At 41.3% G+C, this 112,887-nt stretch overlaps 4 protein-coding genes and 2 pseudogenes across 9 annotated transcripts; 4 read left to right on the top strand and 2 right to left on the bottom strand.

The window, feature by feature from the left end:
• The first annotated feature begins 2,621 nt into the window (after positions 1–2,621).
• LOC109577647 (high mobility group protein B3 pseudogene) lies at positions 2,622–3,035 on the top strand (annotated as a pseudogene).
• Positions 3,036–34,348: 31,313 nt separating this feature from the next.
• LOC139176022 (zinc finger protein 397) lies at positions 34,349–42,833 on the top strand. 2 transcript variants are annotated; one of them, XM_070778749.1, is made up of 5 exons: positions 34,349–34,436; positions 35,714–36,286; positions 36,477–36,618; positions 37,874–37,939; positions 39,113–42,833. In XM_070778749.1, the coding sequence occupies exons 2-5, from the start codon at positions 35,795–35,797 to the stop codon at positions 40,159–40,161; spliced, it is 1,749 nt and encodes a 582-aa protein (XP_070634850.1). In that variant the 5' UTR covers positions 34,349–34,436; positions 35,714–35,794; the 3' UTR covers positions 40,162–42,833. The 2 variants fall into 2 exon arrangements, with proteins under 2 accessions (XP_070634850.1, XP_019842101.2); XM_019986542.2 differs by lacking the exon at positions 37,874–37,939 and having other exon boundaries at positions 35,714–36,208.
• On the bottom strand, positions 35,565–54,997 carry LOC109577756 (zinc finger and SCAN domain-containing protein 30). 2 transcript variants are annotated; one of them, XM_070778750.1, is made up of 4 exons: positions 54,590–54,997; positions 54,176–54,314; positions 46,602–47,541; positions 35,565–43,820 (listed from the first exon to the last, which is right to left on the bottom strand). In XM_070778750.1, the coding sequence occupies exons 1-3, from the start codon at positions 54,995–54,997 to the stop codon at positions 46,610–46,612; spliced, it is 1,479 nt and encodes a 492-aa protein (XP_070634851.1). In that variant the 3' UTR covers positions 35,565–43,820; positions 46,602–46,609. The 2 variants fall into 2 exon arrangements, with proteins under 2 accessions (XP_070634851.1, XP_019842102.2); XM_019986543.2 differs by lacking the exon at positions 35,565–43,820 and having other exon boundaries at positions 44,349–47,541.
• On the bottom strand, positions 54,995–109,376 carry ZNF24 (zinc finger protein 24). Of its 2 annotated transcripts, none has more exons than XM_019986546.2 (4): positions 109,229–109,376; positions 106,858–107,356; positions 106,479–106,626; positions 54,995–55,117 (listed from the first exon to the last, which is right to left on the bottom strand). In XM_019986546.2, the coding sequence occupies exons 2-4, from the start codon at positions 107,275–107,277 to the stop codon at positions 55,092–55,094; spliced, it is 594 nt and encodes a 197-aa protein (XP_019842105.1). In that variant the 5' UTR covers positions 107,278–107,356; positions 109,229–109,376; the 3' UTR covers positions 54,995–55,091. The 2 variants fall into 2 exon arrangements, with proteins under 2 accessions (XP_019842105.1, XP_019842104.1); XM_019986545.2 differs by lacking the exon at positions 54,995–55,117 and adding an exon at positions 98,977–104,554.
• On the top strand, positions 64,142–83,903 carry LOC109577755 (zinc finger protein 271). Of its 3 annotated transcripts, XM_019986537.2 has the most exons (3): positions 71,720–72,018; positions 72,504–72,727; positions 80,742–83,903. In XM_019986537.2, the coding sequence occupies exon 3, from the start codon at positions 80,771–80,773 to the stop codon at positions 82,739–82,741; it is 1,971 nt and encodes a 656-aa protein (XP_019842096.1). In that variant the 5' UTR covers positions 71,720–72,018; positions 72,504–72,727; positions 80,742–80,770; the 3' UTR covers positions 82,742–83,903. The 3 variants fall into 3 exon arrangements, with proteins under 3 accessions (XP_019842099.1, XP_019842098.1, XP_019842096.1); XM_019986540.2 differs by lacking the exons at positions 71,720–72,018; positions 72,504–72,727 and adding an exon at positions 64,142–64,643; XM_019986539.2 differs by lacking the exons at positions 71,720–72,018; positions 72,504–72,727 and adding an exon at positions 71,578–71,713.
• Positions 88,466–94,575, top strand: LOC109577624 (small ribosomal subunit protein uS2 pseudogene; annotated as a pseudogene).
• Positions 109,377–112,887: the final 3,511 nt, after the last annotated feature.

Below are 112,887 nucleotides of genomic sequence, written 5' to 3'. Positions count from 1 at the left end.
CTCCTGCTTTGCAGGTGCGTTTTTTACCTCTGAGTCACGGGGGAAGCAAAATCTTAGTTACATCTTCAAGTTTTGCAGATTGTTATTTGTCATTAAAAAATATTTTCTCTTATTTCAATTTCTGTTGGGAAATTTTAAATTTTATTGTGCAGGCACTTTTCTTTTAAACTAACACCTCCTTTAAAAGCAGGCTGAGGAAAACTGACGTGCGAAGGAGCCTCATTCCTGCTTGCAGGATTGCGCCTGCCTGTCTTAAAACTGTTGCAAGAGCAATGGAACCTCTTGAGCATTTTCAGCTACCAAGGCCTTCATTTCCATCGCCCACTCCACCTCCCAATTATAAACTAATATATTTTTCAACATGAGGACTCGTGTGTGTTCATGACTGTAATAAATGAGGCATGGCTTTGCAAGCAGTTGGGATATCCCCTCGAGAAGTTGTCTACATAATTAAACCCTGAAGCATCTGAACATGGTTACTGTGGTGTGTGACCCACTCTTGCATCGGAAGTAACTACAAAGCTGCATCACGTATTTCCAGCAACTACTCAATCAGATGACTCCTAAATCCTCCACCCAGCCTTCCCATGGTAACCGGGAGATTTGCTTCAAGCACAACAACCTGGCTGCCTTCTCTGACACCTCCTGTCTCAGTTTTGCTGAAAACTCACTTCCCTTGACTTAAACTAAGTTACTCTTATTGTTCTGTTTTCTGTGTTCTGGACATTGGCTGCTGCTGCTGCTGCTGCTGCTAAATCCCTTCAGTCGTGTCCGACTCTGTGCGACCCCACAGACAGCAGCCCACCAGGCTCCGCCGTCCCTGGGATTCTCCAGGCAAGAACACTGGAGTGGGTTGCCATTTCCTTCTCCAATGCATGAAAGTGAAAAGTGAAAAGTGAAAGTGAAGTCACTCAGTCGTGTCAGACTCTTCGAGACCCCATGGACTGCAGCCTACCAGGCTCCTCCGTCCATGGGATATTCCAGGCAAGAGTACTGGAGTGGGTTGCCATTGCCTTCTCCTAGATTCACTAAACTGTTTTAAGTTTTAAAATAAAAGCTGTGGGGCTCTGACTATAATCATTTACTGAATATCTATGAACCTATATAGAACCTGTTTGCTCTATTTAGATAATTTATACTTTTCTTTGCATAGATAATCCAAATTTCCTCATGTAATACCCATAACAACTCACTGATATATATATATATATATATATATATATATATATATATCTCCACACACACACATATATATATATCACTTTTAAATACATATATTACTATTCCCACTTTACAGATGAGGAAGTTGAGCCTAAGAAGTTAAAAATGTCTAGGACAGTGGTAATGACTCAAACCCACTGATTTCCAAAACTTACTGCTCTTAAACGTTAGGCAATATTGCCTAATTTAGCTCTTTATCTGGAGTGGTGAATATAAAATCATACATAATCACATCCCCAGAAAGTATGTTCAACTCCATCTTTTTAAAAATCACTTTGGTAAGGCTAAATTTAGATGAGCTAACTCTTCACAGTATTCTGATTATGAATACCATAGAGAATTTGACAGTGCTGCTGGACCCTTTGCCCAGGGAAAAAAGCACATAGCACACGCACCACAGTCTAGATGGCTGTCGACTTTAAATGTGTCTCCATCGAGAGATCAGAATCCGTCTCCATCACAGGCTCATGTGGCCAGATCATCTCTCTTCAGTTATTACCAGCAAGCCTTCCCATTCTTTGATTTTATTTTCTACTGAGTGTGAAAAGTACCCTTCCCATTACTACATTCTGGCCTTAACAAAGGGAAATGACTCACAGCGGACTTTCCACACTGTTGAGTACCTTTGTCTTCAACAGTAATGTTAAAGATGGTGTGGCCTTTGTACCCATCAGCTCAGAGATGTGGCACGGCTTTGCTCCTTGCCAGTACATTTTCCCTCCTGCTGAAACAGTCCTTTTGATTTGCCTATGAGAACACATAATCAGCTCAGTCGCTCAGTCATGTCCGACTCTTTTCGACTCCATGGACAGCAGCACACCAGGCCTCCCTGTCCATCACCAACTCCCGGAGTTTACTCAAACTCATGTCCATTGTGTGTGATGCCATCCAATCATCTCATCCTCTGTCATCCCCTTCTCTTCCTGCCTTCAATCTTTCCCAGCATCAGGGTCTTTCACATAATAATTCATTTCTTCACAATTCGTTTTCCTACGCAGAATCATTCAGAGAATGGGGCTTGACCACAAGGCATAAGAAAAAGACAGAGGAGAAGCCAGTTATAAAAGGCAGTCTGGAGTTCCATGGAGGTTAAGAGCCCAAGCTTTGGAGTAAAGTGGCTCAGTAAGACAGCTGTATGTTCAAGCCTGTTCTGCCACTCACTTCCTGTGGGACCTTAAACAATTTGTTTAACCTCTCTGACTTTCTTGATCTGTGAAATTGTCTAATACTACACATCTCTTGTGGTCCAAGTTAATGCCAAGATTAGATGCCGAGATCAGATTAAGACACATGCAAAACTTTGGGCTCTCACGGAGGCAGCTAGCGCGAGGCTGTGGAGTACTGAGCCACGCGTCCTGCCCTGCCCTGCACTGCCCAGACTGGCAAACAATACAGTCAAGATGGCTATAAGTGATCCCAAGAAACCAAAGGGCAAGATGTGTGCTTATGCCTTTTTTGTGCAGATGTGCAGAGAGGAACATAAGAAGAAAAACTCAGAAGTCCCTGTCAATTTTGCTGAATTTTCCAAGAAATGCTCTGAGAGGTGGAAGACCATGTCCAGGAAAGAGAAGTCTAAATTCGATGAAATGGCAAAGGCGTATAAAATGCACTATGATCAGGAAATGAAGGATTATGGACCAGCTAGGGGAGGCAAGAAGAAGGACCCGAAGGCCCCCAAGAGACTACCGTCTGGATGTCTCCTATTCTGCTCTGAATTCCACCCCAAGATCAAGTCTACACACCCTGGCATCTGTATCAATGTGGCAAAGAAGCTGGGCGAGATGTGGAATAACTTAAGTGACAGTGAGAAGTAGCCATACATCAATAAGGCAGCGAAGCTGAAGAAGTATGAGAAGGATGTTGCCGACCATAAGTCGAGAGGGAAGTTTGATGGCACCAAGGGTCCTGCTAAAGTTGCCGGGAAAAAGGTGGAAGAGGAAGACAAAGAGGATGAGGAGGAAGAGGAGGGGAGGAGGAGGATGAATTAAAAAAAACTGTTGATTTGTCTCCTTGTGAATACCTTAGCATAGGGAATGCCGTGACTGACACACCTCTCACTCGAGATGTGTCTGTTGCCCTCATTAGGTTTAATTACCCAATTGGATCATGATCATATGGCAGTCTCTCAAAGCACTCCAGCAATTGTCAGTGGTTTACAGAAAGTGGCCATGGGTGTCTGGAGCACCCAGAAACTGTATCAAAGCTGTACATATTTCCAAACATTTTTAAAACGAAAAGGGTCTCGTGTTCTCCTCACTCTGTGCACTTTGCTGTTGGGGTGACAAGGCTTTTAAAGATGTTTCTGGCATTTTTTAAATCTGTAAGGTGGTGTGTTAATTCTATGGTCATTGGCTAGAAGTCCCGAGTTCTCAACTGTACATATCTACAGTTTGTAAAAAGAACAAAGCAACTGAGACACACTCCTGACGCTCCTTGCTTGGCGTGGAGGCTGTGGGGGCAATGCCTTCTGGAGGGGCCGTAGCTCGGGGCATGCGCTGCGGGGCTGGGCCTGTGGACACGGCAGTGGGCATCCATCCAGCTTCGGGTTGTCTTGTTGCTTGTATATAGCGACATAGCATCCCGCTGCCATTCTTGGCTGTGGAAAAGGGGGGATGGGGTCAGCTGGCATGAGAAGTGTACCGGATCCTTTTTAGTTGAAGTGCGGTAGTTTTAAACTGTTTTGTTTTTTAAAAAACAAACCATAGAACTCTTCCTTGTCAGCAAAGCCAAGAGCCACTGCACCAGTCAAAGTTCAAGAACCTTCTGCACTAAACACGATCTGCAATGTTCTGTTTATTTTTATTTTTTTGGTTTGTTTAGAATGCTGAAATGTTTTTGAAGTTAAATAAACAATCAATTCAGTTCAGTCACTGAGTTGTGTCTGACTCTTTGCAACCGCATGAATCACAGCATGCCAGGCCTCCCTGTCCATCACCAACTCCCAGAGTTCACTTAGACTCATGTCCATCGAGTCAGTGATACCATCCAGCCATCTCATCCTCTGTCGTCCCCTTCTCCTCCTGCCCCCAATTCCTCCCAGCATCAGGGTCTTTTCCAACGAGTCAACTCTTCACATGAGGTGGCTAAAGTATTGGGGTTTCAGCTTCAGCATCAGTCCTTCCAATGAACACCCAGGACTGATCTCCTTTAGGATAGACTGGTTGGATCTCCTTGCAGTCCAAGGGACTCTCAAGAGTCTTCTCCAACACCACAGTTCAAAAGCAAACAATATTACATTAAAAAAAAAAAAAAAAACGAAACATACAAGACTTTGGCATATAGTAAGTACTGGATAATGGGTGGTATTACTATATTATTCTTAGTACTTTTCAATAAACTGGTTAGCAAAGAGTTGGACACGACTAAGCGACTTCACTTTCACTTTTCACTTTCATACACTGGAGAAGGAAATGGCAACCCACTCCAGTGTTCTTGCCTGGAGAATCCCAGGGACAGGGGAGCCTGGTGGGCTGCTGTCTATAGGGTCGCACAGAGTCAGACACAACTGAAGTGACTTAGCAGCAGTAGCAGCAGCAGCACAATTATGAAAGTTTATATTCTAATCAACAGATAAGTTTTCAAATATGTATTTATTATTGTTGAAATATGCAGTATTAAACCATGGAATTTTTGCCTGAAACCAAAAGGAAACCCAATCAACTGGATTACTTATTTTTAAGGAATTGGAATATAGTGAAAATGCTTAAAGAGGAAATCATGTGAAGTCCCTATTTTAATAATTTGGGAGGATCCTCTAGACTCAGGGTTACACAAATAACCATTAATCATCATTATTATATAATAGATATGCAGAAATACAGAATAAGAGAGGGTTTTAGATGATAAAATATCAATTATTCTGTGACGTAGCCTTTTATTAAGAAGTCATCAAGTGGAATTCCCTGGCAGTTCAGTGTTTAGAATCCCTTCACTTCCACTGCAGGGGGCATGGGTTTGATCCCCGGGTAGGGAAATAAGATCTTGCATGCAGCAGTAGAGCAGTAAAAAATAAATTAATAAGTCATCAAGAAGATTTATTTTTAAGAGATATTGAGAATGTAGTTTGTATTTATTGAATGAAGGCCAACCTGAAAATCACAGATGCCAGAGTTTCATGTATTCTCTTATTATATCTCATAATTTCCTAGCATGACAAAGATTATAAGCTTACTCTATATTTGAAGCAATTGTGTGTTAGGAAGCTTTAATTTGCCAATGTACACATCCAGTAACTTGTGTGTAAGTAACTAGTAATTAGTATATTAGCATTCCAACCTTGGCCTAACTTCAAACCCCTGTTGTTTTCTCACCATACTCTGCTGCCTGCCAAATTTTACAAGGGAAAAGGCATAATTTTCAAACCAGTCAGGAACTCTGCTTATAAAATTGTCTTACTCTCTCCATTATCAATCAGACAGCCTCCTGGAAGGGAAAAATGGCAAAGTTTGCAAAATAAATATACAGAATGTACTGTTTCTAGAATAGAAAGATTTCAAATTCAAAAAATAGAAGATAAAAAAGGCAACAGAATTCTGGTCTGAGACAACAATTCAATTCAAAAATATAACACCCTTTTTCCAGTTTTTTATCTGGATTCATATGAAGGAGCTGCCATCCCAAACTAATTAGAACACCGTTCTAATTAGTAAGCATAAGTTAGCAATTTGATTACTTGCTAATTTGAATGAAGCATCGGCAAAAAGCACATGAAACCTGGATGCATAAATCAAGGGAATTTCTCCAATTTTAATGAATCATATCTTTTAAGAGATAAGCCACAGTTGAACGTTAGTTTATGTGCCAATTAAGGAAGCTATAATCATAAACAATTTGTCTGGGCCTGGAATAAAATTTAATCAATCTAAGATCATTTCCTTTTCATCTGTGCATAAAAAGTAATTTATGTAATTATTATCAAGAACTTGGAAAAAATAAAAAACACTGAAATGCAAGAACTAGGAGACATTCAAACTGGATATCTAACATGGACTAATAATTTGGTACTTCCATAGGTGCTACTAATAAGAAATGGTACAAGCTGAGCCCTTGAAATGCCCTACATAGCCCAGCAGACCAATGGATTTATGAGTCTGCTGAATCTTGCAGAACACAGAGAATGAAGAAACTCAGAAGATTCAATTGATTTTATCACCTCAATATCCCAGGATTTTCAGAATAATCCCAGATCCTTTTGTTTTAGGAATCATCTGCCTTAATTTTTCTATTAGGACCAAATAGTCATCAAGAGTCAGAAAGGTTGGTATAAAAGGGAGAATAATATCAATAGGTAAAACACTGTAAGCTAAGGCTCAGTTAGAAAAGCCAAAAAAAGCATCCAGGTGCCTTATTTTTTTTATAAGACTGTGCCAGAAATCATTAACAGAAATGAATCATTTGGGAAATCTTAGCCAAAGCCAGAGATTTCACTACAATTCAGTCTTCTCTCTTGAGTCTAGTATATCATGCAATCCAATAACGAGGTTCAGAAACCATATTTTTCATCATTTGATAATGTACAGACATGGTCAATGTTTAAATGACTGTATTCATAGAAGCCAAATCATAGCACTCGGCCTCTGAACATAACAGGGACAATGAACTCTTGTGATATGAACAAGTGTGGTGAAATTTAAGGAGTGCCAGAATTCAATAACATAAGAAGAGGTGGTTAGGGCTTATGAAACCTCCCTGCAGTACTGCTTAGGCATTCATTTTCCTCAGTCTTCCTTTTTAAGTTACAAAAGCACTAAAGAATGTTAGGAAAAATGAAGAAAAATCATCACACATAACCCTGACACCTTGCTTTTTTTTTTAACCTAAAATATTTCTTGGAGATGCATTCATATTGGTATTTAAAGCTGTCTCATTCTTTTAATGACTGCATGTTACCTCAGTGTATGGATGTAGCATAATTTATTTACCTAGTCCCTATAAAATACCAAGTCACTTGTTTGCATTTTTTTTTTGTTACTACAAACTGCCACAACAAACATTTTGGTATCAACTTTATGTAGATATGAAAGTATATTCATGGGATAAATTCCTAGAAATGGATATTCTTGATGTTTCATGTGGTTAAAGTCATAGTGTCCATTCAATTTTACAGTCTGAACACATCACATTGGATTTTATACACAATAAATATTTTCCATGTTGCTATATAGCCTCCAAGATTAAACTTTCCAGTGGCTTACAGCTTCTTATTAAGGGGAGACACTCAACCTTCCCTCTATTGTTACGCAGTTCAACATTTCTCGTTACTTGCTTCAATAAGTAATACAATGCCCTTCCTCATGCACCGTATCACGCCCTGAGCCCCACTCTGGTCCTCCTCTCCATTTATCTTCACACAAGGCATCCTCATTCTAGAATAATTCCAGGTCCCCATGACCCTTGAATTCCTTTCCTAAATGGCATAACATATACTACAATATGGATAGACCTTGAAAACTCTATGCTTAGTGAAGCAAACCTTCAATTGTTTTGAAAACTATAAACAGTTTCCCAAACTGGTTACCGTCTTCAGAAATTTCAACTTTTAATGTAGCTCAAATCTGACTTTAAGCTTCCAGGTTTTCCACCTTGCCTTCGAAGCTCCCCTTCTTCACTCCCATATTCCATCCCAACACATTATAGAAACATTCCCCTAGAGCTTCATCTGTTACATTTAAATTCTGAGTTCATCTTATACTCGTATTTGTATAAATATAGTAAAAGGGTGAAAATCAAATTCTTCACCAGTTATCTAAATTTTGCCTTTATACCATATAACTAGATCCCTTGTGATACACATGCATTATTTAATAAACTTAATAAACATCAAAGAATACTACCTAGCTCTAAAAAAAAAAAATGTAAACACAACCATTTTACTGCCAAGCTGAGAAAAGGAATAAAGCAATTCATTTGGGAGTATTCAAATGGACTCAGCAAAAGTGAACTATCAACCCAGATTCTAAATAACCGGTCTTTGTAAACTTTAGAGTAACAACAGTTTTTTAACATTTTCCCTCAAATGGTTAAACCAAATGAAGAATAATTAAACCCATATTCCATTCAGGATAAAATGAACCTGTGGTTCACCTAATGATCAAGCTTCAGCTAATTAGTAAAAGTGGTCAGACCAGACAATGATAACCCACCCAAAGAAAAATAGAAGCCCATGATTAAGCCAGCAGATGGCCACCTGCAATTTACTGCTTGATTTGGATTGATGGCCCCACTAGGGAAGGCCTTTAGCTTAAGCTTTTCCCTTGAGAGCCCTGGATGGCTGCACTCCAGTGATTTGTTCAGGTCAGAGCCCTTCTCCTCCCAGGATTGCTTCCATAATTCATAAAATGTCTAACATGTATATCAAACAAGCACAAACCAGGAGTCCACACTCCTTCAACATGGCATGCTAACTAACTCTTTCCATCAGCCTCAGGCAGGCAGAGTCAAAGAGGAAAAGCATCTTTTTATCTTCCAAAGATCCTGTTTAAGAAGCAAAAAAGATTGGGAGGACTCATACCCTACTTAAATCATTTTGTATATATACCTTAAGCCAATGTTAGCAAAACTCTGTTGACTGCCATGTGAAAGTAGACCCAGGCCTCAGGACAGGTAGAAATGGTCAACTCAGGGAAGAGAAAGGGTACTGATGTAAGACGGAGCCAAAAGCACGTTTCTATGTATTTCTCAACTTTGTTTGGAATAAGCACATCCTGTACCACTCACGATCAGCTCTAAAACGTCTTCCCTAATAGGAACTGTCCAACTAAGTAAAAAGTATCTATTTACTAGGCTGCAGGTGGCTATAAAACAGAAAGAGATCTCAAACACCACCACCTATAGTTCCGACAAGGTTTAAGTAGAACATATACATTTTTTTTTAGAACATATACATCTTTAAGTGTTTCCTTTTTCATGGAAATATATATTTCTAAAAAACTGAAGAAAGAGACATGGATGGGGGAGGGGGATTATGGCTTAGTTTTCAACTCAAAAAACATTTAAATATATAAACATTGATAGCTCTTAAAGTCAGCTCTTAAAGAGGTAGCGACCTCTTTATTCTTTATTCTCTTTATTCGACCATTATGTCTTGAGGTTTCATTCTTATGTTTTCTTTTTCTAACTAAAGAGACAGAGGGATAGAGAGAGAAATCTGTATTAATCCTTTATAAGCCAGTTTTCCAATTACTATATCTTGCGGATTCAGTATCCTTTTCCTTAGCAGAAAGTTACTTTGCATTAAATTGAAGGTTTACAAATTAAAACTCAAATCTTTTTATTTTTTCCTAAATAACTCCATAAAGACGTTAAACAGGAAAAGGAAGTTGGGAGTTACGAACTGGGAGGCTATAAGAATTTTTTGTTTCTAAAGGATTGGCTGCGACTGCCAACAATTCCGTGGTTTCAGATGCTTTCAAAAGGAAGAATGTGATAATAGCTCCTGGGTGGAATAATTTTGGCTGTACTTGATTAAATCTAAGCTTAAAACTTAGAGAACAGCTTGGACTGCATTTTTTTTTTAAGAAACAGCTATGCATTTCATCTTACTGTGGCCTTGCCAAATTCAGGGACGTTGGGGAGTCTGGCACTAGATTAGACACTAACAAAGCAAGCTAAATACCCTGGGTAATATGAGTTACATAACTGCAATCAACACTAATGACTGTGTGTCTCACTAAAACCCTGCACGTGTAATTTTGGAAAGGAGTCCTTTCCTTTCACAAAGGGCTATTTCATTAAGCTCCCAGAAAGTACTCAGTCCAAAAGAGAATAAGCGACGAACGCTGGACATACTCCGCTGGCATTTTTATTTGTACTCTAGTGTCTTTTTCTGTTGGTAAATAAATTATTTTACACTTCCTAGAAATGCATCTAGAGTTTGCATCCAATATCTTAAGCTTTGTTCTCAACATCATTTTCTGGTGGCTTCAGGAGATACAACTTTAGGATCACTGACAATAATTCTAGAATGCTTGAAAAAAAAAATCAACTACATGTTGGGTAACCCCTGGAGTCTTAATTTTTGAAATTCAAATACAAACAATATTAAATACTAAAAACTGTCCCATGGGTTTCTGGTTGTGGACAAGATGGCATAAATGTACCTCTCCCTATTCTTTCTGCTAAGTACCGCTAAAATCCTGGGCCATTATATACATATTAAAAAAAAAAAACACACATAAAAAGATGCTAAATAGTTTTGAAGTAGTGAAAGAAAAGAATTCTATATCCATGAAAATATCCTTCAAGGATAAAGGGAAAATCAGACATTCTCAGATGACAGAAAAGTAAGATAATTTGTTGCCAGCAGGCCTACCCTAAAGAATGGCTAAAAAAAGTTCTTAAAATCAGAAAGGAAATGATAAAGGAAGGAAACTTCGACCATTAGGAAGGAAGAAAAAAAAAGTATAAAAACTTAGGTAAATACAATAGATGTGCCTTCACCGCTTGAGATTTCTAAGTTGCGTTTAATAGTCAAAGCAAAAAAATTATTATTTGATGTGGTTCTTAATGTAAGTAGAGGAAATAGTTGACAATTACATTATAATGGAGGAGGTAAGGTTTCAAACTACAAAGACCAGTAAGAGTAGATCATGATAGGTTACGTATATGTAATATAAAGCCTAGAGCAAGCACTCAGAAAGCTATACCAACACATACACTCAAAATACCATAGATATATTAAAATGGAATTCCAACGAATGTTTTAGTAACCCAAAGCAAAACAGAACAGAAAGCAAAACAGAGAAACAGAGAACAAACAGAAAATGAAAAGTAAATGGAATGCTTAAGCTCTAACATATCAACAATTACATTAATGAAAACAGTCTAAATTCACCACTTAAACAGAGATTGGCAGAGTGGATAAAAACCATGACCAAAACTGCATACAATTTGGATGGCACTCAAGATCATGATGCTGGGTGAAAAAAATGTCCTCAGAAGTCCACATACTGTATCTTTCCACTTATATAACACTCTCAAAATTACAAAATTAAAAATACGAAGAACAGACTAGCAGTTACCAGGGTTAGGGTTGGGGTGGGTGTGACTCTAAAGGAATGCTACCCCACGGACTGTAGCCAGCCAGGCTCCTCTGTCCAAGGGATTTTCCAGACAAGAATACTAGAGTGGGTTGCCATTTCCTTCTCCAGGGGATCTTCCCTGTAAAGGGACAGTATGAGGGAAGTCTTTATGGCAAAGTAATAGTTCTGTATCTTAACTGTAGTGCTGGTTACACAAATCTATACCTGTTATAGGATGCTATAGAACTGTACACACACATTGTACCATGGTCAGTTTTCTAGTTTTAATACCGTATTACGGTTACCTAAAACCACCAGTAGTTTCTGCAATTTCCGATCAATCTTAGCTTTTGAGGCTTTCCTCATAGCTAAGTCAGCAAAAAATCTGCCTGCAATGCAGAAGACCCGGGTTCAATCCCTCGGTTGGAAAGATCCTCTGGAGAAGGAAATGGCAACCCACTCTGGTATTCTTGCCTGGAGAATCCCATGGACAGAGGAGCCTGGCGGGCTGTAGTCCATGGGGTCATAAGAGTTGGACATGACTTAGCGACTAAACCACCACCACGGTTACATAATCCTTTCATAGGCATACTTCAGAGATAATGCAGGTTCAGTTCAGATCACTGCAATAAAATACTGGCAACAAAGACAGTCACAAAATTTTTAGTTTCCCAGTACATATAAAAGGTGTGTTTATGCCATACTGTGGTCTATTAAGTGTGCAATAGCATTTTTTAATGTATACCTTAATTTAAAAATACTTTGTTTACAAAAACAGAAATATGGATCAATGGAGTAGAATAGATAGCTCAGAAATAAATCCACACATTTATGGTCAATTAATCTTCAACAAAGGAGGCAAGAATATACAATGAAGAAGAGAGTCTCTTCAGCAACTGATGTTGAGAAAGCTGGACAGCCACATGTAAATCAATGAATTCAGAACACACCCTCACACCATTCACAAAAATAAACTCAAAATGGCTTAAAGACTTAAATATGAGACGTGACACTGTACAACTCCTAGATGAGAATACAGGCAAAACATTCTTTGACATAAATCAAACCAATGTTTTTTTAGGTCAGTCTCTCAAAATAATAGAACTAAAAGCAAAAAGAACAATGGTACCTAATCAAACTTATAAGCTTTTGCACAACAAAGGAAACCATAGACAAAACACAAAACAACCTAAAAACTAGGAGAAAATATTTTCAACCAATGATACTGACAAGGGCTCACTTAATTTTCAAAATATACAAACAGCTCATACAACTCAATAATAAAAAACCAAACAACCCATCAAAAAATGGGCAGAAAATCTAAGCAGACATTTCTCCAAAGATGACGGATGGTCAAAAAGCATACAAAAAATGCTCAACTTTGCTAATTATTAGAGAAATTCATATCAAAACTACAATGAGGTACCACCTCACACCAGTCAGAATGGCCATCATTAAAAAGTTTACAAATAACAAATGCTGGAGAGGGCGTAGAAAAAAGGACTCCTCCAGCGCTGTTGGTGGGAATGTAAACTGGCACAGCCTGTATGGAGCTTCCTTAAAAAACGGAAAATAAAAGTTTCCATATGATCCAGCAAATCTACTCCTGGGCATATATCCAAAGATAACTATAATTCAAAAAGATGCATCACCCCAACATTCATAGGAGCACTATTCACAACAGCCAAGACGTGGAGATAGTCTAAATATCCATCAACAGATGAGTGGACAAGCATACGGTACATATATACAATGGAATATTACTTGGCCAAAAAAAAGAATGAAATAATGCTATTTGCAGCCACATGGATATTCCTGGAGATCATCATACCAAGTGAAGTAAGTCAAAGACAAATACCATATGATGTCACATATATAGAATCTAAAATATGACACAGATGAACTTATTTATGAAACAGAAACAGACTCACAGACACAGAAAGCAAGCTTATGGCTACCAGCGGGGAAAGAGGTGGGGTGGGCATAAAGTAGGAGTTTGGGATTAGCAGATACTAACTATTATGTATAAAATATATAATCAACAAGGTACTATAGTATAGCATGGGGAACTATATTCAACATTCTGTAATAAACCATAAGAGAAAAGAATATGAAAAAGAATATGTGTATATATGTATAACTGAATCACTTTGCCGTATACCAGAAACTTACACATTGAAAATCAACTATACTTCAATTTAAAAAATACTTTAGTGCTAAATAATGTAAACATCATCTGAACCTTCAAGTTGTAGCTTTTTTTTGCCATAGTAACATCAAGATCACTGATCACAGATCACCACAACAAATACAGTAATACTGAAAAAGTTTGAAGTATTGCAATAATTACCAAAACGTGATGCAGAGACACCAAGTGAGCAAATTCTGTTGGGAAAACGGTGCCAATAGACCTGCTCAATTCAAGGTTGCCACAAACCTTCAATTTGTTTCAGAAATATATATATGTAAAACATAATATATGTATCCAGTTTCCCCAGTGGTTATGTTGCATCTTATGTAATCATTGGAGGGAACTGGGTAAAAGGTACACAGGTCCTCTCTGTACGATTTTGCAGCTTCCTGTGCATCTAGTTATCTCAAAAGCAAAACAAAGAAAAAGCTCTACCTAAATTCAAATCCAGGCTCCACCACTCCCTGTATGAATCCGAGCTCATCTGACTAATCTGTGCCTTGGGTTTGTTCATCCATAAAATGCAACAACAGTATCTACCAAGTTATGGCAAGAAATAACTGACACAATACATTATAAGAAAAATTACTATATGAGTACTAAGTGATTATTCACATATTTCTGATTGTTCCTTTGTTGTAGAGCTAGGCAAGAGCAAGTCCTCTTTTTATCTTTGATTATTTACATGATCTATTTCATGTCCAAATCATACAGCTACTATTAAGAAGCCATTATGACTAATAAAATAAATGTTTTAAGCATCGCATCAACACATCTAAGAAAACATTGGCCTGCAGGATGAAAGCAAAAGAACTGGACAACTAAGCATGGGCAGATCTACCCTCTGACTTTATTCACGGTCTATTCTGGAGAATTGAAATACACCGCCCAAAGCACAAGATGTTTACTGTCCATATTATTCATTGAACAAAAGAAAAAAATCTTATTTCAGGTGGCACTAGTGGTAAAGAATCCACCTGCTGATGCAAGGGATGCAGGTTCGATCCCTGGATCAGGAAGATCCCCTGGAGAAGGAACTGCTAACCCACTCCAGTATTCTTGCCTGGAAAAATCCATGGACAGAGGAGCCTGGCAGGCTACAGTCCATGGGGCTACAAAGAACTGGATACAACTGAGTGACTGAACACAACAGCAGAGCACATTATTCATTGAACAAAAGGAAAAAAATATTGTTTAATTAATTAAAAGCCAATTAGAAAAATAAAAATAACTAGCCAAGAAAAAAAAAAAAGCCAATTAGAAAACCTGACACATATATAGCCAGACAAATCCAGAGAAACAGAATAGGGAGTCAAGAAATAAATCAAATACACGTGAAAATTTAGTATATGAACAGGATGTTATCTGAAATTGGTCAGGGAAAGATGGACTATTCAATAAATTGTGCTGTAGCTATTGGACAGCCATCTGGAAATAAAAGGTTACATTCATACTTTATATCAGGAAAATTCTAAATGGATAAAAGACTTACATGTGAAAATAAAGCAGTGTGAGTACTAGAAGAAAACAGAAACTTCTTTTTAACCTCAAAGTGTGGAAGGTTTTCCTTACCATGATGCCAAAGAAGCCACAGAAGAAACATTGACAAAGCTGACTATATAAAATCAAAAAGTTCTGCATGGCAAAAACAAAATCAAAAAAACTCAAAAAAAAAAAAAAGAGTAAATGAGGGAAAATATTCACAGAAAACAGTAAGATCAAAAATCATATTTAAAAATACATCTGGTTATTCCTATAGCACAGTTTGTAAGAGCAAAAAAATTGGGAACATCAGTAGAAAGCTGATTAAGTTGTTCAGTACATTCTTACATGACAGAATATTATGCAGTTGGGAAAAAGGAAAAGGTTCTTTAGCTAAATAATATGGGAAAATCTCTATTATTAAAACTAGTATTAGTTTTTTTTTAAGCAAAGTGAAAACAGAATATACAGTATGTTTCCTTTTGAGTAAAAGGGGTAAAATAAGAAATATATTGCTTATACGCATGAAGAAACTCTGTAATGAGACACTGCTGTTGTTTCTCATCCGCTCAGTCATGTCCGACTCTTTGCAACCCACCCCATGGACTGCAGCATGCCAGGCTTCCCCGTCCTTCACCATCTCTCAGAGTTTGCACAAACTCAAGTCCATTGAGTCAGTGATGCCATCCAACCATCTCAACCTCTGTTGTCCACTTCTCCCACCTTCAGTATTTCCCAGGATCATATAACAAACCACTTATGTTGGTTATCCAGAAGGTAGGCAGATAGGTTAGAACTGAGTAGATAAGGAAAAATTTTCATTTTATACTTTTTGCTACTGTTTTGAATCACTCAAAAATTAATCTGTTCAAAAATACTGGATTAAAAACAACTCTTAAGCAGACTCAGAAAGGATTGTTTTATTCATTTTAACCTCCATTAAAAACTCATATAGACTGAAAATATTCTGATAAACACCTAATCAGAGACTGGGAGTCTTAAGATACTACCAAGAGCCCCTGGATCAAAATGCCAAAAGATGATGTCACACTCATTTCTCACTCAGTCTAAGACATTAAATTTACTTTAACAAAGGGGCAACAGGGACTTCCCTGGTGGTCCAGTGGCTAAGGCTCCATGCTCCCAGTACAGGAGGCCTGGGTTCGATCCCTGGTCAGGGAACTTGATCCCACATGCTGCAACTAAGACCTGGCGCAAATAAACAAATAAAAATAAATATTAAAAAAATAGCAACAATAATAAAAGTGTTTGCCAAATTTTAAAGACATGAACAACTGCATTTTATAAAATTCTGAAGTCTAGAAACGCCACACTATTTAAAGAGACAAATTTTTTTTAAAAGACAACAATGAAGGTAGGCAATTGGCAGAGGGGGGAAGCAGCTTTTGCAATAGAAGATAAGGAGTGGGAAAGACCAAAGAGTTGCAGTTCATTACAGCAGCAAACTCAAATTTGAGAGAAATATTCCAACAATTTTTTCTCTATATACATATGTACTGTGTGGGATTATTTATCTATTTATTCATTTACTTATTTAGTCATTCATTTAGTCACTCACTCAGTCATTCACTTGTCCATTCATTTTGGACTGGCAAAACTTGTCCTTTTATTCTAAACGAAACAAATTTAAAGCTGAAGGGAGGGAATTCCCTGGCAGTCCTGTGGTTAGGACTCCTTGCTCTCACTGCTGAGGGCCCAGGTTCAATCCCTGGTTGGAGAACCAAGATCCTGCAAGCTGCATGGGGCAGCCACATAAATAAAAAGGCTGAAGGGCATGACATTCTCAAAGCTTACAGATCTATAGAGCTAAAAATCAATTTAAAGAAGGGGTTTTTTACAGAACAGTAACCTAAATTATAAAATGGAAGGACAGCATGATTACAGTATTGGTAAGTGATCACAAAAAAGTGATCATTCCTAAAACACTAAATATTAAAGCAAGTGAGATTATAGAGCTTTCTTGGTAGCTCAGCAGTAAAGAATCTGCCTACAATGCAGAAGACTTAAAAGGAGATGTGGGTTTGATCTCTAGGTCAGGAATATCCCCTGGAGAAGGAAATGGCAAACTACACCAGTATTCTTGCCTGGGAAATCCCACAGACAGAGGAGCCTGGCAGGCTACAGTCCACAGGGTTGCGAAGAGTCGGGCACGACTGAGTGACTAAAACAACAACAGAGAGATTATAAGTATACAGCACTCTCATAGCTTCTAGTCATTTCTGGCTAAGTGTTAGTTATTAAATGACTTACTCTTAACTATGGAAAGAGTACACAGCTTTTCCAAATTTAAATATTTTCCTTGAGAGAAGAAAATGAAGGAAAATTTACAGTGAATAACATACAATTTGGATAGAAATCTGATAATATATTAAAACTGGGGGTTAAACCATTTTTGTTATGGAGACATAAATTTAAGCCTGTATTTGTCAGCTGCAAACTAGCACATTGATAAAAGAATATTTACATTAATCTGCTTGTCTGTTATATCCCATAATCCAAGTTGGAGTTTAGAGTTCCTCCTCCTTGCTCCCAAAATACTCTATGCTTACTGCATCTTACTGTGTTCTAGAATTCTGTTGATGTTTCCACATCAGTCTCTAGACAGATTTCCAGAAGCAGGACCCTGTGTCTTCTATTCATTATAGTAGTTACACAGAATCTAGTAAAGTGTTTAGTTTGCTGATGATTAATAGACATTGTTCATTAAATATAAAAAAATTAGGTGTTGTAGCACATATTCACTATATTAATGATGTTGTTACAAAGCCCACCTTTTCATTTAGGTCAAAGTTATTTGGGTTTATGTATCCATGACTTTTAAAAAGAGATTACAAATTTATAAGACTGAACAAGCATAACACAAATTGAAGCTTAAGAGTTTCGCTGTAAAATTCTCCAAGGCTAATTCTCTATCTTTTCATATAACTCATAGAGTTTACTCTTTTACAGCATCCTTGTATAACTCCATGGAAAGCATTTCAGATTATTTGGTTCCTTTGGATGTTATAATATTTTTCTTTATAATTTAAGTATTTGATGAATCCTCTAGATGTTGAAAATCCAAATTACTACGTTCTGAAAATGTTAAAAGTTAGTGGGAATGAGGAATTTCACAGCAGACTCCTCTGTGATCCTACAAAAGCTGCCCTACTTTATCTGGCCGAGAGGTGGCAGCATGCAACAGGACAGTGTCTCAAAAATCCTGTGCCTATTTCTCCTGAGTATTTAGAACCACGCAAGACCTTTACAAATAGCTATGAAAAGAAGAGATGCGAAAGGCAAAGGAGAAAAGGAAAGATATATCCATTTGAATGCAGAGTTCCAAAGAATAGCAAGGAGAGATAAGAAAGCCTTCCTCAGTGATCAATGCAAAGAAATACAGGAAAATAATAGAATGGGAAAAACTAGAGATCTTTTCATGAAAATTAGAGATACCAAGGAAACATTTCACGCAAAGATGGGCTCAATAAAGGACAGAAATGGTATGGACCTAAAAGAAGCAGAAGATACTAAGAAGAGATGGCAAGAATACACAGAAGAACTATACAAAAAAGATCTTCACGATCCAGATAATCACGATGGTGTGATCACTGACCTAGAGCCAGACATCCTGGAATGTGAAGTCAAGTGGGCCTTAGGAAGCATCACTACAAACAAAGCTAGTGGAGGTGATAGAATTCTAGTTGAGCTCTTTCAAGTCCTGAAAGATGATGCTGTGAAAGTGCTGCACTCAATATGCCAGCAAATCTGGAAAACTCAGCAGTGGCCAAAGGACTGGAAAAGGTCAGTTTTCATTCCAATCCCAAAGAAAGGCAATGCCAAAGAATATTTAAACTACCACACAATTGCACTCACCTCACACACTAGCAAAGTAATGCTTAAAATTCTCCAAGCCAGGCTTCAGCAATACATGAACTGTGAACTTCCAGATGTTCAAGCTGGTTTTAGAAAAGGCAGAGGAACCAGAGATTAAACTTCAAACATCCACTGGATCCTTGAAAAAGCAAGAGAGTTCCAGAAAATATATATTTCTGCTTTGTTGACTATGCCAAAGCCTTTGACTGTGTGGATCACAACAAACTGAAAAATTCTTAAAGAGATGGGAATACTAGACCACTTGGCCTGCCTCCTGAGAAACCTGTATGCAGGTCAGGAAGCAACAGTTAGAACTGGACATGGAGCAACAGACTGGTTCCAAATCAGGAAAGGAATATATCAAGGCTGTATATTGTCACCCTGCTTATTTAACTTATGTGCAGATTACATCATGAGAAACACTGGACTGGGTGAAGCACAAGCTGGAATCAAAATTGCTGGGAGAAATATCAATAACCTCAGATATGCAGATGACACCACACTTACGGCAGAAAGCAAAGAAGAACTAAAGAGCCTCTTGATGAAAGTGAAAGAGGAGAGTGAAAAAGTTGGCTTAAAACTCAATATTCAGAAAATTAAGATCATGGCATCCGGTCCCATCACTTTACGGCAAAAAAATGGAGAAACAATGATAGACTTTATTTTTGGGGGCTCCAAAAATCACTGCAGACGGTGGCTGCAGCCATGAAATTAAAAGACACTTACTCCTTGGAAGAAAAGCTATGACCAACCTAGACAGCATAGTAAAAAGCAGAGACATTACTTTGACAACAAAGGTCCATCTAGTCAAAGCTATGGTTTTTCCTGTGGTCATGTATGGATATGAGAGTTAGACTATAAAGAAAGCTGAGCGCCGAAGAATTGATGCTTTGGACTGTGGTGTTGGAGAAGACTCTTGAGAGGCCCTTGGACTGCAAGGAGATTCCATTGTAAAGGAAATCAGTCCTGAATACTCACTGGAAGGACTGATGCTGAAGCTGAAACTCCAATACTTTGGCCACCTGATGCGAAGAACTGACTCATTTGAAAAGACCCTGATGCTGGGAAAGATTGAAGATGGGAAGAGAAGAGGATGACAGAGGAGGAGATGGTTGGATGGCATCACTGACTGGACAGACATGAATTTGAGCAAGCTCCAAGAGTTGGTGATGGACAGGGAAGCCTGGTGTGCTGCCGTCCATGGGATCACAAAGAGTCAGACACAACTGAGGGACCGAACTGACTAACTAACTGAAGAACTTTACGGGAGACAGAGTAAGCAAAGATTTAGCTACTTTATTAGTTCCAGCCAACTGGATGCCCAAAACAGTAGAGGTCATTGGATGGTTTCAACCATCCTACAGCTAGATCCAGCGCCACCACTGTTGCTGACTATCACCTGCTTGTTAATTCACAATAGGTGTAACACAACATAAACTAGCAAGGTTCTTGCCAAGCGAGGAGGAAAGAGGTAAAGGAACAAGGGAGCTTGGGAAAGAAATTGAAATGAAATTGAAAAATGCTTGAGTATTCTGGAACACCTCTTATAAACACTTATGATGACTTTTCAGTCTGTAATAATAGACATGATTAATATGTGATAAATTTTTACAGTTTATGATACTAACCCTTTTTATATAACCATATTGTTAACATAGAGACTAACAATAATAATATGATCAAACAACTGCAAACAACTAGTGAGGGTTTTAAGGTTGATTAATGTACGACTCATTTTTTGTACAAGTATATGATTTGGTAAAAACAGAAGAATTTGTCCCATAGCATAAGCACTGTTTGACATTCAACATTTTCATATATTTTATTATACCTGTAGGATGTTACTGGCGTACGACACTTTTATAGAATAATAAAATTATGATAAAATATTGGGCAAGTTAGATAATAAGGATAAACAATTACTTGTTTGGGTTTGTTTGGTTTGGTGTGGTTAGAGTCAGTCATCAGTAGACTATTTCATTCTGCCATGTCATCATGCTTACCTACATAAGGTGTTAATTAAGTGTCCTTGCTTTTAAAGATTTAAGAGATTCTGACATGCTCTCTATTTAAAGGGTTATTATTTGAGTTCCTAGTTACCACCCAGTTTCCTAGGAGACTAAGAAATCTGTTGCTATTTAAACACAAAGCTAAACTGACTATACTTGTTTAACTGCAAAATTGACTTGAGACCTGTTTAAAATTATATAAGAGGGTAGCCACTAAGCTTAGAAATGTGTCAAGTGTGAGGTAGGCTAGAACCTGAATCTCATCTGAAACTTGGAGATTTCTGTGGCACCTTATCTTCCCGTGTGCAGTTTCAGTTCGGACTCACCATGGACTGTATGGTAGCCCAGAACTGGAAGAAGTACAATCACACAACATCACTCCAGGGCTACTACACAGCTGCCTGAGTCAGTGAGTGCAGGACCAACTGTTAAATCTTCCTGCACCCTAATTGTGTGCAAGTAGCCTAGACATGTTACATGTTTGTCAAAGTGATGATGACAATAGTGATGATGTTAGTTTAGCTTGCTAAAAAAAAAAAAAAAAAGGAAATTTACCTTTTAAAATAAAAATAAAGGGTAATAAAAATTTCCTTTTAAGGATAGTTTCTAAAAATAAGGACTTTTAATTTTATTTTATTTTATTTTATTTTTTCGGAGGGAGCCCGGGCGCCCGCAGTTGGGGGACCCCGCGACAGCGGCACGGCGACTCGAGAAAGACGCGCTGCGTCTGGAGTGCACCGCACATGCGCCCCGACCCCGCCCCAGCACCCCCCTCCTCTGGACTTTTAATTTTAAAAAGAAATTAAGAGGATGATTACATCATCAGATTCATGCTGAGTCTGGCAGCAACCTGCAAGATGCATGGGAATACAGGGCAGATGTGAGTCAAGAAGATCCATTAAGAAGCTATTACTAGAAAGATAATAAAGGCTTGAATTAAAACAGTAAAAAGGAAAAGATGACAAATCTGAGCTATTTCAAATGATGAGTCAATATGACCAAAGTTTTTATTTTTTTGCTTGTATATGTGCATGTAACATTTCAGCCGGGTAATGTTAGGCTTTAACTTATGCACATCTGTGGGATAAAGGAATCTCTCAAAGAATGAAGAGGCTTTATTCAAAAGTATACAGTGGAAATTAGTCCTCAAGTGGGCTACCTTTAGAGAAAACCACTGGGTTAGCAGTATATTTTCCATCACACATGAATTTCTAGGGTTTGAGTCAGCTGGTCCAAGAAGGAATAACAATTAGACCACTGTGCAATAATTGCTTGCTGTGGCACTAACCACCTAATGTGGACCGACTTTTCTCAGTCCCTTCCACTGACCCTAAAATTTCTACTTACTCATGATATGTGAGGGTAAAAAATGCAAGAAGTAATTATTCTACTATAAAAATTCCACAATGTAATAATTTTAATAAGAGTAAAAATGGAGGAAGGTAGTCCAATTTGCTTTGGCTGTATGAGTGTAGAAGCATTGGTGAACTGTCCATGACAGATGTCCTCACACCTCACAGGTTGGAAATTAAGATTTGGGGCCTGGGACTTTCCTGGTGGTCCAGTGGCTGAGACTCTGTGATCCCCATGCAGGGGAGCGCAGCTTCAATTCCTGGTCATGGAACTAGATCCCACATGAAACAACTAAGAGTTCACACTATTCAAGTAAGAGAGATCCCATTTGCCACAAGTAAGACCCAATGTAGCCAAATAAATAAATATTAAAAAAAATTGGGGGGCTTGGTAGATACAATATTGGGGCTACCCTGATGGCTCAGATCATAAAGAATCTGCCTGCAATGTACGAGACCTGGGTTTGATCCCTGGGTTGGGAAGATCCCCTGGAGGAGAGCATGGCAACCCACTCCAGTATTCTGGTCTGGAGAATCCCATGGACAGAGGAGCCTAGCCGGCTACAGTCCTTGGGGTTGCAAAGAGTGAGATACGACTGAGTGACTAAGCACAGCACATATACAATTTTGTGATATAATAAGAAATACATGTTTGGTCTTCATCCCCAGTTTCTGGCAGAGAACAACTAAATCCCCTGGAATTTCCCAAGTGGTGGGTGAGAAGAGTGCCTTTTGTTACATAATAAGCCCTTTCAACTCTACCTGAGTTTGTGCTAATTCCAACCACATGATCAGAGGATTGGAATTTTCAGCCTCACCCAGTGACCTCCAGGGAGAGGAGAGGAACTAGGGATTAAGTTACTAATAACTGTCAGTGGTCAATAACTTAATCAGTTGTGCCCATTAACAGAAGCTCCAATACTTTGGCGACCTGATGTGAAGAACTGACTCATTGGAAAGACCCAGATGCTGGAAAAGATTTAAGGTGTGAGGAGAAGGGGATGACAGAGGATGAAATGGTTGGATGGTATCACTGACTCGATGGACATGAGTTTGAGCAAGCTCCAGGAATTGGTGATGGACAGGGAAGCCCGGCGTGCTGCAGTCCATGGGGTCGCAGAGAGCCAGACAAGACTGAGCGACTGAACTGACTGATGTAACAGCAGCTCCATAAACACCCTAAACGACGGGTTCAGAGAGCTACTGGCAGGTGACACAACCCAACCTCTACGGGGACAGAAGCTCCCACACTCAAGACCCTTCCTGACTTCCTTTTAAATACCTCTTCATCTGGCTAGTCACTTGTATTCTTTATAATAAACCAGTATTTCCCTGAGTTCTGTGAGCCTTTAGAGCAAATTATTAAACCTGAGGGGAAGCTGTGCAAACCTCCAATTTATAGCCAAGTCAGACAGAAATGTGGATAAGCTGGGAACCCACTACTTAAAATTGTTGTCTCAAGTTGGGGGCAGTCTTGTGGGACTCAACCTTTAACCTGTGAGGTCTGTGCCAACTGGGTAGTTAGGGTCAGAACTGAATTAGATTGTATTAAGTTGCTAATAACTAATGTTCACAGAGAACTGGAGAATTGCTTGGTGTGGGAAACCCACACATTTGGTGTTGAAGATGTCATGAATGGAGAAACCGTTTTCCTTTAGTAAACAAGATAGGAATGAAGATACAAATTGGGGGATCATTTATGTACAAGAAGAATGAAATCAGCCTCCCAACAGATGGGATATACATGGAAAGTGATGAAGAGGAGCTCAACAGAAGCCCGAGGCAGGAAGCAGGCAGTGAAGAGGAGCCAGCCAGGCACAGTGTGGCTGGAGCAGAAGAGAAAAAATAGTGTCCTGGAAACTAAAAAAAATAAAAATAAAAAAGGATAGGCTGTCAGTGACAAAAATACTAGAGTTCATGAAGGATAAGGATTGAGAAGTCACTGAATTCGGTGATTATAAGATGGCTATCTAAGATTCAACTTCATGGGAATGGTAAAAGAAAACTGGATTAATAAATAAGAATGTATCCTTATCTCCATGCTTCCATAATTCCTCCAAATTGTACTTAAATATTAATATTTTAAATATAAAAGTAAATTAAAACTTTAAAATTCTTCAGTATGCCCTCTTTCTGTGGTTATGGTAATGTGCAACTCATTTTGGGATGTGTAGAAATGTGATAACTTCAGCTCTTGAAGAGGTAAGCATTAGCTGTCTTAAATGTCACTGGAAAGAATGCCCCCATTGCCCCAACAGTAATGTCCAAAACGTATTTTTGCTTTCAGTGTTTGTTTTTTGTACTGTACATAAAGCATAAATACAAAATGTAGAAAGAATAGTAAGCCACTTCGTCCAGTGCAGGATAAATGCCAAATGTGAAAATGAAGGGATAAAAGCAGAGACACTCAAGAGATTCAAAGAAAGCAATACTTCACCTTTAATATGTGTGTGTTTTTTAAACAGAAGTAAATAGCATTTTTACATGAGTCATAACCCTAGTTTTAATTTTACTGAAGAACAGACTAAACAAAATAGAGTCCCTGCTTCCGCCCTGACCCTAAAGGGAAGCAGGCCACCAGCTGTGTTAAATCGAGCTCCAGTTCAAACCACTGACAAGTACTTTTTGGTATCCCCTGACATGAGAACAGCAGAACTATTTTCAAGGATAAATATGTCCTCTTACAATAAGCCATCAACAAAAAGAAAATATTCCTGGGTTTGATCATACTGTCCTAGAGAAAGAGAAAACTCAGATTCAGCTGCCATTATTTCCCTTTCAAAGGGCAATTTTGAAGGGATTTGTCAACCTATTAGGCTTGGCAACTAACCAACCAGACAATACACACAGAAGCCCAAAACTAAAGGAAACTCAATCTGGTCATAATTGCTTTTCTGTGTTTAAGGGGCTCAATTTCCCATTTCAAGGTAAGACCACTTGGTCATCTTCACCACCACCGACCACCAATGCCGCCATTTTTGCTTTTTTCTATTCTAAATTCTTTTACGTAATATGAACATCAGGCCCCTGCACAGCTAAAGATTTCCCTCTCCAACATGAGTTCACTGGACTGTGGTTTATAATTTCTGATTTATTTTTTCCTTTAATGAACTTATAATGCTTTTGTGACAAGGAATAGAAAAGCTTTTATTGTTTAAATTGTTCATTCAAGTTACTCAGTCAGGCCTCCGGTTGACATTTTACAGTAGAAGTCCCAATAGACTCTAGGATCTAAGAGAACAAAAATCAGAGAGATTTTCATTGGTTTTAGCCTCTGCTATACACCCAGAAACTAAAATAGTTCCTGGTGGAAATCTAGACACAGTTTAATTAACGGATCAGAATCCACATCTGTCTGACTCTGAAGTCTACACTCTTATCTGCCACATCACAGCTTCCCAACCTAATTTGATAATGAGAATCATTTGTCGCATTTGTCAAAAATATAAATTAATTGAATCATCCCTATGCATGTGTGCTCAGTCGCTAAGTCATGTTCAACTCTTTTGTGACCCCATGGACTGCAGCTTGCTAGGTTCCCCTGTCCGTGGGATTTTCCAACCCACTGGAGTGGGTTGCCATTTCCTCCTCCAGGAGATCTTCCCCTTGGAATTGAACCTACGTCTCCTGCATCTGCTGCATTAGCAGGCATATTCTTTACCACTGAGCCACCTGGGAGTCCACACAAGGTTTAGCACCCTGAATCATCCCGAGGTATTCTAATTGAAGGCCTATTAATATGTATTTTTAACAAAGACCCTAAATAATTATTACCAGCAGGCATATCTATGGACTGCCCTGGCAATCCAATGGTTAAGACTTTGCCTTCAAAGCAGAGGGTTCAGGCTTGATCCTGGTCAGGGAGCTAAGATCCCTCATGCCTCATGGTCAAAAAAACCAAAACATAAAACAGGCAAATCGAGACCCACAGAAATGTTTCTTCTGCCAACTTCCACACTGCTTTTATCAAGTCAATCTCTCCTTCCCCAAATACCAACAATACACATTCACTGAGCACTGTTCTACATGTATTCCAACAGCCTTATGAGGTAGGTAATTTAAGTACACCCATTTTTCAGAAAAGGAAATGGAGGCATAGGAAATTTAAGAAGCTTGTAGAAGGTCACAGTTAATCACTGAGAGAGCAGGGATTTGAACCCAGTCTTACTCCAGAAGCTGAATTCATAACCATTACATTATTCTGCATATACCCACTTGTCCCAACCTCCTCAAAGTGCTGGTTTCCTTTGGGTAACACTTCCACATCTGGTAATGAAGTCAACTTATAGCCTCTGTATGTGCATGGGCTAAATCGCTCCAGTCGTGTCCTACTCTTTGCAGTCCCATGGACTGCAACCTGCCAGGCTCCTGCATCCATGGGATTCTCCAGGCAAAAATACTGGAGTGAGTTGCCAAGCTCTCCTCCAGGGGACCTTCCCAACCCAGGGAGCAAACCCAGGTCTCCTGCGTCCCCTGCTTTGGCAGGCAGGTTCTTTATCATTGCGCCACAAATCGCAAACTGATAGATTGTAAAAATAAAAATAGTTCCACCAAAGGGCACTCAATTGGCTTTTTTAGTATAACCAAAAGAAATAGCCATTTATAAGGAAAGGGTTATTATCTGCAGTGGTATAATCCCAGCCACAAAAACACAATATAAAATAATGAAATTGTAAAAGCAAGACAAATCCGGAAGTAAGCAAATTGAATCGGGCCTCCTGAAGATGTTTTAAACATAAAAGTGTATTTTGGCGTTCAGAAAGCCTGGGGGTAGTGTGTGTGTGCGTGCACCCCTGTGCTCAGCTGTGTCTGATTCTTTGCAACCCCATGAACTGGAGCCGTCAGGCTCCTCCGTCCATGGGATATTCCAGGCAACAATACTGGAGTGGGTTGCCATTTTCTGCTCCAGGAGATCTTCCTGACCCAGGGATTGAACCCTCATCTCTGCGTCTCCTGCATTAGCAGTGTATCCTTTACCACTGAGCCACCTGGGAAGCCTCCCCAAAGGTAGTATATAAATCAATCATTTCCCGTCATGCTGACTAACAAGATTAAAAGAAATGAACTTATGATTAGATGTTGCCACAAAAAAAATGAATATTCAATAAGTTCACTGTTTCATAAAAAAATTCAATTAAACCCTCAATTTCTTTCTAATAATGATTACTACAACAACAAAAGAATTTAGCCAAATAATACAAGTTCAAGACAACCAAATTAGATTTTTAAACATATCCAGTTTAACACAGATAATGGTTATAATGAAATGACACGAATGTCTTTTAACACCCAAGACCTACAGCTTTAAAAAAGAAAAGCTTCCCCTTCAGTCTAAAGTTTCCTACCCACAAAACCATTAGAAAATATTTCATTCAGCTTCTTCAGCAGAGTTGTCCTTTTAGTTACTCCCTGAACTTCCAGATGTTCAAGCTGGATTTAGAAAAGGCAGAGATCAAATTGCCAACATCCATTGGATCCTCAAAAAAGCAAGAGAAGTCCAGAAAAACATCTACTTCTGCTTTATTGACTATGCCAAAGCCTTTGACTCCAAAGTCACAACAAACTGTGGAAAATTCCTCAATAGATGGGAATACCAGACCACCTGACCTGCCTCCTGAGAAATCTGTACACAGGTCAAGAAGCAACACTTAGAACTAGACATGGAACAACAGACTGGTTCCAAGTCAAGAAAGAAGTATGTCGAGGCTGTATATTGTCACCCTGCTTATTTAACTTATATGCAGAGTGAAAAGAAAAGGAAAGTGAAGTCACTCAGTCATGTCCAACTCTTTACAACCCCATGGACTGTAGCCTACCAGGCTCCTCTGTCCATGGGATTTTCCAGGCAATAGTACTGGAGTGGATTGCCATTTCCTTCTCCAGGGGATCTTCCTGACCCAGGGATCAAACCCAGGTCTCTCGCATTGTAGACAGATGCTTTACCATCTGAGCCACCAGGTAAGTCACATCATGAGAAATGCTGGACTGGATGAAGCACAAGCTGGAATCAAGATTGCCAGGAGAAATATCAATAACCTCAGATATGCAGATGACACCACCCTTATGGCAGAAAGTGAAAAAGAACTAAAGAGCTTCTTGATGAAAGTGAAAAAGGAGAGTGAAAAAGTTGGCTTAAAACTCAACATTCAGAAAATTAAGATCATCACATCCAGTCCCATCACTTCATGGCAAATAGATGGGGAAACAGTGACAGACTTAATTTTGGGGGGCTCCAAAATCACTGCAGATGGTGGCTGTAGCCATGAAATTAAAAGACTCTTGCTCCTTGGAAGAAAAGTTATGACCAACCTAGACAGCATATTAAAAAGCAGAGACTTTACTTTACCAACAAAGATCCATCTAGTCAAAGCTGTGGTTTTTCCAGTAGTCATGTATGGATGTGACAGTTGGACTACAAAGAAAGCTGAGCACCAAAGAATTGATGCTTTTGAACTGTGGTGTTGGAGAAGACTCTTGAGGGTCCCTTGGACTTCAAGGAGATGAAACCAGTCCATCGTAAAGGAATTCAGTCCTGAATATTCACTGGAAGGACTGATGCTGAAGCTGAAACTCCAATACTTTGGCCCCCTGATGCGAAGAACTGACTCATTTGAAAAGACCCTGACACTGGGAAAGATTGAAGGTGGGAAGAGAAGGGGACGACGGAGGATAAGATGGTTGGATGACATCACTGAGTCAATGGACATGAGTTTGAGCAAACTCCAGGAGTGGGTGATGGACAGGGAGGCCTGGTGTGCTGTAGTCCATGTCAGTCACAAAGAGTCAGACACAACTGAGCGACTGAACTGAACTGAATCCATTCATTTATAAAGTCATTGCACTTTTTCTTTCCTAATCTTAGAATGTATCTTTCTTTGTTGAATCACCCCTAAGGCAGAACAGAATCCTGGTGGAAGATCCTTCTGAAGTGGCTGGCAGGATTAAGAGCTAGGATGAGATTTGTCTTTGTGGATAATTCATAAAGGGAAATAAACATAAAACAACAGGAAGAGCCTGTCTATGGCTTTAACTCTGTTCTGGGCATGGTAAATGCAAGAATGTGCAACCTCAAGGGCTCTAACATCGAGGTAAAGAGAAACAACTCAGTATATAAGGCTTTTGTTTACTGTCTTGGGTGCTACAAATAAGCACTGTCTTGTTCTGTTAATCCATATCTGTCTCTAAAAAACACTCAATGCAATGCTAAGTTGGTGATATAATAGTAACAGTAATAGAATTTAGTAGTGTAACAATCATTCTGGATATTCTGTATTAATGATTTGGCATCTTGGAGTCATGGAGCCACACTAATAACCCAAAGTTTTAACAAACACCTCCACCATCAGGCACTCGGAAATCTATCACCAATTCTGCAATCACAAGCTTCAACTCTGTGTTCTGTTTCCCACTCCCACTTTCAATAGGAGACATCCCCACCTAGCTGGCTGCTTCTCAGCACTATAACAAGGTTTAGTCCCAGCTCTACTTCTCCCTGTAAGTGACCCCATGTGGCCCCCTGTGGGATGCGACGCCTCCCATCCTCTGGGTATCTGAGCAGTAAACTCTTCTTTCAACGGTTGCTCTCTGTGTGCCTGTCAAAACTTGATTAAAATAAATCTTGGATTCAATAGTCCAAGTACATTATTCAAAATGTTCCTCTCTGAATGTGTCCTTGAATCCTTCCATCACTATCACTAGTTGTGGTATTGTTAAAAGGTAAACTGAGTGAGGTTCATGAAAATTTTGAAGAGTTTCGCTGAACAAGTGAAGTGAAAGTCGCTCAGTCATGTCTGACTCTTTGCGACCCCATGGACTATACAGTCCATAGAATTCTCCAGGCCCGAATACTGGAGTGGTAGCCTTTCCCTTTTCCAAGGGATCTTCCCAAGCCAGCGATTGAACCCAGTTCTCCTGCATTTCAGGCAGATTCTTTACCAGTTGAGCCACGAGGGAAGCCCAAGAATACTGGAGTGGGTAGCCTATCCTTTCTCAAGGGGATCTTACTGACCCAGGAATCGATTCAAGGTCTCCTGCATTGCAGGCAGATTCTTTACCAACTGAGCTCTCAGGGAAGCCCTTCTTTGTGCAAACATCGAAGCATATCAAGCAGCATCAGACTGAAAATGGCTGGGAGCTTTAGAGCAGATGTGGAAGCAACTCATGGAAATTGATGCTTAAGCTTAAGTGATGGCCTCATTTGAGAAAGCCTAGTTGGCTGGCTGTGATTAGTTAAGTTTGTTTCTTAATCTTGAGGCATTTACAAAAATAAACTCTGGCTTAGGTTTTAGTTTGCCTATATAGGCTACCAAGGCATTAGAGCCACCTCAACCGAACACCACCTAAACAAATTTAAAAATCCCTGTTTAATTACTTTAACCAGCACCAATATTTTTGCTTGCATATTTCTATACTAGTCATTACTGATGAGACAACAATGGAAAAACAAAACCCCTGCCCTCACTGAGTTTATACTCTAAGAGTTACAGTTATAAGTGAAGTGAGGAAGCTTATCTTTTACTTCATTTGAATCTCTCACTTGTCTTACCAGTGTTTCATATATAATAATATTCAATAATTATTTGCTAAATGAAAGAATGATCTGTTTTCCTTTAAGCATCAGAAGCCATTTTCCCCATCTTTATGACTGAAGAGTGGTTTACAGTTGTTTATCTCACTTGATGAAAACCATGAAGTATAGCACTGTTAAATGACACATAATTCAAGCAGTTGGATTTTATTGAATGAATAGCTTTACTCACCAATCACCAGTTTACGAACAAGTGGGTCTTCACAGGACACTGAATCTGATGATGCTGCGTCCATAACTTTCCAACCTCCAGAACTGTAAGAAGTACATTTTTGTTGTTTATAAGCCACTGAGTCTATGGTATTTTTGTTACAGCAAAATTGACTAAGATACCATGTAAGTGGAGATTGTCAACCAAAGCTCTTAAAATGATCAGTTGCCATCCCGCTGGGCATTTAAAACAAGTCCTGGGAATTTCTTATAAATCCTTAGCCTACATCTCTTGCAACTAAGTCATTGATTTTTATTTTAAATGTTTGTGCCATCTAATAAGGAATGATAGGGATTTGAATTTTTTTTCCTAGGGTCTCATTTTCTTACCAATAAAGGCCCATTACTTATCACAAGATTATCTACTGAAGTAGATGTTCTTGTTGCACTCATCACTCATCTATCTGTCCCCTTTTTCTGTTTTGTAACATAAACCTAGTCTCGCTCACCTTCCCCAGACTGTATCTCTCAGGAGAGGCTGGCCTTTCCTCAGCTCTAGGACATGAATCTCAATTGGCTAAGCCTATTTTGGAGGGCTCAAGCTGCAGATGTTGCTGGTGGTTAAGAACCCGCCTGCCAATGCAGGAGACATAAAGGACATGGGTTTTATCCCTGGGTTAGGAGGATCCCCTGGAGGAGGGCATAGCAACCCACCCCAGTATTCTTGCCTGGAAAATCCCATGGACAGAGGAGCCTGGTGGGCTACAGTCCATAGGGTCACAAAGAGTCAGACACAACTCAGCAACTTAGCATGTATACACTCACCTTGGAGGCCTCACTCCCTTGTTAGTGATAGGCATAGACAGGTGAAGCAATTTTAACTAGTGTGACATGAGCAAAAATCTGCTGGTGGGGGGGAAGGTTTTTCTTAGTCTTAAAAAGAGAAAATATAAGGGCGACCCCTTTTCCTGCCCCTGGATGTCTTCTATAATCTGGAACAGAGACCACTTTAGGGCCATAAGGGAAGCCAGACTGGAGAGCATGCCAACATGCTTAAACATGGAGGAGCAAAAAGAAGAAAGGGACCTTGTCCTTGACAATGTTGTCAAGCCATTGAATTAACCAACCCTGTGGATGACCTGACCTCCACATACCTAGCTATGTTAGGTAATAAAAAGGCTTAAACATTAAGGACATTTAGTAAGGTTTTCTGTCACTGCAACTAAGAGTATTTCTTCTCTCTCAATAGTTGTCCTCCTAAATAGTAGGCTTCTCAGGTATGCGTAACAATGCAATGATAACTGCCTATATTTTCTCCTAGGTTCAAGCTACTCTTCCTCTTAAAATGCAGAGTCTATTTCAAGAGCCTTCCCATGAGTCTAGTCCTGCCAACAGAATACATAAGTAATATAATATCAGTTCCAGACCTCGGTCTTAAGAGAGCAACCATCTTACCTTCTTCCTTCACACTGTTGGAAACCAGGACCCCTGTCTCACTGTTCGTTGAACACACAGTATGCAAGGCAAGAGCGGGGAACCTGGAAGAAGATTCGAGGAGTCGTAGGAACTGCAGATAGGTTTATTCTCTCCTGACTGGCACGGCAGCAGCAGACATGTTGCAATCGCTCACGGTTAACCCAGCGGACACAGCCGTAACGCATGCCAAGGGCTTTTCAGGTGGTGCTTATATAGGCATGATGCACACATGCAGTGCTACAAACAATTTCAGCTGTTACAGAAACATGCAAAGTTATTATTTACAAAACGTGGGGCGAGAGAGCCTGATCACTGCCATCTTGGCTAATTTGCTCCTTCCCTACAACCAGGTAAGAAAGTCTAGGCTAACTCCCAAATGACGGGCCACTAGGAGGAAACTTTATGGAGGAGACTTAATTGACTCCAGCCAAAAGGCAGCAGCACCAAGACCACAACAAGGCGAGCGACATCATCCTGGGCCTTCCAGTCCCAATTAAGCTATGTGGGCTGACACCTCATAAAGCATCTCTGCTAAGCCCCGTCTGCAGTCCCAACCACAGAATTGTGAGCAATAAAACACCTGCTATTTCAGTCACGAAGTATTGGGAGTGGTTTGTTAGGCAGCAACAGCTGAAGTATAAAGTTGTATTATTTGTTCTCTTGCTTTGTAAAATTGTTCTAGTCTGTGCACTATGATTAGGAATTATTTAGCGAGCCACTCTGAAAGCTGCTGCTGCTGCTGCTGCTAAGTCGCTTCAGTCGTGTCCAACTCTGTGCGACCCCATAGACAGCAGCCCACCAGGCTCCCCGTCCCTGGGATTCTCCAGGCAAGAACATTGGAGTGGGTTGCCATTTCCTTCTCCAATGCATGAAGTGAAAAGTGAAAGTGAAGTCGCTCAGTCGTGTCCGACTCCTAGCAACCCCATGGACTGCAGCCTACCAGGCTCCTCCGTCCATGGAATTTTCCGGCAAGAGTACTGGAGTGGGGTGCCATTGCCTACTCTGAAAGCTAATGAGTATTTTTTCTTCAAATATGTGTTTCATCTTAGCTCACAAAAGAGTTGTTTCTCTCCATGTACCACCTTGTACTAACATTTACAAAACAAATACAAATAAAAGGGGAAATATTTGTGACAAATGAGTTGATACCCTTCTCTCACAAATAGAAAAGAAAAATAGCAACACCTCAGTTTTAAAAATGGGAAAAGCCATTTATTCGAAGAAACATAAATGGTCAGTACACATGAGGAAAATACATTAACTCAAGCTCACTAATTTAAAAGAAATGCAAATGAAATCAACATTAGGTATCTTTTTAAAAATTTATTTTTAATTGAAGGATAACTGCTTTACAGTGCTGTGCTGGTTTCTACCAAACATCAACAAGGAGGCATCGTTTTTTAATCTACTGCATGGCCAAAGAACAACTTAAACACTAAGACTTAAAACCTGTGAAAAATGGAAAAAATTCCTTATTAGAGGCGCCAAGTCGGGGACCCCTGTCCTGGAAATACGGCGACTTCGGCGTCTCTGGCCATCAGTTCCCTGACTCAGGGCAGAGTGTGGGCATAAACAGCTACCGCAAAAAGCAGTTGTAAGGCTCACACGATACGCACAGGGAAGAGCACAAAAATGGTTGTTACTTTTTGTTCAGCTCAGTTCATTCACACGTTCACTTCTGTTGGCAGTACTGGAAATGCACAGGAATTACAGGAAAATTCTAACTATTTTCTGAAAAACTGGAGGTGAGATGACTCGGGAGTGACAAGACATCAAGTACGGAGGTGACCAAGTTGGTGAGCGGTGCCTCGGGCAGTGGCGACTTCCCACCGGGACCCCCGCCGCTTGAGCATCCTTGACCAGGCGTCGACGTTCCTCGGATCCCGAGGCCACCACGGGAAGGCGGTGGGAGGACCAGATCCACGCGTTGATTGGCTGTTTGTGAGCACGGGGCGGGGCGGACGGAGGCTCTGGAGGACGCGCGAGCGGAAGGCCGCGGGCGGGTACTTCCGGTCTTTGTGGCTCTCTGCTGCAGGTCCGCGGCTCGCACCCTGGCCGCTCCTGGGCTTCGCGGTGAGGGACGTGGGACTCTAGGCGGAGGGAGGATGGGGAGGGCGCTTGGCCCGGGCGGCAGGCGCGGGGTGGAGGATTCCCGCTGCTTCGCCTGTCCATCCCTGGGTCTCGGCACCTTGTCGTGGCGGCATCTCCGAGTGTCCTGGGGACGCAGGGGAGGCCAGCAATCTAGCCTCTGCTCTCCGGCAGAAAGGGCAATTATTCCTCCTCCACTGTGACTTTTAAGATACTGCGATTTAAGCGAGGTATAAGAATAGAAAGGCTAGTGCGACGGGGCTGGTAAATAAACTACAGATTTGTAGGCTAAGTAGTCTGTTCTCTAAAGTTAACTGTAGGTTAGGTAAGGGTTAAATTGTACTGATCTGTCCGAACTATTCAAGGGCATACTGTTCCATCGAAATTCTCCCATCCAAAAATCAGATCATGATCGATGTACATTATGAAAATTAAAACACAAATTATTAGTTGCCATATTTCACTTTTTAAAATGTTTACTCCCCTATGAGTTCTAAACATTTTGAGAGTTTAGATTAACGGTTTTGCTTTTGTGTCTCATAGTATCTGACGTGTTTTTGAGCACGTGGTAAGCATTTAACAAATACTTCTTGGTTAATTCCTGGGTAGACTCTTATTCAGGAGTAAAAACCTTTGTATCCCAAAACCTGGCTCAGCACAGAGCCCATAATAAGTGCCTCAGTGTTTGTTGAGGAAGTGCATCAGATACTAAATTTGATCAAATGGCAAATGTCCAACGATGTTTTCATTAAACTCATGTTTAATATGAATTTTTTGAAATGTTTTATTACTACCTTAGATGAAAAGCACCATAATTTGCCATAAGTAAAAGGTAACTAAAATAAATTTTTAAAAAGCGTATCAAATCCTAGCTAGATACGGTTACCCATGGAAATCTGAAGCCTATATTTTAAAGAGAATTTTGCAAGTTTTACAGATGATGTTAAAGACAGGCTGTTCTCCCTGATGCAAACAGGATTGAAAGAGAATTGAAGAGTACATTTCCCAATATATGATTCAAGTTAATGCTGCTTTCTTTTGTCTCTAAAATAATTCCTCATAGTATAAATGTGGTAGGAATTCTACAGAATGAGAGACATTGAATGAGGTGAGTGATTTTTAGTTTTGTCGCTTGTTTATTAGTTACGGTCTCCACCCTGACCCCACTCCATATGTTATTCCAGTGACTGATCTTTATTATTACAAGTTCTTAGAGGTTTTTTTTCATCGCTGTAAGTTAACAGTGCTTTTATATCCTTCAGGAAAGAAGAGATTACCCAAAGAAACTCTGAAGTACAGGACCCAGTTTTAGTGAGCTTCACGCTAAGCTGTTTCAGCCCAGAATGGCTGTGGAATCCAGAGCAGTTTCAACCCCAGTACCTCAGAATTCTCAGGAACAAGAGCTGATACTGGTGAAAGTAGAAGAAAGCCGTTCTTGGGGTCAGAAACTTAAGCAGAGTGGGAGTGCCCGATCCTGCCAAGAATTGTTTCGCCAGCAGTTCAGAAAGTTCTGCTACCAGGAGACACCGGGGCCCCGGGAAGCGCTGGGCCGACTCCAGGAGCTTTGCTATCAGTGGCTCAGGCCTGAGTTGCACACGAAGGAGCAGATCCTGGAGCTGCTGGTGCTGGAGCAGTTCCTGAGTATCCTGCCAGAGGAGCTGCAGATCTGGGTTCAGCAGCATAGTCCAAAGAATGGCGAGGAAGCTGTGACTCTGTTGGAGGATCTGGAGAGGGAATTTGATGATCCCGGGCAGCAGGTGGGAACAGGGAGATGTGATATGTTATGGGAAAAGGAATGTACAGACTCGAGCATGTGGCATCATCATAAGAATGGGGTGAGAATTTATCTCCACTGAACCATAACCCTGAAGTGACTACTAGGGCCATACCCATCTCTGTCTTTCATAGTTCTTTTGTCCCTATCCCTCATCCTGGGAGATGTCTTTGTTAACCCCTGAGAGATTTTTACTAAGCATTTTCCCTAGGGATTTTCTCACAGAGCTAACCATATTTTACTGATTTCAGGTCCCAGCTACTCCACAGGGACCACCAATGCCTTGGAAGGATTTGACCTGTCTTGGAGCAGCCCAGGAGTTTACACATATTCAACGCCAGCCTTTAAAGAAACAGCTGAAACCCTGGGAACCTTGCCTTCCCCCCAAGAGTGGTAAGAAATAGAAACTCATCTGGAAACTTATCAGGCCTCTGGTCTCAAGGATAGGGAATTAGCTACGTTTTACAGCACACTCCAGGTGAACCTCATCTTTATTATTCTAGAAAGGAGGTGCTCACTTCTGCAGCTTTGTTTTCAGTGGTCCTGGTGAATTGCAGTTAGCCCTCCTTGTGTCAGTTTGCCTGTCCTTTATTCATTTATTGCTTCATTACATGACTTAATAGGGTGCTAATACATGTTGTATTGTGGTGGGCAGTGGTTCTCTGTTTTCAGGAATGTTTGGGTCTAGATGGGGTGGTTGGCAAGCACAAAGGCAATTATAATACAGTCCCAGGTAGTAAATTATAGAATAAATGTAGCTACTGGGTCCTACTACATATAAAGACACCCACGTCAATTTTAGAGGTTCACTAAGTACTTCCTGGAAGGAGAGACATCTCAGCTAAGACGGGAGCCGTGAGTAGAGGTAAGCTGGGTAAATAAGTGGGAGCAGGAGCTTCCACACTAAAGGGAAAAACTGTTTCTCTGTTCACAACACTTCTGACAGTGGATATGTGAGTCTTCCCTCCTGTTAAGCTCTTCTGACACTAACTACCCAGAACCAGTACAGACCCCACAGGTTAAGGTTTCAGTCCCAGGAAACTGCCCCTTCCCCTGCCCTCCGTCAGATACTAGTCTCACATGTAGTGAGTCCCCAGATTACCCACACTTCTGTCCAGTTTGGCTGCAGATTGGAGGTTCCACAACTGCATCCTGAGGTTTCATAATTTGCTGTAATGGCTCCCAGAACTCAGGAAACACCTTCTTCACCGTTTCCTGTTCATTGTAAGGATACTGATGACCACCCAGATGAAGAGGCCCACAGGGCAAGGTCCAGAAGGGGCCTGAGCACAGGAGCTTCTCTTTCTGGAGTTCAGGATGCACCACTGTCCCTGAAGCTCTCTGAACCCTTTTATTTAATGTGTTATGGAGGTTTTGTTAGGCATGATTAATTACATCATTGGCCATTGGTGTAATTAACTCAATCTCCAGCCCCTCTCTCTGGCATTCAGGGTGGGACTGAAAGTTCTGACTCTCCGGTCAAACTGGAAAATCTTTGGGAACCAGCCCTCCCTGCCCTCTAAGAGTCAACTCATTAGCATAAGCTCCAGTATCCTCTCCTCTCCACCACAGACGAAACTGCAGGGGTTTTCAAAGCTCTGTGCCAGGAACTGGGGGTGAGGTCAAATCCATGTTTCCCACATTACAGTGTCAAATAAGCAAGGGCCACAAAGTCCCAAAGATGAGAGAAGACAACCCGTTCTGGAAATTTCAGGTAATTCCATTTAAATTGAAGAGAGAATTCCTGGGTAAGAGAGAGAAACTAGAGGGGAAATTGGCACACAGGTTGTGAAAATGTGTCTGTCATCCTAACTGGTTTGTACAGTGCAGTGGGGTTCAGCTGAAGGGTTTTAGACAAGGGAGTGACATGATCAGATCTGTGTTTTAAGACTCAGTTGCAGAGACGAGAATGGATTTGAGAAAGGCAGTGCAGAGTCTGGTTAGAGACAGTTGGATCCACGTGGCCACAGGGAATAAATCAGGATGGGGTGAGAGATGGGGAAGATCACAGCTGAAAAAACACATCTGATGATTTAATTTAGTTCGGGACATTTTGGTGTTTGTCAGTTATTTATAGTAACATGGCCAACTCATGTTGGATATGAGAGTCTGGAGCTTAAGAGAACTGGGTTAGAATTGGTGATCTGGGGAGATATTAATAGGTAGCCTAACTAGTGACTAATGAGGAGGTAGTTGGTGGACTGAGGACATGGGAGAGCTCAGAACAGAACTCTAGGGAACTCGTGTTCAAGTGACTGACCTTGAATCTGAGAAGGAACAGCCATAGAAATCAGGCTAATGTGTTTAGAAGAGAGTGTCTCTGGAAGAAAGGTGTAGTCTGCAGTATTAGTGCTACAGAGAGGCCAGCTGAGGAAGATCCAGAAAGTGGCCATTGGATTTAGCAGCTATGAAGTTGGTGATTTTGACGAGGGCAGGGTGGAGGGTGCATAGGTAAGGCAGACAGCAGATTAGAGAATGGGGACCAGTACAGACTGCTGTTTGAAGAAGCTTTACTCTGAGTGGGAGTGAGGTTGCATGAGGGAGATGTATAGGCAAGGAGCTTGATTTAAAAAGATGAAGAGACTTGAATTTATTTAAGTGCTGATGAACAGGAGTCAGCGGAGAAAGATCAAAACAGTAGGCATGAAATAGTGGATAATTGATTTACTGAAGTCTCAGAGGAGGCAGGAAAGGATAAATTTCAAACTGTGGAGGTAGGCCTTAGTATTAGAATGGAGGAGGGACCCTATCTTGACCAGTTAAAGAAAAGGTGCATGCAGACAGCTATATCTTTGTAGGCAGGAGCATCTATTTTCTCTAACCTAGAAAGGGAGTATTGAAAGTGACTAGAGAAATAAAACATTATTTTTTGTTATTACCATTTCAGGTTGTGAGAATAATGAATCAGCAATAAAGAAGGACATTTCAGGAGAGAAATCACAGAGACTTTCCCAGGAGCCTTCATTTGGAGGATTCAGTGAACACAAAAGCAGTTTAGAGTGGCAGCAAGGGAGTGCTCCAGGGGAGACATTGAGAAGATCCCCTTCCCAGAGGGCCAGTTTTAGTCCAGTAATCTTCACACACAAATTGCTAGCAAACAGAGACCACCCTGAGCCCCAGAGAAACTTGATTCTAAGCACAAACTCTGTAACCTATCAGAAAGTTCCTACAGAAGAGAGACCTTACAGGTGTGACATCTGCGGGCACAGCTTCAAACAGCATTCTTCTCTAACACAACACCAGAGAATCCATACTGGAGAAAAGCCCTACAAATGTAACCAGTGTGGGAAGGCCTTTAGTTTGAGGTCCTATCTTATTATTCATCAGAGAATCCATAGCGGTGAGAAAGCCTATGAATGTAGCGAATGCGGGAAGGCCTTCAACCAGAGCTCAGCCCTCATTAGACATCGGAAAATCCACACTGGTGAGAAAGCTTGTAAATGTAACGAGTGTGGCAAAGCATTCAGTCAGAGTTCCTATCTCATTATCCATCAAAGAATTCACACTGGTGAGAAACCCTATGAGTGTAATGAGTGTGGGAAAACCTTTAGCCAAAGCTCAAAGCTTATCAGACACCAGCGAATTCATACAGGAGAAAGGCCTTACGAATGTAACGAGTGTGGAAAAGCTTTCAGGCAGAGCTCAGAGCTGATAACCCATCAGAGAATACATAGTGGAGAGAAACCCTATGAGTGTAATGAGTGTGGAAAAGCCTTCAGCCTGAGCTCAAACCTCATCAGACATCAAAGAATTCACAGTGGAGAGGAACCTTATCAGTGTAACGAATGCGGCAAAACCTTCAAAAGGAGCTCAGCCCTTGTGCAGCATCAGAGAATCCATTCCGGGGAAGAGGCTTACATATGTAGTGAGTGCGGCAAGGCCTTCAGGCACAGATCAGTCCTCACGCGCCATCAGAGAGTCCACACTGTAAAGTGACTTGTGAATACATTGAATACTGTAAATATTTGAGTCAGGCTTCTCTCTTTGTCAGAAGGGTTTCATTTACTTTGGAGTAAAACTCCACAGAGGTGGTTATAAAGTACCAGGTCTCAAGTCATCTGACTACAGCACTTCCCAGTGCTCATGCACATTGTCCCCTGAAAGCTTTTCCTGTGACTAATCAGAACAGCAGGCAGCTTTTCTCTTAACATTAGGAATCCTCAGGAGATGCAGAAGATGGGATTATAACATTTAAATCTCATTTTCCATGAGACTGTCACAAAGAGGGCACAGCAATCCAGACTCTTGTCAATGCATCTAATGATCCATGGGTCAGACTTGGGGCATGGCATGGAGAGTATGAGGGATATTTTCTCAGGAATGCAAAAGGTTTTACTGACCAATTAAGACCAGTGGCAGGGCAGCAACACATGGGGAACAGTTTCATCAGTGACTTATTGAGCCCAGGGCAGGCCAAAAGTGAGACATTGAAGAGAAAATATAAATTAAGTTATCCCAGCAGTTATTTTTTGAGTGGCTGCTATCAGGCACAAGGGGTATGGTGGACAGTAAGCCCGTCTCTGCAGTTTCATGAACAAGGCAAACAGGCAGTGATACTGGTTCCATCAGTGCTTGTGTGACGTTAAGGAGTACCTGACCCAACCTTGGATCAGGGAAGGCCTCTGAGAAAAATTACCTGAAGGATGAGTGGGAGTTAGCCAGGGAGGTAGGCCACCAGGAAGGAAGTCTGGCACATCTGAGAAAAGGAAAAGGCTGTGTTACGTAGAGCATGGCTGTTGAGTTCCTTCTGAAGTATAAAAGAAGTATATAGTCCTCCTGACTATAAAAGAAACATGGGTGTAGCCAGTCTTGTTTACTACAGTGCCTGTAGTTAAAACCTGAACCAGTGGAAAAGTCTGTCAATAAACAAAACCTGGAGTCTTTGGAACACAGGGCGGTAAGGAGCTTTGTCTTGGTTTGTGTGATCCCAGGGTAAGGGTTAATAGGTCGTTTCCTTGTCCATCCTGGAGGCTAGACCTTCCATGTGGGGGAGGGCAGGGGGGCCAGAAAGAGCCCAGTCTAGCAGAGTCCTAGAGTTTCAGCTCTCTCCCTTGCAGGTGTAAGGACTCCTTTGGTTCTTTGGTCAGACCTCAGCTTCTAGTTCCCAAGGCTCTGGGTCAGAAGCTGCCATGCTGCCCTGTTGTCTCTGGGGCTGTGCCTCCACAACAGTGCGCACACCCGCCTCAGGTGCTAAAAAATATTTGTCCATTGCTGGGTCGCTTTTTCTTCTCCAAGCACCTCACGTGTTCAGTTCTATCTTTTTATCAGAAGTATCAGTCTTGGGAAGTTTGTCAAAGACCACACTAAAGGGAAGTAACAGTACCAGTCATGGTCCATCCAGAGACTGCCCTCTTTTGAGGGATCCAGCAGGAAATGTCTCCTCAGACAGGTGCTCCTCAGTGCAATGCAGAAGGGTACAGAGTTTAGTCAGCAACAGGAAGACATGTCGCTTAAAGCTTCTGATAGGTTGGAGGTATAACACACCTCCCAGGTGGCACTAGTGGTAGAGAACGTGCCTGCTAGTGCAGGAGACAGCTGCAGATTCAGTCCCCCGGTCAGGGAAGACCCTGAAGGAGGGCATGACAACCCACTCCAGAACTGCCTGGAGCAGCCCATGGACAGTAGAGCCTGGTGGGCTACAGTACATAGGGTCACAGAGTCGGACACAACTGATGTGACTTAGCACATCACACACCTTAACCAAAGATACAAACCTTTGGGAATCTCGTGTCCTATACATAGGAAAGAGAAGGGTTTTCATGAGGATAGAGACGTAATGCTCCTACTGGGGCATGAGCTTGTACTAACCAACAAGAACAGTGGGAGGGCTACAGCTCAGGCTTGGAAAGAGAATGTAAAAAATGATCAGTTACATTTAACAGAATAGCATGGTAAAGCCATTCAACTCCTGTTCCTCTTCCACAGAGGCAGACTCAATCAAACTGAAACTGGTAGAACAATTGCTAAGTAGGAATTGCTACAACATACATTACAAAAGGCAGATACTCTTCATAGAGTTCTTAATGTATATTGGTAAGAAACATAATAGGTACGTGCAAAGGCTTTGTATAGATGTGTTATTTCTCAGACAGCCCATATTTTAGAGATGAGATGAATGAAGGCTTAGGGTCATGGCTTACTCAAGATCATGTGGCTATAGAGTGGTGAGGTCAGACTGGAAACCCAGGCAGTAGGAATCCAGAACATGTCCATGGAGCCACTTCTCTGTACCATCTCCCCATGAAAAGGTCCCAGTAGAAGAAATAGTACTTAAATAGGCAAGTCAAAAAAGTATAAATGCCAACAGACAATAAATGTTAGCCTTGCTAGAATTAAAGACGTATATTAAAGCAAGAGTTGAGGTGGCAATTCTTCCCCCCTCATAAAACATGACAAAGATTCAGGGAAATTGGGACTCTGATGCTGCTGGTGAGGTGTGAATAGACGCTGTCTGGCAATCAACACCGAAAGCCTTAAACGTTGCCTTTTGTTAAAATTCTACCTGGAAATGTATGCTTCAGAAACCATCATGAATGTATACAAAGTTGTTTTAAAAAGTGATGCTGATTAATAATAAATGACAAAGCATATCTTAAGTAAAAACACAAGACTGCATACAATATGATTCATTTAAAAATATATGCATTAAAAATACTGGAAATATATAAAAACTGATTTGCCTACTGGTTACATCTGAGTAATAAGATTATAGGTGATTTAATTTTTTTTCTTGTGCTTGTGTCTTCCAACGTTTCCTACAATAAATATCTCAAACTTCTAAAGTTAGAGGAACAAAAGGTTTAAAAGGGAATGGAAGCCTAGGATAGTTGAAAAACACCAAGGAAAGCACGTGCTTTCTATAGCATCTTTGTCCCTTCTGAGTCCCAGGAGGTCAGTTAACTCATTAACTATCTGTGACTTCCTCACTGGTAAATGACAGTGCAGATGTATTCACCTCACTAGTGTACAAAAAAGTCTGCAAATTATAAATTTTTGTGAAGAACAATAGCCTTGACAAGAAGACTTCTGTTCTCAGTGGTGCTTTTCCATGAATTCTGCACCACAAGCAAGTCACATAACTCTGGACCCTCAGTCCAAAGGAGCTGAAGTAGGTGATCTCTTTAAGAGTTAAAGCTTCAACAGTCTTATGTTTATGAGATGGGGGTGGGGGTGGAGGTGGGGGGGGGGGGGGAATGGGCACCAAATAAGGTAGATGCCAAAGGTAATTGTTTTTTCCTTCACCAGAATTGCTGGAGGAAAAGTAACCCATCTGTTTCTTTTCTGCTCAGATCCCTCATTTCTTGGGGTGGAGAGGCAGTCCACTGTTTACCCTAAACGGATCCTGCACAAATTCTTGGATTTTAAAAGATGTGGAATGTAGGCACAGTGCTTAATACCAGTTTTCTACCTCTCCCTCACGTCCACAGGCTAGTTAACACTGTCTAGATGAGAGAATTAGAAATTTAAACACGTCTGACCTTGGTCTTAACTCCCCTGTGAACAGCATTGCTTCTTTTGCCCCTTGAAGTGAATCTTCAGAGCAGGGAGACTTGCCAGTCATTTCCGTGCAGAAGGAACGCATCTGGAGAGCATTTCTGCAAAGTCAAGAGGGAGGGTGAGTAGACAGACCCACCCCCTGCTTTCTGATGGGCCAGAACCAGACACCGCTGCTCAGTAACTATCATTCACAGCTGTCTCCTTGGCAGGCACGAACGATGGCAGATCTAGAGGGTCATGGGGTTTTCCTTCATGTGTGATTGTATTAAGGACCTGCTGAGAGGAGAGGGGAAAGCTGGAGCATTCTCCCAGACTCTTGCTCTCAAGACAGGTGGGGAAGTGTCCGGATTCTGGTGGATGCAGGGCATGTGTGTTCAGAGGGGACTTGCTCTGATTCCCATGTTCTTTCAACCACAGTTCAGCCCCAGATGGCCCCTCAATTTTGTGGCTTCACCTGATGAACTGCATCCCCAGGGACTAGCTAGCATCTCAGACACATTTTGGCCATGGAATCAAAGCTGAGATCACCAGCTCCCAGCCTTCCACAGCTCCTTCCCCTGTTTCCCCAACATGTCTCCACTTGTCTTACTGTGCTTATTACTGAGTGATCAATTTCAAAGCAAAACTCAAAACTCAAATTTTATTACAAGACATCTTGCATTACATTCTCATACTAAATAGCTGAAGTATAACAACAAGGTCCTACTGTATAGTACAAGGAACTATATTCAATGTCCTGAGATAAATCATAATGGAAACGAGTATGTTAAAGAATATATAGATATATAACTGAATCACTGCTGTACAGCAGAAATTTACAATATTGTAAATCAACTACCAAAAATTTTTTAATGAACAGTTGAAGTATATATTCAAAAGTATAAATGTTAAAAATCAGTTACTAAGAATGATTAACCAGATAAGATTATTACCAAGAAAAAATATATGTGTGTATATTATATATATTAGGGTTGATGGGTTAAAAAAATGAATAGAAAGTACTCTAAAATGTTAACAGTGTTTCTATGGATGATGGGATCCTGGGTGATTTATACTTTCTCATTTTCTATACTATCAACATTTATAGTTCACAATCAGGAAAAGATATTCAATGGTATTAAAAACATGAAATCATTTGATTGTCACCTACAGGAAAAGGCAACTCTATCCATCTGAAAAATCTTTTTAGATATCTGATTGACCTCACTAGTGATCCTACGGCCTCTGGACACAAAGGCTGTTCCCCCAATCCCACCTCCCCTGTTAGCCACAACAGCTTTGATCACCATGTCTTCTTCAGAAGTGACAGCATCAGGAAGGGAAACTGGGGTACCCTAGAAGAGGACTCAGACTTTCTCTTAGGTATTAACTGCCCTCAACAATTACTGGTGAGTTAATTAAAACTGACAAAAATTAGAAAAGTTGAGTTTTGAGGCATCTGAGAGGGTAATTCAACAAATACTCATTGCCCTCAAGTAGCTTAGCATCTGTGAGTCTGATGAAGAGGAGGGCAAGCAGGGAATGAGACATAGTGGAGCCTGGGAGGACCTCCTACTCCCATGTTCCTGTCAGCTTCTCATTTCTGGGCCCCAGGGTCATGAGACACAAGCACTCTAGTCCACACTGTCCCTCTAGCATCCAATATGTACTCCTTCCTAGATGTACAAACATGTCTTTTTCATGCATCACAGCCAAGTCTCCCATCACACTAATTCTCTGAGTACTTCAAGAGATTGGGATTGGCTACCCAACTCAGTGACTAAATAGGAAGCGAGGGACCAACACCTCTCCTGGCTTCTGAACCAGGGGCCACAAGAACAAATTGTTGCCAGAGAGAAGTGTCAGAAGAAGGGATGGTTCCAGATCCTCTCTTCATGCCATGCAGCATGCGATAACCTCTGCATGTAACATTCTCTTCCTTCTCGCTTTGTTCTGGCTAACCTCTACCCACCTTTTATGTCTCAGCTGAGATTTCATCACATCCAGGAAGCCTTTGGTGACTCATGGACCAGGTTAGGTATCCCTTGCCATCCATGCATTTCAACAGAATCATACATGCACACCACACATATACATATACTCACATATATGAATATGTGTATATATATTTCTGAATATGCATATATATGTAAGGGCTTCCGTGGTGGCTCAGTGGTAAAGAATCCGCCTGCAATGCAGAAGCTCCAAGAGATGCAGGTTAGATCTTTGGGTCGGGAAGATCCTCTGGAGGAGGAAATAGCAACCCACTCCAGTATTCTTGCCTGGAGAATCCCATGGACAGAGGAATTTGGGGTCGCAAAGAGTCAGATATAACTGAAGCAACTGACCATGCACGCATGCATATATATATAAAACTTACTAGCCCTTAACTCAAGATGCAGTGGCCATGTCTGCCCCTGATGAATGGCACATACCAGGCGCTCACTAAACAAGCAGACCTCAGCAGGAAGGCCAGGGCTGAGGAGAGAACTGACGTGGGAGGAGAATGAGTCACCATTCCCCAGATACTACTAAACTGATCCAGGGCATAATTCAACGTTTCACAACCTCACAACACAACATTTCAGAGAACTGGATAATTTGGCATGTGCCTTCACCTGCCAAATACAAATGCTCTTGCCTGGGCAGGGATCCTTGCCATTAGAGGCATCACCTCCTAGGCATCTTATAAGGAGCTCTCTCAGGATCTCTTCCCTAACCCCAGATTTACTGTGAAGGTACCCATTCAACACTTCAACAAATATCCTTCTGTGGATCTACTCTTACAACAGTTCATGGCACTGGAAGGACAAGAATTCTGCTCTCAGAAAACCTTTATCTTCTGTGGAGTCTCACCCCCAAAGTGAATTCCTAGCATTTCACAATTGTACAACTCTTACCCAAAGAGTTACACTCTGGTGTGAGTTCTCTGATGCTGCATGAGGCCTGATCTATGCCTAAAGGTCTTCCTACATTCACTGCATTCATAAGGCTTTTCCCCAGTGTGGATCCTCTGATGCTGGGTGAGGGCTGAGCTTTGATTGAAGGATTTTCCACATGCATTACATTCATAAGGTTTCTCTCCAGTGTGAATTCGCTGATGTTCAATAAGGATAGAGCTTCTACTGAAAGCCTTACCACATTCAGTACATTCATAGCCTTTGTCTCCAGTGTGAATTTTCTTATGCTGGGTAAGGGCTGAGCTCCGGCTGAAAGCTCTCCCACATTCACCACATCCATAAGGCTTCTCTCCAGTGTGAATTCTCTGATGCCGGATGAGCTCTGAGCTGCCCCTGAAGGCTTTTCCACATTCACAACATCCATAGGGTTTTTCACCACTATGAATTCTCCAATGTCGAACAAGGTCTGATCTCAGACTAAAGGCTTTGCTACAATCTTGACATGCATAAGGTCTCTCTCCAGTATGAATTCTCTGATGTCTAATCAGCTTGGAGCTCTGGCAAAAGGCTTTCCCGCAGTCCAAGCACTCATAGAGCTTACCCCCAGAAAGAATTCTCGGTTGTGTTATAGAGTTTGAGTTCAGGCTGAGGCTTCCTATACTTTCATTACATTCCAGGAAATTCTTTTCTGTGGCGATTTTCTTGGTGAAGCTGGCCAGTCTAAAATGTGTTTCCTGGGAAGGGAACTGACTCAGTTTGTTCCCAGACGCACTGCCTTTCAGCTTCTCAAAATTGTCCAGACCTCCTAAAGCTTCTTCAAGTATCTGTCCTGAAGGAGTTTCCCCAGGGAGTCGTCTTGGAGGTATTGTGGTTGCTGATGCAACACATTCAATAATTTCTTGCTTTGCTGTCAATACTCTGTCAGCCACCAGCTTGCCATCTAAAAATGTGAATAGAATATGCAAGTGTCATTTGCTCCCCATGCTGGAAGAAAAAACTTACTATAGTGAGAATAGAAAAGAAATCAAGTAAAATAGGTATTTACCTGTTAGAAGGAAAACTATTAAAAATTAGCTTCCAAATCTACAATTAAGAGAAGTGACTTGGTTTCAGTTTTATTTATTAAATAAAAAATAAAAATGGTTAAAAAAAAGAGAGAGAGAGAGAAGTGACTTGGGGTAGTGAGAGGTGCCCGTCCCCAGACAGTAATATAGACTAGAATGAGAGTCAGCCTGGGAAAGGAGAGATAGTGAACAGTGAAAGACATTAGCTAAAGGAGATGGTGGTAAACAGGGGTAGCAGTGAGAGAGCAGGAAGCTGGGAGACAGTCCTGGGTTAGAGGAGAAGGTGTGTTTTTAGGTAATGAGGGAAAGGAAAAGAGGAACAACTAGGAACAAGTAGGCTAAAGAAAGATGTCTGAGTCTTGAATCTAGTCCTTCTAGAAAAACAGGAGAGCAGAAGATACAATTGGAAAACACTTCAAGGTTTAGAACTGAACAGAGGTAGGCGGTACAAGGGCTTCCCAGGTGGTGCTAGTGGTAAAGAACCCACCAGCCAATGCAGGAGACGTGTGTTCAATCTCTGGGTTGGGAAGATCTCCTGGAGGAAGACACGGCAACCCACTCCAGTATTCATGCCTGAAGAATCCCATGGACTGAGGGCCACAGTCCCTAGAGTCCCAAAGAGTCAGACACGACTGAATCAACTTAGCACGCACACACACAGGGGGTGCAAAGGTAAATGGCAGATTCTGGTAAGTTCTTAGTTGATCAAATAATTACAAGCAAATAGAATACGATATGCAGAGCATAATAAAAGGAATCTTGTGAATTCCTGACTCATTCAGGGTCTGGTGGGAGTCTTCCATGTTCACTTTTTTATTGATAAACGGTCAACGAAGGTTGGAAAGGAGAGGCAGATATGACTGCCTGGTGCCAAACCTTCAGCTCTCACACAACATGCCCCTCTCATTTCTAGATTTCTCGTAACTCAAAATAGGAGGCTACTAAATGATGGCTAAGGTAACTTGAATTATTTTGCATGGAGAAAATCTGAAAAACTGTTAAGCTACTTTCTACCTCCTCAAAGTTCTCTAAACTTATACACATTCTACAGATTAGGAAATGAAGACTCAGAGAGGCTATATCATTGATATCTCTTGTTGCTGTTGTTTAGTTATTAAGTCTTGTCTGACTCTTTGCGACCCCATGGACTGTAGCCCGCTAAGGCTCCTCTGTCCATGGGATTATTGGAGCGGGTTGCCATTTCCTTCTCCATGGGATCTTCCTGACCCAAGGATGGAACCCAGGTCTCCTTCTTGGCAGGCAGGTTCTTTATCACTGACCCACCACCGAAGTTCACCGATGTAAGGTCACAGAATAAACAATTGGTAGAGTTAGGATTCAACCAAAGATGCTTCACATCAAGGTTTACAGTTTTCCCTCCATGTCATCTGCCTTTCTTATTGGAAGGAAGCATGGCTATAATGGCATGGCACTGAGGGGAAAAAAAATTTTTTTTAACATTTTTGTTTTATTTTTGTAAAAAAGCATGTTTTTATATGAAAATAAATACCTTTTCTGATATTCTTGTAGTTCATGATACTTCAAACACAACAATAAAGTCTCACAATGATTACCTGACCAAAGCAGAGGGCTATCCAGCTTCTCTTTCCCTCACTCCTTACCAGAAATCACAGATGGATGACACTGCCTCTTAGATTAGGATGGAACACTCAAATTCACACTGTTCTTGGATCTTAGACAGAAACTTAATCAAGCCTGTGCTTGTTTGAAAAGGGAAAAATTATAAATAAAAGCATAATATATAAAAAGGGCTGAAGAATAATAAGCACCAACTTGGTTAAAGTCAGAGAAGTAACAACCCAATGAGAAATTTTCTGAAAGTAGTAAATAGATCAAATTATTAGAGTATAAAGTGGCAATAAAATTTTGTAGGGACAAAATTAGGGTTGTGAACATTAGAACAGTTACATAATTTACAGGATTTAAAATATCTCTTACTCCTTGGAAGGAAAGTTATAACCAACCTAGACAGCATATTAAAAAGCAGAAATATTACTTTGCAAACAAAGGTCTGTCTAGTCAAGGCTATGGATTTTCCAGCAGTCATGTATGGATGTGAGAGTTGGACTATAAAGAAAGCTGAGCACCAAAGAATTGATGCTTTTGAACTGTGGTTTTGGAGAGGACTCTTGAGAGTCCCTTGGACTGCAAGGCGATCCAACCAGTCCATCCTAAAGGAAATCAGTCCTGAATATTCATTGGAAGGACTGATGTTGAAGCTGAAACTCCAATACTTTGGCCACCTGATGTGAAGAGTTGACTCATTTGAAAAGACCCTGGTCCTGGGAAAGACTGAAGGCGGAAGGAGAAGGTGACAGAGGATGAGATGGTTGGATGGCATCACTGACTCAATGGACGTGAGCTTGAGTAAACTCTGGAAGTTGGTGATGGACAGGGAGGCCTCGCTTGCTGAAGTTCATGGGGTTGCAAAGAGTCAGACATGACTGAGTGAACTGAACTGAACTGAAAATACCTCTTCAAATTCTGTAATTACATGAAGTCAAATCATGAGACCAGTACAAAATCCTGACCTTAGATGTATAGATCAGGAAAATATCAAGACTTTTATTCTTTCAACTATATATGTTTATTATATAAAAATATTAGGATAAACAGTTAACTAGAATAATTTATGGAAATTTAAGATTGAAAGTAGAATAACAAATGACTACTTGAGTATTTAGAAATATTTGTACAAAAATAAGCCAAATAATCTAATTACTATCTCCCAAGAATGAATGATAATTCACAACCAAGCCCAAAGTCCAGAGGCTGGAGGGCAGAGTACAGATTATAGGAGACACTCTGGAAGAGAAATAAGCCATAGGTTTCCCTATAGAAAAGCTCTTCTATATAACATCCCCTGGTGGCTCAGAGGTTAAAACGTCTGCCTGGAATGCAGGAGACCCAGGTTCAATCCCTGGGTCGGGAAGATCCCTTGGAGAAGGAAATGGCAACCCACTCCAGTACTCTTGCCTGGAGAATCCCATGGAGGGAGGAGCCTGGTTGGCTACAGTCCAGGGGGTCGCAAAGAGTTGGACACGACTGAGTGACTTCACTTTCACTTTCACCCCACCCCACTACTTCCCTACCTTTTCAATACCCTGTATGGTCTAAAATCCTCTTACCTAGGGACTCAGCCTTAATTACACAGGGTAACACTATAAAGATGATGCTCCACTGCCCACCCAAATCACCTTCACCAGTATGGTGCCTCCTTCCCTCAGCTGCTGCAACTGTTGGCTCCTAATGACCTACAGCTGTCCCCTTCTCTGGAGACTTTCCCTGGCAGATGAAAGCCACCCGGCCTAGGAAATTACTCCACCCTCACCACCCTCCACCCCAACTCAAGAAGCGACAACACAGCAGTACAATTATGCTCCAGGGGGATCCCTGCAAAGCCCCACCACATGGATTAAGCCAAGGCTAGGTTTCTTGATCTTGCCCCTTCCTAACCCTCCCTCTCTCACTCCATCCAGAGTTCTCCCGAAGAGCATGTTCTCAGCAAACCACCTGCACTCAAATCTCCAACACAGACTTCTCTTCTTGCAAGACATACTATTAGGCTAGTGAAGAAGCTACAGGAAAATTATATTATATATTATGTAACGAGGGTGTAAGGCTGTAAAAATTACGTGATGGCTCTTACAATCCAGTCAGAGTGGATTCCTCCAATGATTTAAACCTCAGGACCCAGGTAAAAGATGTGAAATGATCCACATTAATCCTTCAGAAGTGGAGGTGAAACCCTCATGACTAAGAAAGAGATCAGCATAACGAGATTCATCAGGAATCCAGTAAAGGCCATTCAAGGCCATATACTTAGGGACCAGGCATAAACGGAGGATGAGGAAGGCTGGATTGAGTCAAAAATGTAATACCACTGTGAAAGAGTGAACAATAAAAAGATGCAAAGTGCAACACGTAAGAGGGGTGTGAATCTACCTTATAAACTAGTCAGATCTTTATTAGAGTATTTTATTTTTTTATCCCTGTAGTTCAAATGAATGTGGAGAACCTGAAGCATGTCCAGGGGAATGACCAGAGATGGAACAGAGAGTCAGAGGCAGTGAGATGCTTAGTTAAAACAAAGTTAAAGGGCGGTGTACTCACTGCCTTCAAGAATAGGTTGTGTTTTATGAGGACTCTGCTGAACAAATAAAATAAAATGGAATTAAAGTTGGAAGTAGTTCATATCGACCCAGAAAAGAAGTTTAAGATTGTTGTAGCTGGCTGGTCTGCTTGCCGTAACACAATACCATACACTGGATGGCTTAAACAACAGAAATTTACTTTCTCACAGTTCTGGAGGTTGGAAGTCCAAAATCAATGTGTTGACAGGTTTTTTTTCCCCCTCCAGGTCTACCTCTCTGTGGCTTGCAGTGGCTTTCTTTCCTGTGTCCTTATATTGTTGTCCCTCAATTTGTGTTATGTCCCAATCTCCTCTTCTTACAAGGACACCGTCATATTGGATTAGAGATCACCCTAACAATCCCATGTTAACTTATTTACTTCTTTAAAGGCTCTATCTCAAACACAGTCATATTCTGAGGTACTGGAGGCTAAGGCTTCAACACAGAAATTGGGGGCAGGGGGACATAATTCAGCCCACAACAAATATCAGAATGAAAAAAACAAGAATGACTTAAAAAATTACAGGACACTCTCATTCCTTAAGACCTTAAAATAGGAATAATCTACTCTAACTGATTTAGATATTTACCTACTTTAAGGCAGAGGACTCGAGGAAATGATTGTTAAAGTCCACTTGAATGTAGCTCCTACTGGATGCAGAAGATGGTTCACTTGGCAAATGATGTGTCAGGAGAGCTGGAAGGGAGTTTCTCAGGAGGTCTCAATGTACAGATGCATGAGTTCCTTTGGTGAACTGCCAAAATCTGAGAGCTAGCCCTTGACCTTGTGGCCTCATAAACCTAACTTTATCATCATACAATGAATAGATTTACCTCTTGGGGTCAACTCTCATTAGCCAAGCTCATGAAACTGAGCAGGAAAACCACAATAAGAATGAATGAATAATGTAACTGTCACACAGACCAGACTAGACTAATGTACTTTTTTATTATAGCTAAGTTTCATGGGAACTTAATAAGATTGTTTGGTAAAAATGAAATCGGAAGGGTAGGTGAGTGTAACAAACTTGTTCATGAAAACAAGTTAATAAGCCTGATGTATGTGCTGCCCATAGGGATGACTTTGCCAATAACATAAAGCCCCCTGGTCAGCTTCAAACCCACCCTTCGATACCCTGCCTGTGACACACTTCTCCCTGGCCGACTGACACGATGTGAACTTTAACAGTAGAGGGGCCAAACAGACACTGGAGGAGGAAGGGTCTTCCCTTCCTGGTTCTGGTGTGCTCTCTTTGTTTCCCTGCAAGGTGCAGGGCACCATCCCTCAGCATGGCTTTCCAGCAAGTTCCGTGTCATGGCACCTCCCCATGGGGGGCTCCTGGCACTCAAAAAGGTGGCTTCTCAGGGAATTCTGCCCCCTAGAACACAACACTCTCCCCCCACCCATGAATGGCTGTCCTCAAACCCCAAAGAGCAGTTTCCCAGCAAGTCTGCCAGCAAGCACTTCTGGGAACATTTCAGCGGGCCACAGCTGTGCCCTTTTCAACAAGGTCTGGACCTCAGCTCTGCCAGGGGAGGGAGAGGATGTGGCACCCTCTTGCAGACTGGTTCCTTTCTGGGGTGATCTACCTCAATCCCAGAGACTCCTACATGTGTTATTTCTGTATACTTAATGGGGATTTTAAAAACTAGTTAGTAATTAATCCCCTGTCATAGTTAATAATTCTTAATGCTAAACTTCCCCTGTTCAAGCTACCATGTAATTTCTCTTACTGATACATTATTCGTCTTCATCTTAGGAACTGCCTTGACAGTAGGACCATAATATTAAAAAAACAGAATACTGGTCTTTGAATATTATGGGTATTATTAGAAAATTCTATTAGAGACCTTAATTTTTTCTAAGTTTCTTTTTTTATTTTTTTAATTAATTTTAGTTTTTTTTTCTTATGCTGGGTCTTCGCTGTTGTATGTGGGCTTTCTCTACTTGCGGTGAGAGGCAGCTACTCTCTAGCTGCAGTGCACAGGCTTCTTACTGGGGTGCTCCTCGTGTGGTGGAGCGTGGGCTTCAGTAGTTGTGGTGGACTGGTTTAGTTGAGGCAGGTGGGATCTTCCCTGACCAGGGATGGAACCCGTGTCCTCAGCATTGGCAGACGAATTCTTAACCACTGGACCATCTGGGAAGTGCTGAGACCTTAACTCTTAACCCAGAATTAGAAATTATGTTGGAATTTCAGATTCTAGGCAGAGCCAAAGGAAGAATATTTCTAGGTAAGGGGGCTTTTCCACAACATTTAATGACAGTCACAAGCAGCAGTCATTAAGAAAATGCCCCATGCCACACATTTACACCTTCACCTCCATCCTCAACCCCACATGGACTGTGGCTCCTCACCTGTCTCACAGAAAGCCTGGCACTCCTGAGTCTCATTCTTGCCCCGCTTTTCCAAGGGCTGGAGCTGGATACTCGGTGACTTCAGTGCTCCCACAGATGTCATTTCCTTCCAGGTCATTCCCTGGCCATGAGCTGTGTCCTAGGAGTAATCAAGTACCAACACTATGATTCTGAGGACACACAAGAGGAAAACCCCTAGAATAACAGGGCAGGCCAACCAGAGTCAGAAACTCAAGCAAATGATTAGATAGAGAACAATAAGGCAAATAGCTCTAGTGACTTGATCCTAGTGGACAAATAATAAGCCAAAAGACAAAAATTTTTATCGTTCTCTGGTAGCCCGGTCAAGTCACTCAGAATGGCTTTCTCATTAACCTACAAATGGTTAAACAAGCCAACAAAACACCTCCCTACCTGTTGCCTTGGCTTGTCGAGCTCCTTCTCCAGCTCCTCCAACATCTCCACGGCGTCCTCTCCGCTCTCTGGTCGGTTCTCTCGGAACAAGGCCTGCAGCTCCTCGGGCAGGATGGCCAGGAACTGCTCCAGCACCAGCAGCTCCAGGATCTGCTCCTTGCTGAGCACCTCGGGCCTCAGCCACTGACAGCAAAGCTCGCGGAGCCGGCCCAGCGCCTCCCGGGGCCCCGCGGAGTCAGAGTAGCCAAACTGCCTGAACCGCTGGCGGAAGGCCTCCCGGCTACAGGCGTTTCCCTGACGGCCGAAGTCCTGCCCCCAAACACAGTTTTCTTCTTCAACCTTCACCACGACGAGTCTTTCTTGCCCTTTTGGAGCACAGTAGGCCAAGGCTGCAGACTTCCCTGCCATTCTGGGCAGAGACAATCTGAATTCAGAGGCTGCCTAGCCGAAGTGGTGAGCAGATGGGTCTGTGTCTACGAGATTTCTTCTGAGTTCTGATGCTTCAGGGAGCTCCTGAGGTGGACGATGCTAATGTCACACAGGGGGAAAAATGTGTTTAGAATATAAATTCAACTGTTTGAAGACCAGGTGACACAGAGCATAGCGCTGTAAAGAAAACTGACGAGAAGGGAGCTTTCGTATAAATGATACATTCATAGATGATTCAGGATTTTTCTCAGGATGTGAAACGGAAAATGTTTAAGTATCACTGAAATAAATTCAACTTTTGGTGACCATGTTAGAGACAACATGGGAGACAGTAAGTAGTGCTCAAAAATCATGCAAAGCAGGAAAAACACTCTAGTGTATTATTACTCCTCAGAATAACAAGCACCACTTTACTGAGCACCTACTAGATGCCAAGCACCTGCGAGATACTTAACATAAATTTAATATAACTTCCCTATGAATTCTGTAAGGACAATCATAACTGTGCCCATTTTCCAAATGAGGCTGCTGAGAATATAAAGGGACCCAAGACACACAGCCAGTAAGCAGCACAACTGTGCTCAGCAACCAGAGTATTTATTAGCTCTTTCTATTAAGTCATGGGTTCTCTCCAAAGAGGGGCTTCCTGAGTGACTCAGTGGTAAAGAATCTGCCTGCCAATGCAGAAGACTTGGGTTCAATCCTTGGGTCGGGAAAATCCTCTGGAGAAGAAAATGGCAACCCACTTCATTTATTCTTGCCTGGGAAATCCCACAGACAGAGGAGCCTGGCAGGCTACAATCCATGGGGTCACAAACAGTTGGATACGACTTAGCGACTAAACAACAACAACTCTCCAAAGAAGGGAATCTGCACTTAATAAACCTACCTTGGGCAAGGCACTTTACAATTACAATTTTATCAGAAAGTGTAAATAACACTAGCAGGTATGCATTATCATCCCCACTTTACAGATGAGGAAACTGAGGTTCTCAAAAGCTAAGTAATTTGCCCAAGGTCCCAAACTGGTATACAGCAAAGTCAAGACATGAACCTAGGAGTAGCCCAACTCTGATGCACTGGCTTTTTAAAATTACAGAATGGGTTAATGCCCAGGACAATCTAGGTTGACACTAAATTAAATTAAGAATGAGGGTGAAACTGTTAAGGAAAAGTCATGGAGAATGGCCACGGTGATGTACATAAAAGGAAGGTTTATTCTTGACTTTAAGTCACAAGGTTCTGAGACACAAAGAAAAGAGGAATGGATTCCTTCATCCATTATCTCAACAATACTTGAGCTCTGTGCTAAGCAGTATACTGATCAGGATTCTCAGGGTACGAAGGTCTGTTTTCAAGGACTCCTAGTTTAGTACAGGAAAGTGACAAACACAGTGCAATATACCCAAGGATCGAGAGAAGCAGACAAGGTAGCCCGGAAAGATAACCAAGACCAGGAAGAACTGTCTGCCTGGGCGAATCATCTCAGCATAGCCTGATATGTGTGAGCTGGGTAAAGCCGTAGAGGAAGGTCATTCAGGCAAGCAGTGGGATGGCAAGTAAGAGGATGTGGCCCATTGAGGAAAATGCAGGTAATTCAGAAAGGCCAGGCTCAGCGTGCTATGGCTCAGAATCAACCATGGAACACAGACATCAGGACAGACTTGTTGAATCAGAATCTCCATGGGTGGGACTCCAATAAGCTCCATAGATGCTTCTGATATGCAGCCAGGGTACAAAGTACTGGACAGAGTACCTCTGCCTAGGCAGAGGTAAGGAATAGTGAGAGAGGAGAGACCTCAACAAAGAGAAATTTAGGGACATTTTTCTTCTTAATTTTGTGGTACTTGGAAAATATTAAATACATTTCTTTAGTTCTTCTTACAATTGACATTTAAGAAATTCCATGACAATGCACAAATATTATCCCTCACCAACTTGTCCTCCACTGGGTGGCTGAAGCACTCTCACTGCTCCTTCTCCATCTCCTTCACAGGCCCACCCTCCTCTGCATCAGAGTTCCACAGGTCAGCCCTAAGCCCACCACCACTGCTCTTAGTCTCTCCCGGGAATCTCATCCTGATCTTCAGTTACCATCCACTTCTAGTCTTGAGCTCCCATCTGAGCTCCAGTTCTCTGTGCCGGTTGTGACTCACATCCATCATAAATCCTCTTGAATTTCTCAAAAGGACCTCAAACTCAGCACATCCATGATCAACTGATGATTCCTCCCACCGCAACCTGCTCTTCTCGCAGGAAGATCCCCCTCAGAAAGCAGGAATAACCATCTGGCTGTATTGCCAGAAACATGAAAGCATGCCTAACACATTCTTCCTATATTTAATTCAAATTGAGTCCTATTGATTTTATTTCCTATCTCCAGAATCTACCTTTCCCCATCACTACCAGCACCATCTTCATTTCAGCAACTATCCTTGTCACACTGTATGAGAACGCAGTCTGCTTCTAATGTAACCACAGTGACTTCTTCAAGTTGCAGATCCGATCTTGTTCCCCTGACTAGTTTCAAAAAAAGCAAAAACAAAAACAATGGGTAATCAACAAGGACCTACTGTAAAGCACAAGGAACTCTGCTCAACATTCTATAACAACTTAAATGGGAAAAGAATTTGAAATACAATACAAACACGTGTAACAATCACCTAGCTGTACACCTGAAACTAACACAAGATTGTTAATTTACTATATATACGTGCTTAGTCACTCAGTCCTGTCTGAGCCTTTGTGACCCCATGGACTATAGCCCACCAGGCTCCTCAGTCTATGAGATTTTCCAGGCAAGAATACTGGAGTCGGTAGCCATTCCCTTCTACAGGGGAATCTTCCTGACCCAGGGATCGAACACAAGTCTCTGCATTGCAGGCAGATTCTCTATTATCTGAGCCACCAGGGAAGCCCACTAATCAACTATGGAGGTGGTGGTTTAGTTGCTAAGCCGAGTTCGACTCTTGCGATCCCATGGACTGTAGCTTGCCAGGCTCCTCTATCCATGGGATTCTCCAGGCGAGAATAATAGAGTGGGTCGCCATTTCCTTCTCCAGAGGATCTTCCTGACCCAGGAATTAAACCCACGGCCTCCTGAATTGCAGGCAGATTCTTTACCGACTGAGTTATGAGGGAAGTCCTATGTCAACTATACTCCAATATAAAATAAAAATTAAAGACAAAAAAACTCCAAAGCCCTTCAGCTTTGGAGTTAAAACTCCAAACTCACTTTAGCCCAGGTGAGTCTGTCTTTGCACTCATGTCACTTTACAGATTCCCGGGCCACACCCCAGCCTGAGCCAGAACCTCATGGATGGGGTTTTAGATCTGTAAAACAGTCTGCAAGCAATTCTGATGTGTAGGCAGGCTTGAGAACCCTGGACCATTCAGGAAGTCATGAAAGAGAATCATGTTCCTTTCCCTCAGAGCACTTCTCTCATTTTGTCAGTATATATTCAGCCCCAGTACAGTTCAATTCAGTTCAGTCGCTCAGTCGTGGCAGATTCTTTGCAACCCCATGAATCACGGCACTCCAGGCCTCCCTGTCCATCACCAAATCCCAGAGTTTACTCAAACTCATGTCCATCGAGTCAGTGATACCATCACCATCTCATCCTCTGTCATCCCCTTCTCCTCCTGCCCCCAATCCCTCCCAGCATCAGGGTCTTTTCCAATGAGTCAACTCTTCACATGAGGTGGCCAAAGTATTGGAGTTTCAGCTTCAGTATCAGTCCTTCCAATAAACATCCAGGACTGATCTCCTTTAGGATGGACTGGTTGGATCTCTTTGCAGTCCAAGGGACTCTCAAGAGTCTTCTCCAACACCACTGTTCAAAAGCATCAATTCTTTGGCACTCAGCTTTTTTCACAGTCCAACTCTCACATCCATGCATGACCGCTGGAAAAACCATAGCCTTGACTAGACGGACCTTTGTTGGCAAAGTAATGAATGTCTCTGCTTTTCAATATGCTATCTAGGTTGGTCATAACTTTCCTTCCAAGGAGTAAGTGTCGTTTAATTTCATGGCTGCAGTCACCATCTGCAGTGATTTTGGAGCCCAAAAAGATAAAGTCTGACACTGTTTCCACTGTTTCCCCATCTATTTCCCATGAAGTGATGGGACCAGATGCCATGATCTTCGTTTTCTGAATGTTGAGCTTTAAGCCAACTTTTTCACTCTCCTCTTTCACTTTCATCAAGAAGCTTTTTGGTTCCTCTTCACTTTCTGCCATAAGGGTGGTGTCATCTGCATATCTTGAGGTTATTGATATTTCTCCTGGCAATCTTGATTCCAGCTTGTGCTTCTTCCAGCCCAGTGTTTCTCATGATGTACTCTGCATATAAATTAAATAAGCAGGGTGACAATATACAGCCTTGATGTACTCCTTTTTCTATTTGGAACCAGTCTAACTGGTCCAGTTCTAACTGTTGCTTCCTGACCTGCATATAGGTTTCTCAAGAGCCAAGTCGGGTTGCCAAATTCAGACTTAAATTGAAGAAAGTAGGGAAAACCACTAGACCATTCAGGTATGACCTAAATCAAATCCCTTATGATTATACAGTGGAAGTGAGAAATAGATTTAAGGGACTAGATCTGATAGATAGAATGCCTGATGAACTATGGACTGAGGTTCATGACATTGTACAGGAGACAGGGATCAAGACCATCCCCATAGAAAAGAAATGCAAAAAAGCAAAATGGCTGTCTGGGGAGGCCTTAAAAATAGCTGTGAAAAGAACAGAAGTGAAAAGCAAAGAAAAGGAAAGATATAAGCATCTGAATGCAGAGTTCCAAAGAACAGCAAGGAGAGATAAGAAAGCCTTCCTCAGCAATCAATGCAAAGAAATAGAGGAAAACAACAGAATGGGAAAGACTAGAGATCTCTTCAAGAAAATCAGAGATACCAAGGGAACATTTCATGCAAAGATGGGCTCAATAAAGAACAGAAATGGTATGGACCTAACTGAAGCAGAAGATATTAAGAAGAGGTGGCAAGAATACACAGAACTGTACAAAAAAGATCTTCATGACTCAGATAATCATGATGGTGTGATCACTCACCTAGAGCCAGACATCCTGGAATGTGAAGTCAAGTGGGCCTTAGAAAGCATCACTACGAACAAAGCTAGTGGAGGTGATGGACTTCCAGTTGAGCTGTTTCAAATCCTGAAAGACAATGCTGTGAAAGTGCTGCACTCAATATGCCAGCAAATTCGGAAAACTCAGCAGTGGCCACAGGACTGGAAAAGGTCAGTTTTCATTCCAATCCCAAAGAAAGGCAATGCCAAAGACTGCTCAAACTACCACACAATGCACTCATCTCACATGCTAGTAAAGTAATGCTCAAAATTCTCCAAGCCAGGCTTCAGCAATACGTGAACCGTGAACTTCCAGATGTTCAAGCTGGTTTTAGAAAAGGCAGAGGAACCAGAGATCAAATTGCCAACATCCGCTGGATCATGGAAAAAGCAAGAGAGTTCCAGAAAAACATCTATTTCTGCTTTATTGACTATGCCAAAGCCTTTGACTGTGTGGATCACAATAAATTGTGGAAAATTCTTAAAGAGATGGGAATACCAGACCACCTGACCTGCCTCTTGAGAAACCTATACACAGGTCGGGAAGCAACAGTTAGAACTGGACATGGAACAACAGACTGGTTCCAAATAGAAAAAGGAGTTCATCAAGGCTGTATATTGTCACCCTGCTTATTTAACTTATATGCAGAGTACATCATGAGAAACACTGGGCTGGAAGAAGCACAAGCTGGAATCAAGATTGCCAGGAGAAATATCAATAACCTCAGATATGCAGATGACACCACCCTTATAGCAGAAAATGAAGAGGAACTAAAAAGCCTCTTGATGAAAGTGAAAGAGGAGAGTGAAAAAGTTGGCTTAAAGCTCAACATTCAGAAAACGAAGATCATGGCATCTGGTCCCATCACTTCATGGGAAATAGATGGGGAAACAGTGGAAACAGTGTCAGACTTTATCTTTTTGGGCTCCAAAATCACTGCAGATGGTGACTGCAGCCATGAAATTAAACGACACTTACTCCTTGGAAGGAAAGTTATGACCAACCTAGATAGCATATTCAAAAGCAGAGACATTACTTTGCCAACAAAGGTCCGTCTAGTCAAGGCTATGGTTTTTCCAGTGGTCATGCATGGATGTGAGAGTTGGACTGTGAAGAAAGCTGAGTGCCGAAGAATTGATGCTTTTGAACAGTGGTGTTGGAGAAGACTCTTGAGAGTCCCTTGGACTGCAAAGAGATCCAACCAGTCCATCCTAAAGGAAATCAGTCCTAGGTGTTCTTTGGAAGGACTGATGCTAAAGCTGAAACTCCAATTCTCTGGCCACTTGGTTCAAAGAACTGATTCATTTGAAAAGATTCTGATGCTGGGAAAGATTGAAGGCAGGAGAAGAGAATAACAGAAGATGAGATGGTTGCATGGCATCACCGATTCAATGGACATGAGTTTGAGCAAGCTCTGGGAGTTGGTGATGGACAGGAAGCTTGGTGTGTTGCAGCCCATGGGGTTGCAAAGAGTCGGACATGACTGAGGGACTGAACTGAACTGATACTTCAGTGGATTATTTGAGTAATACCCATGCGTGTGTGCTCAGTTGCTTCAGCCGTGTCCAACTCTTTGCGACCCCATGGACTGTATCCTGCCAGGCTCCTTTGCTATGTCCTCCTTTAGGGGATCTTCCAGACCCAGGGATTGAAGTGGCATCTCCTGCCTTTCCTTCACTGCAGGTGGATTCTTTACTGCTGAGCCACCAGGGAAGCTCAAGCAATACGTATTATCCTCCACAATGAGATTATAAGCCACATCAAGATTTTTGCTCCCACTGTGTCTCCATCACCCAATCCAATGTGTGGTACACAGTAGGCGTTACATATATAAAAGAAAGAGTGTTGCTACAGTTAAGAAAGGAGAGTTTAAAACAGGCAGTGGTCAACATTGTTGAATGCCTAATTAGGTCTGAAAAAGTCCCCATTTCTCATACTGCAAGGAGATGACTTAGTTCACAGGAAAGGCACCAGCTTTGGAATCAGGTGACCCCACAATGTGGAATCATAATGCAGACTCTTAAAAGCTATGACAGTAGTCGCCAACTAAACCTTTCTGAGATTCCATTTCTTCTCCATTAAAAATGGAGTCAACAATGCTTTCATCAGAGTTATTACAGGAATTACAATAACATAAACATTTAGTTTTGCTTGGTATATTAAGCATTTTTTAAATTCTGATGCTTTGACATCTAGGGCCTTGTCAACACTGGAGGGACTGCCCTTTCCAGGGCTAGCAGATTTCAAGAGATAGCAAACTTGCTTGCAGGTATGCCTTTTACATACCAAGCAACCAATCCAGAGCCCCACAAACCCACCATCTCCTCCAGGGGGGTTTCTCATCCAGGACCACCATTCCCCTGCCCTAATCACCCCAGGACCAAGTATCAGCAATCAGGGATAACCTCTATGCCTCAGAGCCCTGTCCCTACTTTGAAATTATTCAAAGTAGCCAATCCTAAACCTCATGACCTTGCCCTGTTTCTTGCCACACAAGACACAATAAAGGCTCCTGCCCACTTTCTGCTCCTATCACCTCCTAACTGACCCTGGGGCTTCCCCAAGTGGCTCTGTGGGCCAGGCATGCCCCTGCTCCTTTGGGACCTGTAACAAACTACCTTTTCTCACCAATCATCTCCTGATCTGTTGACCTCCCCATAACTAAATAACAATAAAAGTTGCATTTTAAAACACTTGGCCCAGAGGAGATTCTCAACACATCGTGCATACAGCACTCAACATAGTGGATAAGGGAAACGCAAATTTCACGTCAGAAGGCATGGGTTACAGAATAGGCTTTATTGGGGAAACTTACTGAGTGGTGAGTAAAAAGAGCACATGTACCCTGATTCTCCCATTATCCCATAGAAAGGAATTCTGGTGTGTGTTTTTTTTTCCTTCTCTCTCCTTTCATTTTGGGCTTTTGTTTTTTGTGTTTTTTCCGGCTGTGTGCAGCATGCAGGGCTTTAGTTCCCTGACCAGGGATCCAATCCATACCCCCTGTACTGAACCACCAGGGAATTTACGGAAGGTAATTCAAGGGACTGCTCCTTCTACATTCTTACTGTGTAAATATGAGAAAGCAGCTTTGTCACCAAGGGGCATAAGTCGACTGCTTTGGACCAGAAGTGTGAATTTAAGTGTCAGCTGTTTATGGAGTTGTCTAAGGGACCCAGGTGCAGGCCGGAAGCACCTCTGGGAGACGAGATCCTGGTCCCAGGCAGCTCTTAGTCCAAGACACCCAAGGAAGTCCAGGCCACTTTTGGACATTCCTGTCTACTGCAGTATAAAGTATCTACCTTGTCTGCTTAAACTGTAACAGAAAACACTAACTGAGCTTTCATTGTAGTGTCAAGCATCAGCTACCTGTTCTAAGTGTCTTCATTCATCTTTATAGCACCCTATATTCTACAGTTTTACAGAAGAAAAACAGAGATGTTATGTACTTTGTCTCAGGTCACAAGGCTAGTAAGTAGTCTGGATTGTTTTGAAACCAAATGGTCTGACACCAGAGTCCATACTCTTAGATGGGTACCTTGATGAACTGCCCTTTCACATCTGCCTTCTCCACTAAACCAACTGCACTTTTGAGGAAAGCCTGTGTTTTCATACATTTCTCTAACATTTATTGAGTTCCTACTTTGTGCAGGCACTGGGCAGGCACTGAAAGAGTTACAAACAAGACAATTGTCACTGAAAGAGTTACAAACAAGACAATTGTGGTTGTTGTGTTGCTAAGTCGTGTCTGACTTTTGCCAACTCCTGTGACCAGCCCCCGCCCCCACCCCTCCCATGGACTGTAGCCCCCCAGCCTCCTCTATCCATGGGATTTCCTTCTCCAGGGGATCTTCCCAACCCAGGGATGGAACCAGCATCTCTTGCACCTCATGCATTGGCAGATGGAGTCCTTACCACTGCCCCACCTGGGAAGCCCTTACCACTGAGCCACCAGGGACTGAAAAACAGTGGGGAGAGGCAGATGTTTAAAAAAAGAGGGGGGAAAAAAAAGCACGGAATTACCTGATTTAATTGTGAAAGAACTACAAGGGGGAGAGTACAAAGTGCTCTGAGAGTGGCTCGTTTAAAAAAAAAATCTAACCTATAAATCTAACCTAGACTGGGGAAGTCAAGAAGGATGGCTGAGATAGGACACAAGAATGAACTCTGGGCGAGTGAAATGGGAGGAAGGATTCCATCTGTGCCCCTGTGACTCCTCCGTCAGCGGCCAGGCACACAGGAAGCACCCGGTTAGTGCTCCCGGAGTCCGGGGATGCAAAGGCAGGTGGATGAACCGCAAGCGGATAAACATGAAAGCATGAAAGAATGACCGACGGACTGATGCGCCGACCGACGGAAGGGCGAGCGGCCAGACGGTACCGTTGAGGGGCGGCCACTTAGTAGAACCGCATGCTCTGCCTGGGGCCTAGGCAGGCCGAGGCCGGACAGCGGCATTTTGGGAAGCACCCGGGGCCCCGGAGCCGCGGGGCCGCACCGCCTCACTCACCCTTCGCTGCGCGGGCGGCGGGGACTGACCCCAGGTGAGGGGCAGAATGACCTCGGGCGGCGCGCGCCGGAAGTGGGGGGCGGCACTCCCCTCTAGGCCGCCCGGAGGACTGCAGCTCTGTGGCGGGGCCGCGGCGGGGTTCAGAGGACCATTGAGGGGACCGGGAGAAGGAGGGGTCTCTGGGTGGGACCTGGTGGGGACCGCCCCAGGTCGAAAACAGTTGACGGGAGACTGTAAGAGGAAAATAGAAATAGCGATAGAGCTTAGTGTAGCATCAAGGAGATAAAAATAGAACCGACCATCTGTAAATCTGGGGCAGAGGACCAGATTACATTCGCACACCGCGAACACGCTGTCTGCAAGGACAGTTCTCGAAGCTACAGGGCGGAGAGTGGGAGAAGGGGTCTTACCCCAGCGTGGCGAGAGTGTAAAGTGCAGAAACACCCCACCGTCGACTGCAAGGGCTTGGGATCCGGGATCCAGCAGTAGAAGGTCACTAATTTTCTCAAAGACTGCGGTACTCAAGCTGAGCCTTGCCGCAGACGGAGTAAAATGGAGATTTAGGAGTGCAGTGTTTCGTAGGTAGCGGCAGGAGCGAGAGCACAGCGGTGGGAAGCTCAGGGCCCGCTGGGGAATTAGCCCAGCATCTTGGTTGGGTGGATCCTAGGTTAAGGGATGGATTGGGATCAGGTTTGGAGAGTTTCAAATGCCCTGCTAAGGAATCAGGAAAGCATTTAGTTAGCGGTGCAGGCCATTTACATGTGACATGGCCAGAATTGTAATTCTGGGGCAGTATCTGACAGTGCTTTGTAGACAGGATTAAAGGACAAAAGAGATGAAAGAGGACAGGCGGTTAAAAATGTAAACTCAGCAAGATTTGCGAGTATCCGAAAATATGACTAAAGATAGGGAAGAAACTTTACCAAGGGAGATCTTGTGGAAAAAGAAACAAGGAATTATAAAATACTAGTATCTGAGGGAATGAAAGGGTAGAGCTGGTAGAGAAAAGGAGCTTCTCAGGGAAGCTGGGCCCAGCTAGTTCAAACATCATAAAAGCCAGGAGAGCTCTCAGGAGAGGGAAGAAGTGACTAGGAGATGCTACAGAGAGCTGGAGAAGATGCTAACTAAGGTGATGCTAGAATTAAGGCGAAGGGCAGAAGAAGGGCCAGAGAGATGTTACCTATGGAATGTCCTTGCCTGGGGTTAAGAAGTGTATGGTAAGGCCCTGAGAATAGATAATGATTCCTTTCAAGAAATGTGATAATGCAGGAAGGAAAAAGAGGAAACTCGTTGGTCGAGGCAACAGAATTTTAAGGAGTTTGTTTTCTAAGGAGATTAGAGACCTAATTATATTTGTAGAATAAAGATAAAGAGTGAGTGGGGAGAAAAATTGAAAATAGAAGAATAGAGGACTAGTTGATGGGGAGAGAATAAGACTGGATAGGTCTCAGGAAGTAAGATGAAACACTATAATAAAAAATGGTACATTTAGTCTATGTTGTCATGCTCTGAATGTAGACCAACCAAGTAGTATCAGTAGGTGATGCTCATTTTATAAGTAAATAAGTGCACTGTTTACTGAATTGTCACAAACTGAACACACTTGTGTTACTAGCACTCAGATGAAGAAACAATATTATCCATCCTCAGAAGTGCCTACTGCAGTCTCATCAAGCCACTACCCTCCTCTGGCCCTAAAAGATAGAAACTCCCCTAGAGGAGGGCATGGCAACCCACTCTAGTATTCTTGCCTGGAGAATTCCCATGGACAGAGGAGCCTGGCAGGCTACAGTCCATGGGGTTGCAAAGAGTTGGACACGACTGAGCGACAGCATAGCATACATACACTAAACCCTTAACATGATAGGTTAGTCTTGCCTATTTTTGTACTTTATGTAAATGGAACTCAATATGTGCTCTCTTAATTCAGCCTTCATTCAACACTGTGTGTGAAATTCATATTGCTTTCTGTAGATGTATACTGTACATTCTAATTTCTAGTAAGAATATATTGTGTGATTATGCCAATACTCAGACATTCTATTATTAGTGAACATTATTGAGAGTGAAGTATTTAACTCTCTAAATACATTATTTTTGGATGTTAAGCTAACCTTGTATTGCTAAGATAAATTCCACTTGATCATGATGTATAATTTTTACTGTATTAATGGATTTAATTTACTTATATTTGATTGAGAATATTTGTGTCCATATTGTTAGAGATATTCATCTGTAGTTTCTTTTCCTGTGATATCTTTGTCTCACTTTGGTATCAAAGTAATTAATGGCCCCTTTTATTTTCTGGGAGAGATTGTGAAGGATTAATATTCACTTCCCTGATAGCTCAGTTGGTAAAGAATCCACCTGCAACACAGGAGACCCCAGTTCGATTCCTGGGTCAGGAAGATCCACTGGACAAAGGATAGGCTACTCACTCCAGTATTCTTGGGTTTCCTTTATGGCTCAGCTGGTAAAGAATCTACCTACAATGCAGGAAACCCTTGTTCGATCCTTGGGTTGGGAAGATCCCCTGGAGAAGGGAAAGACTACCCACTCTAGTATTCTGGTCCGGAGAATTCCATGGACTGTATAGTCCATGGGGTCCCAAAGACTCGGATGTGACTTTCAATATTCTTAAACTGTTTGATAGATTTCACTTGTGAAACCATCTAGGCCTGTGCTTTTCCTTGTTAGAAAAATTTTTATTATGATCTCAATTTCTTTACTTTTCATACATTTATTGTTTTTCTTTTTCAGTTTTAGTAATTTATATAATTCTAAGTAGTTTGTCCATTTCACTTATGTTGTATAATGTGTTTGCATAAAGTTGTTTATAATAATCCCTGGTTGGGTTTAGTTGCTAAGTCGTGTCCGACTCTTGGAACCCCATGGACTGTAACCCACCAGGCTTCTCTGTCCATGGGATTTTCCAGGCAAGAATACTGGAGTAGATTGCCATTTCCTTCTCCGGGGGATCTTCCCAACCCAGGAATCGAACTCAGGTCTGCTGCATTGCAGGCAGATTCTTTACCAACTGAGGAATGAGGGAAATTTTTATAGGGTTAGTAGTGATGTCCCTTCTTCTTGGCTTTTGTTAATCTCTCTTTTTTCTTTAGTTGACCTAGTAAAGGCCAGCTATATACTAACAAAAATACCAATTTTGGGGGGAGCAGGTAGCACCTGCGCCAGGTCTTAGTTGTGGCACACACGCTCTTTATGGAGCAGGATCTTCAGTTACCGGGCGAGGGATCTAGTTGCCTGACCAGGGATGGGACTTGGGCCCTCTGCTTTGGGAGTGCAGTCTTAACCACTGAACCACTTGAAAAGTCCCTTGGTTTGATTTTTTTTTTTTTTTCTGCTTTCGGTTTTATTAATTACTACGCGACTCATTACTTCCTTCCGTCTGCTTCTTTTGGCTAAGTTTGCTCTTGACATTCAAGTTTCTCAAGATGGAAGCTTAGATTACTGATACGAGGTTTTCCTTTCTAAGATAGACATTTCAAAGCTAAAAAAATTTCCTCTTAAGCACTGCTGTAGCTATACCCTACAAAATTTTAAATGTTGCATTTCATTTTCATTCAGTATGAAACATAATTTCTCTTGTGATTTCTTTGAATTATAGGCTATTTAGATATGGGTTGTTTAATTTCCAAATATCTTAGAGTTTCCAAATTACTCTGTAGCTTGGAATGCTCTCTGGGCCAGTGGAAGTGAAGAGAAGTAAGTTGCTCAGTTGTGTCCAACTCTTTACGAGTCCATGGACTATACAGTCCATGGAATTCTCCAAGCCAGAATACTGGACTGGATAGCCTTTCCCTACTCCAGGGGATCTTCCAACCCAGGGACTGAACCCAGGTCTCTCACACTGTAGGTGTATTCTTTACCAACTAAGCCCACAGGGAAGCCCAAGAATACTGGAGTGGGGAGCCTATCCCTTCTCCAGCAGATCTTCCCAACCTGGGAATCGAACAGGGGTCTCCTGCATTGCAGGCAGACTCTTTAGCAGCTGAGCTATCAGGGAGTCTTTACCAGCTGAGTTACCAGCTGAGCTACTGGGCCAGTGGAATCCCTATCAACTGCAGTCTCTGGGCTGCACAGGTCCCATTGGCCTTGGAGCTGCTCTCAGTTGAGGTGGCCTTGGTGTCTCAACCCTCAGTAGTGGACCCACCCCCTGGGCACTCCATTGTCTGTGTGTAGAATCCCAGTAGAATCCCAAAAGTCTGACAGTCTTTATTTTGTCCTGTCTCTATCAAATTCAATCCAAGCTAGCAGTGTTTCTGGTGAGAACCATATTGGTCTTCTTTGGATATCAGAGGGATACACACAACTGGATACAAGGCTCTTCCATGGATCCTTCCTATGGATAACCCCCTTTCTATTCCTGGTTTCTGTTGAGATGGTTGATTGGGTCCATGAATCACCCATCTAACCTCTTCACCGAAAGGTTGTCCAGCTACACTGAAGGCCTTGTCTCTGGAGCATTCGATCTGTGTAAGCTGAGAATCTTCCAGATCTTTGAGTACTGACTCCTTTTCAATTTATCTCTTTCCTCTCAGATTTTTACTGTAATCAGCAAGAGAAAATCATCCATCTATACTTTACACCTTTTGCTTGATAATATCCTCAGTTAACTATCCAAGCTCATCACTTACAAGTTCTATTTTCTGTCCAACAGCAGAATATGATTCAGTCAAGTTCCTGCTACTTTATAAAAAGTATCACCTTTTTCTCCAGCTTCCAATAATGTTTTCTTCATTTCTGAGATGTCACCAGAAGTTTTTATGTTTGTTTGTTTGGGGGTTTTTTTTTTTTTTTTTGGCCACGCCACATGGCTTGTGAGATCTTAGTTCCCAGACCAGGGATTGAACCCCAGGCCTCAGCTGTGAAAGTGACAAGTCCTAACGGATGGACCACCAGAGATTTTGCCCCCACCAGAAGTATTTTTAATGCTCGTTATCTCTAGCAAAACTCTGTTCATGACAATATATGTATTCTCTAGGATGACAGAGGATTCCGCTTCTGAGCTTTTCATTTCCTCTGAGCCCTTGCCAGAGTCACCGTTAATGTCCATATTTCTACCAACAATCTCTATAGGGAGAGAAGGCCAAGGACTAGGACTTCCCTGGCCGTCTGCTGGTTGACTCTGCCCTTCCACTGCAGGGGGCATGGCTTCCATTCCTGGTCAGGGGACTAAAATCCTGAATGCTGCATGACACGGCCAAGGAATGCCAGCAACCACCTTAAGTTAGGAGACTGGGGTGGAACCAGTCCTTCCCTAGAGCCTTCAGAGGATCATGGCCCTTGCTAACACCTTTGATTTGGGGTTTTAAGCTCCAGACTGTGACAGAATACATTTTTATTGGGTTAAGCCACTCAGTTTGTGGTACTAGAAATGGGGTGCTGAACAAACACCTAAAAATGTAGTTGTGGCTTTCAAACTGGGAAATGACCAGAAGCTGGAGTTCTGAGATTGATGATACCAAGTCTAGGATGCCTGGAAGAGATTGTGTCCATACAAAGACCTGTGTGCAAATGTTCATGGCCCCTTTATTCCTAATAGTGAAAAAAACTATAGATAACCCAAATGCCTATCAACTGGTGAATGGATAAACAAACTGTGGTGTGTACATCCAATGGTATATCATTCAGCAACAAAAAGGAGGAGTGGGCTGCTGATACAGCAATATAGCTAAATCTCAAAATAATAATGCTTAGTGAAAGAAGTTTGAGTGCAAAAAAGAGTGCATTCTGTTTGAGTCCACGTAAATAACTCTAGAAAATGTTAACTATAATAACAGAAAGCAGAATAGTGGTTGGGGGCTGTGGCAACAAAGGGAGGGATTACCAAGGGAAGTAGGAAACTTTTGGGAATATGTTCATAATTTTCATTATGGTGATGGTTGTATACATAGGACAAAACTCACCAAATTGTATACTTTAAATATTTGCTGATTATTGTATGCCTGTTATACCTCACTGTGTTTTTTTTTTTTTAAAGCATCTGCACTCCCTACTTGGAAGTGCTGGACCCAAAAAAGGAGTCCTTACATTTGCTCTTACATAATGTTTCTTACATTTCATCAGGGTCTCGTTCACATCCCTAAGATTTCATTAATTGGAACAGGTTCTAGGGGTGAAAGACAAAGTCCTCTTCCTCTACCTCAATCATCACTTCAGCCAACCACCGTTTCCCCAAACCTATACCTTTTCTTCTGACATCTTAACTCACGTGTCTTACCGGTCTCAGTAATTCTATTATTTCCTATTTCTATATCCCCTCCTCCTCCTGCCCTCACCCTTACTTCCCAAGATATTTCCACGGACACAGCAATATCCTTTCCTACCCTGATGCCCTCTCCCGCCCCCTTTCAGGTCCTTCTCACCCTGATCCTTCAGCCACAAGGAGGAGTGTATTGGCAAGCAAACAGTTTAGAAAGAGACAGCCATGGCCTTTCTTAACAGCAAAGTAGATGCAAATCCAGCTTTCTAGCAAGTCAGGGATGAATTCCTGAGCACTATTTTTAAGGCAGCAGCTCTCAAAGTGTGGCCCCAGGATCACCTGAGAACCTGCGCCCCCACGGCAGACCTACTGAGTCGGAAGATGGGATGGGGCCCAGCAATCAATTTTAATAGAGGCATGTCAGTGTTCTGGGGTGGAGGGAAACCTGAGAGACAGGAAGAAAGACTGGAAGCTTACCGTGTGTATCTGATTGACAGATTTGGGGACTCGAGACTGGGTGTGGAGTGGGTGGGGAGACATTAACAAAGGAGAAAGATAGTTAAGGAAGAGCTCATTATGTAGTCAGAAAATCTACCCTGCCCCAGAGAGCTCTCTCGAAAGATGATTTCCGACATTTACGCCAGGAACTGGCAGACAGGGCCCTACCTGAGGCCAGTTCCGCGGATGTTCAGGGGTTAAATCTCGGCAACTCCCCGCCCCCACCCCACCCCACCCCACCTCGCCGCTCCCGCCTCGCGCGTGCGCGCGTGCGAGGCCTCGGGCCATAGAGCTAAGCAAGCCTCCCAGATTCCTAGAGCGGACAGCGCGATGGCGGGTTTACCGGGTGGGAGGCTTGACGACGACCTGGAGAACACATCAAGGTATGGGTGATGTCGGCTCACGGATGGCAGAGGAACTCGGGCGATCTGGGCTGCCCAGCGGCCTCGCAGCGCCGCCAGGGAACCGTGTACGGTTCCTTGAGTCTATAGGGAGTCGAGGCTGCCGCCGTGGCTCCCAGGCTCGGCTCCTGGGCACTGGGAGCAAGCTGGTCGGTGCTTGGCCTGGTGTGCTTTGGGTACCCGGCCAGTCGTTGACCGGCTTGGGTTCTACTGAATGAACATTAGAAACTTTGGAAGCAAGTGGAATCCAGAAGCTTGGATGCAGCCGCACGAATCAGCCGACGAAGGTGTGAGTGTGAGAACAGGAGGGAGGAACAGATGATGATAGATGTCTCAGTAGTGTCATTTGGGTGTAGGAAGGGCAGCGAATAACATAGAGCTAACCGCTAGGGCAGAATTCTGAAGTTCCCTTCCCTGCCTTATGTTTCCCATTATATCCTTAGTTTGGTAGCATTAACCCCCGGATTATTTTTTTAAAATCTCTAGACTTGGAATGGAGACTACATGTCCAAGACGGGTGGTATACACTGTTGATACACTGTGTAAAATAGATAACTAATAAAAAAAAGTAGGTGTGATGAGAACGTACTGTATAGCTCAGCAAACTCTCCTTAATGTTCTGTGGTAACCTATATGGAAAGAAGTCCAAAAGGGACCTCCCTAACTAACCCTGTCTGCTGGATGATGAGGGAGGAAGCATAGTAAATTTGAAAGAAAAGCACTTGAAAGTTAAATAAGATTTTACTTTCTCCTTAACGTCTTTTATATCCAGAGGATGTTTTTGCTGGTCTAGTCTCAGAAATTATATCTTCAGTCTCTGCAATGATTCCCTTCCAAGTCCAATGGTGCCCAGTTGCCTCCAGGCCCCAGACTTCTATGTGAACAAGAAAAGCTCACTGAGGAAATGGTAATTCTTCAGTTGCTCCCTGAGATGTCATGTCCAGTTGCTGTCTATGGAGACTCAGTTCAGTTATGAGTCTTAAAAACACCTGTCAGGTGAGAAGCAGTGTGTATCTTTTTTAATGGTTGGGGGAGGGGGCGGTTTGGGGTTACCTTACTATGTTAGTATCTTCCGGTGCTGTTGGTATTTCTCATTGCCAATGCCCTTCCCTGTATTAGGCAGTACTATCTCTTTTTTCACAAAAGAAAAAACATTGTTTTGTGTTCTGAGCTCCTGGCTTTATTGTACATTCTTGCATATGTAAATTTACATATTGTAAATTCTCCTGGCATTCCTTCCTCTCCTCCATTTTTCCCATTATAATCACCTTACCACCAAGCTGTCAGTATTCTGTATTTCCCCGGGGGATACTACCTGTGAACTAATCAAAGAAGCCTTTGCCCTCAGGGAGTTTACATTCTAGTTGCAGGGAAAGGAAATATATAAATATACAGTATACTATCCGTTGTGGCTCAGCTGGTAAAGAATTCACCTGCAGTGCTGGAGACCTGGGTTCGATCCCTGGGTTGGGGAGATCCCCTAGAGAAGGGAAAGGCTACCCACTCCAGTATTCTGGCCTGGAGAATTCCATGGACCGTATAGTCCATGGGGTCGCAAACAGCTGGACAGGACTGAGCGACTTTCACTTTCACTTAACTTTCACAGTATAGTATCAGATACTGATAATGGTTATGGAGAATGTATCAGAATTCTGGCAGGAAACAGATGGCTCATTCAAACTGGATAATTCAGATTTCATGAAGAGGCCGGGAAGGATTATAGAAATCAACAAGGGATGGAGAAGAGCCTACACAAAGTCTAAGCTGATAGAACTATCTTCTGTCACCCATTCCACATTGCCCTTACCTTCTGCCAGCATCTCAGTGGCACAGAGTTCTTTATCTAGTCAAATAACATAAACCTTCTTTCCTAGATGATATAAGTCCTTGGTGACCCTGTCTCTTTCAGGTTCCTTTGGTGTACCATTGACAGGGCCTATAGACATGAGAGAACTAATGGGCACCCCCGTGAAGTCCTCTGAGTTCCAGTAGCAGCAACCATTTCCCCACTGGTAATTGGTATCAGTCATTCTGGCCAGCAGAGTGACCCCATCTCTGCCTGCTGGTTTGGCAGTTTGAGGAGCCCAAAATACAGAAGCAGGAAACAGTCTCAACTTCAAATTTAATAAAATTATGACTTTGTCCCATGGTAGAAGTATTTTTCCTTTGAGAATCAGAATTTAAACCCACCAAGCCCAAGATTGTAGGAATACGAAGCAAAAATAATGTAAGTGAATTATGAGGTATAGAGTTAGAGACATTATTACTTTCTCTTCTGCCCTTGGCTCCTATATCCATGTATTATGGCCATGGGGAATATATAGCGCTGTTTATCATCCTGTAGTTTATTGCATATATTGCATCCCATATGACAGAACCGCAAAGTTATCAAGGTGTTGTTGCCCAGCTGGTACCATAACTGAACCTTCTTTTAATCATTCCACCATTATCATCATCCACTTAAATGTAGATGGTGGGACATATGATAAGGCCCATGAGTTATATGTGTATGAACTCACTGCTGAACTTCCTTCCCTGTAAAATAACTCCTTTGGCGATAATACTATATAGAATACTGTGATAAGAAATACAGCATTCTCTTAAGTCAATGTACATTTTTATCTGGACTGTGTATATAGTCCTTTGAAAACAAATGGTTGCCCTCTCCATAATAAAAGGGGTTAGGTATAGTGAATCTGTCCCCAAGTGGCTACCTGCTTTCTCTCTAGAGAATGGTACCTTATTAGGGCCTTAGCAGTTGGCCTCTTGGGCACATAGAAATTATTCTAGGCATATCAACCTTCATAAGTGGAGGTCCGTATTGTTGAGCCCTTATATAGCCTCCATCTGTGCTGCCGTGACCACTTTGTGCATGAATCCGTTGGGCAAACACTGCATTGGTAAAAAGGCTGATTGATATCATAATATGGATTGCCGTGTCCATCTGATTGAGAGGCTTCTCCACAGAAAATGCCCTTTGGTAGGATTCACATGGGCCACTAACTTAGTAGTGGTTCCTGCTTTGGTTCATCCTCATACTTTTCCTCCAGAATCTTTATTTCTCATCTTGCTCAGTCTTATTCTTCCCAGGTACCTAAGTAATCAGATGGGCTTCCCTGGTGGCTCACCAGTAAAGAATCTGCCTGCCAATGCAGGACATGCGGGTTTGATCCCTGTGTCAGGAAGATCCCCTAGAGAAGGAAATGGCAACCCACTCCAGTATTCTTGCCTGGGAAACTCCATGGACAGAGGAACCTGGCAGGCTACAGTCCATGGGGTCGCAAAGAGTTGGACACAACTTGGTGACTAAACAACAATGAGCAATCAGATAACCCATTAGTTACTACCCGTGAATTGTCAATACATGTATCTTAGGCTATGTTACCTAAGTAGACATGGAAAGTAGACAACCAGGTATATACCTGAAATTCTGCCCACTGGAAGGATTTGCCTTTACCAGCGTGTTTGAGGCAACCTCTGAGTAGAGGTATAAGCTGGTGCCCATACACTGGGCAGACCCATCTCTGCATTTTCCTCCTGTGTTAACTGGTAATAGGGAACTCCCATGGGACCATGAATATAGGTTGAGGAGGCGTGGTAGTGGAGCAATAGGAACAGGAATGGGAATCTGAGCCACTAGCGCATGGAATTTACTTGTCTTTCAGATTTGCTTTTATGATGGAATACTGGTTTATATGTTCAGTTCTATGAATTGATGGATCAAATAACAACTGGTACACAGTGGTCACTTTGTAATAGTTATTTGGTACCCTATGGTCAAGCATTAAGTCTCTAATAGTGCTCAAGAGCAAGCCAAGATCTGCTTTTCACTTAGAAAATTGTTGGTAGAAGGAAGTATGGCCTTACTTCACTATGTTCTCTCTTTTTTTAATATTTATTTTTTTTTATTTGGCTGTGCCAGGTCTTAGTTGCGACATGGGGGATCTTTAGTTGTGGCATGCCAGCTCTTAGTTGCAGCATGTGGGATCTAGTTCCCTGACCAGGGATCGAACCCAGACTCCCTGAATTGGGAGCATGGAGTCTTAGTCACTAGACCACCAGGGAAGTCCCTTCACTGTGGTTCTCTTACAGAGGCTTTCAAAGAGTCTCCATACAGCACCCATGACTGCTCCTGACACTTCCAGTACCATTGGTTATCCTGGTTAATGAAGTCATGTGACAGGACAGCTTGCATCGCAACATGGTCCTACTGTAGAACCTTTTTTTATTCTCCTGTTAGTCACTCAGTCATGTCCGACTCTGTGACTCCATGCACTGTAACCCACCAGGCTTCTCTCTCCATGGAATTCTCCAGGCAAGAGTACTGAGTCTCTCTCAAAAGTAGCAACCTTACACATTACTTAGATTGGTTACTTCAGCTCATTTACTATGGTATCTGTTCCCTAGAAAATGCAGGCCCACCAAGCATTATGCCTCTCTGAGGTGGTAAGAATTGGTTAGAGGTATAACCAAAGTGAGAGAATAAGCCATGTGACAGAGAAGAGTCTTCCAGGAAGAGGGAATAGCAAAAGTCAGAGCCCCACAAATACAGCAGGAACAGAGCAAGCCTGGGCTAGACAGGTGATAGGGGTGGTGTAGAATGAAATGAGGGCAGAGAGAAAAAAAGGGACGAGATCATAAGTTATTCCCAGTGAAATGGGAAACCAGTGGAGCTCTTTACACAAGATAACATGTAAAGATCACTCTAACCATTATATGGAGAATAGGAGAAAAGTAAGTTAGCATAAAGAAAGCAAATGATTTAAGAGAGTAAGCAACTATGTCAAATAAATCAAGAATAAGACTGAAAATTGACCATTGGATTTGTTAAGATAGAGCATATAAGGGGCTTCAATAAGTATGGTTTTGGTGGACTTACAGAGATAAAAGCCTGCTTGCAATGAGTTAAAAAAGGACTAGACTTGATGTTGCTTAGAATATAGCACTATGTGAACTACGCACACCTGAGCAAAGTGTGAAGTGGCTTAACCACTTAGGAAAAATCTAGTTGAAGAAGACCCAACAATTCTGATCCTAAATTTATATAACCAAGAGAAACACTTGTATATGTATACTGAGATAGACGTACTAGCATATTCATATCAGCATTGTTTGAAATAGCAAAATATTCTTACCCATTGAAGAAGAATGGACAGATCACTTGTGGTATATATCACATTATAGCAGTGAACATGAATGCACTGTGGGTGAATCTTCCAAACATAATGTTGAGCAAAAAAAACAGTCATAAAATATATGTGGTATGATTCCATAAATGTATAAAGTTCAAACACATGCTGTATTTGCTGCTAGGGATGCCATACCAAAACCATAGAGTGGGTGGCATAAACAACACAAATGTATTTTCTTAGTTATATGTATGTATTTTGGTCATCTATGCTTTACTTTGCTTCTACAAGTCTTACAGCTTTAGGTTTTATATTTCAGTTCAGTTCAGTTCAGTCGCTCAGTTGTGTCCGACTCTTTGCGACCCCATGAATCGCAGCAAGCCAGGCCTCCCTGTCCATCACTAACTCCTGGAGTTCACTCAGACTCACATCCATTGAGTCAGTGATGCCATCCAGCCATCTCATCCTCTGTCGTCCCCTTCTCCTCCTGGCCCCAATCCCTCCCAGCATCAGAGTCTTTTCCAATGAGTCAACTCTGCATGAGGTGGCCAAAGTACTGGAGTTTTAGCTTTAGCATCATTCCTTCCAAAGAAATCCCAGGGCTGATCTCCTTCAGAATGGACTGGTTGGATCTCCTTGCGATGGTTTATATTACATTTCTAGTTAATTTTTAAAATAATTTTATTTATTTATTTTTGGCTATGCTGGGTTTTCGTTGCTGCACAGCCTTTTCTCTGGTTACGGTGAGCGGGAGCTACTCTCTAGTTACGTTGCGTGGGCTTCTCATTCCCATGGCTTCTCTTGCTGTGGAGTATGGGGTGTAGGCATACAGGTTTCAGTAGTTGTGGTGCACAGGCTTAGTTGCTCTGTGGCATATGGGATCTTCCTGGATCAGGGATTGAACCTGTGTCTCCTGCATTGGCAGGCACATTCTTTACCACTGAGCCACCAGGGAAGCCCCTCTAGTTAATTTTTGTGTATAATATAAGGAAGGGCTTCCCTGGTGGCTTAATAGGTAAAGAATAGAGTCAGAGTTAATTTTGGTTATTATGATATCCACTTGTAACACTTGTTTTTGAAAAGAGCTACTTTTTCACCACTGAATTATCTTGGCAACTTTGTTAAATGTCATTTGTACCTACATATTTAGATCTGTTTATAGATTCTGTTCTATTCAGTTAATGAATATGTCTATTTCACAGCCTTGATTACTATGGCTTTGTAGTAAAGCTTGTAATCAAGTAGTAAAGAAGCTACTTTTTCACCATTGAATTATCTTGGCAACTTTGTTAAATGTCATTTGTATGTACATATTTAGATCTGTTTATAGATTCTGTTCTATTCACTTAATGATATGTCTATCTCACAGCCTTGATTACTATGGCTTTGTAGTAAAGCTTGTAATCAAGTAGTATAAGCTGTCCAGTTTTGCTCTTTTTCAAAATTGTTTAGACCTTTCTCTGACTTTCTACACAGAGTTTAGAATTAGTTTGTCAGTTTCTACAAAAAGGCCTGCTAAGAATTTCATTGAGGTTGCATTGAATCCACAGATCACTTTGGGAAGAATTTATCATCTTAACAATATAAAATCTTCCTGTCTGTAGATGATGGTATATATTTCTAAGTCTTTAATTTCTCTTAGCAATGTTTTGTAGTTTTCATTATGCAGATATTGCACATACCTTGTTGAATTTGCTTCTTAGTATTTCATTTTTTAGTGCACCTGATAAAATCTTTTTAACTATAGGTTCTAGTTGTTCATTGCTAGTATACAGAAATGCAATCAGGTTTTGTGTATTGCAGTAAAACCTTTTACAAGTTCTAGTAACTTTTTAAAGACACTTTAGGATTTTCTGTATACATGATTGCATAATCTGTAATACAGTTTGACTTCTTTCTTGTATATCTCATTTATTTTTCATGGTATATTGCATTGTCTATGAATAGTGAATAGAAGTTATACAGTGTTGAATAAAAGTGATAACATGTTCTTGTTTTCCTCCCTTCTTCCCAGGAGAAAACCATGTAATGTTTAACCATTAAGTATGACGTTAGCTATTAGCTTTTCTTATTAAAGTAGTTAATTTACATGTAACATACCTGATGTTAGGATTTAAATGTACCATCTTATTTTTTTGTTTTTATTTTACCCCATCTTTTGTTTCTTTTTTGTTTTTCTTTTTTCTCTTCATGTGCCTGATTTATTTATGTTATCAAGTTTTTTGCTTTTCCGTTTTTTTCTCTATCAGCTTATTGTTTATACATCCTTGTATTGTTACTTACCTGTCACCTTATAGCTTTCACCTCATAGGCTTTCTCAAATGTGATTCTGTGACAGAATTAAGCCAAAATGCTCTAAAGCATTCACTGTAAGTAACATATTAATGTTTCTCCTATACATCTATTGATGTACTAGCTCTCTTTGGAAGAATTAAGAAAATAGTCATTCATAATATTTTCTTGTGGAACCCTGTTTGAAAAAGGCTGCCTTAGAAATCACAACATACATATTTAATTTATTATAGTTTATCTTAGTTTACTATTTCTGTTGCTGCTGCTGCTGCTAAGTCGCTTCAGTCGTGTCCGACTCTGTGTGATCCCATAGACGGCAGCCCACTAGGCTCCTCTGTCCCTGGGATTCTCCAGGCAAGAATACTGGAGTGGGTTGCCATTTCCTTCTCCAATGTATGAAAGTGAAAAGTGAAAGTGAAGTCGCTTAGTCGTGCCTGACTCTTAGCGACCCCATGGACTGCAGCCTACCAGGCTCCTCCGTCCATGGGATTTTTCAGGCAAGAATGCTGGAGTGGGTTGCCATTGCCTTCTCCGTTACTATTTCTAGGATAATCCAAAGACCTTGTAATATTTTGGTTCCATTTACCTTCCTCCTCTTATGCTATTTTTTCCATATATTTTAATTCTATGTATATACTGTAAACTCCATGAGACACTCATGCCCATTTAGATTTACCCCAATACTTCACTTTTTCCAGTACTCTTTGCCTGTGGCAAGGAGGATAAACCTCCACTTGGAGGCTTGGGATTTTGGATTTTAGCCCTTGAAATTAACCTCTGTCATGTTTTTAGCTCTACAGACCATTTGCAGTCTGACAGTGATGTACCTTTTATAGTAAACACCTCTTAAGAATGGGCTGATAGTCTCAAGAATTTCGGTGGAGCTCTCATGTTCTCTACCATTACAGACATCTGGTATTGTTGAGCATAGGAATAACTTCCTAAAAAATCAACTCAAAAGAGATTTCTGATCCTACCTCCCTAATCTTTTTCTGGTTTACACACCTTAGTAAGGAAGTTTGGTCATTGAATATAGCTATTCTCAAAAGGATCATGTTTTCCTCGTCACTTTCTTCTAATAATCAAGACAAAAGAGGTAGAGGACTACATAGACCTATTTTTGGAAATTCAGGCTTCTTTCCTAACCATTCCTGGGCTTGATGCTTCTTTCTTTCCCCTGGACAGCACATGACCAGTCTTGTTGGTATACACTCACAGTGACAGCTGCCACTGCCTCCTCCTTCTCTTTTTCCCTTTTACCTCCTTCCAACTCCCTCACTGAAGTTTTCATTCATACTGCCTACTTTACATATATCAGTAAGTTGCTTATGTATTAGCTCTAAATAGTCAAACTTTGCTAATTACTGTAATTAGATTTCAGTATTCTCAGATCTCTTCTTGTGACAAACATATACAGAACATATCTGAGAAGCCACTTTAATAAACAGTTATTCATTATTTATTAATTTTCAGTGTTTTGGAGCACTCCTGTACTGTGACATTTCATAGGAAAATACTAATCTTTTTCACCTTAAAATTTCTTACAGTATGGAGAACATCTTCCATCTATATTTTGTTTACTGTTTTAGATGGTGTGACTAAGTCCAGTGTTGGAGAGATGGCTTCCAAGGAGGAAATTACAGCAAAAATTGAACCATTGACTGAAGAGTCTGGCAACCCCAGAAATGATGTTCTCCAAGATCCTGAATGCAGAGAATTCTTTGGACTTGGGGATAAATTCAGTGAAAAGGATCAGAACCTCTTTAAAAGAAGACAGCACAACTGTGATGAATGTGGGCAAAGCTTTGCTTGTAGTACAGGCCTTATTAGGCATCGAAGAACCCACTGGGAGAAACCCTATGAATGTGATCAGTGTGGAAAGGCCTTTAATGTGAGCTCAGCCCTGGTTCTGCATCAGAGAATTCATACTGGGGAGAAGCCCTATCCTTGTAACTGGTGCATTAAAAGTTTCAGTCGGAGCTCAGACCTTATTAAACATCAAAGAGTCCACACTGGTGAAAAACCTTACAAATGTGATGAATGTGGGAAAGCCTTCAGTCAGAGCTCTGATCTTATTATACATCAGAGAATCCATACAGGAGAAAAACCCTATCAATGCGGTCATTGTAGTAAAAGTTTTAGCCAGCGCTCAGACCTGATTAAACATCAGAGAATCCATACTGGAGAGAAGCCTTATACATGTAGCCTGTGTAACAAGCATTTTAGTCAGAGTTCTGATGTTATAAAACATCAAAGAATCCACACTGGTGAGAAACCATATAAATGCGATGTGTGTGGAAAAGCCTTCAGTCAGAGCTCAGATCTTATTCTACATCAGCGAATCCACACTGGAGAGAAACCATATCGATGTAATCAGTGTAACAAAAGTTTCAGTCAGAACTCAGACCTTATTAAACATCGAAGGATCCACACTGGAGAGAAACCCTATAAATGTAATGAATGTGGGAAAGCTTTTAATCAGAGCTCAGTTCTTATTCTGCATCAGAGAATTCACACTGGAGAGAAACCCTATCCATGTAATCAGTGTAGCAAAACCTTCAGTAGACTTTCAGATCTTATTAATCATCAACGGATTCACACTGGGGAGAAGCCTTACCCCTGTAACCAGTGCAGTAAAACGTTTAGTCGAAGATCAGACCTTATTAAACATTATAGAATTCATACAGGTGAGAAACCCTATGAGTGTGATGAATGTGGGAAAACCTTTAGTCAAAGCTCAAACCTTATTCTGCATCAGAGAATCCACACTGGAGAGAAACCCTATCCATGCAGTGATTGTACAAAAAGTTTTAGTCGTCGTTCAGACCTTGTGAAACATCAAAGAATACACACTGGAGAGAAACCGTACACATGTAATCAGTGCAATAAAAGTTTTAGTCAAAGCTCAGACCTCATTAAACATCAGAGAGTACACTCTGGAGAAAAACCCTATCATTGTGATTGTTGTGAGAGAGCTTTCAGTCAGAGTTCTGACCTTATTCTTCATCAGAGAATTCACACTGGAGAAAAACCATATGCATGCACACAGTGCAGCAAAAGTTTCAGTCAGAACTCAGACCTTATCAAGCACCAGAGGATCCACACTGGGGAAAAACCATATAAATGTAATGAGTGTGGGAAGGCTTTCAGTCAGTGTTCAGCTCTTGTCCTACATCAGAGGATCCATACTGGGGAGAAACCATACCCATGTGGTCAATGTGGCAAAGGCTTTAGTCGGCGCTCTGATCTCATTAACCATCAAAGAATCCACACGAATGAAAATCCATATAAATGTGATGTGTGTAGAAAAGCCTTCAGCACATCCACTGATCTTACTGAACACCAGAGAATCCACATGAGAGAGAAACCCCACAGGTGCGTTCAATGCAATAGAAGTTTTAGCCAGCTCTCTGATCTTAATCATCATGAGAAAATTCATTCTGGGGAAGACACTTTGAATGTGGGAAAACCTTTAGTGTATACCCCAACTTTATTCAGTACTAGAGATGCGCTGCCAGAAAAAAATCTTAGGAATGCTATTGATTATGAAAAAGGTTTTAATCAATGTTCAGCTGTCACGCTACATTAAAAAAACACACAGACACTAGAGAGAAAACATAGTAATTCAATTTTTGTAATGAAAAGTTTAACTCAGAGCTCAGACATTACTAAAGAAAAATTCTGAGAATGAATCCTGTGGGTAGAGGGAAAATCTTTAATGTGAAGAAAATTTACTGAATGTCAGCAACAATGGAAAAAAATTTCTGCTGTAATGTAAGAAAAGCTCTAGTCTTTTAATCAAATACAGTCCACAAGAGGAAGGTTTCTATCATTAAAAGAAATGTCTAACAATGCAGAATGTTACCAGATATTGTAAAAATCAGTGTGGTGGCATGTGTAATCAGAGCTCAAAAAGAAATGTATTAGTGTTATAATCTCACACCTTTAGTGAGCCCAGATCACCAGTTGCAGAGAAGTTATTTTAGAGAATGTAGGGAAAACTTAAACCCTTCCCTTATCTTGTCATTCACTCTGCTAATTGGCATACCACTTATCTCCTGACAGCTGGAGAGTTCTACATTATGCTAATGCTAGCTATTAAAGTCCCTGCGTGTGAACATGCTATGCTATTCTGGTATTAAACTTGTTAACTACAAAACTCTAGTGCCCCATTTTCTGAAAGTTTTTTTTTTGGTGTGGCCAAGTTTTGTTCTTCCTAGTGAGCATGAGTTTTCAAGTTTCTGTAATGTTCACAGCAAACATGAATTTGTTTTCCTCTTAATAATTCAGCCCATCCATAAACTTTAGAGGTTTGAAATTATTTCAACACTACCATTTAATTGCAGCTTCTGAATATATGAAATAATTGTTTTAAATTCCATATGTTAAAGTATGAAGATTACTACTATGTTTATCCTGTCATCTATAGATTGAACAAAATGTTAGCTAAAGTAATAACCTTCATGACTAATTCATACAGCATATTCTGTCTACAAGTAAAAAGATCTATTGATCTTTTTTTAATGGCAACATTCATCAGACTTGGTTTTGTTTGTTGATTTCTGACATACATACTGATAATAGGCTATGTATACTTGATATTTTCAACTGAAAAATAGTTTTTTAAAAGTAAGAAAACCTGTCTTTCTGGTATTAACCATTTGTTAAAATTCTGCTGTTATTTACTTTGACTATCCCCCATGATCATCCAATTAATATTTTAATACACATTGTTAAATTATTATGTGCAAGACATTTTTTTTTAGGTTTTCTAGTATACACAAAGAATACACTGTCCCCAGAAATCATGAATTGTATGGTGATAAAGGCTGACACATGCATAAAACATGGCTCAATAGAATCATTAAGGTAGATAAGATGCTTATAAGAGCTCCAAGGAGATAGGGTTCATTGTGATTGGAAAGAGAGGAAAAGCTTTGTGGAGTTCCCAAGATTTGAGTTTTGAAGGATGGGAGTAGAGGCATATGGGCAGGGAGGGAATAGTCAAGAAAGGCACAGAAGTGAGAAAATACAAGAAATGATGTAGAGTATGGTGCTTAGTCACTAATTCAACAAATATTCAGTGTCAGACACTGCAGTGAGTGCTACTGAAGAAAGAACGATGCCCTTGTGCTTAAGTGTTTAGGAAAATAATGACTGAAACATGTACTTAAAAGAGTAAGAATAAAGTGGAAATTAAAATGAAGTAGGAGAAAAGATGGTTAAGTGTGATGCTAAATAAGCAGACACTTCAACTTTCTGGAGTTTGGTGTCATCTGTAAAACAAAAGTGGTAGGTATGGTTGGAATAGATTTCATATTTCTGCATATTGTTCTCAAGGCAGTGGAAAGCTGTTAAGATCTATGAATCAGGGAATGGCATGATCATCATCTTGCTTTCAGAAAAGTCTAAAAAGAAAGAGCGAGCAGAAAGGAAAACCATTTTGGAAGTCTAGAAATACAATCATGAGGTCCAGAAGTAGAGGAGCTAAATGGCATAGGCATGGTGATAGGTTGAGAAGTGAGTAGGGGTGAAGTGAGACGTGAGTAGGAGGGGGAAATCATATTATCGATTATTGTCTGGGGGGAATTTTAAAAGTTAAGAAAAATACAATGATAAAATTTATATCTGAAGGTTAGCTATTTTTCCTGAGGATAAACACTAAGAGCCAACTGCTTACTACACATTACTATCTAGTGTCCTGCAGGTAAACTTAAATTTCATAAACTTGACACACTCATGATATCCTCCTGAATTCCTTACTAAACACCTTGCCATCCAGATAAAATAACTGGTAGCCAACCTACATCCCTCATTCTCCCCCAGTGTTCTAAATCTACTTGGTCACTAGGTCATTTCTGAGTTAAAAAAATAACACTACTTATTGTAAAAATTTAAACAATAGTGAAGTATATAAAATAAAAAGGGAAGGGGAACAGAATGAGGCCCGCTATTTTATGCCAGTTGATTCCCCTGGCATTTGCTGATTCTCAAGCTGGCAAGACAAAAGGCCAAGAAATCTAACCAAAGGACACTGGAAGATTCAGATGTCCACTATCGCAGTCTGAATCACACACTTACCAATTGAATCATCAAAAATAGGAAATCTGAATATAACCATAGCTAGTAAGGAGATCCCCGACACAGAAAAGCTCAGAACCAGATGGTTCCACTGTTGAATTCTACCAAACATTTAAAGAAGAAACACCAATCCACCTCAAACTCCTTCAAAAAACAGGAGGGAATGTTTTCAAGCTCATTTTATGAGGCCAGAATCAACCTGATATCCAAGCCAGACAAAGATACTACAAGAAAACTACAGATCAATATCTCCTATAAATATTGATGCAAAAACCCTCAACAGAATATTACCAAACAGAATTCAATAGCACATTAACAGGATTATACACCAAGACCAAGTGGAATTTATTTCTGACATGCCAGGATGGTTCAACGTACGAAAATCAATCAATGTAATGCATCATATTACCAGAGTAAAGGGTAAAAAACCACATGATCATCTCAGTTGATGCAAAAAAAATTTTCTTTAACAAAATTTAACACCTTTTCATGACTTAACCCACACAGTCAACAATCTCGGAATAATACCTGGACAATAATAAAGGCCATACATATAAAACTCATAGTTAACATATACTCAGTGGTGAAAACCTGAAAACGTTTCCTCTGAGAGGAATAAGAGTGCCTGCTTTTGCCATGTTAATATAGCATTGGAACTCCTAGCCACAGAAACTAGCAAGAAAAATAAAGGAGGGATTAAAATGATATCTCTTTGTAGATAACATGATCTTACATACAGAAAATCCTTAAAGTCTCACACATACAACTTGTTAGAACCGAAATCAATTTAGCATAGTTGTAGGGTACAAAAATCAACATGCAAAAATCAGTTGTGTTTTTATACACTAACAATAAACAACCTGAAAAAAAGCAATCCCATTTACAGTGGCATCAAAAAGAATAAAATACTTAAGAATACACTTAAACAAGGAAACAAAAGACATGCTAAAAGCTACAAAACATATGAAAGAAAGTAACACCAATAAATGAAGAGCCATCCCATGGTATTAAGTACATTAAATAATAAAATTAACCAAGGAAACAAAAAACTTATACACTAAAAGCTACAAAACATTCTGGAAGAAATTAGACACCAACAAATGAAGAAACTCCATAGTGTTAAATACATTAAATAATAGAGAGTAGTAAATACTACCCAAAGAAATCTACAGATTCAGTGAAATCCCTATCAAAACCCCAACAACAATTTTTTCAGACCCAGAAAAATCCATCCTAAAGCTCACATGGAATATCAAGGAGCCCTCAATAGCCAAAACAACCTCGAGGAAGAACAAAGTTGGAAGTCCCACACTTCCTGATTTCAAAACTTAACTACAGTAATAGAAACAGTGTGGTACTGGCATAAAGACAAATGCATAGACCAATGGAATAGTATAGAGAGCCCAGAGATAAACCCTCCCATAAACAGTCAAATGATTTTCAACAAGGGTGTCAAGACCATTCAATGTGTAAAAAGACAGTTTTCTTGATAAACGACATTGGGAAAAATGCATATTGACGAACAAAAGAATGAATTTGGACCCTTGCCTTACACCGTGTACAAAAATTAACTCAAAATGGATCAAACACCTAAACATAGGAGCTAAAACTACAAAACTCTTAGAAGAAAACATGGAGGAAATTGGATTTGTCAGTGATTTCTTGGATATGACAACATAAGAGGAAATAAAAGAATTAAGTGGATTTCATCAAAACTTAAAACGTATTTATCAAAGGATACTATTATCAGAATGAAAAAGGAAATCCATAGAATTGGAGAAAATATTTGCAAATTGTATACAGATAGATTTTTAAAATTTTTCTTATTTTTAATTGAAAGATAATTGCTTTACAGTATTGTATTCATTTCTATCAAACATCAACATGAAACAGCCATAGATTTACAGATAAGGGATTAATATTCAGACTATATAAAGAACCCCTACAACTCAACAATAATTAACCACATTTTTTAACTGATCAAATGGCTTGAATAGACATTTCTCCAAAGATGTTATAAAAATGGTCAAAAAGCACATAAAAAGATACTCAGTATCACTAATCATTAGGGAAATGCAGACCAAAACCTCAGTGAGATATCATTCTATACCTGTTAGGATAGCCATTAAGAAAGGAAGGAAGGAGGGCTAGAAGGAAGTAAGGAAATAATATTGTTGGTGAGAAATTGGAACTCTTGCACAATGCTGATGGGAATGTAAAATGGTGTAGCCACTGTAGGAACCAGTATGGTGGGTCCTTAAAAAATTAAACACTGAATTACAATATGATCCAGTAATTCTACTTCTGAGTATATACACAAAATGGTTGAAAGAAGGGACTCAAATATTTGTACACTGATCACAGCAGCATTATTGACAATAGCCAAAAGCTGAAAACAATCTGAATGTCCATTGACAGACAATGAATAAACAAAATGTGGTATATAAATACAATAGAATATTACTCAGCTTTACAGAGAAAGGAAATTTTGATACACACTATGTCATAGAGGAACACTGAAGGCATCATACTATGTGAAATAAGCCAGACACAGTTTACCAAGAAAATAGAAATATACTAAATGTGTATACACCTAACAATTTTGCTTCACAGTATATAAAGCTGAAATTGACAAAGCTAAAACGAGAAAGGTAAATCTACAATCTTAGTAGGAGACTTATGCAAATCTCTTAGTAAAAGAGAACAAGCAGGAAAAAATGCCCAAGAATATAGTGTATTTGGACAATATGATTAATAAAATTACCTAATGGACATATAGATAACAGTGCAACCAATAATGGCAGGAAACTTGATTCTTTTTAGGTGCACCGAGAACATTTTCCAAAACTGAGCGTATGCTGGTTTGTGAAGCAAGCCTCAACAAATTTTGTCAGATTGAAATCATTTAGAGTCAGACTATGCAACAGAATTTTCTGTGTTCTATCTGTATTGTTCAATACAATGGACACCAGAGTCAATACAGTAGTCACTAGCCACATGTGGCTACTGAACACTTAAATTATGTGACTAATGAACTGTATTATATTTATTTTAATTAATTTATATAGCTACATCTGGTTAGTGACTGCTTATTAGCATAGACTTAGCATATGTTTTCATACAACAATAAAACTAGCTAGAAATCAACAGCATAAACATTTTAAAAATTCCCAAATCTTTGGAAATTAAGAAAAACAATTTAAATTACCCATGGGTAAAAGGAACAAACACAATGGAAATTAGAATGTATTTTTATCTGGATAAAGTGAAATACAACTTTATCCACAGAGATAAAGTAAGATACAACTAAAGTCTTGATTAAAGAGAAATGTATAGCGTTCAGTGCATGTATTAGGGGGAGAGAGAAAGGCTAAAATTTAGTGATTTGAGTCTCCATCACCAGAAGTTAGAAAAAGAATATCAAGTAAATCTAAAGAAAGTAGCTATGGCTGTTTAGTCACTCTTTGTGACCCCACAGATTGTAGCCCACCGGGCTCCTCTGTCCATGGGATTTCCCAGGCAAGAATACTGGAGCGGGTTGCTGTTTGCTTCTCCAGGGGATGTTCCCAACCCAGGGATTGAACCTGCATCTCCTGCTTTGCAGGTGAATTCTTTACCACTGAGCCACCTGGGAGCCCCAAAGGAAAGTAGAGATTCATATGGGTTGTTCAGGTTTCTCATCATAATTTAAAGAGAAATACTCACCATATCCAGAGCCCTTTATGTCCTGCAAAAGCAGGAAGAAGAGGTCCTCAAATTCCTTACATAGGGACTTCCCTGGTGGTGCAGTGGCTAAGATGCCATGCTCCCAATGCTGGGGGCCTGGGTTCAAACCCTAGTCAGGAGGCTAGACCCCACATGCCACACCAAGAGCTCACATGCCACAACTAAAGATCCTGCATGCCACTGCAACAAAGATCTGGTGCAGCCAGATAAATAAAAATTAATTAAACTATTTTAAAAAGAAAAATCCTTACATAAGGAACCATTTAGGAAGCACTTAGGTTGACTTCCAAATGGAACAGCGAATCTACAAAAGGAAAAATTGATGGCGTCTACCTCATAAATCTGAAGAGAATCTGGGAGAAAGTTCTGGCAGCTTGTGCCATGCCATTGATGCCACTGAAAACTCGGCTAACGTCAGTGTCCTGTCCTCCAGACATACTGGCCACCAAGCTGTGCTGAAGTTTGCTGCTGCCTTGAGGCCACTCCTATTGCTGACTGTTTCAGTCCTGGAGATTTCACTCACCAGGCTCAGGTAGTCTTCTGGGAGTGGGGACTTCCGGTGGTTGCTGATTCTAGGGCTGCCCACTAGCCTCTCACAGAGGCCTCTTATGTTAACCTGCCTACCACTGCTCTGTGTAACACTGACTCAACTCTGCGCCCTGTGGGCATCGCCGTTCCCTCCAACAACAAGGGAGCTCACTCAGTGGGTCTGAGGTGATGGGTGCTGGCCTAGGAAGTTGTGCACATGCGTGGCATCATCTCTCATGAACACCCACAGGAGGTCACACCTGATCTCAGCTTCCACACAGACCCAGAAGAGATTGAAGAGGAGGAGCAGGCTGCTGCTGAAAAGGCTGTGACCAAGGAGGCATTTCAGTGTAGATGGACAGCTCTAGCTCCTGAGTTTACTGCTGCTCAACCCGAGATCCCAGACTGGTCTGCGGGTACAGGTGCCCTGGGTGCCTACTCAGCAGGTCCCTCCTAAAGACTGGTCTGCAGCTCCCACTGCTCAGGAATGGGGAGGGAAGACCGCTGAGTGGTTTTAAACCACTCTCTCATAGACTTTAAACAGAACATGGAAATTAAGTTGAGGGAAAATAAAGTTTTTTTTTTTAAAGGAAGGAAATAGTAGAGCATGAATTAATGAACTAGAAAGCAAACATTTTAAAAAGAAAATAAAGCCAAAGGCTCATTTTTGGGAAAAGATTAAATTTGATATTCTCCCAGCAAAACTAATCAAGAAAGAGAAGTCCCATATGTCAATGTAAGGAATGCAAAAGTGGCCATCAGCACAGATCTACAGTCATTACAGGGGTAATATGGAGGATGATTAATAATTTTACCTGAAATAAAATTAATCTAAAATTAACATAATAAGAAATATAAAATTTGAATAGCTCTATGTCTATTAAGGACATTATCTGTAATTTAAATATTCCCTATAAAGAATATTCCAAGCCAGACATCTCAGCAGGGAATACTTCCAGACAGTAAATGAAAAAAAAAACAAAAACAAATCTCACACAATCTCTTCAAGGTAATAGAAAAAGACTGTACATTACCCAACTAATTTTATGGAAGCTGTGGATTATGTTCCTTACAGAGGAAGATTTCCTTTCTGAAACTAGAACAAGGGGCCAGCTTTCCCAGGGATGTTGACACACCCATCTCTCCACATCTCCCTAGAACACCCTTCAGGCCTTTGATCATTGCAGCTGTCAAAGAGCTGCAGCTGAGCCTCCAGGGCACATTAAAAGCAATCTCTTTCAAAGAATTGGGATCCAGTTCTCTGGAAGGCAGACTGAATCTATACAATATCATTTATAACTTACACTAATACCAGGCTGAAAGAATCACAAGCTAGAATCGAGATTGCTGGGAGAAATATCAACAACCTCAGATATGCAGATGATACCACTCTAATGGCAGAGAGCAAAGAAGAACTAAAGAACCTCTTGATGAGGGTGAAACAGGAGAGTGAAAAAGCTGGCTTATAACTCAACGTTCAAAAAACTAAGAACATGGCATCTGGTCCCATCGCTTCATGGCAAATAGAAGGGGAAAAAGTGGAAACAGTGACACTTTCTTGGGCTCCAAAATCACTGAGGATGGTGATTGCAGCCATGAAATTAAAAGACACTTGCTCCTTGGAAGAAAAGCTATGACAAGCCTAGACAGGATATTAAAAAGTAGAGACATCACTTTGCTGATGAAGGTCTGTATAGTCAAAGCTATGGTTTTTCCAGTAGTCATGTACAGATAGATGTGAGTTGGACCATAAAGAAGGCTGAGCACCAAAGAATTGATGCTTTTGAACTGTGGTGTTGGAGAAGACTCTTGAGAGTCCCTTGGACTGCAAGGAGATCAAACCAGTCAACCCTAAGGAAATCAACCCTGAATATTCACTGGAAGGATTGATACTGAAGCTGAAACTCCAATACTTTGGCCACCTAATGAGAAGAGTAGACCAAGAGTATTTTGATGAGTGCCGTACTATATATGTGTGTACTTTGTTCTAAAAATCATATTGACAGTGGCAAATGAAAATTTTTCCTTTGTTGTACCAGAAATATAGAGGCCTGGCGTGTTGCGATTCATGGGGTCGCAAAGAGTTGGACACGACTGAGCGACTGATCTGATCTGATCTGATCTGATCATAAACATAGCTCTACATGTTCATTTTAAATATGGCTGTAAGGGATATTTATAATTGCTTTCTCATTATTCCTCCTCTCTCTCCCTGCCCTAAAATTTCTCAATAACAGCACCTTACCTGACTTTCTTTTAGTAATTCGCTCTCTCTCTTTCAGGGCTACTGTTTTTTCTAAATTTGAATTTTGAGATAATTTCAGAATTATCTCAAACAAACTTACAGAAAAGTTGCAAGAAGAGTACAAAGAATTCCTATATGTGCTTCCCCCAGATTCCCCAAATATCATTTTATCACATTTGCTTTATCATTATCTACCTACTTACTCTATCTACCCAGATATATCTCTCTATATATTTTAATTTTTTCCCTGCATTGTTTAGGAGTAACTTGCAGACAACTTACTTTGCAGGCAAAGGAGAAAAGGAAAGATATGCCCATTTGAATGCAGAGTTCCAAAGAATAGCAAGGAGAGATAAGAAAGCCTTCCTCAGTGATCAGTGCAAAGAAATAGAGGGAAACAGTAGAATGGGAAAGACTAGAGATCTCTTCAAGAAAATTAGAGATACCAAGGGAACTTTTCATGCAAAGATGGGCACAATAAAGGACAGAAAGGGTATGGACCTAACAGAAGCAGAAGATATTAAGAAGAGATGGCGAGAAAACAGAGAAGAACTATACAAGAGATTTTAATGACCCAGATAATCATGATGGTGTGATCACTCACCTAGAGCCAGACATCCTGGAATGCAAAGTCAAGAGGGCCTTAGGAAGCATCACTACGAACAAAGCTAGTGGAGGTGATGGAATTCCAGGGGAGCTATTTCAAATCCTGAAGGATGATACTGTGAAAGTGCTGCACTCAATATGCAAGCAAATTTGGAAAACTCAGCAGTGGCCACAGGACTGGAAAAGGTCAGTTTTCATTCCAATCCCAAAGAAAGGCAATGCCAAAGAATGCTTAAACTACTGCACAATTGCACTCATCTCACATGCTAAAAAAGTGATGCTCAAAATTCTCCAAGCCAGGCTTCAACAGTATGTGAACCATGAACTTCCAGATGTTCAAGCTGGATTTCAAAAAGGCAGAGGAACCAGAGATCAAATTGCCACCATCTGCTGGATCATGGAAAAAGCAAGAGAGTTCCAGAAAAACATCTATTTCTGCTTTATTGACTATGCCAAAGCCTTTGACTGTGTGGATCACAACAAACTGAAAAATTCTTAAAGAGATGGGAATACCAGACCACCTGACCTGCCTCCTGAGAAATCTGTATGCAGGTCAAGAAGCAACAGTCAGAACTGGACATGGAACAACAGACTGGTTCCAAATCAGGAAAGGAGTACGTCAAGGTGTATATTGTCACCCTGCTTATTTAACTTATATGCAGAGTACATCATGCAAAATGCCAGGCTAGATGAAGCACAAACTGGAATCAGGATTGCCGGGAGAAATATCAATAGCCTCAAATATGCAGATGACACCACCCTTATGGCAGAAAGCAAAGAAGAATTAAAGAGCCTCTTGATGAAAATGAAAGAGGAAAGTGAAAAAGTTGGCTTAAAACTCAATATTCAGAAAACTAAGATCATGGCATCTAGTCCCATCACTTCATGGCAAGTAGATGGGGAAAGTGGAAACAGTGACAGACTTAATTTTGGGGGGCTTAAAAATCACTACAGATGGTGACTGCAGCCATAAAATTAAAAGAGGACAGGAAGGACTGATGCTGAAGCTGAAACTGCAATACTTTGGCCACCTGATGGGAAGAACTGACTCATTTGAAATGATCCTGATGCTGGGAAAGATTGAAGGTAGGAGGAGAAGGGGACGACAGAGGATGAGATGGTTGCATGGCATCACTGACTCAATGGACATGAGTGAGTAAACTCCGAGAGTTGGTGATGGACAGGGAGGCCTGGCATGCTGCAGTCCATAGGGTTGCAATGAGTCAGACATGACTGAGCAACTGAACTGAAGTTGCAGGCACAGTGTTCCTTTGACATTCAGCGCAAGGAGAAAGAGGATTTTGAGCAGAGAAATGGTATAGTCTAGTTTCTATGATCTGGCTGCCTTGTGGGGAACTGAGTTAAGCAGGGAGATGGGGAGGCTATGGCCTGAGCAACTGGAAGGATAAAATTGCCACTTTATAAGATGGCAGTATAAGATACGAGAAAACTACATGTTTGGTGAGAAATTAAAAGTTTGGGGCATGTTAGGTTGAAGATGCCTAATGAATCACTGTTCCAAGCCCCAGGGTTTCTGCTCTTTGATACTGATGACCCTCTAAGAAGACTGCCTGCACCATCCACCCTTGTGGTTGCCGTGCCAGGCTGCAAGTGGAGGGAGCACCTGACTCCCCCTGGGTCTCTGGTCCGACACTCCCCCTGTGCTGCTGTGCTTTCTTGGATCCTGACTTCCCAGTGGCTGCTGCTGGAGGGGCTCAATGATACCACCTGGGAGTGTGGAGTTGATGTTCTGTGGTGGAAACTGAGGGGAGCCTGAAGAAAAGTCATCTCCCTCCTCCTACCCCATGGTGAGATGACCTAGTTCATACTGCGTGTACTCTGAAGATAGTGAAACTATGCAAACAGCTGTGCCTTGACTGTAGACACAGAGTAACACCCACTTTGTACCTTTCTTTTTCCCTGCCTCACTACCCATTTACCTTCAGTCATCATGTTCTGAGATTGCACCACCCCAATAAAGGAAAAGAACCCACCTGCAAATGCAGGAGACACAGGAGACCCAGGTTCCATCCCTGGATCAGGAAGATCCCCTGGAGGAGGAAATGGCAACCCACTCCAGTATTCTTGCCTGGGAAATCCCATGGACAGAGGAGCCTGGCAGGCTACAGTCCAGGGGGTTGCAAAGAATCTGACACAACTGAGCAGGCAGGCATGCAATAAAGAATTAACAATAAGGTTTAATTTTAGGCTCTGTTTTCTTGGGAACCCAGATTAAAGTAGGCATCAAAATAGAGATATCTGGTAGGCAAAGGGATTTATGAACCTGTAATTCAGGGAAGAGGTCAAGGCTAGAATAGATTTTGGAATCCTAGATACTAGTTGTAAAGACCTAAGACCAGATGAATTGATGCTTTTAAACTGTGGTGTTGGAGAAGACTCTTGAGAGTCCCTTGGACTGCAAGGAGATCCAACCAGTCCATTCTGAAGGAGATCAGCCTTTGGATTTCTTTGGAAGGAATGACACTAAAGCTGAAACTCCAGTACTTTGGCCACCTCATGCAAAGAGTTGACTCATTGGAAAAGACTCTGATGCTGGGAGGGATTGGGGGCAGGAGGAGAAGGGGACGACAGAGGATGAGATGGCTGGATGGCATCACTGACTCGATGGACGTGAGTCTGGGTGAACTCTGGGAATTGGTTATGGACAGGGAGGCCTGGCTTGCTGTGATTCATGGGGTCGCAGAGTCAGACATGACTGAGCGACTGAACTGAACTGAACTGAACTGAACTGAAGACCAGATGAGATCCTAGGAAGTGAACATAGGTAGAAAACCAGAGACTTGAATGCTGACCCCTCAGGCACTCCAACACACTGAAGGCTAGAGAGTTGAGGAAATACCAGCATTGAGACTGAGAAGACATGTCCCACAAGGTAGAGAAAAACCAAGTGTATTGTTCCTGAAGCCAAATGAAAATGTCAATTATGCAAAATACTGCTGACAGCTCAAACAGTAAGTTAGTACTGGAACCAGCATATGGAGTTTAGCAAACTTGATTACTACTCTTTATTTGGAGAATTAGTTTAATATTCAGTAATGTCACACCTCTCATTCCTGATATAATTTGCATCTTTTTTTTTTTTTCCTGATCACTTTGGCTTAGAAGTTTATCTTGTTCTTTTTAAAAAGTTGCTTTTGGTTTAAATAGAGTATAGAAATTGATTCCTTATTTTTGTTTTCTGTTGATTTCCAATCTAGTCTTTCTTTTCTTCTATTTACTTTGGGCTTAATTTATTCTTATTCTGGTTTCTTAAAGTGGAAGCTGAAGTAATTAAATCAAGACTTTTTTTCTAATATATTTCATGGCTAAAAATTTACCTGTAAAAACTGTGTCCCAGAAATAATTTGTTGAAATATTTCTCTGTTCCTTTCTCCCCTCACCTTGCTGCTGCTGCTGCCTGCTGCTGCTAAGTCGCTTCAGTCGTGTCTGACTCTTTGGGACCCCATAGACGGCAGCCCACCAGGCTCCCCTGTCCCTGGGATTCTCCAGGCAAGAACACTGGAGTGGGTTGCCACTTCCTTCTCCAATGCATGAAAGTGAAAAGTGAAAGTGAAGTCACTCAGTCGTGTCTGACTCTTAGCGACCCCATGGACTGCAGCCTACCAGGCTCCTCCGTCCATGGCATTTTCCAGGCAAGAGTACTGGAGTGGGGTGCCATTCTCCAATACTGTACTGCAGCTCTGTTCATTTTTTCTCAGTATTTTCTTTTCCTTTTTTTCATTTTGAATGATTTTTGCTATGTCTTACCTACGGTAATTTTTTTTTTCTAGTATGTTTAATCCACAATTAATCCCATCTGTGCTTTTTTTAAAAAAGAATCTGATATTGTAGCTTTCATCTCCAAAAGCTTGATTTGGTTGTTTTTCTTAGATTTCATGTTGCTACTGAGCATGTTCTGTATTTCCTTAGCTTCTTGATCATATGGAATACAGTTTAATAACTGTCTTAATGAGCTTGTCTAATTGTCACTTCTGGATCAATTTGACTGGTTTTTCTTATTATGGTTGCATTTTCCTGTTTCTTTGCGTGATGTGAGTTACCCAATTTTTTATTGGATGCCAGTCATTGTGTATTGTATGCTGTTGGGTGCTAAGTATTTTTAATATATGTATATTCTTGAGCTTTGTTCTTGGATGTGTTTAAATTACTTAGTTTTATCCTATTAGGTCTTGCTATTAAATATCTTTCAGGCAGTGTTGTCTAGGGTTCATTTTTCTCCTATGGAGGTAAGACTACATTTTGGACCCAGAGTTTCTCAACCTCAGCACTATTGACATTTAAGGCCAGATGATTCATTATAGAATGTTTAGCTGCAGTCCACAGGGTCACTAAGTCTTAGTGAAGTCTTAGTGAAGTGAGCAACTTCGCTTTTGCTTTTCACTTTCATGGATTGGAGAAGGAAATGGCAACCCACTCCAGTGTTCTTGCCTGGAGAATCCCAGGGACAGGGGAGCCTGGTAGGCTGCTGTCTATGGGGGTGCACAGAGACTGAAGTGACTTAGCAGGAGCAGCAGCAGCAGCAGCAGCATCTCTGGCCTCCACCCACTAGATGCCAGTATAGGTTCGTCTCCTCTGGCTGTGAAAACCAAAACTGTCTCCAGAAGTCACCAATTGCCTCCTGTGAGAGTGGGGGGTGGGGGGACAGGAAGGTGTGTGTGCACCAAAACTGCCCTCTTTTGAGAACCACAGCTCTAACAGATGTCCTGTCACTTTTAAGGCTTTCTGCTCTGCCTGATGGTACTATTCCTGGCCATTGAATTCCAGTGATTTCCCCCCCTAATTATTCTGGATGGTTCTTTCCTCTACCTCAGATAGTTTCCACTCAGCTGAATGCTTGTGAAGGACCCTCTACAGATCTCCAACGTTTAGCTCTCTTCTTTGGTACTCCACCCTGCAAAAGCTAGTCCCTTGACCTCTCAGGGCCCCCTGCTCCATCTTCTCATTGAGGGAGACTGCCAGGTTCTGCTTGAGTTCTCTCTCCCTGTGCTGTGGCCTGAAAGGCCACAGGCAGTGAAAGTTAGAAGTGTTAGTTGCTTAGTCGTGTCCCACTCTTTAGGATCCCATGGAACTGTCCATGGAATTCTCCAGGCCATATTGGAGTGGGTTGCATTCCCGTCTCAGGGGTCGAAGTCAGGTCTCCTGCATTGCAGATTCTTTACCATCTGAGCCATCAGGGAAGCCCCAAATTTGCCTCGCATTTCCCATTTCAGGGATCTCCTCTCTCCTATTCTTTGCTTCTGATACATTTTGTCTAATATTGTACTTGCTCAGGCAGGTTAGATTTAGTCATCTTGGTCTGAAGGATTTTGTGATGGTTTTATAAAAGGATATTTGCATGCTAATTCAAAAAAATTCAAAGAGAGGAAAACTTTATAATGCAAGAGGTAAGGATTACTAGAGCATGCCTTTGAGGTTTGAGGGTGGCTTAGACCCAACAGAGGGCAGCCTCAGGTAGAAGCACAGTTGATCCACAGTTGACAAAAAGTGGCACTAAGAAACGAAGATATGGACTTTGTTTACTGCTTTCTAGATTTTTCTTTCTGTTGTAAACACAGTATGGTAAGTAGAGACAGAGACAGGTATACAGAGTGCATTTTTATAGGTGTAGACACAACATAAAATTGTTACTGGGATAATACTAGGATTGTGGACTCATGGGTTACTTTTGGAATGCTTTTTATTTCTAAGATTTTCTCATGTAGCTATATATTAGTTTATATTATTACAGATTTACATAAAAATATGTAGAGAAACTTTTTACGAATTTAAAGAAACTAGTTGGGACACTTTATTCTAGTCTCAGTACCTACTCATTACACTCCTTTGCCCAAAACCTCTGAGCTTTCCATCTCATTCATAGTTCTCGCCAGTGGCTAACCAAGTATCCCATGATCTGGCCCTACTCTCCACCCTTAACTCCTTTCTTTGGTTTCACCCACTACATTCACCCATTTCACTCTGCTCCAGCCCCACTGGCCTTGTCTCTTGAACAAATCAGGCAATGCTCCTACATCAAATTCTTCATACTTGCTGTTCCCATGCCTAGAATGCCATCTGTAGTTTCCAATAGCAATAAACCCCAGGGCAGTCTTGGGCCTGAGCAACTTCAAATTCACAGGCCTGAGAATTTTTTAAAAAGGATCCCAGAAAACCACATTGTGGGGAGGTAAGGAAATGGAGGACATGGGAAGGAGTTCCAAGTCACATATAGGGGATGTTTGTGGGGGAACACCCTAAGAGTGATGGCTGGAGGTGGGTACAGCATAGACTCAGCAGTGTAATCCCCAGTCTGGGTCCCAAGTTAATGAATCTGTAAGAAGGATAAGAAGAGAAATGCCAAGGACTTGACTGTGTGATGTTTTTTATCTATAGACATTCCCAATGTGTTCAGTTATTGTTGGAATTTAAAGTACATGAATGTGCTGTGTGATGTAGACAAGAGTAGAGTAACAAATGGCAGAGGCTGACAGAGGCCACATCATGGAAGGCCATGCTAATTTTATTAACTTATGTAGTGCATAAAGTATAAGTCTAGAATTTAAAATTACAAAGGTTTTCTACAAATCAGTAAGAAAATACAAACAACCTATATTAATCAGGACAGAAACCCAATTCAATTATTTTAAACAATAAAGGGACTTTATTGGCTCACAAAACGTTAAAGTCCAGAGGTAGGGCAGGCTTTAGGCACAGCTGGATCTAGGGCCTCCAGAAAAATGACATTAGAACTTAGATCTCATTCCTTTCTGCTAGCCTCTGAGTTTCCCCTCAGACTCTTTCCACATAGTACAAATTTTCAGGCTTACACAGTCCTTAGTTCGTGGGATCTCTGATGAGCGTTCTTTCCAAGAGTTCCAGCAGAAGTTCCATTGAGGGTATTCTTTAGCCTGACTTGGGTTACACGCCCATTCTTTAATCACTGTGGCAAAGGAGCTGTGGGACTCAGGAAGGCCTGACCTGGTAATGTACTCTCCTAAGCCACAGGGAATGGGCTCCCCACAATATTTACTGTTATCACAAGACGGGGAAAGAGATGCTGAACAGAAACAACATATATCCACACATAACTCAAGAGAAAAGCAGGTGAAGGATACAAACTATCCATGATAAAACTATAAATGGCCAATAAATATATGAAAATAACCTCAACCTTGCCATTAATCAGGAAAATGTAAAATGATCCTCTCTTTTTTGCCCATCAGATAAAAATTATCAAGTGCAGGTAAAGCTTTATGGGGAAATGAGCACTTTCCATACAGTTGGTGAAAACAGAAAGTCATGAAGGCCTTTTGGAAGGCTAAGGTGGGTCTACTATCAGATTGTTCCCTGATAGACAATCTGGTAACAATCTGATAGACCCAACAATCTACCTTCTACTCCACTCTAAAAAAATACTCACACACATGCATAAAGATAAGAAAGAGATGTTTACTTTGGCAATGTAATAGCAAAAGAAAAAATAAGGGAACAGTTAAATAATGGTATTTTCATAGTATTGAATATTATTCAACCATTAAGGAGATTTAAAGACCTCAGGATTGGTTTTCGAGACAAAAAAAAAGCAAGCTGCAGAACAATACATAATATATCCTATTTATGTAAAAATGGCATTTATATGTATATGCATATTCACATGGGAATTATGGAAAGGAGATTAGATGAATGCATACTCAACTGTGGGCAGTGGAATGTGATAGGAAATGCTGGAGAAAAGGGTCTCTCTTCGCTCCTATATAAAAGTTTTGTACACTGAGATGGTAGTCATTTATATTTTCATAATTAAAAATGGGAAAATGCAATTCACAATTGGAAATAAAAAGTATATTTGCAAATAAAGTATAAAAAGATAATTCTCCTTATTAACAAAAAAAAAAGAGCAAACACATTGAAGGATTCAGGGTTGTTGGGAGTGTAGGCAAAGAGGCACTCTTAACTAGTGATGGAGTTGCAAAGTGGTACAATCTTTTCTCATGGTATTTCTCCAAATGTTAAATATGTACATTTCCTGACCCAATAAATCTGCTTCTGGCTATTTACGCTACAGAAATACCCACAGAGGCAGCAAAATATATACGGATGTTAACTCTACCTTTCTTTGTAATAAAAAAAAAAAAATGGAACTAATGAAATTACCTACCAGTAGGGGTTGTCTAACGAGTTACAGCATATTTTTTTAGGCTGTGCTGTGGCATGTGGGATCTTAGTTCCCCAATCAGGGACTGAACTTGTGCCCCCTGCATTGGGAGTGCCGAGTCTTAACCACTGGACTGCCTGGGAAGTCCCAGTTATATATAGCGTATTGATTCAATGGGTTAGTATGTAGCCATAAAAAAATAAAAGTCTACATCCAAGTGGGAGGGAGAGGAGGCAATTTTCAGTGCAGTACATGTAAAATGGGGATATGTACCTAGCTCATATGGTTGGTGGGGGGATTAAGAGTTAATCCATGGTAAAGCGCTTCCAACAGTGTCTGTGTACAGTGACAACTGTCAGCTATTAACACGTTTTTGCTTAATTATGTATATGCCTAAGTCTGGAAGAAGAGCAAACCAAATAATTATTACTTGTCAATTTAGACCATAAAAAGATATGTCCTTTTTCATTTTGTATTTCTGCACTGTAGAAAAGTCAAACAAGTATGTTTTAATAGCCTTTATATTTGCTAACCATAAGATAAAAGCATAAAATTTACCAATCAAGGTTTAATAGCCATCATTCATTGCATTGTGAAAAAAAATACATCCCTGGAGTTCACAGAACTAGATTTGAGTTTTAGCTCTAACTGGCCACATGCAAGTCACGCGATCTCTAAATCTTGCTTTCCTAGTCTACAAATCTAAGGGAGATGGGTAGTGTCTAACCCAATGACTGGCATGCAGATTATTTCAGTACATAGAACCCTCCCTCCAACTTACACAAATGTGACAGACCTACTGCTAAATGATCAAGTGCCAACTGGGTGTGAATGTGGAGAGTTCAACCTCCAAGAAAATCAAAAGAAAATTTCGCAGTAATGAGCAAGTGCTCAGTGGCTATTGGTCAGGCATAAGCAGTCTGCTTGCTGTTAATAATGACTGCTCATTTGCAAACCCAACAGATGCCACTGCTTGGCAATGCTAGATCACCACTTCATCAAAAGCTGGGCACCCCCCAGATTTGCCAACTATGATCATCTGAGTGGACATAAATGAAAAGTCCAGACGAAATCACAGAGCACTGGATAACCAGAGATGGGGAGTACACAATCATTTCCTTTTAATGTGTATCATCACCCAGTTTTCTGGCGTCCAGTCCATTTTCCCCCCAGAGCCTTGCCTTAGTCTCAGAATCCTTCTTAAACAACACACAGGTATCAGAGATGACAAGACAAACTCACATTTGCCAACTCTAATACTTTTTTCTAAATTCTCACATTACACCAAACATCTTTGGCATTTATGACGAATGTACCACAGGGAAGCTTCTTTGTATACAGGAAAAGCAGAAGATCTAAAAAACCATGAAACTCTGACCACCAAGAGGTTACTCCATTCTTACCTACTCTGATAAAAGAATTCTGTCATCCCAGCAGTATTCCAAATATGCCACTTCAGAACCTACTTGGAAAGAAGCCAGTTATAAATAAATCAATCAACCCAAGACCGTTTTATCTTAGAGCAGAGGAATTCATAGCTTTATTGGACTCTGACTTGTTTCCTCTTAGCCACAAAGAGAAAAAGACCCAAACAAAAGTCCCTACATATTCTTGTATAACTTAAAATACATTATATCATTACTACATATTTATACTTCAATAAATCTTAATCTATAAAGCACATTTCTTATAATTATCAAAAAATTCTATAAACAAGCTCCATTCTGCCTCACTTCTCCACCAGCTAGCCTTGCATTTATTACTCTGCTTTTTAACAGCCTCATGCAAATCGCACCTTCCATTTTTTAATTTGATCCAAGCACCAGATGTATCCCAAAACTCTGGAAATACGTAATATTTTTATTCACATGGGTCATTTTTCACACAATTATGCCCACTATAAAAAAGCCTTTTCTCATATTCTATATATTTTAACTTCCAGAGTTTTCCACTAAACAGAACCACAGTATTTGGGATTCTCAACCAAGGAGTATATAATCCTACTACTACCATGTTATTACTTTTATACATTTTTTAAAAAATGTGTTAAGACTTAAAATTAAAAAAAGCTCCACCAACTCTGACTTTTAATAAACTAGTTGTTAATAGCCTAGTTCTTTTTTAAATAGAACAATCCATTCAACCTAATATGTTAAGTACAACCTCAATACTACTAGAGATTGATTAGTTTTTTTTTTTAATAAAAGACCCATAAACTTCCAAACTGTGATAGTTATCTTGGACTCACCTCTGAAGACTGCTGATGAGCTGGCTAGCTCTTTGAGCTGAGTCCTCCTTTCCCCAATACAACACCCTGGTAAGAGAACTATGGCTCTAGGAATCTCAGAGGTGACCCCCCAACCCCAAGACTACTTAGATTGGGGTGGGGGGAGCGGCTAACTCACAGGAAACAGCTTTATACCAACCCCCAGTGACTTACAGTGGAAGAATACCTACCTACCCGTGGCAGGGTTACAGTACCTAGCACAGTGCCTTGTTGGTAGAAAATTTAATAATAAACCCATGGCTGCTCTGTTAGCTTGGTGTTCAACCCTTTTGTACCAAAAGAGTAAAATCAAAACCCTGATACCTTGTTCCCCACCTATCAGGGATTTTCCTGTCCTCAACAAAAGTGAAAGAAAAATAACGACTTAGATCTTCAAGTCTTTTGTTTTCTAAAAGCCAAGACAGACCATTACTCGTTTACATTTGCCCTTCAACACTGCCATTCACTACAGATCCTCCCCTAGTGTTGTAATTTCTACCTTCAAAGCTTTACAACTGTTTGTTTAAACTGTTCACTTTCTAATGATACATGAGTAGACATTATTTTCATGAGTGGGCTGCTTCTCAATTACAGGTAGGATGAGCTATTTTTGAGTTTTCCAGCAGGCAGATTATACCTAGAATAAATTCTTGATACACTTCAATTATTGGATCAAAGTATTTGTCAGTCTTCCCCAATCTAGGTATCCCAGTCACTTTTTGATGTTTTATCAACCGTCACTTCTTATCTGAGTTTTAAGGCTCATTTCACTCTGGTTTTTGGTCACCTTTTATCTTCTATTTTCAAAAATGCATATTCAAATTAGGTAAAAGGAAACAGGTAAATTTGGAAAAAGTGGTTTGTTTTCAGATTTTGTAATTCTTATGTTGCTTTTCAATGCAGAAGGGAATGTATCCTTGCAAAGAACATTTCGATGACCAACACAAATAATGTATCTGTCTAAGAAGCAAACTTTGTAACAAAGGGACAAAGATCAGGTAGCTCATCATTAGGAAAAATAATAAGAAATATCACATGGAAGATTAGGCATTAACACCTGAATTAAGTTTAAAATTTCAGTTTCTAGGCAGGTATGACACCATTCCTTTCAAGATAATAATAGTGGGTAAAGATTTTCTACATTTCCCAGTGGATTTTCTAACAGTCTATAGGAAAACTATGTCATTTCATGTTTTTAATTTTGTCTTCATTTCAGAAGAAAAAGACCTGAGTGCTGACTTTTTTTTTTTAATTTCTTAAACTTTCACAACATTGAGAAGTTTTTCTGCATTGTGTCTTCGCTGATGTCTAAAAAGATTTGAGCTTTGACTATAGGATTTCCCACACTGAACGCATTCATAAGGTTTTTCCCCAGTATGGATTCTCTGGTGATTGATAAGCCCAGAATTCTGGCTAAAGGCTTTTCCACATTCGAGACATTTGTAAGGTTTTTCTCCAGTATGGACTCTCTGGTGCTGCACGAGGATGGAACTCCTGCTGAATGCTTTCCCACACTCAACACATCCATAGGGTTTCTCCCCACTGTGGATTCTCTGATGAAGAATAAGGGCTGAGCCCTGACTGAAGTGTTTCCCACATTCGTCACATATATGCTGTTTCTTTCGGGAGGGATTTCTCTTTCTTTCAAATCTGCCCTTAGGGAAACAGGTTTCTCCATATTTAAAGATTTGAGGAACACCTATATTGAGAGTGCCGGGAACTTCGTGAGATTCTCCTGCTGAAGGAATCTCCTGCTTTGGAGCTAGAGCTCCATTTTCAGTCCTAGCATCATCATCTGAAATAAACAGAAAATGTAAATATCACTTACTTCCTATTCTGGGAGGACAGACAACTGAAGAAAAAAAAAAGTTTAAAAAAATGAACTGGAAGTAAATAGCTTGTATATGTCTATAAACAGCACTATGAAACTGGTGATGATACTGCCTACTCTCAAAAAAGAAAAAAAATGAAAACAACTGATTATGAGATTAATGAGGTGAGAGCATGAGAACATATGAGGAATTAAAAGGCTGTATACTAGTGAGTGGTAGCACAGGGAGTGGGTTACACAATGGTGGTCAAAAATCGAAGGGTGGAAAAACTACAGATGTTTCAGAGAGTCTAAGTTTGTTAGGAGACACAGAGATGCAGCTAAGGTCAGGAGAAAAATAAATCAAAATTTGCCATCAGGGAGTCACATTGTTTTGCTTTGAAAAAGGGAGAAATTATATCAAAATACAAAGTGTAAGTAACCAATCTGTCAGACAGTGATTTTTCTAAAATGAGCAAGACAAGGCAGGTCAAAGCCAAGTTAGATTACAAGGAGAATACAGCAGTCCAGACAAGCAGCAGCTGAAGGTAAGCCGGGAGCATCCTGTGTTAACTTGGGACACGACACTTACAAATTCAAGGCCCTTTTAATGACTGAAGTTTTCCTATAAAAGCAACTTGCTGCATTTGGTATTTGTCATGGTATTAAGATGAGCTGTGACTTCTAGGCCTGTTAAGATATGCACAGTGAAAGAACAGCCTGAATTACCAACATGAGGTACCATCATCTACCTATAGGCAGGAGTGGTATGAGTAAGTCTCATTTAAGACCTTCCTGAAACTTCAAGCTTTGATGAATAGTTACTAAAGGGTGAGCAGAAGCACTCAAAAAACTTGTACATAGTGAGAAAGTCTGTAACAAATGATTAAGAAAGAGATAGAAAAGAAAGCTGACAAAGAGACACTGACGAGTCAGAGATTAGTGAGGTCTGAAGACTTGAATAACAGAGAAGTGAGTGTGAAGGTGATAAATGGCACAGAAAGAATTTAGTTCCCAAGTGTGGTAAAGACCAGAACGCTGAAATGAGGTGAGAATTATTCTATTCTACAGTTTAAAGAGGCAAGAATTAAGTCTATTCTACAATTCAAGCAAGGGAGAAGTTTGCCACCCAGGAAGATGCCACCTCCAACAACCAAAGATACTGGTTCTCAAACTTTACTGCAGAGAAGAACACCCCATAATTCAAAGGGGCAGAACTCAGGACTCATCTGGCTCGCACTAGCATTACCTTCAACTACCTCAAGAAATGATGCCCAAAGCAGTCGCAAACAAAATTTCATTTTAATTCCTATAAATATGAAAAAGAGATCTAGCAGGTTTAGGAATATACAGGATTGTATCAAAATAAATAAGTATGTGGCATTAACTGCCAAGATGCTGGGAAAGAATGGCATTAGTGAACAATCTTTCCATTTAATTTTTCTGTACTTATGTTGAAGAAAAACCAAAAAAGCTGAAAACTCTAAAAGATTTTGGTGATAACAAACAAAAAAACTAGATTTGAAGAAGCAAGCTTATTATACCAAGGGTACTAGGTAGGAAACTGGAAGGATGTGAAACAGGTGGCAAATAAGCAACAGAGAGGGACCTGGTCTACCGGTGGGTTATGGCTCAGAGTAAGTCAAATGCCCACCAGAAATGGGGAGGCCTTCAAAGACAGACATAAAAGCAAAGAAAAGGTTGATGATGTTATGTTGAAGAATAAAAGACTCAAGGTTAGCAAACCAACTGTTATCACATAAGAATAGAAATCCTACAATGTGTCTATGTCTAAGCAATCAGGTGAAGGTGATTATTCCCCCTCCCTGCTCCCAGTAAAAATAAGCAGAGTTCTGGACAAAAGGGCCACACTCTCACTCTCCAGCCCACACAGAGTTCCGGTCCTCACCACAGTGCCTTAGGGAATGGAGCTCCCAGGATGCCCACTTGAGCTGGTTTTCCACAGCATCAAGCTCAGAACTCGGTAATCCCTGAGCTTCTTCTTGAGATACTATCTCCTCCACTAACACTTCCCGTTTTCGTCGCCGAAGAGAAACCTGGAAATGGTAGAATTGGTTCAGTTGAGAAGGAATTTGATGAGAATCAAAACTAAAACACACACCAAAGAAAACATACAAAACATATGCTGCAGAGGCCTAGAGGGCAAAGCAGCATAAACAATAAAGGGGGGGAGGGGAAGCATAAACATAATTCTAACTTAGTTGAGTGGAACTAATTCAGAAGCTGTGAATACTGCTATGCCAGTGCTCCTAACACGGGAAACTTACTGGCTGTCCAGGGTCATCTAGTTCACTCTCTAAATCCTCCAGGACTGTCACCGCCTCCTCTCCATTCTCTGGATGATGCTCTCGAACCCAAGTCTGTAGCTCCTTGGGAAGGATGGCAACAAACTGCTCCAGTACAACCAGCTCCAAGATTTGTTCTTTTGTGTGTGTCTCTGGCCTGAGCCACAGACGGCAAAGTTCTCGAAGCTGGCTCACAGCTTCCCGGGGCCCAGGTGAATCCTGGTATCCAAACTGCCTGAATCTCTGGCGGAAAACCTCCGGGTCAGGAAGATGGTTCCAGGGGATACTCGACCCCTCTTCACCATCAGGATCCTCCTCCAACTTCACTCTTAGAATTTTTTCCTCTTCATCTGGAGTTGGGATGATAAGTATTGAATCCTCTTCCACTGACTGTGCAGACATCCTGATTTATAATACTTCAAGGAAAGACAATCAAGGCAAGATACCTTAGGGAAATACCCAGTTTTCTTCACAGGCACTCCTGAGACACAAGAAATGAAAAATATGTAAATGACTAAACATTCTAAGAACCTGGACACAGAATGATTAAAGGAAATAAAAATGTATTCTTTTACTAGATTAAAAATTCCAATCAATAAATAACCTGAACCAGAAGTTTGCAAACTACAGCTCATGGCCAAATCTGGCCTGCTGCCCATTTTTGTACAATGCATATACTAAGAATAGTTTTCACACTTGTACATGGTTGGAAAAAAATCAAAAGAACACTCCATGACATGTGAAAATGACATGAAATTAAATCATCTGTCTCATAAATAATTTTATTCATTTGTCACACTACAATAGCAGAGTTGAGTAGTTGCAATAGGCACTATAGGGCATGAGAAACTTAATATTTACCCTGGTCCTTTAGAGATAAAGTTTGCCAACCTATGATCAACAAAACTTATTTCAACAATCAAAAGAATCTAAGTTAAAAACCAGCCCTTCTCAGTGTTATCTAAATGCATCTGACCCTTGAACACATTATCTATAATTCAATACTGGTGTTCCTTGACACACTTAGGTCATCTCACAAGCAGGGACTGCTTTTTTATTATCTGTTTAAAAAATTTTTTTTTCACAAAACGTTTAAGGGTTATTTTTTAAATGTTTAAGAACTACTAGGACTTTAAATATACGTTTTAAAAAAAATTCACTTGCTCAGGAATAGATAATAATGTTGGAAAAAGTAACCACTATGTGCCATAAAATTTAATTATTTTTCAGTTACTCTCCACCCCATAAATACCTTTAAATTAGGAACGACAGGCATTAATCAGCAAATTCTAGGGGAAAGAACTCTCGTTAACACCTTTGTGATGCAGATTCTTCCGCTGACACTGAATGACTCACAATCTCCACAGTTACTACCTTCATGGAAACCTTGTGCTATTTCTGATCCTTTCCTTGGTATTTGCACAGTCATGCCCATGCCATTGTCTACAACACCCGTCAAGAATGAGCCACGCAGCTGCTCAATGCACCCATACAGGCCCCAGAATATGAAAGCTAATTTCCAAAAACTTCCTGTAACTCTACCAAAACTAGGAATCAGAAAAGATCTTATCAGGTAACATACACACAAGTTTAATACAATACTCTGGAGTGTGGCGGCCTTATAAACATGTAGCTTTGGCCTATAGATCTGTTTCTATTCCAAGACCCTACCTTTCTACGGCTCAAGCATTCTATAGAAAAGAAATTTCTCTTCTTTTTACGTTCTCAAACAGCACCCTGGCAGTGGGATGTGAGGAGGTGCGGCGAGCGCAGGCCCGCGGTCCCGACCGTCTTTGGGCGGAGAGCCCCGTCCCAGGTGACCTCCCCACGCAATCCTGCAGAGTGCCGCTGCGAACTGCGCCCCCACCCCAACAACTTCAGCCCCCTCTCCCCGCACTCGCGGCGGCGGCTTTCCTCACACCGAATGCCACCCGGCCACAACAGCAAACGACCCGCGGCACTTCCGCCCGCGGCCGGCTGAACTACAAGTCCCGGCAGGCCCCGCGCGAGGCCCGCCCACTCCCACCTCCGCCCGAAAAGAATCCCAGAACTCTCCGCGAGATTCCAGGGCCTCGAAATAGAACAAAACCGGCTGGTGGGGGAGGGGAAGTCGGGGGTCGCGAAGGACACAAGGGATGGAGGACTCTTCGAGGGTGCTGAAAGCCCTATCTGGCTTTCTGTCTTCCCTTGCCCGTCCCACAACTGCCGGGCACGGAGACCGCGGCCTGTCCCCCGCGCCTCTGGAAGAAGCCGAGGAAGGTTCCCGCCAGGCTTCTTCGCTGACTCTTGTCAAGCAGTCTGCAGCCCCCAGGCCAGCGTCTCTCTCACACCCTTCCCCCCTACTCGCGCAAACCTCGGGCTCGGGAACCACAGCCGCTTCGCTGTCCTCGTCCGACGCAGAAACGCCGCTCACAAGCCGTTTCCCAGCAGCCCCCGGCGCGGACTGCTTCCGGTCTGTGGGCCCCAGGAGGCGGGGGGAGGCGAAGCCCCACGTTGCCATGGAGATGCGCTCTGCGCCGGGGGAAGGGCTGTCCAACGACAATGACTGCTTTGAGGCTGCGCTTGGCCTCGCGCCTTCCTCCCCCAGTATCCCAGCCTTCTGGGTTCCGCTTGAAAGACAAGGAAAAGAAAGAATTCTGCCACTAAGACAGTCTTTACGGTTTCATAAGCCTTTTCACATGCATTATGTCATGTGATCGTCACAGTAGTTCTCTGAAAGAAGTATTATGAATATTTATGAATGTTAATTACTTTGTACCAGGCACTATCACCGTGCTTTACAAGTAATTTCAATTTTCACAACAACGCTGAGATAGTAAGAACTTTTGTTATTCCCATTTCACAGCTGAGATCATCGAGGCACAAGTAAATAGCTTGCCGAGTGCTCATAACTGGTAAGTGGGAAGCAAGATTTGAAACCAAGGCATGACTCTCACCTTTGCCAACTACTTGCTATGCCATACAACTTTATTATGACCAGTTTACTTGTCAGGGAAACAAGATGAGACTCTTAACCAAGAGCTTTGGCAGTGAGCTCACATTGAATTTGCAGAATGCGTGGTCATTTTCTGACTTGAGGCTTGACAGTTTATATTACAAAGCAGCTGCCAAAGTGATCGTTTAAAACCAGAAATCAGACAACTTAATTCCCCTATGTAAATACATTTAATGGATCCCTAACTGCCTTACTCCTGCTTGTGCTCCGTTGCTCGGTTGTGTTTGCCACCCTATGGACTGTATCCGGCCAAACTGCTCTGTCCTTGGGATTTTTCAGGTAAGAATACTAGAGTGGGTTGCCATTTCGTCCTCCAGGGGAATTTTCCCCTACTGCCTTAATTATGACATAAAAATTCCTTACATTTTCCTGTAAGGCCCCACTAGTCTCTTCCCTGCCCCCACCCCCACTCTCCAGCTCTATAGGTTCATTGCGGTCAGGATCCTCAGCCTTCCTGACCACCTTTCCTCCTGGAAGCCTCCCCACTCTCATAGCACTGGGTAGAAGTGATCTCATTTATTCACTTCTCTGTTTTTTTGTTTGTTTGTTTTGCTTTTGTCCATAAGGCAGAGACTGTGCCTGTCTTATTCACCACAGTATCTCCACATAGTAATCCCAGGATATTGACTGCCTGGTACATGGTGGTTGGTCAGTCGCCAAGTCGGGTCTGACCGTCACCCCATGAACTGCAGCACCCCAGCTCCTCTGTCCTTCACTGTCTCCCGGAATTTGCTCAGATTCATGCCCGTTGAATCAGTGACGCCATCCAACCATCTCATCCTCCACCACCCCCTTCTCTTTTTGCCTTCATCTTTCCCAGCATCAGGGTCTTTTCCAATGAGTTGGCTCTTTGAATCAGGTGGCCAAAGTACTGGAGCCTCAGCTTAGCTAAGTCAGTCCTTCCAAAGGATATTCAGAGTTGATTTCCTTTAGGATTGACTAGAGAACTCGGTAAATATTTGTTGAATAAATGAATAAAATGTGGGCTGCTCAGATTGCTGCTTTTGCTAGGTCACATGTCAGGCCTCAGAAACCACAAAGAAAGAGCCCTGTTGTTTAAGGTCTGTGTTAGAAGTGCAGGTCCAGCCTTTCAGAAGCATTCCAAGATCCTCAGGCTTCAGCTTTCTGCCTCTTTGGGAAGGTTCCCTTTGCAAAGAGCCCTCAGTCTGCTGGACTGGTGAATGAGAAAGCTCACGAGTTAGCAGCTGATGGTATAGCACTCCTCTACTCTCTGACTGGAGCTTTGCCCCCCAAAACCCCTGCTACTTCTGATGACTCGTCTCTCTTCATTTAGGAAGTTTCTGAAATCTTTACTTTTGTCTTTCCTACTTGGCTATTGCCACCAACCTACTTGGCTGCTCTTCCCAACTGTTCTCTCTTTGGTGACTCTAAAAGCTAGCTCATGTTATTTTTCAGGGACAAACCAAAATTTAATTTCTCAAGGTTCATGCTGTGTACTTTAGCAGAATTTGATGGAGGATCTTGTATATACATTTGTAATAGATAAAAAATAAACCACATTGAAAATCCTTTTTCTTTCTTTGTAAAAGCAAGCCATGTACCAAGTTTTTTGGTCCAAATTGTGTAGGATAAGTTAAATTGCATCTGTTAACCAATATGAGTATATTTCTGTAAGTATGCTTGCATGTGTGCTAAGTGGCTTCAGTCTTGTCCAACTTTTTGTGACCCAATGGACCACAGCCCACCAGGCTCCTCTGCCCATGGAATTTTCCAGGCAAGAATACTGGAGTGGGTTGCCATGCCCTCCTCCAGGGGATCTTCCCAACCCAGGATTGAACCTGCATCTCTTATGTCACCTGCACTGGCAGCTGGGTTTTCTGTAAGTATAGCTATGTCGAAATAAAGTTTTAAAAAGCAATAAATAAATAAAAGCTAGCTCAAGGCATTTTTGTTTTATTTTGTTTTGCTTTAAGTGTTTTTACATCTAATTAATGCTGGAAAACTAAAAACATACACATCAAACAGAAGTACTTGGGCAGATTAAAAATGTTAAAATTTAACAAAACCCTTTGCCTGGGATTCATTCTGTCATTCCTAATTCTTTCTGAGAGAATAAATAAAATCACAATGAGTTTTTCTTCTCTAATTTACTCTTTTGAGAGCAGGGACTATAAACCTCGGTTTTGAAACCCCATCCTCTGAATCCCAGGTTTGATTCCTCGGTTTGGGAAGATCCCCTGGAGAAGGAAATGGCTATGCACTCCAATGTTCTTACCTGGAGAATTCCACGGAGAGAGGAGCCTAATGGGCTACAGTCCATGGGGTCACAAAGTGTCAGACACGACTGATTGACTAACACTTTCACTTTCAATGGAAACAGTCACAGACTTTATTTTCTTGAGCTCCAAAATCACTATGGACAGTGACTGCAGCCATGAAATTAAAAGACACTTTCTGCTTGGAAGAAACGCTATGACAAACCTAGACAGTGTATTAAAAAACAGAGACATTATGTTGCTGACAAAGGTCCATATACTCAAAGCTATGGTTTTTCCAGTAGTCATGTATGGATGTGAGAATTGGACTGTAAAGAAGGCTGAAAGCTGAAGAATCAATGCTTTTGAACTGTGGCGTTGGAGAAGACTCTTGAGAGTCCCTTGGACTGCAAGGAGATCCAACCAGTCCATCCTAAAGGAAATCAGTCCTGTATATTCATTGGAAGGACTGATGCTAAAGCTGAAACTCCAATACTTTGGCCACCTGATGCCAAGAACTGACTCACTGGAAAAGACCCTGATGCTGGGAAAGATTGAAGGCAGGAGGAGAAGGGGATGACAGGATGAGCTCATTGGATGGCATCACTGACTCAATGGATATGAGTTTGAGCAAACTCCAGGAGATAGTGAAGGACAAGGAAGCCTTGTGTGATGCTATCCATGGGGTCACAAAGAGTTGGCCGTGACTGAGCAACTGAAAGAGGAGAGTGAAAAAGCTGGCTTAAAACTCAACATTCAAAAAACTAAGATCATGGCATATGGTCCCATTACTTCATGGCA

The sequence above is a fragment of the Bos indicus genome, chromosome 24 (genome assembly GCF_029378745.1).
Source record: "Bos indicus isolate NIAB-ARS_2022 breed Sahiwal x Tharparkar chromosome 24, NIAB-ARS_B.indTharparkar_mat_pri_1.0, whole genome shotgun sequence".
Taxonomy (NCBI): domain Eukaryota; kingdom Metazoa; phylum Chordata; class Mammalia; order Artiodactyla; family Bovidae; genus Bos; species Bos indicus.
This window is presented reverse-complemented; position numbering and strand designations above follow the sequence as displayed.

What these genes read in the sequence shown, in the direction of transcription:
- LOC139176022 (XM_070778749.1), top strand. Translation starts at nt 35,795, where the DNA reads ATGGCTGTGGAATCCAGAGCAGTTTCAACCCCAGTACCTCAGAATTCT. An exon ending in TTGCCTTCCCCCCAAGAGTG is followed by an intron (nt 36,619 to 37,873) that starts GTAAGAAATAGA and finishes CCCACATTACAG; the next exon opens with TGTCAAATAAGCAAGGGCCA. An exon ending in ACCCGTTCTGGAAATTTCAG is followed by an intron (nt 37,940 to 39,112) that starts GTAATTCCATTT and finishes TTACCATTTCAG; the next exon opens with GTTGTGAGAATAATGAATCA.
- LOC109577756 (XM_070778750.1), bottom strand. Translation starts at nt 54,997, where the DNA reads ATGGCAGGGAAGTCTGCAGCCTTGGCCTACTGTGCTCCAAAAGGGCAA. An exon ending in TCGACAAGCCAAGGCAACAG is followed by an intron (nt 54,315 to 54,589) that starts GTAGGGAGGTGT and finishes GATTACTCCTAG; the next exon opens with GACACAGCTCATGGCCAGGG. An exon ending in CCAGGCTTTCTGTGAGACAG is followed by an intron (nt 47,542 to 54,175) that starts GTGAGGAGCCAC and finishes TCACATTTTTAG; the next exon opens with ATGGCAAGCTGGTGGCTGAC.
- LOC109577755 (XM_019986540.2), top strand. Translation starts at nt 80,771, where the DNA reads ATGGCTTCCAAGGAGGAAATTACAGCAAAAATTGAACCATTGACTGAA.
- ZNF24 (XM_019986545.2), bottom strand. Translation starts at nt 107,277, where the DNA reads ATGTCTGCACAGTCAGTGGAAGAGGATTCAATACTTATCATCCCAACT. An exon ending in TAGATGACCCTGGACAGCCA is followed by an intron (nt 106,627 to 106,857) that starts GTAAGTTTCCCG and finishes TACCATTTCCAG; the next exon opens with GTTTCTCTTCGGCGACGAAA. An exon ending in CCATTCCCTAAGGCACTGTG is followed by an intron (nt 104,555 to 106,478) that starts GTGAGGACCGGA and finishes TGTTTATTTCAG; the next exon opens with ATGATGATGCTAGGACTGAA.